The sequence below is a fragment of the Pyrgilauda ruficollis genome, unplaced genomic scaffold (genome assembly GCF_017590135.1).
Source record: "Pyrgilauda ruficollis isolate IOZ18807 unplaced genomic scaffold, ASM1759013v1 scaffold74, whole genome shotgun sequence".
Classification (NCBI taxonomy): Eukaryota; Metazoa; Chordata; class Aves; order Passeriformes; family Passeridae; genus Pyrgilauda; species Pyrgilauda ruficollis.
In genome coordinates this window covers 381,172-503,463 of record NW_024529266.1, presented here as the reverse complement: position 1 = coordinate 503,463, position 122,292 = coordinate 381,172, and the positions used below count along the sequence as shown (strand labels likewise).

Sequence of the window (122,292 nt, the reverse complement as noted above, 5' to 3'; positions counted from 1 at the left end):
AAAATTTTTTTTTTTTTTTTTTTTTTTTTTTTTTTTTTTTTTAAAGTATTTAGCATAACCGGGGTTGCTGAGGACGAGCATGTGTGTGTGTGTAATGTCCCTACGGGAGGCTTGAAAACAGACCCTCAGCCTGGGTCACGAGGGGGCTGCACCACCGATAATCAATCTTCTCGCCCTTCTTCTCATCCTTCTTCTCGCCCTTCTTCTCATCCTTCTCCTCACCCTTCTTCTCATCCTTCTCCTCATCCTGCTCCTCATCCTCCTCCGCTTCCCCCCACCCCAGGTGAACACAGCCCGGTGGTCTCTGGCGCTTCATAAGGCGCTGCCGAAGAGGGGAAGGGGCTTAGCAGGTCTGGGGACCCCGGAGGCAGCGCGGGGAGCGGGAGGGGTGACAGGGAGGCGCCGCAGGGGCGGGAGTGGCCGGGGCAGCGCCAGCGGCGGGGGGAGGCGCCGGTGCCGGCGGCGCGGGGTGCGCGGCGCAGGCAGCGCAGGCCCTCGAGGGAGCCTGGGGCAGGGGATGCCAGAGCGGCCCGGGTACAGACCCCCGCCTGCGGCAGCCCCAGGGCCGGGACCGGGCACGGACACCCCCTCAGCGGGGCCGGGCCGGGCCGGGCAGGGGGCGGGCCGAGGTCCCTGAGGGAGGGGCTGCGCGGAGGAGCGGGGTGGGCGCGGGGAGCGGCCGCAGGCACCGGGAGCTGCCACAGGCACCGGGAGCTGCCGCAGGCACCGGGAGCTGCCACAGGCACCGGGAGCTGCCGGCGGGCCGGGAGCGCGGGCAGGTGGGAGCGGAGCGGAGCGGAGCGGCGCGGCGCGGCGGTGCAGCGGGGCGGGGTGGCTGGGAAGGGAAAGGAAGGGAAGGGATGGGCTGCGCACCCAGCATTCACGTCTCGCATAGCGGTGTGATATACTGCCGGGACTCGGAGGAGTCCAACTCCCCCCACCAGACCACCACGATCTCGCAGGGCACCACCACCCTGCACGGCCTCTTCGTTAAGACAGACGCGGCCGACTCCATCCCCTCCGTCCTCGCCTACCAGAGCCGGCAGCCGCCGCCCTCCGCCGGCCCCCGCCGCAAGGAGCGCAGGGAGTCCGGCGGCGCCTCCGCCCGGTCCAGGACGCCCCACTGCTGCAGCGTCGAGGCGGAGACCCAGACCAGCAGCTCCAGCGCCAAGGTAAGCGTCGCGGCTCCGGAGGGATCTCCTTCGGTGCCGGTGCGGGTCCGCGCCGGCCGCGGCAGAGGGGGGACGGTGCGCGGAGCCAGCGCCTCCCCCGCCGGAGGATGCTCGGCGGGCGGGATGCAGCTGGCAGGAGCGGTGCCCTGGTGCCCACTGACTCACCGCAGCTGCGGCCGCCGGGCCGGGCCGGGCTGGCACTGCTGCGGGGGGGCCGCCTGGGGCTCGCCGGGGGGAGCGGCAGCCGCCGGGCCCCTCGGGCTCTCTCCGCCTTTCTCCGCCCCGAGCCCACAGCCTCGGTGCCGGTCCGGGGCGCCCTGTGCTGGGACCGGCCACGCACGCCCAGCGAGCGGGGAAAGGGTTTGTTTCGAGCTCTGTGCCTAATAGCAGAGAGTACTTGGTGCTGGCTTTATTTACTTCGTCCCTTTTTCTTCCCGCCGTATGTGGTTAAAATGAACTGTTGCTTCTCGGCGTGGGTGTTCGGCTGAGAACCGAACCGCTGTGATCTGCACGCGTATGCTAATGCACCTTGCCGGTGGAGGGCTGTGGAGATACTCCTGGAGGAGCGGGCGGGGGCTGTGTCTGTAGGGTGCCTGGAAGACTTGGATCCCCCTCTCAGTGGCTAAGGCAGGCACCGCTGCAACCTGCCTGTCAACGTCTTCAGTTAAGTTTAGCACTTGAAAAGAGATCATTGCGCTGGTTTGGTTGTTTTGTTTTTGTTTTTGGTTATTTTCATGATGTTTGTTTGGTTTGTTGGGTTGGTTGGTTTTTTTGGTTTTTTGGTTTTTTTTTTTTAATATCAGAGTAGGTAACTTCCCTGAAAGCCTTTTAGAAATTAAATTTTGCTTTGTTGCCCCTTTCCAAAGTTTATTAATAAAAAAAACAAGCTAGTGTCATGATCTTAGCTGCATCTTAGGTTACTTGTCTGTTGTACTAAGAAAGCGGGTTATTATGTCACAAAGTAATCCTAGTATTTTGTTGGAATATCAGTAAGAAATTCCAAAGTTATAAAATGTTCCTTAATATTTTAAAAATTCAGAAGTCATCTTAAGGAAAATGTAAGTAGGAGAAATCACAGAAAAAAAACCCAAACACCCCCATGGCCCACTGTCAGTTTATTAGTTCAGATGCTGAGAAACTTGTAGAATTGTCTGCTGTCACATTGACTTTTTTACTCATTCAGATGAAGAGCCTGCATCATCAACAACTGGGATAAAATTCAAGCATGACTGGAGTAAAACAATTCTTGCGTTTTTTGGAATTGTAGATTTATTTTATTTTTTTACTAGTCAGAGTGCAATATTTAAGACAAAATATGATTTCTTTTTTAATGTAGAGGAGAGCAAAATCAAAACACTTTTACAATTGTTTTAAGTTGAGAATTGAAAAGAAAATTGGAAGAATTGGGAAAAAAAGGTTTTTTAGAGTCATGACTTGGTTCTCAATAGTTGTTTACTATATGTTATTACATTATGTGCTGTTATAAACAAAAATATTTCCCAACTTTCTAGTTATTTAAACTGCATGTATTTCATATGTTTTTGAACTTTGTGATTGGCATTGTGATGTTATGAGTTCAGCAAGGCCCAGGGCTGGGTCCTGCCCTAGGGTCACAACAACCCCAGGCAGTGCCACAGGCTGGGGCAGAGTGGCTGGAAAGGACCTGGGGGTGCTGCTGACAGTGGCTGAACACGAGCCAGGGAGTGCCCAGGTGGCCAAGAAGGCCAATGGCATCCTGGCCTGGACCAGCAATGGTGTGGCCAGCAGGGCCAGGGCAGGGATTGTCCCCGGTACTGGGCACTGGTGAGGCCACACCTGGAATCCTGTGTCCGGCTCTGGGCTCTTCACTACAAGACACTGAGGTGTTGGAGTGAGTCCAGGGAAGGGAAACAGAGCTGTGGAAGGGTCTGGAGCACAAGTACTGTGAAGAACAGCTGAGGGATCTGGGTGTGAGACAGAAACCTGAAGAAAATAAAGTTCAGGGGGACCTTCCTGCTCTCTACACCTGCCTGAAAGGAGCATGCCGCCAGGTGAGGGTTGGTATCTTCTTCCAGGCAACCAGAGACAGGATGAGAGGAAACAGCCTCAAACTGCTCCAGGGAATGTTCAGATGGTACATCAGGAAGAATTTCTTCGCACAAAGGATTGTCAAGCATTGGAAGTGACTGGCCAGGAAAGTGATGAAGTCACCATCCCTGGAGTTGTTCAAGAAATTACTGAATGTGGCACTCTGTGCCATGGTCTTGTTGATGCAGTGGCGATTGGTCAAAGATTGGATTTGATCTTGGACATCTTTTTAGAGAATCACAGAATTAACTAGGTTGGAAAAGACTTTTGAGATCATCAAGCCCAACCTGTGACTTAACATCATCTTGTTAACTATCCCATGGCACTAAGTGCCACATTCAATCTTTTCCAATCCAAATGATTCTGTGGTTCAGAATTGTGATTATTTTTGATAGCTTCACTTCTTTTTGCAAATTATGACTTTGTTAGGTGTCTGGGATTTTTGAAGTTATTTAACAACTGTTTCAGTTATATAGTAGAAATATTTCCATTCTTATAAGAATTAAGATCTGCAATTTTTTTTTTAATATTTTAAAAATATTTTTAAATTTTTTTTTTTTGAGTTTTTTTAGTTGAGTTAGAGCTGCCATTCTTACTGCCAGTCCTGATTTTGTACATCACTAAAGTATTGACTACAACAGGGTTGGGTTATTACAGAACTATCATAAAAGCAAAATAGTTTTGACAGATTATAAGAAGAGGAAAAGTGTGGAAACATGTTTCTGCAGTAGTACCTGATAACAACATTTATTTCCATAAAAGGTCAAAAGAATAATATTATTTATTTTGGTATGGAAAGAGTGTCTAGCAATACCACTTGGTTTTAGCTGCTGTAGTGCTTGGTTGCAAGTATTAGCTATATTGGATATTCCATCCCATATGGCATCACACCTGGGGAAGGAAGGAGGAAGGCACTTTTAGAGAATCACAGAATTAACTAGGTTGGAAAAGACTTTTGAGATCATCAAGCCCAACCTGTGACTTAACATCATCTTGTTAACTATCCCATGGCACTAAGTGCCACATTCAATCTTTTCCAATCCAAATGATTCTGTGGTTCAGAATTGTGATTATTTTTGATAGCTTCACTTCTTTTTGCAAATTATGACTTTGTTAGGTGTCTGGGATTTTTGAAGTTATTTAACAACTGTTTCAGTTATATAGTAGAAATATTTCCATTCTTATAAGAATTAAGATCTGCAATTTTTTTTTTAATATTTTAAAAATATTTTTAAATTTTTTTTTTTTGAGTTTTTTTAGTTGAGTTAGAGCTGCCATTCTTACTGCCAGTCCTGATTTTGTACATCACTAAAGTATTGACTACAACAGGGTTGGGTTATTACAGAACTATCATAAAAGCAAAATAGTTTTGACAGATTATAAGAAGAGGAAAAGTGTGGAAACATGTTTCTGCAGTAGTACCTGATAACAACATTTATTTCCATAAAAGGTCAAAAGAATAATATTATTTATTTTGGTATGGAAAGAGTGTCTAGCAATACCACTTGGTTTTAGCTGCTGTAGTGCTTGGTTGCAAGTATTAGCTATATTGGATATTCCATCCCATATGGCATCACACCTGGGGAAGGAAGGAGGAAGGCACGGGGGACATTTGGAGTGATGATGTTTGTCCTCTCAAGTAGCCACTGCACAGGATGGGCCCTGCTCTATCGGGGATGGCTTTACACCTGCCTACCTATGGGAAGTGATGACTTAATTCCTTGTTTTGCTTTGCTCATGTATGCACCTTTTACTTTACCTATTATAGTGTCAAAATTCATGAGTTATTTAACTTTTACTCTTCAGATTCTCTCCCCATGCTCGGGGTGGTGGAGTGAATGAGCAGCTGCCTGGAGCTTAGTTGCCACTGGGGTTAAACCACCACAAAACCTCATCCAAGTGTATTAGGGGACAAAACCAATATACTGGCTGTTAGCCCTATTCTGTATTAAAATAGCTGTCTGTTCTGTAACTGTTCAAACCACTTAAACCGTGTTGCTTGGTGTGTCTTCATTTTGTGTTCTAAACTGCTCTTTAGTTGTTTACACAATTAAGTATTGCTCTTTACATTTGATCCTGCCTTTATACAATTTTTTAAAACTCATCCACACTATGGTATGAAACTAACATTAAAATAAATCAACCTGTAATAATTTCAACCCTATTCAGTTCAAATAAAAAATAAAATAAAAGCCAACCAAAGAAAAAATGATCCCATGTCACTTAAAATATATGGCTTATCTAAACCTTACTTTCAAAGTTTATTTGATCTATAAGTGTGAGGCCATTTGGTGTGAGATCAGTGTTACAAAAGATAAGTTTTGTATTTTTCTTTTCTTCTTTCCTTAACGAAAAGTTCTGAACTGTTCAGAGCATTGAGATATGTTGGTCCCATCCCTCTCACACTGTTTATGAGTAACCAGTCAGCAATTTTGGTGGGTGGGTGTCTTTCTTTTGATCTTGAAATCCTGGTAAACAATTATCTACAGATTGCCCGACAAAGATCTCAAGTGGACTTGTTACAGGTTGATTTGGGAGAGGACCCACAGTTTCTAGTGCCCAGCCATACACTCTGTTCTTAAAGTACTTGGGCAGAAGCACTCAATTGAAAAAACCAGACATTCCTTCCCCTAGTACCTTCCTTAACAAAGCAAACAGTATCATGAAAAGAAAGAGTATTAATATCTCAAATGTTCCATCAGCTTTCTATAAAGATACAAGGCGTTTTGCTTCCATCACAGAAGCATTACAATGAGCTGAGAAGATGCTGACTGTATAACGGCTGCTTGACCCATTGCTCAGTTATTGCTGGTTCTGAAGTGCAGCAGTACCAGCTGTTTAGCAAGAAGTAAACAGTTCCTTGGGGATTTGAAAATGCAAAAAAAAAGCTTACCTTATGTATGTTTGCATCTTTTAATTATGGCCAAATCTTAAGCAGAAGTTGTGAAAAGTTCTGATTTTCTTGAGTATCTTGAGACTTCAGCATTAGCAAAACTTTACAGCAACAGAGAAGTTTCAAAGCTCATGTTGCTAACATATTAGCTAGATGGAAAAAAACCTCCAAACAACTTGCAGACTTCCATTGATTATCATGATTATCATTTTTCTTCTTGAAATTACAAGAACAGCAGGTGTAATGATTTGGTTCTTCTTAAGCTGTCTTCTTTGTAGAAAAGAAAGGCTTGTTTGTGAGCCTCTCTTGATCAGTCACAATAGCAATAGATTTTGACAGTTTTCAGGCTTTTCTGTAGGAAAATAATTATTAGAAGCAAAGCTCAGGAATAAGCAAAAATACAGTGGGACAGTATCTCTTACCAACATTGCATAAGTTGCAAGGTGGAAGTGTGGGGACATAAGCTTCTCTTCGAAATGTCAAGGACCTAGGTTTTTTTGTTTGTTTGTTTTTGTTTGGTTTTTTTGTTTTGGTTTGGTTTTTTATGTGGGGAATAAGTCAAAGACTGCAGTTGCCAAATACAAAGTGGAGAACATCAAGAAATCCAGACACCGAGAGAGTTGCATCAGGTTGATAGGTCCTGTAGAAATACAGTCATGAGTATTGCCTTGATTTCAAATACAGTTGTCTTTCGAGCAGTACCACGTATAAGAAAAGTCAGGGTACTTCTCACACTTCTGGTTTTGTTTGAGGTGTGCTACAGTTTAACTGGCTAGTAGTAAGTTCTGTGGCATGTGGAACATGGCAGATGTAGTGTAAAATTAGAAAATAAACCTCCCAACTCTGTAACTTAGTGTGATGAAGGTCCATTTCACAACTCAGTAGGACACCTGAGACATAAGGCACCTCTTGAACATAGCTGAGGTCTGAGTTGGCATAAAGAAATTGAGCAGGCCAAAAGTGTTGAAATATGCTACAGTGCAGGACCTTCCTAATTTAGGCTAGCTGTTTTCTGAGAGGTGCTGGCCTGAGTAGCTCTTACCATAAAGAAAATTACTAGTATAGAGGTGTTCTTCTGTGACTAAGCCCAGACATCTTAAATGAATACAGTAAAAGGACTTTTCCTGCTCTGTATCTGACCTTTGCATTCCTCCTTCAAATGATGCAGGTGAACTTCAGCAAGCACTGCAGTTATGCTCTTAAGCAATGCTAGATAGAAGAATTGTTACAGAACAGATAAAACCTTTTCTTCAGAAAATATTATACCACCTGGCAAAGATAAGCCTGATTATTGACTTCACATTGAGTCACACAACATTGTGGACTTCCAAAACCGCTCTGGATGATATGCATTTATATCACTAAATATAAAATGAGCTCATGTGCATGCTCACACACACCTATAACAAAAGAGAATTGCTGAAGGCTTGTAAGAGAACAATGAGCCTCAATAGTTTCGTCATTAGAACTCAACAGGTCCAGGACCCCTCTAAGTCCTTCAGTAAAAATTTATTTTAAGACTTTGGCTTTCAGTGCCCAAAATATCAAGTGGTTTCAAATTGACCCTAGCAGCATCTGGTTTCCCCTTTTACTGTTTGATATGCACAAAACAAGATGGAAGTTTTATCTTCTGAGTAGCTTAGTGTGAATGTTTCAACATTTTCTCTATTGTATATGTAACTTTTCTAAAAGTACCTTTAGTGAACACTGGATGAACCTGCTAGAAAATAACATGTGAAGTGTTTTACGATGCAGCAGCGTTTACCTTCTTTTGGTGAGTCTTATCCAACCCAGGATTATAACTTAAGGAAATCAACAATCACATTTACTCGTGTAAAGACCAAAGCACAGAGCATTGTGTAGAGCAGCCTGTATGTTTGAAGTGGTTGGGGACATGAGCTTACAGCTAACAATTCCGCCTGATGATCTCTTGTGTAGTACTGTCTCCCTCTGGCACAGATCAGTAGGTGCATTTCTAGCCCAGAAAGTCACCAGCAGTCACCTTGCTGCAGGGCAGCACACAACACCTGGCTGTCCCCTTGCTTCTCTGAGGGCATCTTCTCTGGTACAATCTCACAGACCATAAAGTAGAATGAGCTCATTCTGCAGGAGCTTCCACAGCTCCCCCAAAAGACCAGTGCTTTTGGCTTACGAAGCCTGAGTCGCCTTTCCCTCTACCAGAGGAAGAAGCTCTGTGCAAAGATACATTGTTAATTCTCAGTTAAGATGACATTCTGTACAGCTTTTTGGTGGCAGTGTCTACTCCAGGTAACTTTCTTCACTTGAGAGGACCATTAGTCCATTTGCTGGTGAACTTTATTTTTCCCTTTCAGTTCAGCCATTTGTGTTAACCACAGCCCCATCCTTCAGCATCCAATTATTTATAAACGTCTTTCTCACCCGTGTTGTCAGCTGTAAAAGAACAAAATGCATTAGAGACATGCTGTTCCTTTGAATTACCTCTAACTCTTTGAATAGTGAGGTACTCTGGAGAATAGTTTTAAAAAATCCATGTATATCTCTACCCTGTAAATCTCTGACTTGGCTATCCAATGCCAAAGATTTCATATCTTGGATGTAGAAAGGGTAGAGTGCAGATTAATGCTGAGAAACCCCTCAGCTAAATGGTGCTACTTCAGAACCTGTCTCAATATTAAACTCATAACAATGTGAGTTATTTACTTTGAAAATGCATGTCTAATTTTGATGTAGATTTACAATTCATTGACCTTTTGCCCTGAATTCAGACTGCATCTGAGGAGGCAACTTTTGGTCCAAAAGGATGGGAAAACTGGACCAATGCAGTCGGTTTCATAGCATGGAAGAATGGAGCAGGAATTGCAAAGATCTGGGCCACCTGGACTCCAGTACACAGAATTCAGAGTCAATACAGCCAGGTGTGAATGTGTGTATAGATATTATTAAACCACATTTAAATAAGAATTCCAAAGGAACAATGGATAGTTGACAGACTCTGCGTCAGTAACATCCACTGATGAAATGGGCAGAAGGGAGTTTTGAAGCAATATAGGTAGTAAAAATCAAGTTATTCAACGTCTGTTTGTAAGCCTAGCAGAAGCTGCTCACAGTCAGTTTTCATATAGAGCTGCAGCCTTTCAGATTTAATTACAATTCATTTGTTTATATTTGGAAGAGTGAGGCCTGATTCCTTTCTTGTTATATGCATGTTCTGATCAAATAGTGACATAGTTACAGGTGCTATACCTGTCAGTGCTGTAAAAAAAAAAAAAATCAGTGTAATTGAATGTGGAATTGAACATGAGGTCTCTGGTGTTAGCCTGGGAGCTACTTCCAGCAGTCAATTTTCCCTTTTCTCTTGGGTTAGCCATTTTGCTACAAGAACAGTGAGAGAGGCTTTCCTCCTCCCCTTCTGCAGATTTGGGAGGCTGTCTGAGGGCACTGTGGACTTGAATGTTGTCAGTGGTCATTGTTCTCCTGCAGTTATTGTGTCCATTATGAAATGCAATTTATCAAACCATTGTACTAGCCCGAAAACCAAGAAACCTCTTTCAGGAAAAGAGAGACAAAATTAGGTTTAGCTTTTTGTGTGTGTTCTTTTCCAAAGTTAATCAAATTTCTTCTGAGACCCCAGAATAGGTGTTAATGTGATGACTCAAGTGTTTTCTGGATGGACACCCAGGCTCAAGTCTCTGTTTTGAAAGTGTCTAAAAAGGTTATCCCATGTGAGTACTCTTCTTCCGAACTGTTGGCTATTGTTGGTTTCTCTTTCTTTTGCTTTTAACATTGCTTCCCTGAAATCCATGCATTCCAAAGAGTCCTGCCTGATGAATCACTACTTCCTCTTTGTCTCAAAGACAGATCTTTCTTAAATAGCTGTTTAATTATATTGTGAAAAAACAACAAGATTTCAGAAAGGGTGGTTATATTACATTCCAGAATAAATCCATTCACATGTGTTAAATGTTTAGGTCTGTGTTATGCTCCAAGCAGTGTTGTGGCTCATGGAAGAAGTCAGTAACTGCCATGTCAAACACCTTGCCATGGCCTTGTTTCAGGCTGCTGCATTTTACCTCAAATTGCAATGCAAAGGAGACTAGGATAGCAAGACAAAAAAGTTAAGATTTCTTTCATTCTCATGGTCATGGTGTATTGATCTGCAGCTGCTGGACAGCGCTCCTTCCCCTTGAAGCTCTGGATGGCAGCCACAGTGTGCTGGTGGAAACCTGGGAAATCTTTGGCTACCTTTGTTTCAAAGACATCAGAAAGGTCAGCTGGAGTACTATGATGGTGTGGTGGGTGGTTAGAGAAGAGATGGATGAAGTGAAGGTCTGAGATGGGCTAAGCAGGTGAGATATCATTGTTCAGGTAGTAAAAAAGTGATCAATCTAGCCCAGCTGGGGTGGCTGTGGATGTGTCCTCTGTTATGGGCTGGAGGAGGTCAGCGCAGAGACATGTCAAAGGGAATGGGGCTTAAGGGGCATGTGGGTAGAGAGGTGTTTTGGGGGAAATTAAAGTCTTTTCTTGGTGGCACTGGATGTCTTTGATGCTTAGGAGTCTTGAGGAGATGTGATGTCTGAATTTAGAGATTTCTGTCCAAATCTTAGAGCTGCTCAACAAAAACGTGTCTTTACTATTCAGTGCTGCTGCAACGGGAATTGCCTAGATGATGATCTGTGCACAAAACTGTAGTGTTGTGTCCGCTGCTGCCTAAAGTCACTTGTTAGTCTGTGCTTGTCTCCATTTTATTAACAAGCCCATCACAATAGCAGAGGATTCCTTCCACATCTTATAGTCAAACATTTGAAAGCAAGAGAGAAGTATCTAATACTAGTCTAGACAAAATGAAGATCACTAAGTACCTGTTTTCTGAAGGAAGTTTTGACAAAAGAGAGACTAAGGTATTCTCCCCAAAACCAAAATTACAGTAACAAAATGACACCACCAAAGCAAAATTACAGTAACAAAATGACACCACCAAAGCAAAACAAGCTAACACTAAGAATCAAAATTTTTCCAACATGGTGATACTACTCATATAACTGGTTTTAGTATAACTTCTGTGATAACTTTGTTAAATGGCAGCATGCACTCTTATATTGCCATCCCAATTAGGAAAGAATTCACGCAGTATGTTAGCTCTGTGAGTCTGGTGCATGGGAATCATTTAAAACTAATGTTTTCTTTTTTTCTTTCAAATGTAACTTTGTATAAATGGTGTAATTTTGTTTGATGCGACAGTTTCTTTGATACATTCTGGATTTATTTTTTTGTTTCAGTGTGACAGAGCTTTTACTACTCTAGTCCTTTAGGTGAGATTGGACTGAGCAACAGAACTGGGGGTTTTTTTCTCACACCATTAGTGGGTTAAAAACTGTGTGTTTGATAGAAGGCTCACACTCAAGACAAGAGCTGTACAAGTCTTAAAAACAACATATTTTAAATGTCATAATTTTAAGTTGGATTCTGTGCATCCAGGTGGTAGAGATGTCAAGACTTTTTATTTCAGGTTTATGAAAGTGAAATATAAAATTATTGAGAATAGAAAAACTAGTGGGAGTGGTGAGTATTACAGTCAACCAGAATGGGTGTCTGTTTGCCGGTACACATCAACAAGAACAGCTGATGCACATACTGATCTCTCTTGGCCCTCTGGCGTTTTAGTGGCTTAGGGACTATCCATACAGTTCAAAGAGTTCAGTAATGAACTGTCTTCAAAGAAGGGAATCTTTTTCATGGGTTCCACTGCATTTATACAAGAGACTATTTTTAGATGAAGCATTTTTTTGCCCCTTTGGAGCTATAAGACATCTGTGACCTCACCTTAGATTTGAAAAATCTGCTGTGCTGGAAGTAACTCCTTTAAGGCCATCCTTTCATGTTTGCTTTATTGTTATTTTTCATTTAGTTGCAAATATCTGCAGACCTGTAGAGAGTTTTAAACTGAAAAAGGTGCTTATTTCTGTAGCTCACATGTGAAGTCTTGTCAGAGAATAGTGTTTTCCTGCGTGGCTGATGCACATGATTGCCCATCAAAGGATGACCCTTGATCATCTGATTTTTTTTGTGTATCATTTCCTATCACTGAAGAAAGAGAAGCGTTTTGTTTCAAAATCTAATGAATGAGCTTAAAATACAGTGTTTACTGTACAAAACAATATTTAATGATACAACATAAAAACTTGGTATAATTTTGCACTTCCAGCCCCAGTGTAGAAATGGGAAATGCATACATATAGTCCAGTAGTGCAAATTCAGAAGTCGCTATTCCATATGTTAGAATGCAAATTTTGCATCTGGAAAGATAACACTGACATCAGTGAGATGATGATCTGGCTTTTTTTAGATAGGCAGGGGGCAAAAAGCTATTCAAATTTTCTAAAAATTTCTCCACATTTTATTTTTAATTCGATGGGAATAAAGGACTGGGCTGTAACACATTCTCTTGTGGCTAAGGGGCTAACAGGGATGAAAACAGCTGGCATTATACCTCCTACACAGCCCTTAGCTATTTTAGCTGTATTTGCGCTGGGCAGTGCTGCTGCTCCAGTTTGCCTGTTCCTAACTCTCCCTGATAACTGTTCAACATTTTTTTGTAGGTGAAGGAGGTAGTGGCCAGGCATTTATGCAGTATACAAGATTTGCATCGCTTGGAGATGTCAGCAGTGCTTCCTTTCATTGATCTGCCACTCTCCCTGTCACAGGATTTTTCACCTGTTCTTTCAGCATAGGATTGAGGAAGTGATCACATAGGAAGAGGGTAGTTTGCCTTCTTTGAACAATGGGAGATTTTTTTGTATGTTTGTACATATACTTACTGTATTCTTATCTGCAGGTTGGGTGAGCCATCTACTGGCATCTTTCTTCCAGTTTTGGTTGACTTTATTCCCAAAATACATTTTACTTATTTTATTGCCCCTCTTTTTGCCCTTTGGAATAGCTGCAGAGGTATTGTCTTTACTGAAAATGGGATCAAAGCAGGATACATTTAAATGTGTGAATTTCTTGGTTCTTTTTGGTCACAGTTCACAGCCTGCTTCTACCAGCTGCTAAGTATCTTCAATCATTTTTCCTCGCTCTGAAGGAGGGCTATTCTTTGTCTATTCCAAGTATTGTCTAAACTGATTAGTATGTGACAATATAGGTATATCTTATTTTTTACTATCAATATGCATGCCATGGACAGGAAAAATCACGGCATAAATGTGTGACAGAAAAAAAGTATCTTCATGCTGCCTATCACAGAATTAAGTGTAAAACAGGGAAGAGCCTTCTGTGCATCTTCTCTAAACTCCTTTCAAATTTTTCCTGCTTGTCTTCTTAAAAATTCACTTGGCAACTGACTTGTTCGCTAATGAGAAGTTAGTAAGAATTGGATTTTTTTCTGTTTACTTGAAAATTTTGCTTCAACAAGAGAAATAGTTCAACCACAAAATTCCGGGGAAAATGTTTCATTTATTCATAAATTAGAACTTACTACAGTCGGTTTGAGATTGTGGTTATACTTTGATAAAAATGTTCACCTGATTTACTGCTTCTTCAAAAGGCTTTATTTCTAATACATTAATATCTTCTATTAGCTGGGAGGATCCAGCTGAAAAATTTCTCCCTATGTGGTACTGCTAACTTTACTTCATGCTGCAGTGCGGAGGTCCAAAGGCATGTTACCATAGAGATACCCACAGTAGTTTTAAACCAACTTTAGGTTACTAAAGCTTGAGTGCTAATGATTACTGCAACATCAGCTGCGGAATGCACACTGTCAGGATGGATACAGGCTTCAGCAGCTGACTACACTTAACTACAGCCCAGTGATGCTCCTTTTTGAGGTCGGAAGCATAGGACTGAGACCTTACAGCTCTTGCTGAGATTTAGCCACTCTTGTACTAGGGCACCTGACCAGGTGCATAAGCACCTCAGCTGTGCCACTATTATAAGGGAGAAGTAGGTGGCCTTGGGCAACTAGATCAGATCTAAAAAGGTCTCCGCAAATGGAATTGCAGTGCTTGCCGCTCTTCCTTCTTTGTTCAGTAATTGACATGGGTTTTTTAAACTTTTTGTGATGATGTATTTCACACCTTGGGTAGAGGTTGCACTGTTAGATCAATATTCAGGGTGAAAAATAAAGTGACTGATTATTTATCGTCTCACCATCAGCCATAACATCTTGTATGTAGTTACAGATTTGGCTCCACTCTGTGTTTAATGCTTGCAGATGTGTTCAGTGAGCACATATGGAAATGGAAGTTCATTCCCTTTTGAAGAAAAAGATAAAGTGGAGCACTAAGGTGAAGAATTTAGCAATCAATCTTTAAATAAATATGGTCTCTTATTTGGTTTGCTTCTGATCCCAAATCTGTCAAAAGAAACTAAGCAAGGTGGATGAGTAGGCTGTTGCTGGTTCTGTTGTCATTATGTTTCTTTTCATGGAGAGCCAGGTCATTCATATGAGGCAGCACACAGATGAAATGCGTTCCTGTAATTGCTGGCAGCAACAGAAGGGTAAAGTGTGTGACAGTGAGTTGTGTATGTTCTGCTGTACATATAAACTCATGAAGACTGCTGTGCTGCTTCATGCTGTACACCTTTCAGTGAGAAGTAATAATCTCAGGTAGGAACAGCTGCAAGTCTACCTGTCAGGGGCAACATAGAAAATCATCAGGCCAAGCCATCTTAAATAAGATGGGCGTTCTTGCAGCTGTTTAGTTTTCTGAGAATCAGTCCTTAAAGTAGTAGTAAAATGTGTTTATAAATCTTTTTGAATTAGAGTGTATTTATCCTATTTTTAGAGTCACAACCTCTTCACTAGTCTTCCATGATAATAGAATAATTTGTCATGGGTATCAGTGAAATTACTGTGTTCATAGTATAATCTAGTTACTTGAATGTGTTTCAAGACTGTGCAAACCTGTGTCTAAACCTGTGTAAGTACTGCACTTTTTGGCAAGTATCTCATGTAATAAAGAAAATTCAAAGTAACCGAGATGCATGAGAAATGCAGGAATAGTTTTATTTGCTGTAAGCATAAGTAAAGCTTCTTCATTTTCCCAATGTGGTAACATGATCAATAACTAACAACACATTACTGAGAAGATAAAATTATTGCATTTTATTATATACAGAAGTAGGGTAAACTCTTTTATAATCTGCTATAGGAAAAGTTTGAAATTTCAGTGTCCCAGGCTCTGACATGGCCCAATGCATTTCATGCTGTGGTTTTTGCCTCCCCAGAGAACACTGAGGAGACACTTTCTGCTTTGGGATAAGGATTCCTGCAACACCGCAGAGGTTGTCTCAGTGTGACCCAGTGGGAGCAAACTCCACTTGAAGGGTAGTTTCCAATGCACAGATGAAGATTCCACTCCCAAAAAAAAATGGGAACTGTGCCTAGCCTTGCCTTTATCTTGCCTTTGTAGACTTCCAAATATATATTTCTTGTCTTACTCATGGTAAGTGTTTTGAGGCAATCATATTTTGAATGTGGTAAAAGTGACTGAATAATTAAAAAAATACCTCTGCATACATCATTATTGAAATTGAAATGCAAGATTAGAAAATGACTTTTTTAATCTTTATTTTTAATGGCAAAATATATTTTTGGGGTATTGTTTTAGTGAAGTGAAATGCAAAAATCCAGTTAATACAAAGACATTTCACTTAAAGTTTTATGGGACAAGCTGTATCTCCAGATATATGTATGTCTCTGCTAGAAGCTGCAAGGGGAATTGAAACACAAGAAACTTAAATACCATGAAATATTAAGCATAAGCCAGCCCTTCAGACTCTTGTGGGGAAATGGCATTTTCTCAGCATTTTGTTTGTATTCAATACACATTTTCTTAAAAATTGATGCTGAAATGGGTCAGCAGTGCATGTTCCTATAAACTCCCCATAGTTCTCATCACTAGTAAAATTACTTCTCACCTTCTTTCTCATCTTTCTGATAACTTTTGTGGGGGCTCTTTTCCTGAGCCCTCCACTTGTCCTCTACAGTACACAAGACAAATCCCCATCTCAGAACAGATCTCTCTGCATGGTAAGTACACCATGCTGACTGTAAAATTTCCTTTAAGTCTATCAGAGCTGTTGTCTGACCTACTGAGATTCATACCTACTGCAGTGGTGTCTCAAGGCCACTTGTTTGTTAGAGTACACAAGGCAAATTCCCATTTCAGAACAGATCTCTCTGCATGGTAAGTCCACCATGCTGACTGTAAAATTGCCTTTAGTACCATCAGAGCTGTTGTCTCAGACCTACTGTGGATTCAGGGTATGTTGATTCACACCAGCTTTGAAAATACAATTATATCCACCTAGAAGACTTAAAAATGTCTTTGCTTTATTTTTAATGAAAGTTTTCTGAATAATCTGTATCTGTTACGTGGCAGTCTCTATGAAAAACATAATGACTGCAAATTACAGAATGTGTCAGACTGTGCTGTGCTTCTCAGCTATATATAAAAAAAGAGGTAGTGTTCCATGGTGCACATAGCATGAGTTCCCAGCAACAGTACAAAAATAAGTAAAAGAGCTTTTTTTGGAGGATTTATAAGTAAAAATTACTCCTGTGTGTTTTGGAAATGTCTAAGGCCTTCAGTAGGGAATGGATGTGGGAGGTGTCACACGTGCTTATGCTGGTCTGGTACAAATAATCCTGTGTTGACCATTCTCAGAGATATGATGTTAGTTTGGTGGCTTGATATGACCCTCTGCAGCTGTTATGTCTTTGCAATCCTGATCTTCATTGAAGCCTGACTTAGCAAAATATTTAGGGGCACAAGCAGAACAATCCAGCTTGACTGGAAAAACCAGAGCACCCGTTTGACTTAACTTTTTCACAGGGTCATTGCACCCAGAAGTCTAAAATAGCCCTGGGGTCGTTATGACACATGTCTGGCAGCAAAATTTGGAGCAGTTGGTTAGCTCCATGCCATTGAGGTATAAAAGGGAAAAATAGGATTTCTCCAAAAACTGCATATCTGAAAATTCATTGTTTTAATAATTTTATATGGATCTGAAGACTTAAGGTCTAAATTCTGTGAGGAGTAGTAATGATATATTTGCAATGCCATAACTGAAAGGGTATGGGGTGCTCTTTAGTTAGTCAGTGTGAGGATCCAGCAGTTACCACTTCATCACAGGGTTTCTACAGGTGGGACTAGTGAGTAAGTCAGAGTGTTCTGTATGTGCCCAGAAATGAACTTTTTATATTCTTTGACTGTAACAATTACAAACATTTTGTTATAGAGGAGAAGACCTCCCAGCCCAAAAGCTCTTATTTTCTTTTGGGAAAGCATTTGATCTTTAACAGCAATTTGATCTTAAACTTGCTATGTGAAGTAAAATGTAATTTCTGGACTCCTGGGTCAGAGAGCTGGCCCTTGCATATGTTGGAATCCACCTCCTGTATCTCCTTCAGTTTCATCAAAGCCTTGACAAAGTTTATTTCTGGTCTCTGATTTACTGAAGGGAGTCCTAAGCTGTCATGTCTGCTTTTTCTGTTGTATTCAGCTAAGAGACTTCTAACAGATAGCAACATAGCTCTTTGTATTGTTCAAATTTCACCTCATTTCTATGACTCCTGCAGTCAAGGCTCTCTGCTACCCTACCTATCTTGCAGCTGTTTTTTTCCTCCAGTTTTTTTAATAGCTTTGCCTGTGGCATTCCAGCAAACCCTTTTCAGCAGTCTTGAACAGGACTAGTTTTTTACATTTCTTTCTCTTGAAAATGTATGATTTTATATGGGTTTATATATTTTTAAATATTTAAATATTATATTATTTCAAATATGGTTTTTTCTGCACTCATTTTAGAGTGATCCCGTATGTTTTATAAAACTATATTGTATTGCATCTTTTGTTCAATATATCTCAGTGTTTTTGTTCTTCCATAGAACTCTGTCACAGAGTGACACAGAGTAGTACAAGTGGCCTGAAGGCCCAGACCACTCTACCTGCTCTCTTGGCATCTCCTTTCCCTCAGTTTATGACAATCAAATATTTCTTAACTTCTTTGAAAACTGAATGGGACCCAGTAAGAAACTTACAGAAGTTACTATTTCCTGTCTTGTGGCATGCACTTGTAATAGGTACAATATTGACAGGAAATAAAACATATTTCCCTGCAGAGTGCCTCCAAAGATAGCCGTAAAATAAAGAGATATATGAGAGACCTATATAAGGGAAAACTCAGCAATAGCTTTTTCTGTTGTAATCTCATGGACTGTAGTGTAACAATGTGAATAATTTATGCATAAGCAATTATTCATTGGAGTTGTCCATGATACAGGGTCTAATCCACTGAAGTGAAGACATCATGTCTTGTCAAATCCGTGTTGGTGAAAATGTTTGGCTGTGAATTGAAACTAAAATATTTTATGGCTTTCTGGGGCTGGATTCCACAGTTCATGGCAGGTATATAGTTCCTATTGCTTAGTAAGGGCTTAACTCAGTGAAGTCCTGAACATTTGGGCTGTGCTGCCTTTAACTGTACAAGAAGCCCTTTTTGTCTCCAGAAATCTTGCTCATAAAATAGAATTAAACAATTGCTGAGCTGGGTTCAGCTTCTGCAGTATAAGGTGCATTGAAACTAGGCAATTGCAACTCTTCTTTGGGGAGAGAAAATTTGGCAGTTAACATTGCACATAGCAGGCAGAACTTCTGCTTTTGATTCTTAAGGGTGGAAGTTCATGCTGTGCATGTGCAAAAGCCATGGGAGAAAATTGATTGGCAAGACATTTGCAAGGGGGTCATGCTTCCCTGTGTGTGCAATTATTTTTTATCTTCTCAGTAATGTGTTGTTAGTAATTTGCATAATTACATCCTCATAATGGACAATCCTAATGGTGGACAAAAATGACTATATTGTGTTCAAAGGTATGTCAGTACATAAAAACTGGAGTAGCAGTAAGAGGTCTCTGTAGAACATTTGCATGAGTCTTGTAATGCTGGGTCTGAACTGTGGCACTTAATTTAATGGCACTTCTCCTTGGTAAGGCTGGAACAAAATGTCCAAAAAAATACTTTTTCCAGAAAGCTTTTAATTTCACACACACACACTGTGTAAGTAGTGATAAGTAGTACCAAAATTATTATTGCTTATTGTGTAAGTAATAATTTGCACTGGTTCAGCAGACCAGGTGAAGGTCTATTGTATGCCTTCTTTGCATGCTTTTGCTGAGTTTATTTGGATTGCAGCTATATGCAAAAGTTAAATCCTAAAATCAGGTGCTTATCCTACCTGCCTTTATATGAATAGAATAATGACAGTCAAATTTTCATGACTGCATTCAAGTTTGTAAGACTGGGTAACTAAGTTTCATCAGCGTATTTGATGTTTCTGCGAGGTATGAATTCTTCAGGTGCATCTAACACCTGCTTCTCTGTTCCTCTGAGTCAGAGCTTCCCCTTTCTCTACCACTTCATGTGTGTCACTTATACCTACCTTGTATAAATACTCCTTCTACTCTTCCTCACTCTTCATCTCTGTTTGGGTAAGGCTTGTAGGATCAGTCAGCCCATGTGTCCTATTATAAAAGTCTTTTGGCTTTGAGAATTGTAAAATAGGTGAGACAACCTTTGTAAACACCTTAGACTTGAACGACAAAACACAGAGGGTGGAAATGCTGGGTTTGGGTAACATCTATTGTGGCTGAGTTTGATGACTCACGAGTGGGCAAGGCACTGTGCATATCACAGAGTGTGATATCTGGATATCAGTCTTGGAGTATTTGAGACATGACTGCTGCTGTCTGGATTAGCTGCAGTGGCTTTGTCAAAACTAGAATAGAAACTTGGAATGAATTAAATGTGATCATGAATTATTCAGTCAGCATAAAAGCCTTGGAGCTGTTTATTTTGATGAGAATTTGGCTTTAATTTTTGTTGTCTGCACAATTTTTTGTGTGAGACGTGGCACAGACTTTCATGTTGATAATTTGTAGTTTCACAATAACAGACAGTGCTAAGCTGGAGGCTTTGTTGCAGGAGACAGCATCACTTGTGATACATGAGATGGTAGGGTCTGCTCTGGGAATGATGCTATTTGTGGATTTCTAAGCAAAGGGTCAATGGCAAAATAGTTAATTTTGACATATAATGAAATGCTTGTTTTGGATTTTAAAGTCAATGTTAGACTGTAATGGGAAAAATGTCCATAGGTGTCTGTTATCCTATAAACTTGGGAAGATTTAATTTTTGTTTTATTGGTGTTTGTACTGTGAATTTGCAATTTGATGTGTTGTTGGGTTTTGTATTTTTGTGGAGGTTTGGGGATATTTTCAATAGAGTTCCTAGGCATAATTCTAAGACATATCTTGTGGATGCTAAAGTTTTAATCAAAAGCCAAACTAGTTGTTTTCCACTGCTTGCTCCCAAACTCAACAAGTCAAGACATAAGTGCTGCAAAACAAATGCTGTCTGACAGTGTGAAGGAGCAGGGAGGAGAGAACATTATGTTTTCAAAGGACATGTATCTGTCCTTTATGTACAATGTCCTGTTCTTTACTGGAGTTTATTTTGGTTTTGTAAAGTGTAGATCAAAGTTCAATGCTGAGGTTTTTTCCTAACTGCAAGACAATTCAGAAAACTTCAATAAATGACTCACTCTCATTAGAACATGCTTGTTCTGGGTTTTGTTGGGGTTTTTTTTTGCTTTTTTTCTTCTTTGTTCCAGCAAGAGGAATATAGTGTTTTATAGAGGTTTTAGGCTGAGATAGTATATAGGTAGCTTTCAGGAGCTGGGAAAAGAAGATAGGAACAGACCTCTTTAAACCAGGGAAAAAAATCATTCCAGCAATGCCCACCCAAGAGAAGTAAGACGGGGTAATAAAAAGCCAATGCTCTGATGGTGACATCCACCCTGCATCTCTGACGAAGCAGCCTGGTAACCACTGCAGCCTAGGGCTGGTGTTGAAAGGTAGTAGTATCTGGTTTTGCACAGCCTGGTCTTTGTAGCGGAGGCCACAGAGGCAGCTTCTGTGAGAAGCTGCCAGAAGCTTCCACCATGTCTGGCAGAACAAATCCCTGATGGCTCTGAGGATGGACATGCTGCTGGCCAAGGCTGAGCCAATGAGAGAGGCTGGTAATACCTCTGTGGTGACGTATTTAAGAAGAAACCAAAGCAAAAGTAGTGGTATGGTTTTAATTCCAGCCAGAGAAGAGGAGGAGGTGAGAACGTGTGAGGGAAACAACATGGAGACTCCAAGGTCAGTGGAGAAGGAGGGCAGGAGGTGCTCCGGGCACTGGAGTTGAGATTCCTCTGCTGGCCGTAGTGAGAGCAGGGTGAAGCCTCTGCAGCCCATGGGGATCCACGGGGGATGCAGAGATCCACCCACAGCCCATGGGGGAGCTGCCCATGCTGGAGCGGGTGGATGCCTGGAGGAGGCTGTGGTCCAGTGGGAGACTCTATGGAGAGAGGGGGCCCTGCTTCCAGGCTGGAGCAGCCTGTCCTTGGAGGACTGCACCCCGTGGAAGAGTGACCACGCCACAGCAGTTTGGGAGAACTGCTGCTCATGAGATTGGAACCATGCTGGGGAAGTTCACAGAGAACTGTGTCCTGTGGGAGGGACCCCACGGCCTCACAGGGGAAGGACTCCTCTCCCTGAGCAGCAGAAGAAAACCTCGGGTGATGAACTGACCAAAATCCCCACGCCCTGCCTCCCTGTGCTGTCAGTGGGAAGGGTTGGGGGGAAAAGGTGTTCTTTAAGGGCTTGTTTTTACTTCTTATTATCCTACTCTGATTTTGTTAGTAATAAACTTGATATTTTTAATTTTAGACTATTTTGCCCTTGGAGTGTTTTCTCCTGGTCATTATCTCAGCTCATGAACACTTCATGAAATTTTCTCTCTTCTGTCCAGCTGTAGCAGGGAGGGTAAATGAGAGGTTTTCATGGGTGCCTGGCACTCAGCCAGTGTCAAGCCATGACACCACAGCACATAGCTTGAGTCAATTTTTTTTCCCGTTTTAACCTTTGTGATAGAGTCCAAAATTACCTACACGTGCACTTGCATACCAGGATTTCAGGTGCTGCTTCTGACTGCTCTCACACTGTTGAGGGGCATAATCTTAGTGATTTTGTTTACTTTCAGTAAAATGCTAAATAGTTTATTCTAAACAATGAAAGCCAAGACAACTACATTTTTCAGGTTTTTACTGCTGGAAGAGCAATGTTAAATTAACTGAGGTAGGTAACTCAGGAGTATGCAGGTAACTTCCAGATGCTTTTTCTTAATCAGTGTTTGGAAGGCAAAGTAAATTTTGTATTTTAAAATGATTGTTTGATTGCAGATTAGCAGTACACATCACAAGTTATGAGTATTTACCTAGGCCAAGAGGTGATGGAAGACTGTCATGACTATTTAGCTAATCTCTTCCTGCAAATTAGGTTCTAGCTGTTTCTGTTCATATTTCTATGATTTTATTACCTGAAATATCCAGTATTGAAACTCACTTCCTGGGGTTTTTCTATCAATTTTAATAGCCATGCCCAAGAATTGATCTATTGTATTAAACCACAAGCCTGTCTGCCTGTTATCTTGTCTAAGGCAAGAGTAAAGAGCTTTAGGCAACAGAGAGAAAAGAGGGCAGATGGAGAGGGATCTCTCCCTGGGCCTCTCTTAACTTATAACTGAAAGGCCTGTGAGTTGAGGTTATGTTCCTACTGATGTGTTCTGCAGCAGCACAGGGGCCTACCTTTGGTAAGTTTTGTTCAACTGCTCTTTTAACAATGCCCCTTCCAGTGGCCTTCTCTAAGTGCAGGCATCAAATTTCTTGTATTGGGAATACTCTTGGTGAGTCATTCTTCATTCTGCTCCACACTGCTCCTGATTTCATAGGTACCTGTTCAGTTCCTTAGGAAGCTCTCTTCCTAGAAGAAGCAGCCTAAGATATTTGAAATGTCATTATTATTCTTGTTGCTTTCTCTTCAGTTTTTCTAGTTTTTATTAATTGATCTCAAGGAAAGCAAAAGATTATATACAACATTGAAAGTTTTGGTTCACCATAAATTTACATGGTAGTATAAAGTTCTTTTGTTTGGATCTCTGTTGCTCTCACACTGGTTGCTTTTTTGACTACCTCAACATACAAAGACAAAAATACAATTAACTTCTATATCTCTCTGTATCTATAGTCTTGGATTTTGCTCTCTCCCAGACACCAGTGCCTGTATTTTTGAAACAGCTCAGTCTCAGTTGTTGTGTTTTTCCCTAAGGTAAAGAAATTTGATCGGTGTCACCATGATATTTTATGAAAAATCTTTTGCTAAGATTTTTCCCTCCTGAGGAGCTGAAGACCTCAGAAGAGAAATGTAAACAATAACTATCTGCTGCTGTGGAATGCAACAGGTGCATCTGTGATTGGTGCCTGTTGGTTGTTTCTAATTAATGGCCAATCACAGATGCAGCTGCATCGGACTCTCTGGGAGTCAGGAGATTTTGTTAGGCGTTCTATTCTTGTTCTTTCTAGCTTTCTGATGAATCCTTTTCTCTCTGTTCTTTTAGTATAGTTTTAAGGTATCATTTTAATATAATATATATCATAATATAATAAACCAGCCTTCTAAGAACATAGAATCAAGCTCGCGTCTCCACGCATGGGGCATCAGACACAACAGATCGGATTCCCCAGTAATGTGTGTGACTCATGCTTCTGCAAAGTTGAGAACGGACAGTAATGACAGATGGATTTACAGACAGAAGTCTCACCATGCCAAGGTCCATAAGTCTGGACATATTCTGTTCTCTTTGACAGATGTTTGTTAAAGTTTGTTTTCCCGTCACCTCTTCACACTGCAAGGGCATTAACATAACTTACCTGCCAAGCATATTCAGTGAAGTGAAATTCGTGTGCTAACAAAATAAATATACTTGCAGAGAAACTTCTGTTGATAAAGTCAAAAGTATTCAAAATAAGTTTGATGCATTCTGTAGTTGTTTTATCTTCCAAAAATGTAACATAGTAGTTTGGAAACTAAAGCACATGTCCAGAAAATGGATTTTACTTCCTGTCTTGTCAGTACAGGCTGGAATGTGATTGCTGAGCAGCAGCCAGTGTGACAAGGGATAGGCAAAGCCATGGCTGACCTGATCAAGCATTGCAACAGCACCACTTGAAGGGACCAGATGGCTTTCAGGGGTCCCCTCACACCAAAAGTTTTGTGATTCTTTATTCATTGGAGTTTCAGTGAACATCTCGAGCCATTAGCCAAACCCTTCTTCTTATTCATATTCATATAAGATATTCTTAACCCAATATCTGGGGGAAGGGGAGGAAATTTCCCAGTGCTGTGAGTTTTGAGATACTCTACATGGTCAGTGAAGAAAGGGATGATCTTAATTTACATGTCCTGTTGCTTTTTGAGCAGAAAAGCATAAGCTAAGACAAGCTATAAACAACAAGGTTAGGGGCTATAAGGGACAGTGTCACTCTGTGCTTGTCCTGCTTTTGCATTTTCCAGTTTTCCATCTACTTTTGGCCACTTCTGAAGACAGGATGTTAGACCAAGATTGGTTGGTTTGACCAATTTTTTTGATTGTTCCTCACAGGTTTTTTATAACTGGGAATGTGTTTAGAAATCTCCCTAGAGATTTTTTGGGTTTTTCTAAGGATCATCCTACTCAAATGTGTTCAACCAACTGTATCTCGAATACCAGATTTATTCTATGTTGATACCAAGAGGCAGAATTTTGGTCATGATCCTAATAGTAGATCATGATCCTTGAATCCATGTAAGAAAAATCTGCATGGTGAGGAAATTGTGGGTACAAACTGTAGGACTGCTTCCAGATGCTGTTGAAAGCTCTAATCTGCAAATTATAGGAATAAATGGGATGTGGACTACCCTCTATGGATAGAGAGTTTCTGAGTCTTTTGCACCCTTGAAAGGTCTCAGAGTAGCTGCTGCTGTGAGCAGAATTGAGGACTGCTCAACAATGGTAGTTTGTATGCCAAATGTAGTACCATAATGGCTGAACTAGTGTCTTTTCTGCTTGTTTGTTCTATTGTCCTGTTATGATAATGTGTTCACAAGGAAGCTGCTACCAAACTGTGAACAGAATGCAAAAAGCCATAAATAATATTCTTTCTTCAGTTATCATTTTATATCAGATACGCATTTATTATCTTAAACCTCATAGGATTCTTTTACAATAGCAAGTGTCATAGGATTATTTCTCAATAGCAAGTGAGCAAGTGTCAGCTTGTTTGTTCAAGTCATCTAAAATCTCTATCAACTGGACACTGATATTAATTTCTCAATTTTTGTTTTCCTTAGGGTGATCCACAACTTGTGACCTGTTGGTGCTAACTGCCTTTTTTTTCCCTCTCTCTTCCCCATGTCTTTCAGAGGTTTACCTGCATCCCCCTGGTTTGCTTTTCTTCCCTTACCACTGATTGTAAATTGAAACAGCAAGATTATATGAGCACTATGGACTCTAGTTGCTTAAAAATGGATGATTTATACCTTGGGCACAAAAAAAGGAGTGAGAAATAGAGAAGAAACAGATCTCTGGTTTTGACTACTTATTTTTTCTAATTTCTTATTTGAAACACAAGCCAGGAAACCATATAGAGAGGAATGAGAATGAAGGAAGAAAGAAATCTTAACATCTGTTCCTGAAGCTGATTCTGAGACAAACTTCTCAGCTTTCCACAAAAGGAGTTCGTGCAAAGGGGAAGTGGACTCTGAGAATGAAACATAAAAAACCCCAACCAACTTAGATATTCATTATGTTATCAACTCTGTAATTCACAGAAATTAAATTTTTGGCATTTGATCTTTTATTTGAAGTTTTTATGAGGGCTTCTGCTTATCTCCAGAACTGGTGACCATCTTACCTCTACTAAGATATGTGTCTTGGCATATGGCTCACACTGAAGAACACGTAGAGTTTGCAGACAGAGGCATCTCTATGGCAGGTCCGCTCAGGAACCCAGTCAGGCTGGTATTCAGAGCACAGGAGACATGCAGGGACTGCAGTGGGCTGGTGGATCTGATATGTGACATTCTATGCCTAGCCATGCTTGGTTTCAAATACTTCACTGCTAAATGAGTGCTCTCCCACCAGGAGAAGACAAGGTTGGTAGGGAAGAAGGAGGTGGGAAAGAAAGTTAGGGCTTAATGCTCCTTTTCAGACACAGGTCACTGCAGAAAAGGAGCTCAAAGGCCATGGTCATGAGAGCATGCAACAGGAGCTGAATTTCATCACCCAGAGGTGATAGTCATGGAAGGAAGGGCTCTTCTTCCTCTTCACTTTGTTCTGCTCCCTTGTAAATATCTAATTCTCTTGTATGCAGTGACATAGCTTTAACTGGGGGTATTGATATGGCCTCAGCCCAATTGCTTTTGAGAGGCAAAAGAACCAGGTGCAGGTTTGCGAGCTCTACCCTTGATCTACAAGCAGACCCTGCCAAACCTACAGGTCTTGTGGATTTGGGGTCCGTGTGTTGCCTGTGGATGTAGTATTTTTATGCTGTATGCCTCAGTGCGTGTAGTCACAAATACTGTTAACAGGCCCCACTTCCAAATGCATGTGTGTATTTTTTACCTACGTATCTCATGGGTCAGACTTCTCTTAGGAGTGCTTGCAGAGACTGCAGTGGCTGAACCAGCAGTGATAAAACTTTATTTCTTCTAAGTAGTATATGTGTTTGATCATTTTCAGAAAATAAAATAGCATGACCTTGCATTAACTTCAGAGCTGATCTATCCAACTATCTAATGCTCCTCTGGACTCTGTGAAAAAGTGGCAGTCGTCTGGCAAGAGGGGAGAGCTCGTGGAGCAGAGTGAGCAGTCGGCAGCCCTCTAGTGGGGGTGAGGAAAATGAAGGGGACGAGCAGCTCAGCAAGCAGATGTAAAAGTCAACTGGAAACCACAGCAGGGAGAATCTGACGGGGGGGAAAAAGTAAAAACAACAACTAAAAAACCCAACAGAATTTGACAACAAGGTGGCAGAGAGCCGTCTTTCCTGAAAGAGAGTTGCTGTACTTACGGGGGCAGTAGCTGTTCTGGTGGGTGGAGAGGATAAAGAGTCAGTCAGACAAATGAGTGAGGCAGGGAAAGATGGTGCCTGAAAAAGCTGGGGACGTCAGACCACAAAAACCATCTAGCTCGGGACCAAGCTCCAGCAGTATGAGTATGTTTTCTAAGAGTGATTCATCTTTAGTCTCCCAGCCTTTGCCAAATTATCATTTAGGGGCTTTTTGACTCAGAGGTGAAGAGAGCTCTCCAGTTTTCTGCCATAAATCTGCCCCTTCTTTATAAACACAAATTGCTAAACAGGTCAAGTGATATTCTCTGTAACTGTAGAAGCTGACAAAGAGGGAGAAACTCCAAACAGAGAAAGAGTGGCCTAGTGTTAAACTATACAAAAATGCCTGTGGAATTGGATGGATCAGAAGTGAAAAAAACTAAAAGAGGAGAAAGATTGTGATATAGTTCTATTCAGGAATACAAGACAAGACAAAGAAAAAAAAAAAGGGGAAGAACAGAGGAGTGTAGCTTTGCTGAACAGCAGAAGGGGAGATGGGCACTCTTGTCTGTAGCAGGCAGAAGTGCAGGACACCAGCTCCAGGCCAAGAGTGTTGGACAACAGCTCTTGGCCCTGTGTCCTGTAAGGAAATTCATGCAAGGCTAAGGCCAGGGTTGAAGTCATACATGGTTGTGGACTGCAGTTGGGCCAAGAAAAAAAAAACAAAAAAAACCAAAAAAACCAAAAACAACCAAAAAACCAAAGGACTTGAGGTTGAAAATAGTGGTACAGTCAAACATGAAAATTGTACTAGCCAAAGAACAGGCTGAAGTGTCAATCTTCACCAGCAGTGTGGATAGAGGAAGCTGAGCTGGAGGGAAGTGCAAAAGAACCCTGGCAAAGATGTGGCCAGGAGAGCACAGGGCTGAGGTGAAAGCTGGGTCAAAAAGAGATTGCTGTTACTGGCTTGCAAAACCAAAGGGACAGATGTCTGAAAACATTGCAAAGTTGAGTTAAGGGATGCACTAGTGAAAGGGAAAGGGAAAGGGAAGAGGGTGGGGAGCCTTCAGGGCAAAAGGGTGTCCAGAGGGACCTTGACTGTCTGCTTGTTGCTTCTCAACTGGCACATCCCTCCTGAGTCTTTCCAGGAGGCTGAATTCACCAACACCTTTGCATCCCTGTTTGGTTGGATCTGGCTGCCATTGTTACTCTGAAGCAGCACAGAATTAAACAAGAAGATTTTTCTGTACTAATTAGTCTATACTAATTACAGTGGTGTGTTGGTAATTATTGATGATTCATAAACTGCATGGACTGTAAGTCTGCAGCCATACTGGGGTAAAGACTTTTGTACTGGTGATTTAGAAAGGTGAAAATTCAATGAAGTAGTAATGCATTTTGCTTAATGGCACTGCTATGATAGTAAGGTAATTGGTGATCACTGGTTTGCAAAAAAGCATAAGAGCTAAGAAAGTGCTATTGACTTTGTCTAATTATTTGTTTTGTAGCTGATTTCTGGGGAGATTGCTTAGGAGATTACAATGATACTGAAAACAATATTGGGCAGTTAAACATGTTAAAACAAACTTTTTTTCCCACTGGTTTTATGCTATTATTATTTCTAGGTGGTTATTTCTTTGCTTTCAATACAGTGTCTCTTCCTCTGCTCACTGAAATTAGGGGTTTTCTCACTGGCCTCTTTGGAATCAGGCTTGTCTCTGCATGTTTTACCAGAAAAGTCTGTTATGAGATACTACACTAATTGATTTAGGTTGCAGATCTATTAGCAGTCCTTCCTGGCAGTCAGTCAAATAATGAGAGCTTTATTTAAATTGGAAATCATCAGCAATGTGATATTCACTTAAGTGAGGAAATGAACAGAGGTATGGTCATGGTATCACTAATACGCAATGTCCACATGGTCTTCTGGGAGTTCAGAAGATATGGAATTAGTTCCTTCAGGCGAGTGAGAGATCTGTAGGACATTTGTGAAGGCCAGGCACACATGTCATTATTTTTGCTGCCTCCTTTAGCTGAGATCGACAGAGAAAAGTGAGTCAGTCACTTATATCCACAGCAGTTTGGGCATATAAAGCCACGAGTCTGATTCAGGTTGTGAAACAAGACTCAGAACTTAAAGACCAGAAAGGAGGATGTCAGACATAGTTTTTGCTATATCTAATGAGGTTTATTTATCCTTCCCATATTCAGTTCATTACCAACCTTAATTTGTCCCATTTGTTTCCCTGCATTGTATAAGTAATGAAGTTGAGCATTTTAGGAACTCAAAGAGTATACATAGCAATCTTTCAGGTAGAACAGCACCTCTTCTGCATCCCTCTGTGGCTCTGACCCCGTCAAGTCTGCAATGAGCAGGATAGGGACACGTTCACCTACATCAGGAGTCTCAGATTTTCTAATTTTCACCTAGTTTTCTGCTGTTAGGAAAGGCAAGAGCACCCTGAATCTGGAAGGAAGGGAGGAAGAGAAAGACCCTGATTTTTTTGTCCTTCTATTCAAGTGTTTTCTATTCATTCATGAGGCTGACACAGAAACAGCCGGGAGAAAAACTCTGAGTCAGAGTCTGAGTGAGTGGATTATTTTGTTGCTGTTGTTTTAAAATAAACAGGATAAGAAAAGTGGCTAATCTATAAAGTAATCTCTGTAAAGGACTTGATAGACTTCCCTGCATTGATATGTGTCTTGGACACAGTTATTCCATTTTTGACAATACAGAGTGACTAACACTGGATATCTTCTGAAGCAGTGGAAAGTGGAAGGCCTTCATTTACAATGTGAGTTCCTGATATTTCCCTGGCATTAATAAATGGAGAATAAAATAAATATCTGTGTCCAAACATACATGGATGCGTCTGTTTTCCTCTTTTGTTGAAGAATTTCATGCTTTTGATCCATGTCTTCTGAGACAGTTTGAGCTATGTGTTGTCAAAAAACACACTTTTACTGTGGGACTGACTGAAGTCTGTCATGTAGTCTTACAGATTTGTCTAATGAGATTCAAAACTTTTTTTTAAAATCAAAGTGTATGATGATAAAAGATTTGTTAAAGAGTTTCCTATTGAGTACCATTGGAGTGTGGATGTGCTGTTTTTCTCTTTTGGTTGTGGGAGAATAGGAGCTGTGAGCTTTCAGGGGACTGTTTCTTTAACTTATTCTTGACTCGTGGTTGATGATGGGTGTTGACTTCCATTTCTGTTCAGATATGCTTACTGGCACTAAGCTACATTCTGCTACAGCAGGAGCTCAAGTGGGAAGAGAAGCTTTTCTGTGAGAAAAGGAGAGGTTAACTACACTTATATTGGGGGCAGTTTTTGCTTTGGAAAACAGTGGCAGGCTTTGTAGTTTAATCTTTTGGAGTGCTGCCCATTACCACCTTCTGACGTACGTTGTTGGACTGAGAAGAATCGATGCGCAGTGGTGCATGAAAGTCCAGCGTGTCAGTTGTAGCTATACATAATGCCACTGTCTCATGTGCAGGCAAGGCTGTTAATGCTTAACACACTATTGTATTCTCTAAAGAAAAGAGTAGAATACCAGGAACTTCATCTGTTTTAAATGTTTATATACATTCCTTTGAAAAATACATTTTTTAAGGATTAAGTATTGCCTGCATAAAAGGCTCTGACTAATGAGCACCACAGAGAAAAATGCCACAGAAATAGGCATTTGCCAGCATTCCTATGTGCCAGGGAATGGCCTTGGGAATCTGCCTAAAAATTAGGGTTTTGGTCAGATTACATGTCTTGGAGGGTGATTGCTTTAACTCATCTACACCTGGGGCACCTGAGGTAACTGGTGACCATGAAAGCAAGGAATCTGCCCTTTCAGAGATTGGCAACTTGCAGCTAATTCTCCATATGCATAAACATTTTAAGGGTTTAAAGACTCTTCTCGTTAAGTATGTGCACCTGCGTGAGGGCATGTATTGTTCTGTTGCTTAACAACCTTCTGTAGCTAATGGTCTGAAGTGAAACAAATCAGTAGTGTACAGGAGAAGTGTACTGAAATGTATCAAGACACAAAAAGTATTAACGTAGTCCAGCTCCTAAGAAGTATAACAAACAAAGCAGCCACAGCCCACACGTACTGGCTTTCTTGCAGCAGGTTTAAATTATGATGTGCTATCATGTCTTCTGAAAATGTCATGGCTCACATGGCAGTGATATTTTTGCCTGAAAACTGAAGGCTATGGTTCTGGAAAGCAACTTTCAATCTGCAACCCAAACAAGTTCACTTTTCTCAAGAGTCACTTCTTTCCCTATCAATCCCATTAAAACATTATTATTTAGAATATGTCACAAGACCTTTAAAAAAAGATCTGTATTACATTCTAATGAATAACTTTTGGCCAAAGATAAATAGCTTTCTGTAGTCTCCAGTAAAACAAGTCTTTCTATGTAACCTAGGTATTAATGTTGGGGAAAGAGGGAAAAGGAAGTGTGTTTTTCTTGCTCCCTTATTTAAAACCCTACCATTTTTAACTTACAGACAAGTAAAACAAAAATAGGAATTTGGTAAAGATGTTCATGTAAGATGTACTTCAAAGTAATAAAATTAAGGCTGTTATTCATATGCCAGTGTGCTTTTTAGTGTCTTTCATGGTTCTGTTTGATCTTTAATTCTTGTATGTAAAATGCTACCTTCTTAAGAACCAGACTGAAAAGAAAAAAAAAAAAATCTGTATTTCTCTTCTTTAGCAGGCTTCAACTGCAGAAGTACAAGTTGGGCCCATGAGACTGACACAATACCCAATTCAGGTAAGATGCTCCTTCAGTTTCTGAGAGAGCCAATTCAGTATTGATAGATGAAGAAATTAAGGTTCAAACTCTTTAGTTAACTATAATACTTTAATTTCACTTGTGCAAGGACTGTGAGAGGGATAATGTATGTTTTGTGTATCTGATTGTTTAAGAAGATCTACAGGTAAATTAACTCAGTAAATAAGACCTCTAGATTTCCATTAACATCCCCTCATTCCTTGCATCTGTCCTACCAGTAGGAGTGCGAGTGCACGTGCATCAACCAGGGAAAGAGCTGCCTCTATGGATATTAAAAACTGTTCGGTTTTGATATACCATAGCTGAGAGCTTCATGAAATTTAGGTATGTGTTCAGTTTTGCTGGGTTTTGCACAACAGGACAGAGAACTGTAACAGGACAGAGAACTCTGTTTTACAGACCACCAACCCAAGAAATCACCTCCAACAAGACAGGTTCAAATTCAGCTAAGGAGCAACAACTCTTATCCATACATGCTTCTTTTTCTGTACATTTTGTTCCTGTGACAGCATCAGATGCCAAGTGTTATTTTTTTTTCAGCTTATAGTGGATGTTGGAACATCACTATATAGGAACATATATATGTTCCTGTATATATGTTCCATATATATAGGAACATATATATGTTCCTATAATCCTAATCTTGGATTATAGGAAATTAACATTGTTTTAGTGATACATAATTCAGCTGAATTAATTTATGGGTCAGTTAATTCTGTAAAATACAAACACATTTAGTCATCAGTCACCCTTTCTGTGAAAAACCTATGTGTGGAAGAAAAGCATCATCAAGCTTTACATTTTTATGGCTTTACATTCAGTCTTAATGATTACTCGATCTGATGAAATTGCTTGTTTATATTGTAATAAGATTATGGAGTAATGACTTCAACAGCAGAACAACCTTTAGTTTTGCAGAGAATTTCAACATAGAAGTGTGGAACTTTCCACAGAAAAAAGTTTTTAGATCATATTCATCTTCAGAAAGATTATTCAGAGGATATTTAACAACTACAAATACTCTCAGCGCTTTTGTCAGGATATTACTTCATAGAAATTTGATTTGCCCAAGGCAAATTTGGATTTTTGTTGTTTGTAAAAGCTGACATTCTTCTTGGTATCTTTTCAGATGGGGGTGTTATTTTGTCTTTACATTTCACAACTGAGAATCTGTGTAAGAAAAGAATCTGCCTTAAGCAGAAATTATTAAGTGAAATCATTAACTGAAGAATTTTCCTTAAAGATGTTGCCATACATTAACTTATTTGCAGTTAAGTAAAACACTTCATGTAAACCCACCTTGTTTGTTTGTGGAACAAGCCACATTACCTCAGATAATTTGGCAAGTAATGCACACATCCCCACATTTAAAAAATGTGTGCTAATCTTTTATTCCATCTTGACAATACAATTATGTGTTTCTCTGTGCATTGCAAACAGCTACTGAATATCACATTTTACATGTCTTATTTGTGGATGATTAATCTTGTTTACAATTGTCTGAGAAGTTAAGTTCTACTTGTTAAAACAATTGCCACTGGGGCTTTTCTTAGCAAACTTCATTTTATTCTGCTGTGTTTTATGCTGTTATGGGACACCTGTGCCAACCTCAAAATGGCACACATTTTTTGTCTGAGAAGTGACCTCACTTGTGCCTGTGACCTGCCATAAAATAATTTAATAGAATCCCCACTGGACTTCATGACCATATATGTCAGAGTAAAAATCGGGTTTCATTTGTACAGAATTGTGACCCAGGTGCTCCTGGCCTTAAGAGGCAAGGGAAGAGTCCAAAGCGAACCAGCCAGCTCCAGCCCTCCAGACATCCCACATACAGATTGCACAATTGCCTCAACTTTGCACCAAGGCTTGTAAATAGGAATGGTTTGATTTCAGAAATGACCATGCTGAAAGTACACAAAAATGTGCTTTCTCCAAGGGACACGGGAGATGTGGTTTTTATAAACAATTAGTGTACATAAAAAAGGTGTTGGATCCTCTTGCAGAAATGTTTGCTCATAAACGTTTCAATGTGTTCCTATTCAAATGCTGCATTTTCTCACCTTTTAGGACATTTATTTGCCATCATCTCTTTCACAGCGACGCTGTGATCTTCCCTGATGAGCTGCAAATGAAGCACGATGATGCACAGCATTTCCTGTTCCCTCATTCCAATATAACAGGGGTATCTCTGTAACTTTATTCAGAGATAGTATGTCTTTTCCACCTTGAAAGTCTCCTGCTGGGATACGATGATTTGAAAATAATTAAGTAGCTTCTTAAGTGCTGTAATTTTCTTTTTCCTTCTGGTAGCTTGTTTATCCTCAACTGATGTTTCTTGTATTTCAACCTCTTTAAAGCAAATTTTTGACCATTTTCTGTATTTGTATAATAAAATGGGAACAAGATGTGCAATAGTTGTGTGAAGCAAATACTTAGAAAGAGAGTAAAAATTTCACCATTGGTACCTCACCAAAATTGGAAAGGCCTCCACAGAGAAAGTCCATGGTATTCCTAAACTAGGGCAACACTGAGTAAAATTATATTTTTACAGTAACATTGGCAAATCATGCAGCAAAAAAAATAACTACATGAAGTTTTTTGGCGTGGAACACAGATTGAATTTAAGCATTTCCTTGATCATGTTGTTTATATGGATTATTATATTTTTGCCTATACTTTGACAATATATTGTTCAAATATACTTCGAGTTACATTATGTTTGGATGATTCATAGTAGTAGTAATACTTTAAAACAACTTTTAAAATTAATATTCTCAGAAGGATTTGTGCATTGATAATCAGCTACCAGGGAGAGATTGGATGGTTTAATTAAGCTCCATTATTTTAAAGCTGATAAATTTTGCATTTTGCCATCCTTTATTTCCAAACTGGGAGTGCTGAGAGGAGAAAGATATCAAAAAACGTGCCACCCCCATGCTCCTCAAATTTTCTTTCCCCATAACACTTCAAACTAGGAACAAAATAAAACTAATGGCAGTTGGAACCAAACAGAATATTGTATCAGAGTAGGGACTTCACTCAGGAATTAGAAAATCTGCAGCTTGGCCACATCATTGCTTTCCAGCTATTTGATGGCTGGAAAAAAAACCCTAGGGATTAAAAGGGTGACAACAGTTACCTTGGGTGTTAAGTGTCAGTAAGCCAAATCTGTTTATTGATAACTGTAATCAAAAACCTTCCAATACATTGAAACTTTTGCCTTCTTAATATTTGCAGAAATTGTGAGCATATAATTTTCTTCCATTGTTTAATGGAACTCTGACTGTCATAGTAACAATGATTGATTTTTTTATTGTTTAGAATTCAACGACCCAGGCAGCTAAAGATAAGAAGAAAGCTATTGTCACCTTTTCTAGCTTCTAGACTGATGGTGCTGAAATTCATGTGCTGACACCACAGCTGCATAAAGCAAGGGGGATAAAGGTTATTGGCCTTTCCTACAGGCATTTGGAGCAAAATTTTGCATATTTTTCTTGAACACGTTGTTTCAGTAAAGTCAGGGGATGACTTTTATTTGTGAAATGACCAGGATTTTGCTTTATGCATGACTAATCTCTGGCTGCTGACTTTTTGTGCAATTTTAATAGCTGTGAATAGACTTTTGACTTTTTGAGGCCTTCTTTTTCACAGCATATTTGCACTAAATGAGCTCTTTTCTCTGTCTGACACATAGAGTATCATGGTTAGTTACCAGTTGCTATGGTAAATATGTGCAACTCTAATGGGGAATGTCTCCATGACTTGGATTAATAAATTGGACGCTGATAAATTGTGTGTTATGGAACAAGGATGAAAAATTTATTCTCTCTGAAAACCACTTTCTTTTACATGAGAAGCACAGAAATACAGCTGTTTTCAGCTGTGTGTCAGCTTGCAAACAGGCTTCCTACAGCATCTCCTTGATCTTCAGAGTGGCATCTCTGTACACTTCCTACCTGATCTTGTGTGAGCAGTTCCTTAAGTGTTCAGTTGAAATTGTCTAAACTACTTTATACACTTAGGGACAGCTTGGTACAATTTATTGGGTAAAAATTTCTCACATTTGAATAATTTTCCTCCTGTACATACCTGCTTGCCTGTTCTTTTCAGCTTTGAAATAATACTGGTTAACCCATTTTTTTGTGATTAAAGGACAAAAGAACAGATAAAATGTGTTAATTTTTTGCCCATGTCTTCAGGGATGATAAGTGGTAATTAAGCCAGCTGCATTTCAGACAGTTCCTTACAATCAAAAGTGTGTGTAGCTGGGATGGCCTGACAAGAGTGGAAATGATGTTTGGACACTGTCTGGTTGCTGATTGAATTGGAACAGCAGCTAGAAAAAAATCATCATGTGGCAAGCTCTTTTTGTTCATAAACTTTTAAACAGTCCTTGTTTAAAACTATTAACTATTTATATTGTTAACTATTGTTAACTCTTGATTATCTATTAATAATTGTGGTATCTATTAAGAAAGATTACTGCTGCATTGGTTGTTTTACAGCCTGTGGTTCAAGCTTCCCGCTATGAAAACAGACTTTAAATCTTCCAAAGGACAGAAATATTTGTTAAGACTTGCTCCATGCAGAAGACTATTTTATGTATTTAATGTGGTGCTGCTGTTTTCCATCCCCTGCAGGTTTTGCTAATCTTTGCAAAAGAAGACAACCAAAGCAATGGTTTCTGGTGGGCTTGTGACAGAGCAGGATACAGGTGCAATGTTGCCTGGACTCTGGAATCAGCACTTGAATGTTTCCTGGATAAGCACCAGGAAATAATTGTTATAGATCACAGGAACTCCAAGTATTTTGATGCAGAAGATATCTGCAGGTAATCTAAAGAACCTTATGCTTATCTTAAGCTTTGGAATACATTGTATGAAACCAAACCTCCTAATTTTAAACTGAAAAACAGGGGTGGGGGGGGGGGGGGGGGGGGGGGGGGTAGGTGGGGGTAAGATAAAAACAACAGACAAAAAATGAACACCTAAAACTGTAGTAGAATGGAAGTTTGGAGACTGAGGCCAGGAAATTTGTGTGCATCTCTAAGAGGATAACAACATGAAAACTACATTATGCCAAAGCTGAGTAGTAGAATTATCTCTAGGTCATGGGGTTTCTGTCAGAGCATAAGCCAAAGCTATTGTGAAACTATTCCCTGCTGTGGGTGCTGCTTCTTTCCTGGTTTACTGCTGCAGCAAAATCTGAAGCTGCAGACTTCAGAGGAATGTGCTTGTTTGTCCACAAGGTCAGGCACTGCCAGTTCTTCACAAAAGTTTGCATCACTCTTCTAGTCCACATGGTTGTGCCTAACCTGCTTTAAGACTACAAGTGCTTAGTATTGGGATCCTTTGCTAAAATACACTGTTTCAGCTGAAGCCTACCATTTGCACCATATTGTGCTTCTAGTCTGCCATGAGCTGAAATTTGCCATGTTTATGACAAGGGGCATTTTAATGCTCAAATATTTGTACTGGTCTAAGTTCTTCTAAAAGACCAGCAGATAAACATGAAGATTTTTTATTCAGAACAGTGTAATATGAGTGAAAAAATCTTTAGCCAGCAAAACACAAACTGAGTGTTCTTCTGATAGCTGGTCATATCTTTTTTGGTTTCTCAATAATATGCAACATGGTAAAATTTTGTTTATTCAGTATTTAATGAATTGTAGTCTTTTGTAATTTGCTATGCCCACTTTTCTTACTTTCATGCCTTGAAAGCACTTCCCACCCTCTAAACAAAATTTTGCAATGTCTAGAAGGACAGTGATAAATCTGAGAGGGGGTAAAGATCCTTGTTTAAATTAGTCAAGGGCATTGAAGATGCTTTGCATGTACTGACCTTTCTCAGCTCACGCATTCGGGGCAGTCTGCCCCAGATAAGCTGAGTACACGGGAAAAACCTTTGCTAGGTCATAAGAGTGGGTCAGAACAGTGATGTTTGTACACTGAAGTTTTGGAGCTTTTGCCTTCTTACCTGGATAGAGCAAAATGAGAAATCTGGTGCCAAAATGAAAACAGTTTGTCTAAATGGGGATAGTTAGGTTTGGCAGTGCACTATTGTGTTGTCTAGCCTCAGTGGTGTCTTTCAGTCCTGACTTTCATTTATATTTTCAGTGAAGGTACTCAGAGCAATATTGAAAAAGCATTCAGTGTAACTGAGAAATTTTTGTTTCCTCAGGTCTATTCGTGCCACAGAGCTATCAGAGCATACTGTAATACTTGCTGTGGTTCCACGCACGTAAGTATTACTGGTTTGTGAAAGATTTTCATTTTACTTTATAGGAACAGTTACCTAATCTATAACAGTTATTTAATAACAGAAAGTATCTTACTAGCAAATCTTACAGAGTAAATGTAGTATTTTTTACCTGAAATGGGCTAGTGATGTTTGATGTTTTATTTGAGTGTTCGACATCTTTCCTTTAATGCCAACTAGTATTATCCCTGTCTCCTTCATTATGGGTTATATAGTAAGAAAGCCAGACAGATATGTGTTTTTTCTAAGAGGAAAGGAAAATACAAATCCAAACTAGAAAGGTGTGTATTACTTTCTAAAGAAAATAACTAGATAAATAACAAATAAAGACCAAATTGTTTATGGAACTGTGTGATGGGGCAGACTTCAATCCAGTTGATGATAAATTCACAAGAATGTTGTCCTTAAACCCTTATTTAGTAATTCATAACCCATACTTTTAGGAAGCATTCATACTGACTTAAATATATATTGATCAAATATCTTCAAATACCCTTGTTAGAACTCCTACACACTACTGAATCCATTACCATTTTTATTCATTTCCTAAATCAATTAGAATATTAGGAAATAGAGTGACAGGAGAACTATTACTACCAAGATTTGAAAATCAATTAAATCTTCTGCTGAACAAGATTTTACAACTTAGCTTCACTTTTATCTAAATAATATTTTTTTAGATTATTCATCATAGAATATCACAGAATATCTTTTTTATCTTCTTCATACTTTTTTTGCAATCCCCTTCTGTGTATGTAAAGAGATTCTCCACTTCTCTGGAGAATCTGACAGGTTTGCTGTAGGAGAAACTATCAAGCTGTATAGAAGCTGCAAATACCTACAACAGAAGATGTAGCACCAGCTTCTGTAACAGTATGATTTTTTTGTATGTATTTAAAGAAAACTGTTCTCACTGAGTTCATTATATTTTGAGAACTATGTTAGATTCATGCCATCTAATTCTCAAGTGTTGTGTCACCTTATAGTAAATAAGATACTAGCCCTGCTTAATATCTGTATCAGTGACCTGGACAAGGGATCGAGTGCAGTCAGTCTACAGGTAACACCAAGCTGGGTGGGAGTGCTGATCTGCTGGAGGGCAGGAAGGCTCTGCAGAGGGATCTGGACAGGCTGGATCATGGCTGAGGCCAATGGTGTGAGGTTCAGCAAGGCCCAGTGCTGGGTCCTGCCCTTGGGTCACAACAACCCCAGGCAGTGCCACAGGCTGGGGCAGAGTGGCTGGAAAGGACCTGGGGGTGCTGCTGACAGCGGCTGAACATGAGCCAGCAGTGCCCAGGTGGCCAAGAAGGCCAATGGCATCCTGGCCTGGACCAGCAATGGTGTGGCCAGCAGGGCCAGGGCAGGGATTGTCCCCTGTACTGGGCACTGGTGAGGCCACACCTGGAATCCTGTGTCCAGCTCTGGGATCCTCACTACAAGAAGTACATTGGGGTGTTGGAGTGAGTCCAGAGAACGGCAGTGGAGGTGGTGAAGGGTCTGGAGCACAAGTCCTGTGACTGAGGGAGCTGGGGATGTTTAGCCTGGAGAAAAGGAGCCTCAGGGAGACTTTGTTTCTCTCTACAAGCATCTGAAAGGAGGGTATACCCTCCATACAAAGTGGGGTCCATTTTTTCTCCCAAGCATCAAGGGATCTGACAATAGGAAATGGCCTCAGGTTGTACTAAGAGAGGTTTAGATTGGGCATTAGAAAAATTTTCTTCCCTGAAAGCAACCATTGGATCAGGCTGCCCAGGACAGTGGAATCACCATCCCTGCAGGTATTTAAAAGATGTGTGGGTATGACACTTGGGAAGTGGTTCAGTGCTTAGCACTGCTGGGTTAAAAGTTGGACTCAGTGATCTAACAGTCTTTTCCAACCTGAATAATTCTGTGCTTGTGTGATTTTGTTTTGTAGATCTGCTGACCAAGAAGAGACTTCTATTCTTCCCCTTCTTGATGCAGGCTTTGATAGGGTATGTATAAATTGACTATGTAATATAGAAAACATAGTAGGTTCATAAATTACAGACACTTCTTCCTCAAATTAAAAATTACACATCCTCTTCTGTCAGAAATTTATTGATAAGAAACCAGTGGCAGTTGATTTAGTTTTCTTTTCAGGAGTATTCCAGAAGCATATGAAACAAAAAGCTCTGTGATCTAGGTAGTGCTTTCAGAATAGCAGCTGTACTGAGATTACCTTCTTGTGGTCTGGCTGGGTAGTGGGTGGGTTTTATGACTGTACTAAGAAACAGGGGTGGGAGACTCTGATTAACATTTTGCAGCATGCTGACTTGTCACCCAGACCCCTCCATGTGTCTCAGGCTGCTGGGATTTCTCTTCTAAAGGGACGACAAATCTGGTCCTGCTCATGAAGATTTTTTTTTTCCCCATAATGTCAGTTGTGTTGGTTTGCAACAATTCTTCTCAGTACAGCATTAGAGACACTCCTGTCATCAGAAGGGAAGATAACTGTTCATAGTGCTCCTCAAAGGGCTCTGTAGGAGAGAGCAGAAAGGCAGGAGTTCTCAGCTCTGAAAATCTAGGTTGCTTATCCTCTCCCAACCTTTGTGTGAGTGGCTTTGGATAGATATTTGTGTTATGTTACTCTAAAATAAACCAGATGCATTTTTTAATTCAGTAATTCATAAGGAAGGATGTGTACTTAAGCAAAAGAAGCACATCTGGAGAATTATTTAGAATTAACTTTATATATTTTCTTAAAAATATACATATTTAGGAAAATTAACTGCAGTAAGGAAAATCAGGGAAGAAATGGAATTAACTCTGGCAAAAATCTCATTCTCCTATGCTCATACTGAGTCCAGTGTCTGAGCCAACTCACACTCAGCCCAAGTTTGTTTATACAACAGAACATGAACCAGAATGACCATTTTCAGATTATCTCCCAAAAATAGAGGTATAAGATCCTGCCTGTACTGCAAGAGCATTGTGGGGCCAAAGCATTTCTGAAAGCACTTAGATGCTCTGAAAATTGAAAATGTGAGTCTAAGAGAAAGGTCAGCCCAAGAATGCCAGGGCTTTATTAGTGTAGTTTCTCTGTCTGTCTGTCTGTCTGTCTCTCTCTCTCTCTCTCTCTCTGGCTTAAATGTTTTTCAAAGAGAAGTTTATTGCTTCTCAGGTCTACTGTTTCATTTGAACACAATGCAGGGCAATGTGTTTTGTAAGCTAGATTAAAACCGTAGGTGTAGTACTGAGTAAAGTCAGAGGAGACTCCGTGGCTGTGAGACACGGCTCAGTGGTTCTCTCTGCCTTGGAAAGGAAAATCTTTTTGCACCTGACAGCTGCACTAACTACTCTCTCTTGCTGTCCCACATTTATCAGAGAGCTTGAATAATGTAATAATTCCCTATTGAAATTATTTTCAAGACTTTAAAATATATCTGATGTCAGAGTTTCTTTTTTGCTGTGCGGTGGACATAGGAATTATTTTTTGCTTGGATGGGGATCAGTAGGGTCTAAATCCATTACCACACAAAGATTTAAAAATACCCCTCTTCAGATAGGTGATTTTTGCAGGGAGTCTCTTCCTCAGCAGCAAAAAGGAAATTTATTTTTGGAAAATTGCAACCTGTTTAAATCATAATTTTTTCTTTATGCTGACTTATTTCTGGTTTTTCTTCCTTCTTCTTAAGAAAGTCTATTTTATTACATCTGATTTTCCTTCTATATCATTAACAGCTCTTGTGTTTGTGCATTAATGCTGTTACTAATCCAGTACATTAATTATGCTGATTTTTTTTTTCCTTTGAGCCTCATAAATCTAATAGTGGTGGCGTACTTAGGGTGGGCTAATTTGAATAAGCAATTTAGCTTCCTGACTGATTTTTAGCTATGATTTAAATCAGCAAACAGGACATCTTAATCAGTTTGCAGTTACTGAATTACAACCTTGTCTTGTATTTTGAACTTCTTTTCCTAAACAAATGTTGATTCTCATTGACCAGATACTATTAAAACTTACTAGATTGGAGTAAAAGAAGTCTTTAATATTAAAATGAATGCTTATTGCTAAGCAAAAAGAAGGATGCATTGCTGCTAGCTTGTAACTCTTGTGGCTTGTACTAAGTTCTGCACTGAACAGTAGTGATATCCCATTGTAATGAAGTAAGAAATAATTTAAGAGTATGTGTTACTTAAATCAAAATATACTGCATGAATATGAGACTTTTTAAAAAGAAAGTGTTTTGTCTGCCCTCTAATATCTGTGAGTTCAGAAATCTTATTCTTGTGTCACATGGGAAGCACAGACTAGAAAAATAAATGTTTCCTGCTATTTTCATGTCCCAGTTGATTTCTCGGTTTTGAGTCAGCCAGAGAATGACCAGCATCAGCACTATGTACTTAGATAAAGTGATTCTGTACATCTGCAGAAGACTATACAACAGTTTAGAGCATGGTTAGCACTTTGATAAGCTGCAGTTCTTGATTCTTAGCAAAAGATTTGTGCCAAGAGTTTTGTCAGTGAACAGCAGTGCTTCAATTTTTTCAGTAAAACACACTACTATAAAATTCAGTTTATAAAGAGCCTTAGTATATTCTAGTAAGTCTATTTCATAAAACAGGTTGCCATCATAGATAAAATTTTATATTATTGAGAGTTGTTCTTGTTTTAAATTTAGCTCAAATGTATTTGAATATTTAAAAAAGCACCCAAAACCTGAAAATTTCAGTCTACACTGCTGAAGAGAAGTCTGTTAGCAGGCAGTTTGATATATGAAAACACAACATTGTTTGCTTTGCTTCTGCCAACATTTTATTGTACCTTTTGTTTTCCCATGCATTCTGTGGCTTGTGAGGTGAAAGTTACAGAAATATTTTAAGATGTCAACATTAAGGAGTGCAACAGACCCATGCCAACAGTTGTTTTTAATGTTACTTTTTTTATATTTTGCTCACAACTTGGAATTAAGCCACTGGTCTCCAAAACACAGTTTTTCATACAGGACAGAAGCACAGATTTCTTGAAAGCTATTCTTTGGAGGTTTGCATGCTCCTCTGGACTGTGCATGCAGCTGTGCTGTGAGAACTAGTGTCAACACAGGGCATTTCCTATGATAACTAAAGTCAGTGCATGTGATTGATCAATAAACTTTAACTGAAGTCAGAGAATCTACTTCTTTCGTAGCAACAAAAAATTTCTGATTTCAGCAGGACCAAGCACAAGACCTTTTAGACCTAACAGATAGATAACGTTCTCTCCTGTCCGGAGTAAAAGTTTTTTTCACTGTGGTCAGATGCTTCTTACTTCATATACTTCTGTGCACTTCTGAATTCACAGTGACAGCTCAGTGAGATTACTTGTGAAGCAAAGTTACTTCCCTTTTGGAACTTTAGCTGCAATATTTGCTTGAAAACAAATGCCAAATTTTTCTTTTTTTTTTTTCTTTTAGCATGTATGTTGTATGTCTCTAAGGTTTTCAATTTCCATTCTGAATTAAGGCTAGATGTTCAAAAAGAAACATCAAGGCAATACTGGTTTTGTGTGAGACTGTGTTTGGGGGTTTTTTAGAGAGACTGTGTTCTGGTGGGTGCTAAAACCAAACGGGAAAATCCAGTAAAGGATTTAGGATATTTTTATACTTGCTTTTTATTTAGATATTTGTGTTGTCTTAAAAACTAGAAACTCATTCCTGAGGAAAAGATTATTATTCACAACACAAAAGGTACAACAAAAACTTATTTCTACCAGAAAAGAAAGTGTTGTTGAGGTTGGAAGGGACCTCTAGAGGTCATCTTGCCCAACCTTCCTGCACAAGTAAGGCAAGTTTAGGACCATGCCACACAGCTTTTCAACATCTCCAGTGATGAAGATTCTGCAGCCTCTCTGGGGAACCTGTGCCCAGGTCACCCTAACAGTAAAAAAAAGTGTTGCCTGATGTTCAGGCTTCCTGAAATTCCTTTGCTTCTGTTTGTGCCAATTGCCTCTGGTCCTGTCACTGGGCAGCTGGAAAGAAGCTGGCTCTTACAGTCTCCCTTCAGATATTTATATGCCTTGATATGTTCTCCACAGCGTTCTCCTTTCCAGGCTGAAAAGTCCCAGCTCTCTTGGCCTGTCTCACAGCAGAGGTGCTTTACCACCCTTGTGGGCCTTTGCTGGCCTCATGCCAGCTATCTTTAAAAAGTTGAAGTTTTAGATGCAGAAACAGAAATAATAGTTTAAAACTATTGCAGCCTATTTCATGCACTCTTGATTTGTCTTCCAGCAATTCATGGAGAACAGCAGCGTAACTGCTTGTTACAATGAACTGGTTCAAATAGAACACGGGGAAGTGCGATCTCAGTTCAAATTACGGTATGTAGAGGTGTTAGAAACTGCAAACATCAACCTCTTGGTCTAAATAATTGTACCATGTTACTTTCTGCTTCTTCCCAGCTAAGCATATGTGTGCCTTGCATCTGTATGTTAACTAGTACACTACATTTTTTATATTTTCTCCTTCTGTGTTTTTGTAAAGGACAAACTCAATGCCTTAGTAACTGGTACCCTGAGAAATCTTGGTCACTGTAGGTGTGGGGTGCAAATTTATGTGATGGCAAAACTTTATAAAGTCATTCTTGATCTTGTGTGTCTGAGCTTTCATATTCAGAGGCTTGAACTGAATGCAATCTTGATTCAGGTCTGAGTTTTTATTTTCTTGCTTGGCCAAGACTTGGCAGACCAGGAGCATGGTTTTATACGTTAGTGAGAATTTAAATGGTGTTCATTCCCACATGCACTTTTTCTTTAATGTGACTAATTTTGTATTTAATATAGGTGCTTTTGCATGCATGTAGATATTTTTGCAGTGCAACCATATGAAACTATAGGAAAGAAATGCAGAGAAGGGGCTGTTCTTTCTGTGGCATAAATTAATTCCAGTTCTATCTACAGAAAATACTATCATTTTTCTACAGGTTTCAGTGTCTCTGTTTCAGAAGTTGATTTTTGCTAAGACTTCTTTGCAAACTGATGCCAAAATTACTTTCCATTTTGAGTGATTGCATATTCATGCATGCAAACTGCAATGATAGTAGAATTCCAGGGGAAAAGAATTGGATTTTGGTTTGCACAATTTTAATAGTTGTTTTCTAAAACTCAGCAGGAATGTCTTCCTCTTACCTCTGTCTTATTAGGCAGATCCCATTGAAAACTAATCAGAGCTGATACTGGTTATGGTATTCAGGTATAATTTTTTTTTTCATTTGTGTGGTTTAATTAAGTGGGGAAAAGAGTGCTGTACTGCACATCTGTGCTGCTAGTTGATGATCCGCATGGCTTCTACACAGCTTTGTAAAAGTGCAAGGGAAGAGAATGCAGAAAGTTGGTTGATAGAATTAAACTCAGGATATGTGTTCAGACACAAGAGAAATGTGATGAAAAAGTAGCACCAGCCCCAGGGAGCAGCAGATGAGGTCATGTCAGTGGTCAGAAGTGGCTTTCCATTCCCAGCACAGACTCCGCTTTCCACATAGCTGGTTCTGGTTTGAAACTTGGTTGGACATCTGTGTGCTAATTAAAGGGGATATGGGCCATTTAAACTTGCAATTTTGCTGGCTTGCTTGCCAGATCAAATGAAAATACTAAGGCTTGAATTGTGCAGACATATCTGTGTGTTTTCTTACAGAAAGTGTGTGTAATTACGTTTGTTAGCAGCTGATGTACCAGACAGGCATCTATCACTGAGACAAATTAGTTCCTTCACACAGCACAAAATCACACTTGGGAGCCAGCTTGAATTGCTAGAAAATCACATATAAAATTACTCCAAGCTCCTTTTATTTATGAGCAGAAACACTTCTGTCATCTTCTGCACAAATTATGTTTTTCCTACAAATCTTCATCCACGTGGCTGCATGTCTGTGTTTCTGCGTATGTCTCTTTGTGTATCCTATTTTGTTTTGAGTTATTTCCACAATAAGCAGAAGTAGTAATATCCTGTATTTCTTAATTCTCTAGTCAGTGGTACTAATTCAAACCCTACTATGCAGCCTGGAAGCAAGAGGTTTCTTTTAGGTAATAACTGTGTACAGGAATATTTATGTATGGTGCATTTTAGCTCCCTGCAATGAGAGTCATGTAGAAGACAATTAGTTTGTCTTCAGACCAAATCAAAGATGAGGCATTGACTTCTATCAATGCAAGTATGACTGAGTTGTTTCTTCCAGTACTCACTCTTTGGGCTATGGTAGGGTCTTGGAACTACATGATCCTCATGTCTCTTCCAACCCAAATCATCCTATGATTCTGAGATATACATTTTCCCCTAGTATTAGAAGCCTATATTAATATTAATGCCATCCTGTGAAAATCATAATTTAAGCAACTTTAATTCTGTACCAAGAAGGTAAGGCTTTTGTTTTCCTGCATTAGTTCAAGGATAGCCCCGAAAAAAATGTGTGACAAAGATCCTCTGGGTCCTGAAAGATGAGGATGTATGGAAATCAAGTCACTGCATTATTACTTGGAAGAAGTAAAATTGGTATTTTTTTGATTAGAACTTTGAGGTTGCTCAAATTGTTTCCATTAACTGTGTTGGATTTCAGTTTCTTTGATAGTGCCAACCTATTTGCTGTACTGAAAACTTGGTCTATATGTGCTGTCATGATTTTTGTGCTTCCAGTCTTTAATAATCACAAAACTTTCTGATGTAATAGTTATGTGTCATTTTTACTGCTAATTGTTCATTCCTGCTGTTCAGAGCATGTGTGTAGACACAAGCACACACTTAAGATGCTGCAGCACCTCTGAGCACTTTTACAATGTAATCTGCAGTAAAAGCACATTAACAACAGGGACGTCTGAGGCTGGATGTTCTAAAAAAGTCATAATAAAGATAGTGACATGGTCTAGTCAAAACAACTGCTACTTTGTGGTTCATCTATCAATAAGTACAATTTAATCACATATTTATAGTGAAAAAAATGTTCTAACAATAAAAGTAATGTGCTAATAATTTGCTATTTTCAGGGCTTGTAATGCAGTGTTTACAGCATTAGACCATTGTCAGGAAGCTGTAGAAATAACCAGTGAAGATCATGTCATTCAGGTAGGGGGGAAAATGTTAACTATTTTATAGAATTTGAAAAGAGGGACCCCAAAGAGATCTTGGCTCAGTAGTTTCTATTCTCTATCAATATTTTAGTTTTGTTGCCCATTAGAAAGTCTTGTGCAATGAACTGCTTAATATCTGATTGCTGCACATAGATGCCTGCTGAATTTTTAAGACTTTTCCTTCTGTAACTTCATTGAGATTATAGTTTTCAGTAATGTTGTTTCTGGTAAAACCTGCATTAGTTCTCTTTCTGTGCCTTCTGATAGATTACATATTGCCTTATCTATTCAACTTCTTATGTGAATAAAATGTTTCACCATTACATAGTATTTTTATATGAGAAGCACTAAATTGTACAAGATGTGTGGTTGTGGCTTTAGCATATAACTTGTCATACTTTGATACTTATATATAACTTACTAGCCTTTAAATAAGTTTGGGTTTGTTTTTTTTTTTATATTGTCCTAATGTACCTTTGTTTTGTCAGTATGTTAATCCAGCCTTTGAACGGATGATGGGGTACTGCAAGGGAGAACTTATTGGCAAGGAGCTTACTGAACTACCTAAAAGTGATAAAAACTCTGCAGATCTTTTGGACAATATAAACACATTTATTAAAAAAGGAAAGGTAAGCAAATAAGACAAACTCATGTGAAATCACTATAGAGCTCTATTCTGATTTGGTTTTTATTGCTGTAGGTTTAAGAACACAAGATGTGTTCTTCATGAGTACACATATAAGACCAGAATTCTGTTTCTCAGATGCCTAAGCACAACAGCCCATGCCACAGACAAGTGACTACAGATTTCATTAGCTTTGCTTTTAGGATCTGACTGAACTCCTGCTGATTTGCTGGCTTAAGATCAGTATCAGAATGTTTTCTGTGTTTCTGTTTTGCCTAGAGCCCATGGAGCTTTTGTTAGATGGAATGTAACAGTTTGTCCCTCAGTCAGTCTCTCAGGTGGCTGAATCATCCAACCAAAATGTGTAACTTCTGTCAAACAGCAGAGCCTTCTCTGACTGCATACCTAAAACACCAAAATGTATTGGCACTCAGTGGGGTGCCAATTGTTTTCCTAATAACTATAGTTAGAATATCTGCAGTGCACTGTGAACTCCTGTCCTTGCAGTGATGGGCCTGGCAATATGTTCCCCTAATACACACAACAGTCTCTTATCCCATCTTCCCTGGGTTGGAGAAATACCTGTCGCCCTTCCCTGTCCCAGGTTCTGCTTCAAGACCTTTGGGGAGCTCTTGAACCTTTGAGTCACGTCGAGCAATGATCTGAGCTTTGTGAGTCACTGTCTGGAGTTGTTTGCAGGTTCACCTCGGTTTATTAGCAATACCTACAGGCCACTCCTGCTGTGCTCCTCCTCATTTATATGGGCTGCCCAGCAGCTAGCGCTGCCTGCTCAAAGGTATCTGCTACCCATTTTCCAACTTCATCCTACCCGGCCACGTAGTTCCCTCCTTAAGATATTTCCTCTTTGAGTTTAGTTGAAGGATGTCTTTAGATCAAGGATTTCTGAAGTTTAGCATATATATCGCATGACAACTGACAGCTTCAAAGCTGAATGGTGCTTGGGCTTATTTCTACTGGTGCCAAAGGATATCCTCTGGAAGTGTTGCAGCCACTGCTCCTTATGGTGGCACCTAGCAAGAATATTTGTCACCTCTTTAAATAGGTGATACCTGAAGTTCCTTGTAAAAAATACCTTCTCCCAGGAGGAACATAATTATACTGTCTTTATATTAAAGATGCTGCTCTCCATTGGGTGAATAGTTGCTGCTCACTCTCTCTCTCTCTGGTATACTTAAGAGTACATTAATTTCATACAATTTTTAAAAATACAACTATGAAATAAAAATAATAATTTAATACATAAGGTATGCAGTAATAAACATTTGACTGCAAGCTATGTATGCTCAGATGCTGTCTCTGTTTTGTGTGTTTCTTTAGGAATGGCAAGGAGTTTACTATGCAAGAAGGAAATCAGGAGACAGTATCCAGCAGCATGTGAAGATAACACCTGTGGTCGGTCAAGGAGGGTAACTAACTTGTCCGGAACATAATTGCTTTCTGGGTTTTAGGGCCTTCTCTCTGCTTTCTGCATCTGTAAGTTTGACGTGAACCTCCATGTATTTCAGCAACTGGGCAACCCCCATGTCTGTGTGTGTGCTTGTACATGTTCCCACCTTCGCAGTTTAGAAGGGACACATTGCCAAATTCTGCTCCCAGATTTGCAGGAGAATTCCTAGACCAACAGAAGGATCAGGTGTCCTGCAATAAAAACCTCAATGACTCAAAACCTCACCCAGTTGTCTTGATGGTGTTGCACTTGGCATCTGTTTTCCTGAGGGCTTGGAGATCTCTGTTTAAAAAATAGTAATGTATCACTTCACTTCTGTCTTTACAATGTGATGTAGTAACAAGTGATGATTTCTCTTGCTAGGAAAATAAGACACTTTGTGTCCCTCAAAAGACTGCATTGTACCAATGAAAACAACAAACAGGTATTGTATTTCTTTCATGTGATAATTTTCATAGCTTTTAGTGAACTGATATTTTTTGGCTTATAAATTTTTCCAAGAAGATGTGATCTATACTGTCAGTGAGATTCTCACTGATTGTTGGAGCAAGCAAGAAAACTTCAACATTTGCATGCATTAGTCTCTGTAGGACTCCTGAGGAGGACCATCTTTCCTTTTCTGGAGCATGGATATGACAGTTGAGTCCATGATACTGTGGAGCAATACAGATAACAGTTCAAAGGGAGTACAAGGCCTGTTTTGTAGGGCTGTTCTTACCAGTCTGATCTGGGGTACTCATGCCAACTAATGATCTGTGCTCAGTGGCCCCAAGGTTTGACAATGCGTGGTACTTATGTGAAGTGTAGCACTCATGCTGGCCCTGAGACTTCTCACACCTGCCAGAACAGGTGCTGTGGAAGGGTGCAACTCAAGCCATGACCCCAGTAAACCAGCAGCAGTGGCAGAGCTGGGTCTCTGCAGTCCAGACACAAATCCACACCAGCTGCTCCTGCAACAAACATGATGGCGTGGGGAGCTGTTTGCTGCCATCTTCTCCTTGCTTCCTCCCTCTGATGGTGTCTGAGGCAAATGATCATATCACATATATTGCCCCAGAAATACTCTAGTAAGTGCCATGTTGGGTAAAGAAGTCTAGACTTTTGTGAGCAAAGGAGTGAAGGCTGTCTTTGGCATGTGGTCTCTAGGGGTGAGATAGAGAGTGGGTGGAAACATTTTAGACCAAGCATGTGCTCTGTAAAGAGGATATGTTTCCATGTCATTTAGGAGAGGGGTTACGTATCTTGTTTTATTTAGAATTTTATGTGCTTTTATTTGTGATGGAGGTAAAGACATGTAGGCAGGAAAAGTATTTAGAAAGTCACTGGTATGTCTACTTGCCCCTTCTTCTGTAGAACAATACTGAATATTAACACGTTACTGGAAAATCACTACTTCTAAAAGAATTTCATAGGGGGTAGCATTTGACTGTTGAAACCATGCTCCTTGCACAAGTTTTTGTGGAGGTAGGTAGTAACAAATCAAGGAGAACTCTGCATAATTCTTGGAAGAACTTTGCATGCCTATCATTGAAAAATAAGACTCATAGTATTTTAAACTGACTTCATCTTTGAACTAAAACATGTGTTTTAGTATTAGCAGCAAAATATCATTTGCAGTCATAGGATGTTTTAAAATGTTCAGGCTAGAGGGCAACAGAGTTTTATAAAAGCAGTGATAAATTTGCATGTATTTTTAATTCATTGTTTACACCTCATAACTGTTGTTTCATTTATAGCTGCTTTGATGTTGATTTGAAAGTAAGACATAATCTAATGGCTTTTTCTATATTATACACACAGCTGAAAGACTGGTACAGGGAAGTGTATATAGGATATTCTTAATGCTAGATAATAAGTATTACAAACTTGTACCCATATGTAAAAAATAGCAGTAGGAATACAAGAAAAAAGTAAATTTTGTTCCATCTTTGCCCTGTAGATTGGACTGCTTAAACCAGTAAGAATCATGCAATCATAGATTGATTTGACTGGAAAGGCACCTTAAAAATCACCTAGCTCCAACCCCCTTGTCATAGGCAGGATCGATCACCTTCCACTAGACCAGGATGTTCAAAGCCCCACCCAACATGGCCCTGAATTTCCAGGGACAGGGCATCCAAAATTCCTCTGGGGAACCTGTTCCAGTGTCTCACCACCTTCAAAGTAAATAATTTCTTCCTGATAGCTGGTTGAAACCTACTTTCTTTCAGTTTAAAACCATTGCCTCTTGTCCTATCACTACACACCCTTGTAAAATTTTCTTTTATTTTCTTGTAAGTCCCTTTAGTAATTGGAAGGTGCTAAAAGACCTCCCAGAGTCTTCTCTTCTGCAAACTGAACAACCCAACTCTCTCATCCTTTTCACATAAGAGAGGTGCTACAGCTCTCTGGTCAGTTCTGTGGCCCTTCTCTGGGTCTGCTCCAGCAGGTTCATGTCTTATGCTGGCAGCCCCTCCAGCACACTGTGGCCCCTCAAGCAGTTGTGACACCACAAAGCTTGGTGTCATCAGCCAGCCTGCTGATGGTGCACCTGATCCCACTGGCTGTGTCCCTGACAAAGATGTTACGTAATCCTGGCCCTAGTGCAGACCCCCACGGAGCACCACTCGGCACTCCTCTCCACCCAGACTCCTGGCCATCGGCCACAACTCTTTGAGCAGGAGCATCCAGGAGCATCTTTATCCACTGCACGGTCAACCTGCCAAATCCAGGGCTCTCCATTGTAGTGTCAAGGGTGTGCATGGAAGCATCAAATGCTTTGCACAGGTCCAGATAGATGCCATTCCCTTATCCACCCGTCGTAGGAGGCCACCAAATATGTCCGGCATGATTTGTCCTTAGTGAAGCTGTGCTTGTTGTCAGCAATTATCTTCTTCTTTTCCATATGCTTTAGCATAGTTTCCAGGAGAATCTGCTCCATGGATTGCAGGGCACAGAGATGAGACTGGCCTGTCATTCCCTGGGTTTTCCTTTTTCTTTTCTAATCTTTAGAAATGACAGTTAAATAAGTTTCCCCATTTCCAGTCACTGGAAACTTCACTGGACTGCTATGAGTTCTCAAATCTGATAGACAGCCGCTTAGCCACTTCCTCCACCAACTCCTTCAGGACTCACAAATGCCAGTCAGGTCCTAGTGATCTAGTGCACCTTCAAGTTCCTTGGATGTTCCCAAACCTGATCTTCTCCTACAGTGGGTGATTTTAATTTTCCTAGTCTCTGCCTTTACCTCCTGTGACTAGAGAAGTGAATGTAGCTGGAACACTTGCAAGTGAAGACCAAGGCAAAAGAATCAGAGAGTACCTCAACCTCCTATGTGTCCCAGGTAACCACATCTCCTGTTTCCTTCCAGAGAGAGACCATATTTTCGCTAATCTTTCTTTAATTCACCAAGTTACCAATAGAGGGTTTTCTTGTTGTCCTTTATCCCTGGCCAGATTTAATTCTATCAGGCTTTCCTAATATGATCCCTGGCTCATCAGACATTCTCTGTATTACTCCCAGGCTACCAGTCCTTGTTTCCACTCTCTGTAGACATCCTTCTTTTGTTTGAGTTTGTCAACAAGTTCTTTGTTCATCCACACAGGCCTCCTGGCATTTCTGCCACACAGGCCTCCTGGCATTTCTGCCACACAGGCCTTCTGGCATTTTTCTGACTTCTCTTTGTTGTGAAGCATCACTCCTGAACTTGGAAGAGGTGACCCTTGAATATTAACCAGGTTTCTTGGGCCCATCTTCTCTCCAGGGCCTTATTCCATGTCATTCTATCAAGTAGGTTCCTGAAGAGGCCCAAGTCTCCTCTCCTGAGGTCCATGGTAGTGAGTTTATGCATCAATGCCCTGAGGATCTTGTACTCCTCCATTTCATGATTGCTGCAGCCCAGGCTGCCCTTGAACTTCATGTGCCCCATAAGCTTCTCCTTATTAGTGAGAAAAAGGGAAATTAAGAAACAAGGACTTGTGTCCAAGGTAACATTCATATTCCCCTGTATTGCTGGAAAGTATCATCCATTCCTGTCTTTTTGATACTGGTTCATGAGAAGCTACTAGTAAATTAAGCACTATAGACCTGGGAAGATTTACACATTTGGTGATCCCAGGGAATATGGCCTTCAAAAGGTTCTTCACAGATACAGAGGTCTGCCACAGAGATTAAAGACTGCAGCCTAACAGAAAGCATGGTCTGTGGAGATTTTAGGTCCCTTGAGGAAAAACAAGGTGTATTTGATAGAACTATGTAATTGTTGTTTCACTTCTGTCACAGAAATATCTCATGCCTGTAGGAGATCCTGGACAATGCAGTTTTCCTAATATCCATGCTTTAATACTTGCAGCAGTAGAACTTTTCCTTAGACTAAAAAAATTAGGTTCCTTTTCAAGCTACAGATAAATCTTTATGGATGGATAAAAGGAAATCAAATAAAATATTTACTTAAGTTACAGAGCAGTAAAAGCTGTCATAATTCAAATTTTGATGTCAAATGTCTAATGTTTCACTAAATCAAAATAATTTTAAACAGCTTGATCTCAGCATTTGATCATACTTGATCAGACAGTATATGCTGACTTCAAAACATCCTTACATCATCACACAGTTTCACCCTAAAAAAAAGTATGTGTTTTTTGCCTGTACCAACATCCTCTGTAAGGGATATGAGAGACCACTGGAACCTTCATGTATTTCCATGCCAGATTTATCACATAGAAAAACCCAGCATGTTAAATTTATGCATGGAAAAAAGATATCTAAAAGAGCATTAAGCATTCCTACAGTGAAGATTTATGAATGAGGATTGACTTTCATGTGACTATTCCCGTGTGCTGAGCCTAGGTAATTATTAATGCTGCCATTGTCAATTTGAGACCTGGCAGGATAGAGTCCAGTGTTTTCACATTCATTTACAAGAGAGGTGTTGTTTCTTTCAAGAACATATTGACCCAAGATTAACTGTGTAACTGCTCTCATAACTTACCTTACATGGCTCTTTCAGGACATGCCTGCAGAAGGGGAAGAGAAGTATTCAGAACAGAAACGTGGTTTATTTTTTTAGTAAAGCACTTGGAGGACTGTGCCTATGTTTCTGCCAGTTGTGCAGTAGACAGAGATATATCCACTGGCTTTGAGAGAAGCTCCAGGATGAGGCCAGAACAAGCAGTTCAGATGCCCTGTGTCACTGTACCATATTTTATGAGATTTCCTTAAACTTACTCTGTTTGGATGAGATTATTTCTCTGAGAGTTTCTACATGGTTACAAGAGAAGTGTTCAAGCTTTTAAAATTTTTTTGGATGAAGAGTCAGTTCTTACACTCCCCTGAACAAGAGTTATATGGAGAATGGGCAAAGGGTTGCCCTTTCTTTTTTTTTTTTTTTTTAATTCATTAAAAAAGCCATACCTGAATTTTGTGGAATTTTATTCCTTTCCATTTTCTTCTCTTCTCCATTCACGCTCTGTCTCTCCCCCCCAACACCAGAAAGGAAGAAATGAAAGTTGTGCAAGAATGACAGAATGACAGAAAAGACAATTTGTATCATTCCTTTCCTTTCTTTCTTGAATAGCCCCCATGAGGACCCTGCAGCATGCGCAGTCACAAACTGCTGCAGACCAGTAAGAGCACACAAGTACAACCTTGTCATACTCTCCTTTTAACTGACAGGTTGCAACCATGGATTTCATGCTTCCATGCAATCTAGTGCTTTGCTACAGGCAGGTGATGGATTTGGTCAGAGGAACCAGTTACCATATGATAGTAATGGGTTCCTAAATATTATGTGAACTGAATAACTTGTAATTACAGTGTCAAGCACTGACAATTATTCATCTGAAGTAAGAGGGTATGTGTATCTTCTCTAGTGACTGCAGTAAAAAAGTAAGCATTATTCCTAGTAAGCATTATTTCTATTCTATCTCTGTGACTCCATTAGCTATACTTAAATACATCACACACCAATTTTCAAGAAATAACTTGAGGAGCTGCCATTTCTGGTCAGTTTTCCTATCAACAGCAAAACACTTTCTTCTAACCACATTACAAAGGAAAGGGGTGAGGTGATTAGCAGGTATTAAACTGTCATGAACTGGACAGTACTTTTGTTTTTGAGAAGAATGAAAAAACAGAGGAACATTTAATCTGTGTTACTGCAGACCAAGCAATAGCTGTAAATTTTAGTATATGGAAATATCCTATCTAAATTCTAAGAAAGCTTGAAATACCTACTGTTGGAGCTACCTAAAATGTTTCAGAAGAACCAAGAATTAAGATTTTGTATTTAATTCTTTATTCATGAGAATGGTTAAAAACTACTTGAAAAAAAAAGGTCTGATGAATGACACCTACCTCTACCCCTTATTTCCTGGAGAGTAGTTTTTATAACTGAGTTTTTTGAAGTCCAGTTTATCAGTTATCCATGAAAGGATGCATTCAAAATTAGCTTCAATGTTCTAAGAAAATTATTTTTAAAGCACAAAAAATAATGTTGTAGGATTTTCTTATTTTATTCTTTCAGGTTCATATGCAATTTGCACTTAACACACTACCTAAATGAGTATCAATTCTCTTGTAAACACAGGCATTAAACAGGAATTCAGTACATAAAAGCACTTGTATCTGTGATTTTCTGCATGGCATATCTGTTTGCTTTCATATTATTTCTCTACATCTAATTACACCTGAAGAAAAGTCTGTGACAATTTTATTAAAATAGCTGAATGGAAAATGCTGAATATGGACAGTGTTGAATGCAGCCTGTTTAAAGCTTTTTGTATTCTTTTTTCTTACATATATATTTTACTCTTATCTCCAGCTCTACAAGAGTCACCGTGAGGATAAGTACACAGGAGACAATTCCCAGTCAGGTTAGAATATTACCATTTACCTCTACATTCTGCTGTGCTGGGGGTTGTGTCAGGGTTCTCTGCTGGTATGAATGGTTGTCTCTTCCCCCTGTCCAGTCAGTGGTCAGAGCTGACGGCCAAGGACAGATGCCAGCTGCCTCTGATACCACACCATGAATTTGACTTGTAATCATCAATAATTGAGTCTCCTGTGCAGACCTCTTGCTGTGCATTTGAAGTTCAGATGCATTGCTCTGTTGCATTAAAACACTGTGTTTGATCCTGTGGCTGGTGTACCTTGGCACCGCTTTGTGTTTGAAATGTGGAATGTGCTGATTTGTGCCAGCACACCTGCCACAGTGTGTCCAAGTTTAGGACCTGTCAGCACAGGATAAAACAGTTGTCTCCAAGGTGTCCAGGCCTGAGCAACTCAGTTCCAGTCAGCACTGAGTTGCTGCAGCATGTCTGCCACCCTTGTCTTGTGTCACAGGTAGGTTTGCTTACTCACAGACAGCACACTGTAGCCCTCCTTGAGTTTTGCAGAGAGTTTTTGACTAGAAGTGTGGAGCACAAGGAAATAATTCCTTCCTCCAATGCAATGTAGTATTTGGAATACCCCTTTTCCCTGAAGAAGGAGGTACTTCAGGCCAGTTCTAAGCTTGTGACTAGTGGTCTCAGCCAGACTGATGTCTTAATTATGAGTAAAAATGTTCTCATGCCTTGTTACCTTCTGGCATCTAAAGCCTTTCCTGCTATGAAAGGTGAGACAATGTCGCTGTGCAACTTCAGGCAGCTTCTGGTTTTCACATGGGAGGAGGATATTACATACTAAGAGCACAGGACGCGACTGCTTGGCATCCCCTGCTCTTTCAAAGAGCCTAAGAATACATACAAACATCTTAGAGCTTTGTGATGCCAAATAGCAATGGGCAGGGGGAAGAAGAGACAATATGAAATTGGCTGTCCTCGTTCCCATTGCTGCCAGCAGAACTGATCCGCAGTATGTTAAACCATTTGCTCCTGTATCCCTGTAACAAAAGGAGATTTTGTTCTCACTGTTTCTTTCCTGCAAACAGGAAGGTGAGGAAGCCCATAAATTAAGCAGGACACTTGTTACTAGCACATTCATATTAGCTTACTAATGTTTTAAGTTTGCTCATTATTGTGACAGATTTCAGCAAGACTGGGAAGCCCCATGCTATGACACCACAATGACGACTACAGTGCAGTGAAAGTAGGCGGTCTCAGAGCATGTGATGTAGGTTATCCTTCCCTGCAGTTCATGGCTGTGGTCCAAGAATAACTTTTCAGGGCCATGGGCATATACCAACATGTGACGAGCATAGAAGAGTAATCCATGTGTATCACGCTGTTTGCAGTGGTGTGAGATTTGTAACAACCTGGATGATAAGATTTTCTGCTCACCAGGTGAAGAAAAATTTTTACGTAGGCATTTAAATATTTACAGATGAAACCACAGTAGGGCAGAGAGTAGCTTCTATGCACCTGTGACTCTTTGGGTGTCACTAAGAAAGTATCTGACTTGCTAGTTGGTATTTAACACAAGGAGAGTTGTTTTGTCAGCTATAGTGACTCACAGCTATGTTTATGTGTAAATGCTTGCTCCCACTGAAGTGCCTTATGATAAAGTCATCCAAATGTTAGTGAAAGAATGGGGTTTGTAAGAGGAGTACTATCAAATAAATAAATAAAATTATTTAACGTGCATTAGCTATGCCCTGCTCTTAGGTGTCAACAGAGGAAAATGCTTTCAATTTTCCAGTTCAGACTACAACAAAGAAGACCCAAACTGTCTATGGCAGAAAAAGAGAATTAAGACAGAAACTATTTCAGTAATTTTTAGGATGGATGAATTTTTAATTCTGGAGAATTGTATGTTAACATTTTATTTTGCTAAAGAGAGGCTGCATACATCCTGTCTTGTGACATTATAATGAAAATTGGTCTTTATGTTAAGAATATCAAAGTCATACTTCTGACTTTAAATGCTTTTATCAGCTTTTGAAAGCCTGATAGGGTCTTTGATCCTTTAGTGGCATTTTAGATACCTTGGGAATCGGTACTATAAAGACTCTTGGAAAGTGGTGAATAGATGCATGGTTGCTGTTTTAAAACATAAGGGAGAGTGCAGACTTTAATATATTAGAGAAAAATGAAATTTTACCAGATTTTTTTTTTGAGACTCCTTCCTGTCATTTTATCCAGCTTTTGAATTTGACTGGATGTGATAATTTCTCTGGCTTTAGCATACAGCAGTTTCAAGAATAAGTTTATTGCAGCCTAATATTCAGAAGAACTAAATTGATTGTTTAATCATTTTCAGCATGTTGGATTTTCCTTAAACACAGGGTACAAATATTTATTGCAAATGAAAGCAATAAGTATACTGAGTCTGAAGTATGCTTTGACTTTAAGAGTGTAGAGTAAAATGAGACTCTTCTCAATTGACTAGTTTTAGGCAGTTAAACTCAGGCTTCTTCAGTGGTCAGAGGAAAGCAAAAAGAATTCACACAAGGGGTTCAGCCCACTGCCTGAGACATATCTCCTGAAGCAGGACCTCTGAAAACCTCAGATGATGACAGCCTGCAAGACTGCTGCTTTTAGGGAGCTAAAGTTAGGTGAAGCAAGTCTCCTGTTCCATAAGGCATCTTGACTTCCGTACAAAAGACCCTTCCAGGTGACTTCAGACAAGTTGGTTTAAATTGATAGATACTGAGTTCCTTGTTCTGATGTGCAGAAATTGCAGTATTTCCCCCACTTGTGTGATATGGTTAGGATCACTTAATTAAATTTCCAAAATTTTAGATGGATATTTTGTAGAGGTTTTTTACTTGATACATTTTTAAAGCTTTTGTTTTGTACTTACAGAATCTGGCTCTTACAAGTGCAAGAACAGAAGGAAAGACTCAGTTGATGTTAAGTCAATAACATCTCAAAGTAGTGATGGTAAGAAAGCAAACTATATGTACAATACTATAAATATACATTAATATATATTTATAAATAAATAAGAACTTGGCTTGGGCAATAAAACTGAAGAACAAAAGAATAACTAGACAGATTCACAGCTGGTTAAACAGAGATTACTCAATTTCTTTATAACTGCTGTAAAATTTCTTTCTGATTTGCAAAGCAGTGCCCCAGCATAAGTACCAGCATTGCTACACAATGCATGACAGTGCTGAATGCCTTCACAGGGAGGAGGAGTGACTGTGCCAAGGGATAGAAGCAGCTTGCTAAAAGAGTGTGTGGTGAAGCATTAGTGCCACCTCTCTTAGAAAACTACAGCTTGTGCTTCTAAGCACATATTTTGGTTTATTAATGTCTAACATGAAGGAGCCCATTGCTGCTGGTTACTTCAGAGCAGTACTTCTGATCCCATTTGTGACTGCTTACTGGGGTGGGACAATGGTGGCAGAGATTTCTTTCTGCCCCTGTGTGTAGTGAGAGAAGCACTGCTTATGGGGAGCATGAATGGTTTTCATTAGAGCAACTGTACCACCAAGATGAGTGACACACACAGACTTACAGCAGGAGCCATGTCTGACAGAGATCCATTGGAGCCAAAGGCCATGAAGTATAAGTACAACTCCATTCTGAAGTGAAGGATGGATGGAAAATCTGACAGCAAAACTGAGGGGTGGCTGCCAAGGAGGCAGACAACAGTACAAGAAATGAAACAATGAAGAACTTGCAGGGGGAAAGATACAGGAGAAATGGGACACGAGGCTGTATTTCATTGTGCTGTGTCCCGGCCTTCTGCACTCTTCTAATGCTGTCATCTGATTCACACCCTGTGGCTCTTTAATGGCAGCTCCAAGTTTACAGACCCGACGGTACTCTTCGATGGCACGGATTCATTCTATGACAATAGAAGCTCCTATCACAAAGGTGAGTCCTGAACACTGACTTTTCCACAAACTACAGTTTTGAGTTGCACTCATAGGGAAGTAAGTAGTTTCTGGACAGACAAGCAGAGTGCTTCCTGCACTTTGTATTTAACAAAGTAATATAAGTAATTTGTTTTTATTACCATTTTCTACATCTTATCATGGCATTCCAAATGCTAGTCATAAGGAAGAATAGTAAGGAGGGGAGAAGAATGTCCTTACTACATGCATGGAGTCAGGCAGAAAGGAGACACTGCTCTGTGGGGTCATGTGCAAGTAGGAGGACGTTCTTCCAGTCTCACCTTCGCTCTCACTACTGGTATTTATAAGATACCATGCAAAAGAGGGAGCACCTGCACCATCTTTTGTCTCCCCCACTTTCTGCAGCCCTTCTTCACTCTGTTAAACAAACTCTGCTGTCACAAATCAGCTGCACTGTCACTTGTAACACACTAGGCTGTCAGGTATCTTCCACTTTTAAATAATTTTTTCCCTTCTCCCTATCTTTTCTTGCTATCATCAAGCTCTTACTTCCCAGCATCACTGTGACTGTAAAAGCAACTGTCTCCTTTCCTTTTCCTTATCCTCAATCATACCCACAGGGAGGCTTGCAGTTGCTGTGCAGCAGCCTCTGGCTCCTGGAGAAGATAGCACTGGGACTTTCTTCCCATTATTCTTGGCAGAGCCAGGAGCAGTCACTGCTGCATTTCTGGATTGTGGCTGAGGCACAGTGTGGGTTTCAAAGAGCCATCCTCTTCTCCCTCAGTCCAGCACTTTATGCTCTCTGCCCTTCACTTCTACATGGAGAATATCATGGTATAATACCAGTGTATCTGAGTCACATCCAAGAGTTTGTTTGGGTTTTCCTTCAGAGACTGAATAATTTGTTTCAGAACAGACCTGGATATGCTGAAGTACTGGACATTGCTGATTTTTGGTCCACCCACCGGCAACTTCAGATACTTCACACCATTCTACTTCCACTTCCCAGGAGTTTGCCAGTTAAAAATAGCAGACAGATACCAGGAAATCTGAGCACAAATTTACATTTTCAGAGTTGTACTTCAAGGGTTGTGGGGAATTACATTGTATTTGATGAAAATTAGCATAATCAAGACAAGAATAAAAATTTTGTAATAAGAAAAAAGTGCCATTCACTTTTTTTTGCCTGCCCCCTTAATGTGCTTTCAGGTTATTAACATAATTAACGCTGCCCAGGAAAACAGCCCTATCACTGTAGCAGAGGCCTTGGACAGAGTTCTGGAAATCCTGAGGACAACGGAACTTTATTCCCCTCAGCTAGGTACCAAAGATGAAGATCCTCACACAAGTGATCTTGTTGGAGGTCTGATGAACGTGAGTAAAATTAGTAAACACGAAATTGCTGGACCAGTGTCCTACATCACAATTTACTGCTTTGCTGTGCTAAAATTTCCCAAGCAATGGGAAGGGGACTTGTAATTCATTACCATTTCAGTTAAGTATTTTGGCCTTTTTACTAGCAGTACTGTAGGATGTAGTAAGCTATGGCCACATTTCAGTCCACTGTGTGCATTCATCCTCAGATACAAGTGGACAGACTTGCCACCAGAAACTATATCCAATCTCTCAGAAGATACTGAAGGAGATACTTACAGAAACTCTAGAAGTTTATATGGGATTAGAGGGCTTGCTCTATAGTTAGTCCAGTGTATCAGTGAGGTTGCTTTAATCAAACACTAATTTTGGTCCTGTAACAGCAGGAAGAGGCAAATTACCTTAATTTTGTCATGGATTTACTAATTTTTTTAATAGGCACTGAACTAATCCCCACCAAAATAATGTAAACAACATTTAAAATAAATTATAATGGCCAATTTGAATGATGGAGGTGCCAATGAGATGGTCAAGGTGGGCAATACACTGTGTATTTAATATCTTTTCTGGAGATCTCATACCAGTGTTCCAGGGATCCTTTAATGTTTGTTTTTAAAGACCCTAAAAACAGGATTATACTGTAGTGCTGCAATAAGAGCACTGCTTTTAGTACCTAGGAATAGTACCCAAAGTGCATGTAGTGTTTTTGCAACTAGTGATGCAAAAAAACTAAGATAAACTTGCTTTCTTTTTCAGGATGGCTTGAGAAGACTGTCAGGAAATGAGTATGTGTTTTCTAAGAGTAAGCCATCATTTTAAACTTCCCATTGCACGTGTGACTTCTTTTGTCAGTACTGCTAACATACAGCTTCAGACTAATTTGCAGCGGGATATATGTCTCTGGAAATGGTTGTCTAAATGACTGCAGCACAAGTGCTAGGCTGCCTTGATTTTGGTGTTGAAACAGGCTCAAACAATTAAAATAATCCATTTCAAAATGTTAGCAAAAAACCAAATTGTCACTCAAAGAAATGTTCACTGATCTTTTTGGTTTATGTTCAAATGTTTGGTTTATGTTCAAATGCTCTGTAATAAACCTTTCTATTTATAGGCATTTATAGACTTTTTCATGTAAGGAAAAAAAGTTGTTTTTCTTGAAAAAGAGTTGCTTTCTAAATGGAATTCTGAAGAAGGGCTGTGGTAGTGTAGAGAGAATAATCCAGAAATGTGTTAATTCCCAAATTCCATTTCAACAGATATGAACCTGAGCCATACTCACCTTCCAGTGCCAAACACCATCAATGATGTTCCACCCTGTATTACACAGCTCCTAGATAACGAAGAAAGTTGGGACTTCAATATTTTTGAGTTGGAGGCTGTTACAAATAAAAGGTACTGGACTCCTTTCCCTGGGTGCCCAGAGAAAGTTTGTTGAGGAGCTGTAGCTCTGGGAAAACTGCAGCAAGACACAGCAAATCTGTGAAAGCTGTCTTGCTTGACACAGATCCACTCTGTCCAAGTGATACTGTGCAATGTAGTCTGATGCTGCCACATGTTGGATGTCCTCCAGATGCCCTCCTTTTTCTTGCTCATATGCAAATGGTCCTGCTGGAAAAAGCAAACCTCTCCCATTCCTCACCTAAATCAACCCACAATTTGGGAAGATCTAAGGCAACTGTAGCTTTTGATTATAGGGATAAAAAAAATGGGATGGAGGATAAACCAGTGATAGGATCAACAGACTGGGATTTTAAAGCTTATAATGAAAACAGACGTCAGTAGTTTTGAGGTCATGCAGACCACAAAAATAGGCATGTCATCCAGACAGAAAAGTTGCTTTCATTCCAAGATGCAAAGAATCAAACAGACTACCCGCTCTTATGTACTCTCTTTGCATAAAATAGCCATTTTAGAAATTTGCATTTGCCTGGTTTTAATCTGCAGATGTTGGTGTTTGGTTATGCCTTTCTCAGCTCAGAGGCTCCGTAGGTCATCTTGCAGGAGTGAAAAATGTAACTGATGGATAGGACTCTCTCACAGGAGAGAGTACAGAGTACAAGGCAACCCAGAGTGGATTTGGATTTAAGAATCAAAAAGATTAGAGGTTTTATTCTGTTTACTGTTTCACACATGGGATTCCCAGCATCGTACAAACACACACACCCACACACAGAGAGCACTTTACAATTGAAATTTGACCTGTTTTTTGGCTTAGGACTTTTTTACCTTTTGGCATGTGCTCATGTCATGTTCAAAGTCTGCTTTTTCTCCTCAGGAAAAAAATACATGGAATTTTGTTTGATTGACAGATACTAAACACAAAAAAGAAAGGGGTTTAAGGTGTTTTTTCTGAAGCCACAGAAATTGTTGAAACTCTGATGGAATTGTACCATTTCTACAAAACATTAAAATAACGTCTGAAAGGATGACAGATGCAATAATTTGTAACCTTGGCCTGGCTTTTTAGAGGTTATAGATATGCAATTTAAAAATGTTTAACTTTACCCACCCCTTTTAAAAGTCTTTGTTTCTTTGTTCAATGTATCACTTTTAGAACATCACAAGTTCCTATTTTACAGCAGTGCTTTTTTTCTTCTATTGTTTTTCAGGCCATTAGTGTATTTGGGCTTAAAAGTTTTTGCCCGGTTTGGGGTCTCTGAGTTTTTAAACTGTTCGGAAGCAACACTGCGGGCATGGCTGCAGGTCATTGAAGCCAACTACCATTCCTCCAACTCATACCACAACTCCACACATGCGGCAGATGTCCTGCATGCTACTGCTTTCTTTCTCGGGAAGGAGAGAGTTAAGGTAGAACATCACCTAGGAGTTCTTTGGGTTAGGATTTCAGCGTGTTTGCCGTTTTATGTGTGTCAGCCAGAAGTCAGATGTTTAAATAATGGTCCTGGCTTCATAAACTCTCTGTCCTTGAAGTCTTCCTGTGATGCAAGCAGGCCCACACACTTTCTCTAAAGTCTGTTTATACAAATTTACATTTTTAAGTAGCAATGATGGAGGTGGGGAGGGAACCTGGCTCTTTTCTGTCTCTTGTTAACTGGCTGTAGGTAACAGTTCTTAATAAAGCTTTGCAAAACTTTGGAGAGGGAGGTGTGAGCTATTCCCCCTCATACCCAGCAACAGGACATGTGGGTAAGATTCAAAGCTGTGCCAGGGGAGGTTCAGACTAGACATTAGGAAACATTTATTTACTAAGTGGTTAAATACTGGAACTTCTGCCTTCCCAGATAATATACTGGAATACTGGCTTCCCAGAGAGGTGGTTGATGCCCCGTGCCTGTCAGTATTTAAGGGGCATTTGGACAATGCCCATAATAACATGCTTTAACTTTTGTTCAGTCCTGAAGTGGTCAGGCAGTTTGGCCAATGATCACAGTAGGTTAGTTCCAAGTGCAATAGTCTATCCTATCCTGTGCTAAAACATAAGGTGTGTGGAGCAGAGTCAATGCAGATACATTCAGGCATGCACACAAAGTGGAAGGAAACCACTAGGTCATCCATCCATTGAAGAATTCTATGCAAAGATATTGCTCAGGTGACAGCAGTGTAAAAAGCTTCATTAAAGAAAGCATATTTAAATAAGGGTAGGAGTGGAAGTTTTGTGGTAGGTAATCTGTGGGCACAGTGAACGGAAAATGACTGCAAGGAGGTTGGATCCCTGCTTAAGTTCATATTTGTGCAATTGTGGGTACCTGGAAATTATCAGGAAATATTTACTGTAATTTTTGTGCCACATTGTAATTTTTTTCTCTTCCTGTAGGGAAGTCTGGACCACCTAGATGAGGTAGCTGCATTAATAGCTGCCACCATTCATGATGTAGACCATCCTGGACGGACCAACTCTTTTCTGTGCAATGCAGGAAGTGAATTAGCTGTCCTTTACAATGATACAGCTGTATTAGAGAGTCATCACACAGCACTGGCGTTTCAGCTTACAACAAAAGACAGCAAATACAACATTTTCAAGAATATTGATAGGTGTGTCTTCTGGATAAGTCTGTGTGGACTGCTTATTTGGCAGTTTGGGGCAAATTGAGAACCTACCTTCTAAACAAGAATTCATACCTTAAATACAGATAATAAAATTTAACAACTTCTGGAATCCTACGTAGACATGATTTACAAAAAGGTTTTCATGTCTCCCTTACCAGCCCTGTCTTCCACCTTGTAATTATTAGAAGCTTAGAGAGATGTTTAATAACCTTTTATGAATTACATTAATTTGGTCTAGTTAACAGCCTCAAGGCTGCATCTTTGCCCACTGCCTTTTCATTGAAGGAGCCTGGGCACTACTTTTTTGGGATATGTTTTACACACCAGCAGCTAGATGCTACATGTTGTGTCTGCACAAGGTCCTATGCATCCCAGCACTACTACATTTACATGGAATCAAAAAGGTGGTAGCAGAGGGCATGAAGAGACTGGGAGAGTTGGAAGGTCCTTGTGGTTGGCTGGGCATGCAAGCAGCCCAGGAGTCCCCACTGCATGACTCTAACTTTTGTAGGGACAAGGTGAGAGAGAAAGAGCTTTGAAAGAGACTGACTCCAAAGAGGTAATTGATCTGTCTACCTCCCATAATACTGTTGTTTTTTAAAAACCTGAGATTTGCATTCCAAGCTAACACTAACATACAGCGCAACATACATGGACACACTGGTGCCATTCCTGGAGAAGTTATCTTAGTCTTACAGCATTATGAAATTGAGATGTAAATTTTTGTTGACTTCACAGGATTTTCATTAAGTAAAAATAAAGGAGAGGGGGGAACTTGGAGAGGCATGATCTTGTACATTCCTCCATCCTTAACTGTTCCTAACTCTGAAGGTGCCAGGTTGTGGCTGAGTCTGTGAGCAGTGTTTTGTAGCACTATGTGAGCAGAGATGAGGAAAGGACAGAGCTCTGTCTGGCAAGTTCGTGAGCAAGAACTCTTTTTCTTTCCTAGAAATCGCTATCGGACATTGCGACAGGCCATTATTGACATGGTTTTGGCAACAGAGATGACAAAGCACTTTGAGCATGTGAACAAATTTGTGAACAGTATCAACAAGCCTATGGCATCTGAGGAGACCAGCCCACATGTAAGTGCTTGCAGGATTTTATGCCTTCAGGCATTTCAGTGAGGTTCTTCCCAGACAACCTTAAGTATCATTTTCATTCACCTTGCATTAATTTGCATTATGGCAATGCCCAAATGACACAAACGGATTTGTGGCCTCTCATATCTAAGTGTGAAAAAATATGCTTTTTCTCTTTTCTGCTCTTAGTTCATTTAAACACTTCATTTTGCAAGCCTTGTGTTAAAAGCCATCTGATATTCAGGCAATATATGAGTGCATGTTGTTTTACATGGAAAATTCTATTCACGGAGATAGGTTGGCACCTGTTTGTATGGTCCCGTCTCCAAACAGTGGGATTTGTCTGAGCCTAGGGATGTAACTGAAGAACCTCCTTGACAGTTTTGTCTCTGTGTAATCTGGAGCCCTCAAGCCCCAAGGAATAACTTCCTGAGACGTCTCCACTCCTGATTGTATCAAGAGACGTCCAGGCCTTTTTGTGTAACAGTTACAAACCCTCATGCTCCACCAGGGTTTATTTCATAAGCTGCCTCTGAGCTTCCCATCCCCTCCTTACCCTCTCTTGCCACCTCTCGAGGCTGGGCACCCAGGACTTCACCAGGTTCTCCAGGGCAGTGTTACCTGAGGAAAGACTATCTTAATGCACCATAGTGAATATAATGTTTTGCTGGAAACATGCAAAAAAAATCAGACAAAATTGAAGGTCAGCAATGCTAAAACCAAATAGAAGTATCTTCTGGTAGCTATCCAAAATAGGACTTTGTACTGTAGACTGTCGTGGGTACCATTTACAACTTTAAAGACAGCATTCTGTCATCTGAAATTACCTGCTTCTAGGGACTGCTGAGCTCCATTCTTCCACAATATGAGCTGGAAACCACAAATGCTGCTGAACTTATCTCACAATAAACGTGAAGGACAGAACCACTTGTACAATGGACTTCTTGTTTACCCTCAGTATTAGATTATTCTGTTCTTTACTGCTAACCGTGGCTCTTTCTGGTTTTGATCTTGAACAGCAGTTAAGGTACAGGGTTAAATTGACAGTTCTTTGCTGGGCTACCCATGCTGAAAAAGGATTAACTGCTAAACATAAAGTTAGAAGATTATTGCCTGAATTGGCAAAAGTCACAGCAAAATATTTCCCCATAAGCCACAAAGTTATTAATTTAGTTGTGGTGGCAAAAAGTACTTACATTCAGTTTTTGACTCAAGAGTTGAATTTAGCAGTGAAGGAGGCCAAAATCCCACAAATATATTATTTTGAGAATAGCATTAATGCCATGTGAGCTGAGGTGGAGGCCTTTCATTACTCCATAATTTACCTGTGCCTTTCTAAACTGTTCAAGACCCTGAATATGATGCCACAGCAGACTGGGAACAACTACCTTCTCACAACCACCTGGTCTCCAGAGCAGTCATTAAGAAGCTGCTATTTTACTGTCTAGCAAGAAGAGATTTCTGCAGTCAGTCTGCTGCTCCTGTGATTTCCTACTGTTAATCTCATAGATTATGTAAGATTTTACCCTCATCAGGAACTGAGATCAAAGATTATTCCAGGTTGAAGGTTCAAACAAAAAAAAGCAGTTCTACTTGAAAACATTCTGGAACTGAAAGTCAGAAACCTGCTTTTCTGTGTGTAAAAGAAATAGTTGTGCCAGTCAATTCAGCCTCCTGTGCCTGCCTCAGTTTTCTCATTTAGGAATAAAAATCTAACTCCAGAAACTCCCCTAAGTGAAGCAGTCCCCTACCATCACCACCCCTACATTTAAACATTCAGCAGTGAGGACTGTTTATGAGCTTACAGTTGGTGGATGCATGCCCTATCATGGACCTCTTCCAAGAGGGCCAGGCTGGGATGCATAGAAGGTAACATCCTACCTGATAAAAAGCCTGTGGCACTTTATTTCACAAACTTCGATACTAATTTTGAGAATGACCACAACTGTAATATGTACCTGGGTTATCATCAGTTACTTAGCAAGGCTCCAGTTCTCAGACATCACCTTCTCTAAGTTCCTGCTGCTCTGCATGAAACTGTAAGGCAGAAAACTGGGTGCCTACTTAGTGCCTAAGTTGGTAGAGCTGATAATGACGCCCTCCCTCCTGCTAGCAGGGGATGCCACCACTGGCCCCTGTAACCAACTCTCCTTTACAGAGTGAAGGCAGCAACACTGAATGTACAGCCAACATAAAGAATTTTCCAGACAACCAGACACTGATCAAACGCATGATGATTAAATGTGCAGATGTAGCCAATCCATGTCGCCCCCTAGAGCTATGTATCGAATGGGCAGGCAGGATTTCAGAGGAGTACTTTGCACAGGTATGTATATTTTTATAATTTAACTATTATATTATACAAGGAAGTGCACATTGGCTGATCTCCTGTTCCACACAGGGTCTCCCTGGTGTCACCACAGAGTCCAGATGTATGTTTTTTGTTCGCAGTCAGAACTGGCCCCTCCATTTCACACAGAAGAATTCACTCCAAGCAATCAGCTAGTTTGCTTATCATGAAACTCATTGTATAGAAAGGTGGAAAGGAGGTTTTGCATTTTCATGATCTGACCCAAAATGATTTGATTAGTCCTACTCAATTTAACTGGCTGAAATTCAAGATGGTCAGCACTCTTCTTATCCCATTACCCTCCCTGAAGATCAATGCCTCAGCTGAACTATTGGGATCGCCCTTTCTCTTCTAAGAAGGAACCTGAACTACTATCACTGTAGGCAGAAAAGTAATTCAGGCATGTGGGCAGTGTAAATACTTATCACATGGGACGTGTCCAGATAGTACTGGAAGCTCAGCTCTCTTTCTTCGCATGCAGTTTTTCTGACAGAAATGCAACCAGCTTCCTGAAACACTCTTTTAGCTCTTTAATTAACAACTGATAAAATCTTAGCTTTTATTTGCCAGTAATGATGTGGAAATAACAGCTGTGAGTGGAGAGGAAGAAAAGTGGGCATGCCTACCCTTCATATTCAGGTCACGCATGTGGCAGTTACTACTGAAAGAAAATTGTAGCTATTACCTGAGACATGTCTGAATTTCATTTTAATCATAGTGAATAAATTTTGTCATGTCCTAAGAAAGATCAAAGATCACTTATATCTCTCTAGCAGTCAAGGTATCAAAAACTAGCTTTAAATTGCCCAAATTAAGCACTAGCCTGCTTGCAGCAATGTGAGATTCGGAGAGCTGTTCTCCTGTTTATTCACCTCTGCTAATTTTGGAGACTGCTCTGCTGCCAATTCCTGTTTTAAATGCTGCCTGTACAATTTAAAAGGGGATGTTATTCCAAATTACATTCTAAGAAACTGCTGAGGTGATCTAATCCTCCACCATAGTGGGTGCAACAAAACTAGGCCTCTTCCAGTTGGGGACAGAGTTAAAGGGCATACCTTTACTTCCATTTACCTTATAACATGATACAAGCAGAGGAAGTAGCACCAGCAAGAATCTCTTCCTACTTAAAAGACAAATGGTTTGTAACACCCACTACAGATGTGGAAAAGTGAGAGAACAAACCTGTCCTCTGTCCTCTGCTAAAGGAATCTGCAACCCCATTTTCCGTATTTTTAGCTGGTACACCCTAATCACCAGATTACAGCTTTCTGTCTTGTTGGAGCTAAGTGCAATCACAGGACTGCAGTAATAAAGAGTACTTGTGAAAGGGAAGAGATGTTGATTTCAGTCCCTGTTCCAGACAAAATAACACCCATGAAACTAAGGTACTAAGGCTTGTCTCAAATCTCCTATTACAATTAATCTAATGCCTTGGCCTCTGCTATTCTAGCACAAAAGTCAGCAAAGCTCTAGTTGCTAACTGGAGTTTTGTCTTCTTAGACTGATGAAGAGAAGAGACAGGGCCTACCTGTTGTAATGCCAGTATTTGACAGAAACACCTGCAGCATCCCCAAGTCCCAGATTTCCTTCATTGATTATTTTATAACAGATATGTTCGATGCATGGGATGGTAAGTACTGATTTTTCTTCCTTGCTCTGACACAGAGATTTAGAGATTCCTACAATCCAAAATGACTAATCTCAAGCAGGCCTTGCATCCACTTTTTTCAGAGGCAGTACCCATATATAAGCAGTACAACACAGAATATTGTGCAATCACGACACTGAAGACTGTTTCACTGCACACGATGAAGTTGTGCAGGCAATCTACGTAGAGAAGGAGTAATGGCTTAAAACTAAGCTTTTTTTCAACTATGTGGTTTTTTTCCTTTAGCACTGTATTTCTTCTGAGCTGCAGAAACTAAGACCACCAATGGTCTTAGTTTACATGCAGCCACATGTAAGCATAATTTAATGAAGTCAGCATGCATTTGGAAAGGGATTTTCTTGAAAGAGAAACACACACACAAAAAAATCTTTCCTCTTTTAGTATTACTTTAAGGAACTGGAAGAACAAAAGAGAGTAGGAGAATGCCAATTTCAGATAAGGCTGGGCTGTTCTTCTACAAACATGGTAATACTCTATTTCCTATTCTTTCAGCATTTGCACATCTGCCTGTTTTGATGCAACACTTGGCTAATAACTACAAACACTGGAAAACACTGGATGATTTGAAGTGCAAGAGTCTCAGGCTCCCATCAGAAAACAACAACTGATACTCAGTCAAGAAAACCAGACCTCTTGCTCTACCAGTTTCACTGTGAATCACTTACAGAAACTCTTGGCTACAAAGGGGATTAATGTTGCTTTTCCAGTGAAATTAAGACTGTGTGACAAGAAGGAAATATTTTACTCATTTTTAAGCTTCTATGAATTCTACAGAAAAATGTTTTTAGAGGCTATAGAAACCACAGATGACTAAGTGCTCTTCGGAAATAATATTTTGTGGCAGAAAATGTACTTCTGAAACGAGTTTCTAATACTGAATATGCACTTGTTGAATCTTGTAGTTGATACGACTGTATTCACTAATGCTTCACACAATTGTTTTTCAGAGAGAGGGGTAATCTGGTCACCAGGAGAGTAAGAATAGCCTAACAAATAAGGATAGAAACTTCTCACTTACCTGGCATAAATTTCTTCAGCTCTGTGAACCATACTTCTAAAGAGAACAGGCACAGCAAAACAAGTAAATCCTAATAAATTGAATACATTAAAAAAATCCAAACATGACACCTTTTAAAACACCTTCTTATTAAAAAGGAGACGCTCTCAGAGCACCACCTGTTCTTTCTTTTCCATATCAAATCTTGGTACAAGTCAATGTTCTCTAAAACTGATCATATAATACAGGAAAATAAGCATGTTCTGTCTAGGTAGTGCCATCCACATGGTTCTCTGCCATCTTGCAGATGTTATCACACAAGTTTTCACCAAATTTTACACAAAAAAAAACTATTGTGGCACTTGATCACCATACTTTTTTATAAAAATGGTGTTTGTAAACATAGTCATCACTTTTATTAAACTGATCTAAATTTTATGGCAAGTTCATTTATTATGCTACTTCTAGGATGAACCTATCACTTTTTAAAAAAAGTTTCCAGGCTATAATTTATAAAAGCATTATAATTTGTACTGCTTTAGCCTCCTAATAAAATGCTGACTGGTTTTGTGATGTAAGAAGTACTTCGAAATAAGTATATCAGTTGGAAATCAAACATAGTTCTTCATTAGTTCTAAGATATGAAATTTACGCTAAGGCTTTCAAAGCACAAATGTGTATTTTTTACACCTCATTTTAATCACATGCAGAACATGAGTTTAAATTTTAGACTATTCTCAGACTATTCAGTAAATAAATACTAGCAGAACTGCTGATTTTTAACACTGTGCATTCCAGGCTGCAAGCAAGACTGTCAAAGCTGTGGCTGCAGTTAAAGAAGCAGTCCACCTACCCTGTGCTGTATCAAAAATCAAACTGGATAAAGGAAAAGGGGAAAAAAAAAAGCAAACAGCATAGATTGCTATGGAAGAATAGTGACAATGCTGTTTACTGCAGGTAGCTTACATATGTGCCAACCTTTTTTGTATGTTTTGTACCAAGTTCTGAAACAAAAGGCAACATTCATAAAATGTATGTGCAGAAGAATGTATAGAAGCTATATTTTTGTTAGAATTGTAACAGATCCTTACTTTTGTCATAGCCAAGGCAGGTTGCTGTGTATTAAAATGCCGCATCGTGTATATTTGACAAATGGTGTTTCTGGTGAAGCATGGTTATTCATTCTTTCCTATTATCTATAGCAACATTGTACAGTGGATTTTTATTCAGAGAAGTTGAACCTCTTTTTTAATACTGGATAGTGTTTGCTTTTACCATTTCTTTATTTAGAATTAGTGCTCTTGGTGGTTGTACCTGAACTATTCTGAACTGAACACTCACTGCAGCTTGCATTAGAGAAAAGAATTTCCCAAGATTTAAGCTTTGTTAATTTAACTTGTTAAATATAGCAACATTGTAAGACCACATCCATGTAAAACATTTAATTCATAATTTTTGTCACACTTCTGTCACACAGAACAAAATGTCAACAGTGGAAGACATCAAAAAAATAAAGTTCTACTTGTGAACCAGAACTGAGGCCAAGGCATGAATACAGAATCAATATATTTGTTGCAGGATCTTGCATTTCTTCCCACAGTGAGATTAACAAAAAAAAAAAAAAAAATTGCATGGATATAGGTCTTCTTTAATAGCAAAACAAAACAGTACAGATTAATCATAATCTGCCAGTTGTGTCGGATCTCCTGGACTAGTCCAGTTTGCTAACAGCTGCTTGTTTCATGCTGTTGTCAGTGCACAGATGTAAAAACAGCCACCTCAGAGTTGTAAAAGTATAAAGAGTAGGTCTGACAAAGATATTTACTTCCATGATGTGAACATAAGGAATTCAGTGTTACTGCAAGGTGGAACAATGTTTAGGGCATCAGTTAGATGTACGAGTTTCATCTGGTCACCATAATTCTGCTCACTGTATCTCCCAACAGCAAGTGACAAACTCTCATTTAAGAAAGGAGTAGGATATGTTCTCTGTTACACTCAAAGTTCATTTGTAACACAAAGAACTCAGTACTTTTAAGTCAACCTTATTTAAAATAAGAGACCCTTGGGAGATCTAATGCCAATGGAGTGTATCTGAGAACAACTGGCACTTCTGATAAATATAAATATTTATACATGCATGTAGGACTATTTAAAGCTGAATTACATGTCTGTAAAATGCATAGCGACTTTTGTGACTAGAACTGTTCAGTTAAAAAGGTCTATTTCTCTACCAGGTATTCTCTCAACAGCAGTCAAATAAAAAGGAAATAGCTGTTCTCATGCTATAAGAAGAGATAATAAAAATACAACCTTCCTTCTCTCTAGTTATAACTGATGATAGCAGGAGGCTCGCCAAAAAACCTAAGTTGCATAAACTTTCACTGTAAAGGTGTTGTAACAATGTGTACACACAAGCACTATATACTACCAAATAGTTATTTTGCAATTAAAACAAGGAAAACGATCCAAAGAGACATTTTATCTCCCCAGCTTCTCCTGGGTAAGCCAAAAATGCAACATCTGGTGAAGAAGACAAGCTGAAGCAATGTAGACTTAACATGCTTTCCTCTCTCAAGTTTAGTATCATATACCCAAAGGCATGTTATCCTCAGCTGTAATCCACATGCCTTTCCTACATGATTCAACAAAATAGTCAGCCTTAGCAAAGAACAAGCAGCTCAAGCTTTAACACTGATTTAACCTCCCTGAATTGAAAGGAGATGGTAATTTAACAATTCCTCCATCTGTTTTGTGGTTTTGAAATACGTTATTTTGAGCTCTATACTCAAGTAAGATTAGCTGTACAACCTAAGGTAGGGAAAAATTACAACTCAAAATCTTACTGCCCCTCTGCCCTGCATTCCAGAGAAGATTACAGTCTCGTAATAAGACTCAAGAGGCAAAGGTGGGCTTCTGAGTGGTGGGAGAAAGGAAAGTGCCCACTGCTGCTGGGGGAAGCAAGTCTAAAAGGCTCTTTGGTTTCTTCTAGGAAGCTAGGAGCTTTCTCTTTTGCTTCTGCTCTTGCAAGAATCTGCTTAACCCTTTGTTTTAATCGCACTAACTGCAACCACTGTATCTGAAGTCTGGAATTACAGCCATGTAGTTTCCTGTACTGAAAACAATTCTCATTGATTCCAAGGGAAGACACAGCACTGAAAAGTTGCACAAGATTTATTCCTATACCATTTAAGTGCTGTATCTTCTGAGTGAACCTGAGTAGCACCCTCTTCTACATAGTTTTATGACCACTAAGTTCCCAAACTTTCCCTTTTTCCAAGCTCTTCTCTGTTCAAATGGTAATGTACCACTCATTATCTTGTCCTCCCTCATGCTCTCTTTGTATAAGTTCTGGGTTTAACTTGGTTTCATTTTTTGGTTTTTTGTCATTGGCAGGGAGTGGGGAGAGGGGATTATTTGCTTGTTTGTCTGTCAATTAGTTTTTTGCTTTTGTGTCTTTGTTGTTGTGGTTTGAGCTTTATGTTTTAGTTCGCATTTCTTTCCCTACTCCTGTTTAGCTGCTGTTATCACAGACTCTTAGTACCTGTGTACTTAGCTACTTATTTTTTTAACCCTGAAATACTATTTACTTTACAAACTCGGTGCAGATTTCTCTGAAGCCAGACTTCAGTTGAGAATTTACAATTCATATGGCAAAACACAGTTTCACTACTATTGAAATATCAAATCCTACTGCTTAAAAAAGGATTTTACATTCTGAAAATTCATGGTAAGAAAAATGCTCTTTATTAGATACAATTTAATTTGATGAAAGCACTATGGAAAGACCAAGCTAAACTAATCACACTGCACACTAAACTTGGTAATGGTGTAATGGTAATGCTGTATTAACTCCAGTAATGTAGGCTAATCCAAGTAAAACTGCAGCTACTACTACTATAAACAGTTTCTGTATACGCCAGTTTGCCAAAATTTAGAACCTGACAAACTGGCATTACCTACCTTTTTTCTCTTTCTCACCATTGGTGCAGGATATTAACTTCAAATGCAAAATTTCTATTTGACAATGCTTTCTTTCACGGCTTTCTGTATACACACAAATCTGAGCCATCAGTGAGGAAAGTTCAGCTTCTAGAAATACATTACATAGAGCAGGAAGCTGCATATTTATTCCCATCCTTTCTTCCTGCACATAGCTCTGTGGATACTCTCAACTGCTTTAATTATGATCCATCTAACGTATTTCACAATTTCTTAATTTTGACATTCACCCGTGATAATTTTAAACATTTGGAATAATATTAGAAACTATTTAATGAGTCATCATTACCTTCAGTCTTTCAAGAGAACGCCATTTCTGCGGACAGAGTGTTACAAAATGCAAAATCCCCCTTTGAGAACAGTAGCAACTAAGAGAAGTTCCAATATAACACATGACATTAAGTGTAAGCCCTACTAGTAGTCAGATTCCCAGATTTTTTACACTCATGTTTAAAACACATCCAGTTTACATATATACAGCCTGTATTCAAACAATTTAAAGTCTGAGCTGCAAATCACCATTTTGTGCCAATTTTTTAAATAGTGTTAAACTGCGGAGGCTAGATTCTCGTTCACCATCCTTCCACAAAATAATGAGGTGGTCAGCAGAGCATGTAGCCAATCCCAGTTCACCAAAGTACAGGAACATCTGCAATGAAACAACTATTATTACCATGATGCTTGCATGAGATGGTCAGCTTGCTTAATTATTTAGTGTATAGCTGGACTAAACAAACATATGTATCTGAAATGGCTCTGCTTATAAACAGGAATAAGAAATTACATACTGTATGTTAGAAATGCCATAAAATTGCTACACAAAAACAAACTCTTTAGTCACTTCATACAGAAAGATCTCTGTCTAAAAAAAGCAGTGAAGCCTTACAGATAGGGAATTTAAAGGACAGAATTCTGAAGAAACTTGTTTCAAGTCAGCAGTAGAAGAGTGACTTGCATGAACTCTGATCTGGTTTATTGGGAACAGAAGTGTTCTTTTCACAGGGTACACTGTCCTCCCTCCCCCCTATAAAACAGTAGAGTACTAGCAGCAGGCCTGGAAAGATCAAAGGACAAACAGCTGTGACAGACACATGCCTAGTCACAGAGAGAAAGTCAAACAAGCAAGAAACACAATACTGGAGGGAAGTACAGCACCAGAGGAAGGATTTTGCAACACCAATGAAGCTGACAAATCATGAGTTAACCCCTGACCTCTGAGATGTTCACAAGACTGCCTAAAATTAACCACTAACTGCAGCTCAACATGACAGCCAATTGAACCAGTGATGTCACTATGGCACGCTCACAATGCCCTAATTCTTCAGTTTGTTAAAGGGATCTGTCTGGGGGAAGCCAAAAGGCAAAAGCCTACCTGCCCTGGGAGCAGTAACCTAATAGCTATAGGGTTACAGTAGACATAGTCTGTGAAGTCTTCATCTTGGCCATCACATTTCATCACTACTCAACATTTTCTTCCTCAACAGCTCCCATCTTCCCAGATTTTAAAAAACCCAAAAATTTTCCATATGTAGAACATTGCAGGAAATCACATCCACCATCATCTCCATTACTCCTTTGCTGTGCATCTCAGCCAAGACCCAACGTAAGCCTCTCACCTTCTTTGTGTCTCTTGCTGAATTATATACACTATGTCCTCTTGCTTAGATAGCAACCTTCCAAGTGGGTAAGCCCCCCTCCAACAGTTTTTCAAAAGAAGGATGACAGAAAGGGAAAGAGAGCCTTGAAGAAATCCCTTTAGCAGGAAGGTTCACCTTAGCTATTAAAGAAAAGCTTTCAGGTTTTAGCAGCAGCAGTCTGAAATCCAGTCTGTCTCATGAATGCTTGTGAGCAAAGCTACTCCAGAACCACACCACCTCCTTTTAGCTGCCCTTCCCCCTGCTCCTGCCAAGAATGTATATAGAAGTCCACTGTAACTAAGTGCTTCATTACACCAATACCTTGTGACAGAAAAGTGTGGAGGGAAAATGCCATTTAATATGAACACACACTATTTTAGGCAGACAGAAGCATGGAATAATACTGGTTGTAGTGCTTAAGTTAAGACCTCCTTAATGCTCACAGCACAGAGGGCTAAGAAATTACTCCGTGTATTTTGGTTTGGGTTTTTTTTGTAGGAGCCCTTCTTTAGACTGTGAACTTCACATGAAATCTGGGTCATGTACACAGTTCCCAGTTGTACTGTCTGCAGTCTCTAAATGAAGCCAAATAGTCTGTCAGATTATCTCTAGCATTTATGTGCAAACACTGTCCCCAGGCATCAGTGAGCAAGTTGTCATTAGAATATTAAGTCAGTGTGTATTACTGTTTTCACACTGCACTAAAGATATCACAAAACGTGCTCCCAGCCTCCAGAGCCAGGCGGTCAAAAGTTACAGTTCAAAAAACACTGTCAAATTTATGTTACTTACTAACATTCACTTTTTTTCATTCTTACTACAGCTGACCTACCTGCACAGCTGATGAATGACCAATCAAATCACCAACTAGCTCCAAGAAATACACAGGTGTATTTTCCTGCATCTTCTTAGCAGCTTGGTTTGCCTGCTTGTTTGCCCTTCCAAATCCCCACATGTTGAAAAACCCTGAGAGGTGGAAAAAAAAAATCTCTTATTTTGACAAAAATCACAAATACAATTTATTTCTTCTAGCTAAAGAGAGAGCTACAAAAGCCACATAAAATCTAAAAGCAGGACACTCTGTATGGCAAAGACAGAAGCACTGTACTGTGCAGCCCTTTAGCATCAGGATTATTCATCTTGAAGGAAGACGGAAACACAGCTACTTGTCCCACTTAATGTAATTTAGAAAACATGCTGAATTACACACTCCGATGAGACAACACACAGATTTAGGAACAAATACAAAGACTTCCTAAAAGAATGAACTGAACAGCAAAGGTAGATGCAGGACAAGTTTATGCAGGTGTTTATCTTTGCTCTGCCCACCTAAATTGTTATTTGTGCAAAGAGCACAAAAATGAAGTGCCAATTTCTCCTCTGTAAGTTCTGCACTACAGCATCTAAGTGCTGGCTCATAGCCTCCTTTCTTCAGCAAACCTATCAGCAGATGTGGAGTGTAAAGATAGTACTTCACATGTTCCATTTAGATTGCACAAAAGTACACAGCCACAGCCCCCAGAACTGTGTAACAGTACTGACACAAGTAAGGAGGTTGGGTTTTGTTGACAATGCAGTTCAGACTTTATTCCCAATCCTTCCCTCAGCCCTATCAGCACATAAAACTAGAATTGTGCTAAACCATGGCCCTGGTGCAAGGGAGATAACTGGTGAGACAAACAGCTTCTCAGGAGATGCCTAAAATAAAAAGAGTGCAAATCAACAGCAATATGTCCCTAAGGTTTTTTTCCAAACATCTTGATTCATAGAAGCTATAAATTTCTAATGAACCAAATACCACTTGTCACTATGTAGATCAGCCTGTAACCAGCAATGCTGAAGACGGAATATTCCTGAAAAACTGTTTCTAAATCAACCCAGACGGCAAAAATACATTTTCAAAAGTTACCAACAAGAGATGAATAGCTAGGTAAACAAGATACATCAGGAAAATTATTCACACCTTGAATAAAAAAATTCCTACAGAAGAGCAACAGTCTGTTGCTTTTCCCAGTCCTTGATATGAACTATATTGTCCAGAGCACCTGTCAAAGACCACAACAGCCAGTGTGCAGGGGAGCCTGGTCAAAGAGTAGCAAGCACTACAAAACAACTGTCATTACTCAAGCATAAGCAGGAAATACACAGGAGATGGAAGCAGAGTCAGACCATTTGAAATTAATATAGAGAAGCTGTAAGAGTAAGTAAACATGATACAAGGAATACCAAGACCCATCTGGAATTAAAACTGGCCAAGGGTGTCAAAGACAACAAGAAGGGCTTCAAACACATTAAGAACAAAATTAAAACTAAGGATAATGTGGGCATGTTCCTAAGTGGACGGAGGGACCCTGTAGACCAGAATGCAGAGAAGTCAGGTACTGTACTTCGCTTCAGAGAAGTGACTGTTCTGGTCGCCTCAGTATCCTCTGACCCAGGAGAGCAGGGTAAAGTAATGCTGGAAGGAAGACACCCTTGGTCAAGGAGGATTACGTTAGAAGCCATCTAGGCAAACCTGATATTCACAAATCCATAGGTCCTGAGTGGATGCATCCACGAGTGCTCAGAGAGCTGGTGGACACCATTGCAAGGCTCCTCATGATCATCTTTAAAAGGTTATGGAGATCAGGAGAGGCACTGAGGACTGGAAGAAAGCAAATGTCACCCTGGTCTTCAAAAGGGGCAAGAAGGAGAACCTCAGAAACTACCAGCCAGTCAGCCTCACCTCAATCCCTGGGAAAGTGATGGAACACTTCATTCTGGAGACCATCTCTATCTACATGAATGACAGGATGATGATCAGGAACAGGCAGCATGGGTTCAAGAAAGGAAAGTCATGTTTGACCAGCCTAATTGCCTTCTACAATAAAATAATTACTTGGATGGATGAGGGGAAAGTAGCGGATATTGTCTACTTGACTTCAGCAGGGATTTCAACACTGTGTCTCACAACATCCTCATAGACAAACTCAGGGATGCAGGCTGGACGAGTAGACAATGAGGTGGATCGAGAACTGGCTGAACAACAGATCCCAGAGGGTTAAAACTCAGAGACCTGTCACTGGTGCTGTCTCCCAGAGTTCATGACTGGGCCCAGAACTATTTAACTTGTTCATCTGTGACTTGTAAAAGGTGGAATGTGCCTCCTCAGCAAATTCACTGAGAACACAAAGCTGGGAGGAATGGCAAACACTCTGGAGTGCTGTGAAGCCCTTCAGGGACCACGGCAGGTTGGAGAGATGGGCAGAGAAGAACCATCTGAAAGTCAACAAAGGCAAATGAAGGGTCCTGTACCTGGGGAGGAAGAGCCTCAGGCACCTGGGGCTGACCTGCTGGGAAGCAGTTCTGCAGAGAAGGACCTGCAGGTCCTGGTGGACAACAAGCTGTCCATGAGCCAGCAGCGTGTCCTCGTGACCAAGAATGCCAATGGTATCCTGGGGGGCATTAGGAAGAACATTGCCAGCAGGTCATGGAAGGTGATCCTGCGCCTGTACTCAGCCCTAGCAAGGTCTCCCCAGGAGTGCTGTGTCCAGTTCTGGACTCCTCAGGAAAAGCAAGCAGGTCAAGCAGAAGGCTGCAAAAAAAATGAGAGGACTGGAGCATCTGGATAGGCTGAGGACACTGGGCCTGATCAGCCTTGAGAGGGAACCTCATCAATGTCTATCAGTATCTGAAGGGAGGTATCAAGACAATGGACCATGCTTTTCTCAGAGGCGCTAAGTAGTAGGACAAGAGGCAATGGGCAGACAATGACACACAGGAAGTTCCACCTGAATAAGAGGAAGAACTTCTTTACTGTATGGATGACTGAACACCAGAACAGGTTGCCCAGAGGTTGTGGAGTCTCTCTCGCTGGGAATACTCTAGAACCATATGGACACAATCCTGTGCCATGTGCTCCAGGATCACCCTGTTTGAGCAGGGAGGCTGGACCACATGACTCACTGTAGAACCTTTCAACCTTATCCATTCTACGATTCTGTGAATGTACTTGGAAAAATGCTCCCTGTAACACAATCAACTAGTTCTGAGGACTGCAGAGCCCAGAGGCAGTATGTGAGTTTGGATACAGCTCCAAACTAAGCCCCAATATAATTGCAAGTCCAAAGAGGAGATGTGGAAAACACTTTTTTTTGCTGCCAGCTGCTTATCTGCAAGCTTTTGTCACAAGGTCCTGCAACTATTTACTCATGTATGGTATAGAAATCAGTACTGTTTGGTACAAGGAGGAAAGGATGAAGGTTTGTCAGGTCTTTTTTTTTTTTTTTTAAATCGGCTCATACAACTGTAAACTGTAAGTAAGCTTGATGGCACAGAATTGCTTCAGCTGGACCTTCTATCACCCCATATCAGGTCTTGGAGGACTTGAACACCCACGCTCTCTTCAGTTTCCCTCCCGCTCCTGTAATCAGTTAAACACAAGACATTATCTCTCTTTACAAAGCCTGAAACCTCTCTACTCCTATATGGTGGATACTGGATTTTTAAATGCTCCTTTCACTCCCCACTAGTAGCAAACCTGTCGGAACTGGTTCAGCTGGCAGCTGCTGCTTTTCTCTGAGTTCCCAAATGCGCACACTGCCATCTTCTGAACAGGAGATCAGCTGCCTGTAAAAACAGTTGATAAGCAACACTAGCATGGATACTTACCTGTGCAAATCACCTTGTGATGCTTCTATGAAAGAGACAGTAAGTGCCTCAGGTTCCACACAAGTTTACTAGAACTCTTAAATGTAGCAGGGTGTACAGAGGTTCCACAGAAAATAAAATTCATTAGTAGCAGAACAAAGTATAACAGACATTTGGAATAAGTGGAATAAAATAGACCTTTTCAACTCCATATTAAAAGCATACCACTATGTAAACCAAAACACAACCAGTCTAGACTCTGCAAACACAGTTCCTCTAACTGGTTTCTGTAAGTTTACTTTCATTAAGCAAAACCATATTTTTTCTTACAGAAAAATTATGAAAGGAAAGGTACTCTGTTTCATTACATGTTTAGAACAGCTTAGAATACATGCATTTACAAGACCAAAGCCTCAGTTTTTATCTTATGGCAGATTTTGCCCCATTGAACAAGAACATAATGGGATCTAATACTGTTATCTATAGTATATTAGAGCATATACATATATATGCAGCAACTTGTCCTAGTTGGCTGTCAAAACAAGTTCCAGCTAGAAACTCTGCCATAAGAAACAAAAACTGCAAGTTATTAATTTTTGTTAAAATATTTCAAGTGTTATAAAATATTTAATAGAAAATATATTCACAATATGCTATATGCCTTTGCTTTCTAGAAGTAAAATGCCATTAAGCTATATTTTCACAATACAGACAAAAGTGCTTCATCGAATCTGATTCTAAAAATAGCTGAAATATTTTCAGCCTGTGTACTAGTCATACCGGAATACAGTTTTTCCCACTGAATTACAATGACAAATTTTCCAAAATCAGATCAACAAGCTCTAACTAATAAAAGCAGCTCAAACTGAAAATAAAGTCCCTGCCCTAGAAATCCAATGTAGCTTTGCAGTCTGTCTCTAGTCACCCTTTCAAGTTTTGCTTTTCTTTATTGCATTAACAAAATGCACCATGTTTTTTGTACCTGTTTGGAAGCTTCTCAATGTGCAGCACAGAGGAGTCGTGAGCAGTTCTCTGGCAGGCAATCACACGCTTCATTTGAAGATTATATACGTATATGCCTTTCCCAACAGCAGCAAACACACACTGGAAAGAAAATTCAATAGGACAACTTACAGAAACAGATACTGAAGGATCACCTTGCATATAATGGATTTCCAATGATACTGTGACCTACCTTGTTTCTGTCCTCATGTTACTGCTTTATCCCAAACATATGAAATTAGCAAGTTATAAAAAGAGATGGATTTTTTAAAAGTAAATGTGGGATATGATCCTATATTCTAAGCAGTAATTTTATGTCTGTATTTTTATCCTGTTCCTCACAGTCTAAGCAGAAACTAAGGATATCAACCAATCAATACAGTTCTGTAATTAAATGCTTATGTTCTTACAGGAAAACAATGCCCCATGTTTTGAAAATTTATCAAGAAATACTAATATTTATTTCATGTTTTGAAAGTTTATCAAGAAAAACTAATATTTATTGTTAACTGAAGATAGAGATGGATAAAGAGACCTTGCTCAAGCATTTGAGCTCTACTGAATTCAGAAAAGGAACTCTCTTATAGTGAAGTATTACACAATTCTGCATTTTGCATTCAATGCTCTTCTTTAAAAGACTGCAGGCATTCCATCTCATAATCATCATGACCCTAAGACACCAGAAACAGTTTACAGGTCTTTGGACCTGGACCACTTCATGTCTTTTGATGAACTTAAAGAGGACAAGTGTACAATACCATGTATGTACACATGATTAATATTCAGCACCAGAGGAGTGCAAAATGTTTCCATTCAGTACTCATTTGCAGTTTTGAACATGCCTTGTTTACATGACAGTGTTCTGGAACATTTCCCTGAACAGCCAGCTTCCATTTACACAATCCAAACATTAATATCTCATATACAATTCACACTACATGTCTGTCAACATTTTGTACAACTTGTAGCCCAGGGTCTTTTGACTAAAGTTTCCTATATATATTCATCAATGTTTTGACATTGTTGAAAACTCTTCATTCAGGTTTTTATTCTTTTTTTCCCTTTATGTGTATCTGTTGTGGGAGCACTGAAACGGAATAGATTTCTGATACCACCATTACCAAATCAATACAAAAAAACAAACCACTAAGCCCATTATCCTAGTTTTGCATAACGTTCAAATGCAATGACTTTCCACATAACTCTTCCACCTTGATCCACACAATCTTACAGCTTTGCAAAAGATGCTCTTCATGGAGCACTCTTCTTTGTTCACAAGCCCTGGCAAAATCCTGGTCATCTCAAAATCCAAGAAAATAAAACATATGAAGCATAAAAGGTACAGTTCTATTAAAAGGCAAGCCAAACACACATACGGGGACAGCAGATGTACTCCTTCACACTGTTTCCTAGTTTTGAAAACCTTTACCATCCCATTTGTTTCTAAATCATGTTTTGCCTACAAACTCAGTGTCAAACTAGACAAGTTTATCTTCTCCAACTACCTAACTACCAAGTCTGGAAAACAGAGCAAACATATATTTTACACTATTTTTTAACATGAAGAGTACTGCTCTGCTATTTGAGATAGCACATAACAAAATAATATCTTAGACAAATATATTTCTGCACCACACTTAAGAAGATCCTTAAGAAGCTTTACAATACAGACAGCACTACCTTAAAAGCACCTTCTGTTTTGGTATGTAACACCAGAACCACCTTTTCTTCCCATCATTCAAAACTCTCACAATGAGAAAAAAAAAAAAAATCACAGCTATTTATTTAGTTCAGTTCCATGAATGGAAGACAGCAGCCCCAGATTCCACATTGAGTGTTTTGAAAACTTCTGTCCTTCCTCAAATTCTTTCCCACTCCCTTAAAAGACATCATATGTAGCTTTCAAGTATGGAATCAGGGTGTTTTGAAGCCAAATTACAGAACTAATCCTAAATAAAATTAATTTTTGGCTCATTGTAGAAATAAGCACTGACAACAAAACCGCTGGATATCCCACCTTTAAGGGCAACCATATATTTTTTAGCCCCCCACACCGTACAGTACTTCTCTCTCCAGAGTTTTAGGAAAGTTCTATTCAGAAAGAGGCAAATGCATCAGGCATTACCCTATATTCAGGCTTTTCCACAGCTTTTATTTTGTTGCAGCTTATATATCTGAATCCATTTCCAAGAATCTCTTTCTTAATCATTCTCAGTAATGCCCCAAACAAAATCCCACTGTACCTCAACAATGAAAGATCTTTTATTTTGCCACATTTAATTTTGTGAAATGTTGGTAACATTTCACAAAATTAAATACCAACCTGAGTATTTTTAGTGTTTGCTGTACAATAAATGAGTTCTAACTGAGTGTTCTGACCAAGAACTTATCTCTAAAGCATGACTATAGTAGACAGGATCTTGGAAACATTTGAGTATACAATTCTGTACAGTCCACCTGAACAGAAAGAGCAATACTGATATACTACTAAGCATAGACATATGCCTGCTCTTAAATAGTACCCCACAGTATTCTCACAGTAACCTCAGTTGTAACTGCTCAAACAGGTGCATTACTGGGAAAACTGTATTTCCAGAAGCTGGAATACAAAAGATGCATACCATCAAAACACACACCCATATTTACTTTTCTCTAGTGGTATTTTAAACAAGTAATAAATCTTTGTTAGTCAAAAAGAAATGCTGTTGTGACAGTCCATCATGTTAGTTTCCATACCATCAACATATTAAACCCTTCATAGAGGTCAACAGCCAATATTTTACATAAAAACCACTGACCATGTAAAATAGCTGTGCACATTTAAAAGAAGCCTCTCATATTATAACAAGGAAACTGAAAACATAAACCATTCAGTCTTCTGTGGTAAGATCATCCTAGCTTACTTAAAGCTATTTACTCTGAAGCTTTTTACCTCCTCATCAGATGTTAAGTGTTGAACTGAAGTTTCATGTGGGCTTTGGGATAACTTAATTTCTGGTTGTACATCTGGATGGACAGAGGAGTCCCAGAAGTTGCACTCAGATGCCTGCTTTGTCCAGTCAAGTGCATCCCAAACTATTAACTCACCTATGTGAGAACCTGTCACAAAAGTCAAATCTGAAGGGGAAGAAAAACACACATAGAAATCACATTATATTTAAAAAAATAAATTTCACACAATAAATTTCCATAGAAAGGGAAGACAGCCCATTTGTTTAAAGCTATGTAGAATGTGCAAAGCATAACTGACTGGCCAATACTGGACAATTGAGTAAATACTCATCTAATTATCTAACATAGTTCAGACAAGTGCTTATGTAAAATTAGAATTAAGAAGGAGAACATTCACTGGTCACAGTACACAGCAACAGAGTTGCAAAGGCAAGGAACATCACCGGAAGTGTGTATAAATATTTGAACTTCATTTCTACATACAAAGCCCTTCTATTCCTTGGAGAAGCACACCCCAACATCCCCCACACAAACAAAGTATGTCTTTGCCATAAATAGAAATATTGATCACAAATTAAATGAATGAGTTAATGGCAATACTGAAGTATCTGCCCATGACTTTGTTTATCACATGTAGAAAGGAACTTCTACGACAGTATTTGATGCAGGTAGCATCTTGTCTTTTTTAAGCCAAACACTGCTTGCCTTTCATATTCAAAAAGGAAAAAATAATGGCAACAGTTAAGCTCAGAAACATGTACCATAGAATCCAAGTTTTCTTTTTTCCAGCCTCTTGCTACCTCTGTAACAGCCCCTTTGTGCCAGCCAGGCAGACACAGATACACCCAAGGATAAATACACACTCTCTATCCCACCAGTAATACCTTTTCCTGGCTATGGGGTTGCGCCATAAAAAACAAAAACAATTAAAAAAAAAAAAAAGAGAGAGACAGGGAAGAAAAGAGTAGAAAGGTCTGATACTTGCAGCAGAGCAGACAGAATTTCAGGTATTAGTTCAGGATTACCCTATTACCCTAATGAGCAGCATAGATCATATCAGCTTCCAGATCCTCTCTATAGAGGATCTATACGCAGGCTTACATCTGCACATTCAGAATCTCCAGTTATCTTAGGACTCCAACTGCAAGGGACGTGGCATTGCATATCCCATTTTAAGAATAAGAAGGAACAAGACAAAAAAAGTAGCATTTTTAACTTTCACAACAGAAAGACCAAGAGTTCCATTTCCATCAATGACATTGACTCTTCTACATTACAACTCACATGGTTTCATTTCATTGTTTATCCATAAACAAAGGAATTATATTTTGTCATATCACTATCTTTGCAGCTATGCAAAAGGTACTTCCACTAGTTACTAATTTTCATTCCAGTTAAAACTTTGGTTCAAGTAAAAACTCCATAGGTGAAATATCCTACTGGTAATTAACAAAACCAGTAATATTATAAAATTGCTCTTACCATTAACACTGACTAATGATGAAATGTTATCCTGATGGTCAACAAGGCGCTTTACTTCAAGGATATTCCAACCTTCAGACCCATTGTTAGAAGAACTCAGCCTAAAAATTACTTCAAAGATAGAAAAATTGTCTAAATGAGCTTTTTCATTTGGAATAAGATGGAGCTATGTCTACATAAAACAACATTTTCAGAGTCACAAATTAAAGATACTAAGTGAGACTATGTAAGAGCCACTTATGATCACTCATAACATCAAAAAACAGGAAGCACTTATTTCAGCATTACCATTAAGGCCTCATAACAACAGTAAATATAGGATAAAACACTTCAGCCTAGTAACTGAAATTCAGAGAACTGGTCAGAAGTGAAAAGTATCAGACACCTTTATGGATAAGTTACTAAAAGTGGAACATGTTTCTTGAGGACTCATCTATCTGAAACATTAATATTCAAAAACAATGCAATATCCTCTGGTAAGGCAATCAATATTATCAGAAATCAAGACTTTATTTTAATCAGTCTTGGAATTTCTTTTCTGTCTCAAGGGTACTATAAAAGCTACTCATGATAGCTTTGGATAGTTAGAGATCATCAATACTTCATACCTCACATCCCAGGATAAGAAGGCTCTAGAGAATCTGAGTATCTGACAGCTCAAGTAAGCAATTCCAGACCTTCTCCAGAAGAACAAATGTCAATTGCAATAATCAGATCTGGAGAGGTGACACTAACACTGAGGGAGTTGACAGAAGAGCTCACCAAGCCAATCTCTGTCATTTACCATAGTTCTCGTATACCAGGAAGGTCCCAGTCAAATAGAGGTTGGCTAATGCGATGCCCATCTACACAACTGGTTGTAGGAAGGATTGACCACAGGCCTGTCAGCCTAACCCCAGTGCCATGTAAAGTGATGAAACAAATTATCTTGAGTGTGATCACACAGTGCATACAGGACAACCAGTGAATCAGGCCCAGACAACATGGGTTTAAGACAGGTCCTGCTTGACCAACATGAGCCACTGGGTGTCAAGGTGGCCAAGAAGGCCAGTGGCATCCTGGTCTGTATCAGCAACAATGTGGCCAGCAGGACCAGGGTAGTGATTGTCCCCTTGTACTCCACACTGATGAGGCCACAACAGCCACTTGAGGCAACACCTCAAGTTCTGTGTTCAGTTCTGGGTCCCTCATGACAAGAAAGACATTTGAGGTGCTGGAGTGTGTCCAAAGAACACCAACAGAGTTGGTTAAGGGTCTGGCGTACAAGTCTTATGACAAGAGAGCTTGGGTTGTTTAGCATGGAGTAAAGGGAGACCTTATCACTTCCTACAGCTACCTGAGAGGAGGTTGTAGTGGGCAAAGTGGGCATTAGCCTCTCCTCACAGGCCACAAGTCACAGGAGAAAAGGAAATGGCCTCAAGCTGTTCAAGGGAAGGTTCAGGTTGGACATCAGGAAGAATCTCTTCACTGAAAGGGTGGTTAGACATTGGAATGGGTTGCCCAGGGAGGAGTCAGCATCCCGGAAGGTGTTCAAGAAATGACTGGATATGGTACCTAGTTCTATGATAATTGGCATGATGGTGATTGGTCAAAGCCTAGACCCAATGATCTTGCGGGTCTTTACCAATCTTAGTGATTCTATGATTCTAAATATAGAAAAGTTTTGTTTTGCACGTCATACACATTTCCAAAAAATTATTAAGATTAGTATAGTCCCCTCTTTGTCAACGGTAAAAGAAAAAATGTTGCTGACCACACCCTAACACCATTTACTTTTTCTATACAATTCCAGCAGAGTGCTCTTCACACATATCTCTGTTAAGCAGCTGTTACGGAGGAACATGAACACCGGAAAATGCAAGATACTCACTTAGCTCTTTGCCAACTGCTGCGGCGACACAATTTTTGGGCAATTCAACCAAAGCACTGATGCCTTTGAAAAAAGGGGGAAAGGATATTAATTGATCACAAGAAAACACAACAAACTGCTAATTCCTTATTAATAAAGTTCTTAACAATTTTCTTTCCACTTCTCAAAACCAAAGTCTATTGCCTGAAGTTAAAGGCATCAGAAATGAACGGATTATCTCAAACAGAGGTCAGGAGTTTTGGTCCTGAATCAAGCAGAATTCTGAACATCAAACTTGTGGTGAAGCTGAAATTAAATTATCTTTTTATTTAAAATACAATTAAGATATTTATGTTCTAATGCTGGACAGTATTAAAAACACCATGACAATTATTGCAGCTCTAAATACAGGCAGTACCAAAATTATTAGATACTGATACTACCTCAAGTATGCACAATTCTAAAATAATGTACAGAGCAAGACAAAGAAGAATGAAGCATATGATAAAATACCCAGCTTGCTATCATCTGTTTTCATCCTGCACAGAACTTCCCCACCCTGTGCCAAAGAACCATTAGAGGAAAATTCCACAGGAATTTTCCCACAAAGGAAGTCAGAGATTAGGACAGAAGAGAGGGCCAGTGCCACACATTCCATTGATCCCTTGTACCGAAGTTTCAATAGCAGTTTATGCTAAGCATCACAGTCCAACTGGTATTTAGCATGATATTTCATACTGAACCAAAAGATGTATTAATATCCTCAAGGATTCAGAAGGCTTTGCCTACCACTACTTTATGACAAAAATAAGGCCAATATCAGTTCCACCTTTGAAGGTGATTCACAGCTTTGTAAGCATCTTGGTGAAGTACAGCAATAACATGCAAAATTTTCTTCACGTGGACAGATAATATAGAAGTTTATTAACAGAAAAGCATGATTGATAGTGATTTCTGATTATTATATTCCTACCAAAACATGCATTTTCTACATCAGAAGTACTGATTCTTAACAATAAAAAAGTAATCTTTACTGCTCTGCTATTAGAAAGCTTCACTTAATAGAAACATAATAAAACTCCCACTCAATCACACAAAAAGCCAGTCAAAGGATCTGGTACATGTTACAGCAAACACATAATTCAGCATCTGAGCTCTAGCCCTGTAGTCCAAGATAATATACAGTTATTGAGATCTGAGATATTCTAAAATTCACACAGCACAGAACATTAAAAGCGGTATTAGTTCGGAAACTATTAAATCTGACATTTAAAAAAATAAAGAGTGGCTCTAATACATAATGTTATCATTAGAATTAAAATTAATTTGCCAAGTTGGTTTTGCATCATTATACAGATCAATTTCGCTTGCACTTTAACAGCTATAATGAGTCATTTCCATTTTTACCTGCATCAGTAAGATGACTGGTCTTACACAAGAGATCTAATTTTCGGTTCCAAACACATAGATCACTCCCTCCAGACAACCATACATTCAGTCTTTGTAGAACTGTCAAACACTGCAGAACAAAAATCAGATATATGTCTCCTGCAAAAGTTCTTCAGGGAATTTCTCAGTGAAATGATCATGAGCTTTAGTTAAAAAAATCTGTAAGTACTATGAAATACAGTATCAAGGTCTCTGAGAAATACATATTTAATTACACACTAATATGTTAAATTTTTCACCAACAGTGCAAAAACTTTAAATGCTGTAGGTCGCCTTTTCCAACACAGTAATAAAACCAAGTCACAGCACTGCCTTTGATCTACCTCCTCTCAAAAAGAAAACCGAGGTATTAAGAGATCCAAAAACAAATTAAGAATTATGCCCACGTCTCAGCCATTCATTATGTACCTATTCTTAAATAAAACAATGCCATTCATTCTAACACACCTTCCCACATGACCCATGAGCCAGACAAAATAGCTTAATGTATAAAACAACAGACATTCACAGAGTTTCCTCAGTACCTTTACAGTAGAATGGAAACATGACACTTTCTGAACCTGCCTGCCACTAGTGCAGTCCCAAACCTGTCTTTATTCATTAAGGAAACTGAAAGGTTTCTATGTATCATAAATGTAAATGCTGTTTTGGTAACTAAATGACAGATTAGGAAAGGGGTATGCAGAGATTCAGTCTCTTAAACCCTGACAGTCATCTCAATATTTGGCCTAAATGATATATTCATAAAGGCCTGTTATAGATTGATTTTTTTTTGTGGCAAGGGCTGTATCTACATGTGAACAATAACTAGGGAAACTCCAATCTAATTACACCTAGTGGGTATTGGTAGCCATTAAGTTCTGAGATGGGCTGCAGCCAATTCTGAGATGACTGCAGATTGTCAGTGCTGTCTTTAGAAGTAAAAACCACAAGAAGCCTATAGACTTTTAAACTCTCCCCAGATCAAAGGATACAATAACGGTTCTATCAGCTGATGCTGTTATAATCAAATTTGTTTTTTCTTCAGTAACATCTGATGAAGAAAATGGTGCTATAGCTGTAATTTTGTGTGTGTGCCCATGAAGTTCATGAAGTTTTTCTCCAGTCTGAAAAAAAAACCCATGGAAAACTAAGGTTAAAATAGCAAAATGCCTACAGTAGTACAAATATAGGTATTAAATGACTTTTTAAAGCAAGAATTACTATGAGTCTAAAATCTCCCTTCCTAAAGAAATTTAAAGATTTTCTAGTTACTACCTTCATTACTGTCCAAGACCTTAAATTAAATAACATACTATGAGTTAGTTTAAAGAACATAATGCAAATCACTCTCTGAATAAAAAACCTCTAAAAGCCCTTAAGAACAAAATTCTGTATTAAATTCATTTAATTTTAAGGCAAATATTGGCTAATCATCCTTCTTTATAAATGCTACAGCAATTCAGGTTTGTTGACAAACACTTACTTGAAAATGTTTCTTTAAATTTTAACTATTGGAAAAACCTGACATATATTTATGGCCAACTTCCTGCCAGATTTATTTACTATGCACATTATATATAGATTCAAGCTTTAGACAACTACAGCTACTCTACTGACATTTTAGTTAAATGGCAAAACCCTACAAACAAACATGCAGAAGCAAACTGGCATTTTAAACATACAGCTAAAATACAGGGTAATTTTAAGTGCAAATTTCTTGACAGATGTGGATTAATGTTTTAAATTAAAAGTACAAAGATTTGCTTTAACAAACACAATAGAGGTACTACAGAAGTAGAAAATGAAACTCAGTTCATAAAACTGGATATCTAAATTAATTTTATGTTCACAAGCTGCTCAGAATACTGGGCATATATATTTACACAGGTGGGTTTTAACATTGAAATCCCTTTACTTTTCCAAATTATAGAATTATAAAATTATAAAAGGCTTTCAAAACCAGCAAAGCACTAGTGGAAATTGCCCAAAAGAAAAGTTTCAAGTCTCTCCTGACCATTACAAACATCACATAAATTTTTTCAGAATATTTTAGAGAAAATTTAAAGTCTGTGATTTTTTCTCCCTCAGCTGAATATCTGATACACTTCAAACTTCTCGCTAAATAATGTAACTCACATACTAGATTTCCTTAACCTACCTAATGCTCATTGCTTCTCTACAGTTTTGTCAATGATATGGAGAAAGAGAGCAGTAGAGCAAAACAGCAGGTGTCACACTTACAGAGCACCGTTTGTATGATAAAACTAATGTCTTATTAAGGTTTTCAAAAGTTGTAAGAAGGTTTTTACCACAGCAAGCAATTAAGGGTGTGTTCGTGCACAGCATGAAATGTTTAATTCGTACTGATTTTGGTATATTTTAAATACAATTCTGTGATAGCTCTCCATTAATCAGTCATACTAAAGAGGTATTACTAATAGAGTGACTGAAATGTATTTAAACCTTAAATGTATATAAAAATCCTGGCAAGTTTGGGATCGTGCTACATATTTGTTGAGTTACTAGTCAGCATTTCAGCATTTATGGCAAACACAGAACATACTTTCAGAGAGTAAATAAAGTCACAACTTCATACACACTTCTGCATTTAAACAGTAAAACATTTTCAAACATTAGCTCTGCATCAATTCTTATTTTTCCCACTTTTTTTTGCTCCTAGACATTTCCACCTCTTCTCTATAACTTCTACCCTGTCCAGAGTACACAAGCCACCCTAAAAGAGACAGCTAACCTGAGCATTCCACAGAAATATGATTCCATCATCTCCTGCAGATGCAAACCTGGGAAAAAACCAAACCAAACAAAGAACCATAACTAAGTGAAAACTTCAGTATAGCGTAATGCAATGGAAAAGCAGTAAATACTTATGGAAGTAAAAATGCTTATAAGATATATCAGATTCAGTCTTTAAAGAATAAACATGTATTTGTAAATCCTAATTACAGTTTCAAACTGAAATAGTATATTTAAATAGGTGATTATCAACATATACCTAATATAAGAACAAGACTTAAGAATTCCAATAGTTAAAAAAAAATGCCTTCATGGGTCATTTCGGTCTTTTCCAGTAATCATCACCATCATCTACAACCTTGTCTGTTTCCTGAAGGAGCAAGGGATGGTCAAATGATCAACAAAAAAATCTATTCTTAAAATGTATTACGAACTCTGTTTAATTTTATGTGTCAAAGGCTAGAGTATTACTTGCAATTTTATCTCAGTCCAGTTTTTGGAAGACTCTTGCTGAGGCTTAGCCTTCTTTAGTGATCTTCCAATCAATAAGAGCCTTACTTCATGTTTAAAAAGTACAAGAGCAAACAAGAAAAAAAAACCCAAAAAACCAACCAGCTTTCTGTTACATTCATAGAGGATTTATTTAGTATCTTCAAAAACCAATATGAGAAAATTTTCCACTCACTGGTTTTAGCGAAGGCACTGAGAAAACAAGAAAATCCTTCTGTAAAATTCTCACTAAGATGACATTATCTAAAGACCTGAAGCGTGAAACTTGACTTACAACAGTTGACAAAAAGCACACAATGGAATAGCTACAGAAACTAAACAAAAACATTTCAGAAGCTGAGTAACAATACTAGTCTTACTGAAAAGAATCAAGTGAAAAATATTATCATGTGTTTAAAATACCATATTCTTGATAAATAAAATTTAGAATTACTGCCAGTAACAACTGAAATAGTTCTATTAAACTCCTCAAACTCTCAGAATACTAACCAGCTACAGAATTCACTCATTATCCACATGCTATTTCATAACCTATCTTAAACATCACCACTGAGGCCTTAGTTTTAAAATGATTATCATTATTTTAGCTTTAGTAATTTACCTGCCACCAAATAACAAAGGCCAAAATGGTAAAAGACTTCTTTTATAAGACTGCATGTGCAAGCTAAGAATACTGTGGTGTTTCTACAAAGAAGAATTACACATATTCAGCTTACATTTGAGAAAAATGTACTTTGAAAACGTGTTATTTTGCTAACTTGTCTGGGGGGAAAAAAGACTGAAGAAACCACACAACATTCTTCCATTTTTATATGACTCTTCTGGTGGACTACTACACAGAAAAATAAATGTTGTAAGAAAGTATGTAAGTTTCCTGACATACATATATATATTTATGACATTTAAAATAAAAACCGACAAGGTAAAATCCTCCATGGAGTCTTCTGTGATATTTTATTTATGTATATATATATATATATATAGATAGATAGATAGATAGATAGATATATAATATTAGAAAATAAGAATCTGTGGGCATTTCTAGACCACCAGCATCTCTTCCAATCAATGTGCATGGGGAGGGAGAGAACCTTCCTTCATGAAACACCTGCTGTACACTGCAAGGATATAAAACAAACTCTTGACCAAGTTAACTTCATGCAGTGTATTGATGACTATATTAGAATTTCCCTTCTGTGTCTAATCTGTAAAATATATAAATTACTACAGCTCCTTAACAGAGCTAATCTTGTCTATTACTTATGTTCTTAGTCACTAAACATTTTCTATTTAATTCTCCACATCAGTCAAGAGTCACTACATTTTATGACTGAGTAAAGACTCCAAAACCTTACTTTTACGGCCAGAAAATTATTTCTTCTCTTGTAGAAGTACGTTAAAGAACATGCAAGTAAATTTAGAGAAAACTAGAAGAGAAACTAGGTTGTAATGTACCACTATCATAATTTATTCTCTCAGTCACACTTCTTAAGTGACAAAGGTAAATACAATTATTTCATCTTCTTAACTAGCTTTTTTAGATAACTGTTCTCAGAAGATAGATAACTCAGTCTTCAGAAGTTACAGATAGAGATTGTTAGGAAATATACAGAAAGGTGCATATAGCTGAAACCTGAAGGACAGAAACAAAGAAACTATCAGGTTTCAAAGAAGTATAGCAAGTTGAACCAGATCAAACTGGAAGAGACATGTAATGCAGAGGTTAAGTATATGTTGACTTTTGCGAAGTAGTCATTCTGAATAAAGTAGCTAAAAACTTTAAAACTTGCAAAGCTAAAAAAATTGCATTAACCAAAGCTCAAGTGAATTTAGCACTATAGCATCAAAAGAAAGTGCAACAAAAGATCAAAAAGAAAGGAAAAGCAACACTCATTGTTGAACATGTCATGTTCAATTCTACAGCACATCTGCAGGAGTCTACTACACTCTTTCATAGAACCAGAAGGTAAAACAACAGCTATCCTCAATTCAGAAACATAGAACATATGCATCCTGTCAGAACAGCAGCAGACGGTACTACATATTGTCCTGTGAGAATCTATGCACGTACAGAAGGCAGCACTGAGACCAGGAACTGACTGAAAAAGAACAGATGAATTAGCTGAAGGCAATTCTTACAAACAAATGAGTCTGTACTGAGAAATGTAACATTATCACCATTATTTTCTCATTAAAGTATGACTTAAAAGAGAAGCCAATAGATACAGTAACATAGCAAGAAAAGAGAGTATTCATGCCTTGACTTAACTCCAGTTTTTCCAGCTCTCACCCCCCAAAAGACAGGATTAAAATATTACTACATTTTTACAAACATATTGCCAAGGACATCGTGAAACAATTTGAAATGGCATTTCATACCTGTAATCATCTATTTGCACTAGAAATCGTACTATATCTTGATGGCCTTTCAACACAAGGAGCTCCGTGTAAGGATTCTGTATTTGTTCTTCACCAATTGTCTGTACAGAGGATTTCTAAAATTCATAAAAAAAGGAAGTAAATTTATTTGTACTAACATAATTATTTTCATCAGGTCTTTGTAATGTCTAACAATCTACATACAGACCCATGTGTAAAGTTTCTGAAATACCATTTTGCCTTAATGAAAATCATTATAAAATAGAATTTCCTGTTATTTCATGTAAATAATGGCTTTCTTTAGTACGTATTTTAAATTACAATATAGCATTTTCTTTCAACAAAAACATTTTGTACTGATTTAATCGCTGATACAGTGAGATGAAAACCCAGCTCAGTTATAAGCTGTCATGTGAAGCCAGCTCCATGACTCAATTCACTGTACATTCAGTTTTTCATTGAATTACACCTCATACGAGATGGCTGTGAACCTCTCATATCTTTCATCTACTGTTCAATTTTAAAATCCTATATAAAGACAACATACTTAAAACAAATAAGAACAAATGCTGTTCTGTTCCATAACATATAAATCACCCACTGGTACTCTATTCACAAAATACCACAGCACACTGCTTAAAAAAACAGAGAATGATTAATCATTTTATAGAACAGCATCTGCAATTACCCCCGACTAGACTATTAATTAAAAGAACAATCAATCACTTGGAGCAAGCTGATCACTAGGCAGGGTCAATAAAATACTGCATAGAACTGCATTTTCAAGGTAGAATAGTTCTGCCAATCTCAATCATCATTTTATTTCAAGACAACTTTTTTGTAATCAAGATCTTAAACATTCTGAAACAACTTGTCAGACTTTTTTTTTAACCATCTAAATAGCTCAGTAGTTACTCAGTGACAGCACTCTCTCCCCTTTAGATTTATTTTACACAACAGTCAGCATCATACTATTTCCAAGACTGTTCTTTCTTTGACAACTTCAACAGGATGTACATTGTAAAAACAGCAACTACAGAACACTGTACAACATCCAGCACACAACAGGTAACACCACATGAAAGACAAACATGTTATCCCCAGAAACTTGAACTTTTTCTTGCAGGATTAATAAATTATTTTCTATTACTTTGATATTGGTACTATGATAATATTCTTCAGAAACTAAGAATGACATAGTTAATAAACATGCATGGAAAGAAACCTATTGTTATTTTAAAAATTAAGAGTTCTTAATTTTTAAATTAAACTCCTGTGATTTTATCTTGATGTTGTGCTACCTGATGCATTTCATGAAGCAACGGTTCCTCATTTTGTGCAATCACATGAGAACAGCAGTTCCCCTTTAAAATAATGCAAATAGAATCTGCATGGCTGTAATAACAAATTAAATAACTTGGAGTTAATCCATTATAAACTAATCAAAACATTCCTTTAAAAAAATGAGTGTTCTAAAAATCCTAAGGAAATCTCAGTATAGCAATACTACAGTCAGAAAACATACATTCAGAAAACAATTTTAACACCATTCTGAAAAACTCAGAATTTGTATCATTAACACCCCAATTCTACAGTCTGATGTTGTTTCCTATTCAATACAAGATGGTGCTATTTCTTTTGAACAATATGCCTAATCTTAATTCTAACAATGCCTGTGAATACTGAAAGGTACAGTGCTGATAAGGTACTTATATATGAGAACAAATAGCATCTTTTTCCCCAGAAATGTCATACAACAAGGTATGCTCTCTTCAGATCTTTGTTAATATGTACTCAAGTGTTTGGTTACATGAGTGTTCTTTCTCTGAAGAAATCTATTTTCTTATACAAACTACTAACTGGACTGTCCTGTAGCAACATCAAGTTTTTAGAGGTAAAAGCTGGATACTGATGTTAATGGAATCTATTCCCAACATGGACATTTTTATGCATGACCTATAAGCAACTTTACAGTAATTAGAAAAAAAAAAAAAAAAAAACAACAAAATGCTCATCTCAACCTCAAAGCTTCCCAAAATGTGAAGCATTTAAAAAGTGGAATTTTCAAAAGCTATTCATGAAAAACACGGACATGAGAGTACACGGGAATACTGATTTATGCATCACTGAGCATGACAGATTAGCTCCTATAGACCACGATGCTCCTGCACTGAAGCGCTCCCACCACCAGAGCCACCCTGACTAGATGAACACCGAGGCTGGCCATCAACTGAAGAAATTCTGATTCCACATTTTCAAAAAAAAAAAAAAAAAAAAAAAAAAAAAAAAAAAAAAAAAAAAAAAAAAAGAAATGGGTAAGGAGAAATTTCTATTTCACAAACTTAGGACAGCTTTGCCAGAGGCTTCCTCTATTCACCCAGTGCAATGCCACTTTAACACATCTGCCTGAGTCACAGCACAGGAAACAAACACGTAAGTCCATAGCCCACACACGCTGTGAGGTACTGAAGAACTAATGGTGATGCAGAACTATTGAAAAACTAATGGTGAAGAAAATTATTAAATGAAACAATATTACATCATGCGGGGCAGGGGGGAAGTCTAGGGACTAACCCTCAGCAATACTTGTTCTTCAGATTTTCAACTGAGAAGCAAAATTATTACTATTATTCCACAACGCTGTGAGAGCAAAACAATGAGAAGTCCTGTGGATTCGATTTAACCAAGGCATGAATGGCAGAATGGAAGAAGCGGGCCACAGCTTGATTTATGCTCATGCTTTATCAAACCACAGCACATAAACCACAGCCAAAGTCTCAACTTTGGAGAGGGACACACAACAATGAAGTTTTCTAGAACATCTTAGAAAACTGCATCATATTTCCTATCCTCCTTCTAAAAACAACTGCACACAAACCTGCAAATGTGACTGCGATCCAACTGGCATTTTGACTGATGACAAAAGTCAGAGGTATTTCCACACATTGTCATTCCAGCCTGGTGCAGACCCAAATTAAGTACTGAACCTTTAAAGTCAATCATAATATTGGCATAACTTGCTCATGAACAACAGCTGAAAAATAATTACTTCCTCATACTTGTCTAGATCACAAAAGCACTAAGAGCATGGAGTGCAGCAATACTTTTAATTAACTCTTGTTAATTCCATGCTGAGAACTTCAGCAGCCTCTCAGAGACATGAAAATTCCAGAAATCTCTACCCCTAATCCAGTAATATTACTCTTAATCTGGGCAGCAACAACGATGTCAGTGTATAGTACACTCGATAACAAAGCATATTTTATGGATGAGGGACTAAGAAGAAATGCTGGTAAGCTACTACAAACTACTGTGACATATAAATAACAACTTACTGCCTATAACTTACTTTATCGACCTCAGAGTCCTGAAAGCAGGACTTGCAGGAGCTGCATGAAAGCTACACACCATACATAACTCCTGCAAAGCAGGAGCTTAGCTGGGTCTTTCTGCTGTTCACAGAATCAACTAGGCTGGGAAAGACGTCTGAGATCGAGATTGAGCCCAGCCTATGATGAACACCACCTTGTCAACTAGACCACGGCACTGAGTGCCACGTCCAGTCCTTAAACACCCCGAAGGATGCTTATTCCACTACCACCCTGAGCATTCCATTCCAATATCTATCACACTTTCTGTAAAGAAATTATTTCTGATGCTCAGCCTGAATCCCCCCTGGTGCGGCTTGAGACTGCGTCCTCCTCCTGTCACTGGTTGCTTGGGTCAAGACACCAACCCCCAGGGCTACCCCCTCTTTTCATGTAGTTGGAGAGAGTGACAAGATCTCCCCTGAGCCTCCTTTTCCCCAAGATAAAACCAACCGAGCTCCCCCAACTACTCCACACAGGACTTGTGGTCCAAATCCTGCATCGTCTCCGTTCCTCTTCTCCCTCAATGTTCTCCTTGAACTGAAGTGCCCAGACGTACACGCAGTCCTTGCGGTTCGCTTCTGTGCTTTCCCAGCTCCCCTGTTTCTCTTCGAGGACGCCCGTAATCCGTTCTATCAGTCCGACTGCCTCGCAGGCCGAGACCCGGCCCGGAGCACGGCCCTCGCAGGCCAAGACCCACCCAGCGGGAAAGGCCGTGGCCCAGAGCATCCCGACCTCACGGCACTACCAGCCCCAACCGTAAGGCTCCGCAGGGAGCCGCCTCACCTCCGCCAAGCCCTGCGGCTCCCGGCCGCCGCCGATCAGCCAGCGCAGCATGGAGAGCGGGCCCGGGAGCCGTGCGGCCCTTCCTGCGGCACCGCGCGCGGCCCGTCCTGCGGCACCGCCGGGCCGGCAGCGCCGAGCGACAGGCTGCTCAATCGAGCTCCGCGCGGACGCCCGCCCGCCGGCGGGCGGGGCCGGGCGCGGCCGGAGCAGTCGATGGCCGAGCGGGTGCGCCGTGAGGGTCGCCCCGGGTGTTCCTGCCGGGCTTCGTGCGGCGGGACGTGAAATACTTACTGGCCTTTACATCGCTGTCTTGCGACGTCAGAGAAGACTTATGCTATTACCTTTTGACATATTACCGTACTGCATACTACCACATTACAATTATGTTATTGCCATTTTATTGTGACGGTCTTCAACTGTTTCTGGAAGTGGAATGAGCAACAAAATATGTTCTAAGTAACAGATTTCTCTTGGCTATGGCTGTTTCCGTCCTCCCTCGCTGAGGTCTTTGACGCTTCTGTCAGGATGAAGTGACAAGTGTGACTGGCTGTCCTGCTCCTCTGCTGCCCTTCAGAGAATCACAGGAGGCCAGGATGAGTCGGGCTGGGAGGGGCCGCAGCCTGTCCTCGGTCCAGCCTCCCTGCTCCAGGGGGTCATCCTAGACCACACGGCACGGGATTGTGTCCAGGCAGCTCTTGAGTATCCCCAGTGAGGGAGACTCCACACCCTCTCTGGGCAGTTTGTTCCAGTGCTCAGTCACTGCACAGTAAAGAAGTTCCTCCTCATGCCCAGGTGGAACTTCCTGGGCATCCACGTCTGCCCATTGCCTCTTGTTCTATTGCTTGGCACCACAGAGAAAAGCCTGGATCCATCTCGTTCACACTCTTTAGACAACAATAGACATTGATGAGGTGATGCATTAGTCTTGGAAGCCTTTTGAGTTTTAGATGAATGTGCAACAAGATCACAAAACCCCTCCCAAAAGGCCACACAAACCCTGTTCTTGAGCAGACACAAGAAACCATGGAGATGTACAGATGTGTCCAACAGGCACTGGCCTGAGCAGCTGAATATACACAGGTCGCTTGCCCTGATGGCTTTTTGCCGACATTTTTTCAGATAACTCCAAACAATGCCTGAGATTTCCCATAGGGAAGGAGATTATGGTGCTTTTCTAAATCACAGGATCATTGAGTGGTTTGGGTTGGAAGGAACCTAAGAAGAATCTAGTTTCATCTTCTCTGCCATGGGCAAGACCTTCTTCCAGTAGACCAGGTTGCTCAAATCCCCATCCAGCCTGGCCTTGAACACTCGCAGGGGTGAGGCATCCACACCACACCTTCTCTGGGCAACCTGTGTCGGTGCCTCACCACCCTCACAGTAAAGAATTCCTTCCTAATATGCAATCTAAATCTACCCTCTTTCAGTTCAAAGGCATTCCCCTCTGGTCCTGTCACTTTGTGCCCTTGTAAAAAGATCCTCTCCATGTTTCTTGTGGGCTCCCTTTAGGAAGTAGAAGGCCACAAGAGGGTGACTCAGAGCTTTCTCTTCTCCAGCCTCAACAATCTCAGTATTTTCAGCCCTTCTTCACAGGAGAGGTATTCCACCCCTCCTGAACATCTGCTACTGACCAGTCTGTGTGTGTAAACCATAGGATGCTAGGATGAAATGATACTGTAGTAACCTAAATTTAACAAATATTTGTGGTGTGTAACCTGAGTTTTGCCATTTGTTAACTGCTGTGAACTCCTTGCAGCTTTGTAACCAACTGAAGTTGATAACAGTCATAAACCAGTCTTAAAGCAATTGTTTAGCAAACAAACTTTAGCAGACTTCTTCTTTTTCATTTCAGTTCAATCATGCTGACTTCCATCTTAGAGATGCAGCTCATGCAGACTAAGGGCACAGCCAGTGGAATTACTTGGTGCATGTAGCTACACCTGCCAGGGTTTCCATGGTAATCAGCAGTTTTGTCATCAGCAATCTGGTCCCTGGCAGTGTCCCTAAATAATCTGGTATATTCTCCAAACTGGCAAGTGTTGAGTCATTTTGTTGCATTTTATTTATTGGAAGGAAGGACTGCACAGCATAATATTACTTGCAGTTGTATAACCTGTATGACCATGTGAGATGAACTGACCACAACCTCCTTCCGCCATCCCCCTGCACATCTGCAGGAGGAAGACAATTTGTGAGTAAAGTTGAGCCCAGAAAGAAGGAAGACATGGAGAGAAGGTGATTTAAAATGTTTTTCCCTTATTTCTCATTATCTTACTTACTGTGATTTGATTGACAAGAAATTAAATTAATTTTTTCCCAAGTCAAGTCTGTTTCCTTTTGATGGTATATTGTGGCTCATGTCTCCGTGTCCTTATCCTGACCCATGAGACTTTTGTCATACTTTCTCTACGCTGTCCAGCTGAGAAGGAGAGTGATAAAGCAGCTTGATGGGCACCTGGCGTCCAGCCAGGGTCAACCCACTGCAGATGGACTTCAGGAGAGTGCTTTTTGTCTCTTTAATTAGAACTGAGTTCAGAATTCTGCTTCTGAGCATCTTTTACTTTAAACTAACAATGCTGTCTGCTTCCAGAATATTCCTCCGTTTTCCATTTCTCTGCCGTAGTATGTTTTATAAATTTCTGTACACTTCTTTTATGAATCCTTCTTGAAATCTTAAAAAACCAGTTTTGTTGTTACTATTTCAAGCATCTAATGTATTGTACACTTCCAGGAAGCAGAAGCAACTTCTGTGTTTCCCGGTGTGGTAGGTACAGTGCTGTGTTTGTTGTGGTGCATAGATAAAGAGTGCAATTGATCACAGCATTGCATTTGCTAGGCCAAGATGCAGTGTTTTCTGCAATTTATCGCTTGTTACTGTCAACCATTGGCAAAGGATTGTGCTCAGGCTCTTAAACTATGCAAAAATGATGGCTGTTGGAGGATAACACTCACTGCAGGAAATGTACAGCACACGTGATTACAAGAGCACACTTTCCACCAGTGTGACATTTCTTATCTCCAGGCCTTAGTATCTGAATAGAAGAATACTTTTTCTTCCCACCTTCTAGCACAATGGCTTCCCTTTTTACTTGCCCCAATAAGATCCTGGCCTCTGCAGTAGTGTCTAGGCATAGAAACTGTCACTAGGTTATCTCTTGCTCTATTAACTAACATTTCCAGTATGTTCACATTATTTTTATATGTCTTAAAAATGGCTGAAGCCTATTACAGTTCCCTCAAGTTACATAGTTCAAACTTTTTGGTAGATTTTTTTCATTGAATAAAGTTTCTAGGAACAGATGAACAATTTACAATCAGTCTTACTGTAAGAATGACTTGGAGAGATTTTTACAAAGGAAGTACTGGAAAATATTATTTTAAAGGTGAGTTCTTTAAATAAGACTGCATACCTTTGAGATATAATTGTGATTCAGTTTCAAAATTCATGCCTAATCCACACAGTATTTTCCTTTATGTCTAATAAATAGATCAGTTGAAAAATGCATGCAAGGATTTCACACCCTGCCAAGATCAAATACAGTCAAAGCACTTTACATATTAAAGAAACAGAGTCAGAAGCAGCCAACAGATGATATTTCAATGGACAGCACATGCTGCAGTCCTCCACAACGTATATATATATATATATATATATATATATATATATATATGTCTTAAAAATCCATGCTGCTGTTCTTTGTATTCGATGGTGGTTAAATTCACCCCCTCAGGAAACAGCGAACTTTGCATTCTGTATCACTCACCCAGGTCAGGTGAGTGATACAGAAGTTCCGACATCTGTTATGCCTACAGAGAAATTATCCGTTTCAATTCTGCACACCCTGTTAGAAGTGCAGCTTGGCCCTGGATGGTGGGGGATAACACAGATAAGTGTCACTTTCTTTTCCCTGGTGCTTAAGGCAATGCTGTCTAACCAGTTCACTTTGTGACTGAAGGTGATTAAAAGTGCTGAGAAAAAATGGACCCCGTGGCTCCTGCCAGTTCAAGGACACTGTTTTAGATATGCAGTGTGCCACCAGAGCACCCTCGTGGCACTCCTTGCAGGATTCAATTCATTTTGTCACATGATCACTTATCTCCCAACTAATCACCTGCATTCAGAGGTTTAGGAGAAGGGTAGGAGATCAACCAGCAATACCACCTGAACACATTGAGTTCCTCCTCTTGGCCTGAATCCTGGTTCCACTAGACCTGGCCTAGGGATATTAGCTTGATTTAGGTGAGCCTGCATCTAAACTCCAGGAACTTATGAGGGACTGGATGTTCAGCCACGGGTGGTACTTAATTTGACTCCATTTATCCTAAGGGGATCTCTGCAGCTCCAGTGATGGTGTTGTGTCTGAGAGAAATGTTGAACCTTGACGAAAGGTTCAACTGCTTCCATCATGAAGTTCTGGAGTTGCTCACAGCCAAATAAATGTAAGGGTTCAGATTCATAGATGAAAATAAACAGTTTTGTATTTTTCTAGATTTTTGTATCTGCAAGAAAAGGCTTTTTTGCCCATTATAGTCAATGGCTTCAGCTACCCTTGAGGCCTCAGTAGAAATTCACATGTTGCCCAGTTATATGGAGTCACCTTTGTATGCTGTCTTTTTTCTCTGTTGATCAAATTACCCATGATGTGGGCAAACACAAGTAACTATGCCCCTAAAGATAGGCATCCTTCATGGTCCCCAGGGACACCCAAGTTCCCAGATCCTTGACTCCAGAGCAGCTCACTAGATGGAAGGAGCAATCAACAGGTATCTGAGTGCTTCAGGGTCTTAGGACTGTGATGCAGCTCATCATACAAGCCGAGTTGTGCAGTGCACCTATCCACCCCTTCATGGAGAATTTCAGCAGACTAGAGAGAAGTGAAGAGGGGTAACACACTGCTCCTGGCAAAGGGAAAACTAAATGATTACTTGATTAAATTCTCAGGAAAATCTCCTTTCTCCCCTTGGCCTTAGATTTAGCATCTAAGTGTGCAAAATATGTGTTATTTTCTCCTGTCTGGTCAGATTCAGAAAAGGTCACCAAAAATGCAGATGAATACTAGTACTGTGGGAATGTATGTACCCCAGCTATGTACTAACAGCCTTCATTTTTATTAAGCTGTAATTTCTGACAAAGATTCTTATCAGCTCCCACTTTTGTCATTCTGGCCCAATCACTGAAATTATAGTCTAGGAAAGTCTTATTTTTAACACTATTTTAACAGATTAAAGTTATTGTCTGTGTATTTCCATTTCTAGTACTTTGATGTTGCAGTTATCTGTGCTTGAACAATCCCTTTTCTGCCTCCAAAAACTGTGGCCTTCTCCATCTGATGCAATCTAGTCTTTTCTATGTGTTGTCAATAAATAAACTTATTTTTGTGTTTCTTGTGTTTGGTTTACATTTATCTGTGAAAAATAGATTACCTCATACAGTGAGTAATGCTGTGTTTCTCTTCACAAAGCAAATTGGTTTGCCTCTTCAGTGCCTATTTCTTGTATTATGCTCTTGCTGAAGGTCTAAGGAAGCAAGTGCCATAAAATGGAATAACACCTGCATGAATTCCTCAAAGTCTAACTGTACTTTGTGAAGAAAATGGAGTGAACAATTTTTTGTTATCTCACAGTACAAATTGCATGCTGCTCTGATCTAAAGTGGAGTGTGATGGCAATATAAGCCCCCAGGTGGCATTCTAACCTTGTTTTTCTAAATCGTTTGTTTTCATAAGGAGTGGATCTGATTCTTTTGTTTAAAAAGACATTTTCTTCACCCTCATGGTAGATTTGAACAAAGAAATTAAAGCCATACGCTGATCCTTTTTTTGTTGTTTTTTTGAGATTTCCAATTTTTACAAGTTTTGTAGATTCAAATGCAGTAGCCTCAAACCCAGCTTGAAATCTGATAGACATTTGATGGAATGATGTAAATTACACTATATTCCAGATACTAAAGTCCGTAACATGATGTCCTGCAACAGCTATTCAATAAAAGATACCATTTGAATTTTGAAAATCACAATTGCATTAAAACGCTTTGCAACAAATTTGTGAGAAAATCGTAAATCCAATTGTGACTAATACTTTACAACACATGGATATTAACTGATGCTGGGTTACAATGAAATCCAGGCAGAATTCAATGTTATGACTACATGAAACCAGTGTGATTCAGGTTGGATTTCTATTTCCTTCCAGGGGTACCAGGTAGGCCTTTGCAAAGAGCACAACTTGTACCTCCTAGCTTAGGCACCCTGTTTATGTACCGAGGGTGCTGGTAGTTCATCTTCAGGTCCCTCATTCACCAGAGGCAGCATGGCTCTCACAGAGATTTATTTAGACTACCTCACATAGCTCCTCAGCTGAGTTTCTCCCTGCTGAAGCATTTCTTTCCCCACCAGGCTCTCAGTTCAAAGCTGGGGTCTAGTGTCGCTTTCACAGTATTTATTCCCTTTCAACTCTCTCATACCCAGATCTTACTTTGCTGGTGAATGCTTATGTGCTTTCTTCCATACTATCTGGTACATGTGTGAGGAGTGCCCACAAAAAAAACTTCACAATCACCCCTAAAATCCTTTCTTCCACCTTTTCTCTGCAACAAAACCCACAACTTCCTTAGAAACCACTGGGCTGAAGTGCTGCAAGTTGTCCTTACAGCTCTGACCAAAACTGTCACCTAGTCATGTGCACCATGAGCTGCCCCACCTGCAACTCTTTGCAACCTCTGCTTATATTTGGATTACAACCACTTCGAAAGGCAGACCGGTTTAGCTTGTATTTGTGCAACACTCGGACAAAAGGAATCTTTGTCCCTCTTTAGGATTCCAGAGGGATACAGAGCACAAATACACAGTAATCATATTTAATAAAGTAAATGCAACTAATTTAAATTAGCTCTTAAAAGATATCGGTATATATTTGGTCATAAATAAAAATCGACCTACACGCTGCCCTGGATATCTTTCAGAGTGGGAGGAGTCACTAAGTCAGAGTATCATCAATCACAGTTCCTAAAGCAGCAAAACCAAAATTGCTGCCACGCTGTAAGAATCTAAGTAGCCAGAAGGCACAGACGGAATGTTTGAAATTCAAACTCCATCTGTCTATTATGTTTCAGCCCTAAAGCTCTCAACAATCCTTCTGAAAAGTCATTCCTGTATATTTTTCCATATAAGGACCAAGCCTTAATTTATAGTAGACTCTTGCAGGTGGTATCTCTGGGCTTTGGACTGGACAAATGTAAAACTTCTTGAGCTTAAATAGATTTTGAAACAAAGCCATGTATGTTTGTTCACAAAGGCTTATGAGTTACCCTTTGGGCTGTCTTGCACTGTGCACATTATACATTTCGTTTAGTTATTTTCACATTTGTCAAACACATTTTTTAATCCTAAGTTTTCTAGTGACCTTTAGATATGGATATGTTTAAGTGCTATGGATAAATACAAAATTTTAACCCCCTGTCCCCTTTACAGTAAGTCTGAAATTTATCACAGGTTATTCTCTTCTTCCCTAATTCAGAAATGCTTGAGACAATCCTTTGCCCTTACAATAAAAAAAAAAAAAATTCCTCTTGAGAGGTAGAGTATAGCCTGACAGCTGATCACAGTAAAGTTTCATACATGTAGCAAAGAGATCCAAAATGGAAGAAGACTCACTGTCTTGGCTGTAGTGAATACTGGCAGCTACAGCAAAATGCCTTCAATACCTACAGCACATTAAGTAATCACAGTGAGAGGATGGGTAACTTCTTACCTTGCCAAAGAAGAAGTTGTTGAATGTCCTCTACCGTTAATGTTTTTATTCCCTTGGGGTGACACTTAGTTCGTGGCCGTATGAGTACACATGCAAATGTACAGCTAATCTCTGCAGCTACAATGGTGAGATACTGCTAGTACAGATTTATAAAAACCAACATACAGGATTCTAGACAAGACCTGATGCACCATGTCAGCTGTAGTCTGGTTCTCCACTCAGAGAATACTAATTCACACCCAGCATGGAGCAGTGACCTTAACCCCAAGGCTGATCATATCATATGACACCAGAAAATCAGCTCAACTAAACATAAGTAAAAAGGGGACAACAGCACTCCCTTGTGTATCATGAAGACAGTAGAGGAGGCTGGGAATTGGGAAGGGTTTTTAATCCAAAGCAAGGTTTTGGTCAGAGAAGCTCTTATGGGGCTGCAAAATGGCACACAGGTAGCCTCAGAAAGGGCATATATTCAGAGAAGTGGTGGTTATCCTGGAAAATCCCTTCCTGTGCTCCCGTTGTCATGCACCGGGCTGGCAGAAGGCCATTAAATACCTAGCAGGGACATATAATTAGATGGGTATCAAAGATACATATACCTTGCTCTGATCTCTGAACTGAGCATGGTGGTAATAGGGAAATTTCAGCATTTATTGAACAAGATCCAATCTAGCAAAATATTTCCATCATGGAAATGTACAGTGTCTGAATTGTCACCAGAAATTCTCACTAAAATATTAAAAGGCAAATCTGTGTGTAGGAGTGTTGCCTGAACACTGTGGGCCATAAAACTGGATAACTGGATTTCATGCCCTTTCTGTTATTCAAGAGAAATCTTCCTCAGATTAACAGAATAAAGCCACACTCTTGTGCATATTATTTTAATAATTTATTCCAAGTAATTTACTGGGAATTAGGCAACTAAATATCTGAAGGACTAAAGGCTCAGTCATGAAAGACAAAATATGGTCTGACTGCAAAGTCCGGCCTCCAGTCAAGAAATACATTGCAGTACAGGTAACATGAGTACCAGATATTGAGAGTTTTCTCTTTCACATTTCAGTCTGCAGAGTTTGCAATAAAATTTCATTCAAGTTTACATAATAAGTTAAAACAAAAATTGTAATTGATGAGCCATAATGATGTAGAAGATTAGCTAGGGAAAAGTTCCTTTCTATGCATACCATGCTTCAAAAATATTACTATGTCAATTCATACTGTGTCAATGAGTATAATGATTCTTCAATTCTGACTCCCTTCTCTGTATGAAACTAATGAAATGCTGCAAGAAGACAGTGTTATTGTAGACCGTATTCTTTGCTGCCTTTTCATACATTCTCCCTTGAAGTAATGTGTAAGGTTCAGTCAGGAGAGGTCCTCATTTCTTTGGCTTTGATCTCTTAAATCCTTGCACAATGTACAGTTGGAAGCTTAGAAATTCTGTTCTCAAGGCTAATTTTGTGACAGAAGAGTCTGGATGATGTAGCATTGAGTGTGTGACTGTCAGATAACCAGCTGTGTCATTTGTCCTGTTGCTGTGTGGCTTTCCTTGTCCCCTTCCTGATGAAACTTGCTGTTGTTGTTTTCCAGAGCAAGTGCAAGCAAATGCTGCACCTGGACTACAATGAAATTTAGGTGAGACCTGCAACCTTCCATTAAGTTCACAAAATGTTCTTTAAGTGTGTAAATTAAGTGTGTAATGTTCACAAGAGCCTGTTCTCTTATACATTTCATTACAAAAAGGGGTAAAAAAGGGGCACAAAAGTTGTTAAAATGAGTGACCAATGATAGTGGGAACCTTGGTCAACAGAACAAGCTGGTATAAAAGCAACATAGATTTCAGGAGAATTGGATTCTCTGACTTAACAGAGACCTTCAAAATTACACTACACCTCCTGTCTCCTCCTCCTCTTAGGACAGGCTGTGTTGATACCAACATTTGGCAAGGTTATCTCTTCTTTTTGAATACTGCTTTCTTGAGTAGTGCATTGTCTCTGCTGTGTCCTGGCTTGAGGGGCATTTTAGCTTTCAGACCTTCTAAACATTTTCTCTTCTTTCCTCCCAGGCATTCTTCCAAACAAGTCTGTCACTTCAGAATTAAGCCAGAAAGAGCTGCTTTTGGTAAGTCATATCTTCTTTAACACAAACCAGAACACTTCACCCAACCATTTCTATAGCAAGCTTCCACACAAGCTGCAGCATATCCTCATAAAGGCGGGTGTTCTCCATGTAGGGATTTCACATGCCAACCGAACCTGGCACACATGTTGTCCAGCCACTTCAGGGCTTGATTCACTTCACTGTTTAAAAATGTTTAAAAACATCTTGAATTTTTTTCTGACTCTGACATCCAATGACAAGGATCATGGTATGTATTTTTATGCCAGATTTCTATAGCTAATCTGTTCATTCCCAGCAAAGTGAGAAACCAAATATTCCTATGTACTTTTCTGTGCTTTTGAACTGTTCTTTTTCCTTCTTTCCCAGATATAATCTTGCTCTCCACCTCAGTATCTGGGCTTTCCTCCCTGACCTCCTTATTATACTAATGTGAGGTTGCACAGGTTGAAACCCGTTCATACCTCATCTTTGGTCCTTAGGCTTGTGAGACTACAAAATCTGTGGCATAGTCTCACCTTCTGTCACTACTCATCTTCAATTAAATAAAGAATTAGAGGATTCTACCAGAGACCATGTGTAATTTTGTGAGAGGATTGTACTTGAGGGAACCTACATAAGTAAAAACTGAAATTTCTGATATGACTGAAATGTAGACTTTGAGGACAGATGGTTTTAGCAATTTGTCATTCAGCAGTTGAAAAGAATGTAGATTCTGCTGATGGCTGCAGCCTCCTTCTGATTTGTGTTTCTTGTGCACAGAAATCAGTCAGGACATAGTAATGAAAAAAGGCCTAGACTCAGAGATAAAAACCACTTGCAACAACTAAACATTAGTGTGTTATTAACATTCTTCCCAAACTAAAGATAAAACACAACACTGTACCAAACAAACCAACTCTGTTCCAACATATGTGAAAGTTCACAGCTTACAGCTCAAGTAAATCCAGCTGCTCATGCAGAGCAAGTAGAGCCAAGAAAACAGCAGATTAAATGACACAGTATTGTAATTCCGAGTGACCCATTCTGTTTAAAACTCCCTTATTTAAGCTAAAAAAAAAAAGTATCTCTCAACAGAGAAGGTATTTTTTCCTCACAGCCAAAGAACTGTCAGGGTCCCCTGCCTTTACTTCCTAGATATCCATCTGGATTTCCATGCACATCCACCTGTGTATGCATCTGGATATCCATCTTAGCATTATCTGAAGGTGATGATATGGCTTGTGTTTGTTTGGTTGGTTGGTACGTTGGTTTTGGGTTTTGTGTTTGATTGGGGTTTTGTTGTTGTTGTTTTTTTCATTTTTGTGGGCCTCGAACTTCACTCAGAGTCTTCCTAGAGTCAAGGAAAATTGTGTATACACCCTTGGAGACAGAGGTCTGCTTTCTTCTGCAAGGTACTAGAGCTCCTAAGGGTCAGTGTGTGTAGAAAAGATTGGTTCCTAGCCGTGGTCCTTGTCAAGACCAGCTCTGCCTTCAGACCACACCCGTGAGTTGCTGCAGTTGATACCTGCACTGCCGCCACACATTGTGGCATACTCCCTGATAGCAACTGAGGCTCCTGCTGCTTTCTCCCCTTAGCTGCTGGCAAGGGGAAGTGTTTTCCCTGAACTCAGGCAGCCAAGAGACACCAGCAACTGAGTGAAGACAAAATGAAAAATACGTAATGCTTGTAGGCAGACATTCCCATCTTTGCCAGGCACCTCAATTCCTCTTGTCATCTCCCATGTTAGACAAAGAGCCTGTCAAAGCCAAACAGATTGGTAGATTACAAAAGCCGCTCTGACCCACTCTCTTCTCCCAAGAGGATTCACTTCCTTTCAGCTTTCACATCATTAGCACTCTCATGGCAGGCAGAGGGTCATTTCTAATTTGTGAATGCCCTTGGACCACAAGCTGGGATTTTTAATTTGTTTACCTTGCATATTAAACAGTACTTTCAAAGGTACTGTCAATAAATCCTCTATGAATCAGAATCTTCCCTCCAGACCTTGTTGCTACTTTCACTTTTTTGATTTGATGAGATGAGATTAAAAAAAAACCATAAGGGCAATCTTAGTCACCAAACACAGTGCCATCACCAAAATCCCCAGAGTGCTGAGGGCAAAACTCTAGGGCTTTGTGATGTGAGGGAAGAGCATGACTTTGCAAAGGAGAAGTCAAACCAAGCTGCTACATCAGATCCTCAAGTGGAGACTCAATTCCTATGGTTGTGGCAGTGAAAAATGTCTCCTGGGATAAGCTCACACAGAGCCACCACCCATTAAGAGGGGTGAAGGGTGCTGTATGACTTTACCCAGGGTACCTTTGGGAGTACCTAGACCTGTGTTATCAATCCCCCAAGCAACATGCACAAGGAACCAACAGGGAAATCTCAATTACTTCATCAGCTTAGCCTTCCCTCAAAGATCCATGCCATGAAGACAAGTATAGTACTCAACAACAGCTGATACAGTCTTACATCTTCATGAAATGTTGCTTGTAACCTTATCCCACCTATCTCTTCTCCAGGGTAAAGGAGAGAGTTTTATTTATTTTTCCTGTTTTGAATTCACAAAACAGATCTATTAAGTGTATAAGGCAAAAAAGGAAATGCTTTTATATGTTTGAATGTAAATGCATGACAGTTCATCAGTAATGTTCATACTTTCTCCCACACTTTGGCTGATAGGTGGTGTTTCAGGGCTATTAAACTCTGGCATTGATCACATACAGACCCATGAGGAACTCAGCAGTTTCAGTTCACAGGGTAGCTCCCTGCTACTAACCTTGCTCCCACTTTTAGTTCCTGGGTGGTTTGCTCACACATATAGACCAGGTCTGAGTTTCAGGATATCTAAGATGCTGGAGTAAATCTCAGTTCAACTTCTCATGGAAACTGTAGCAAAGCCATCACATTTAATAATATGTAATCAAATGGTCATTTGAAAGCGGCACAGTCAAAACTGTCCCATATTTGGTCCTTTTTATTCTAAAATTAATTTTGGCCTGTTTCCCAAAGGTGTGTAAATTAGAGGTCAAATATGTAAGGACACAAGAGATCTCCATTGAGCCCTGGTAAGTTTAGTCATAGGTTAGTTTCCTCGTCCTTCTACTCTGGTACATTTCAGTAAATTTCACTGGATGGTTCACAGGAAGTTGCAACAGGAAAAAGAAATAAAAGAAGAATATAAAAGAAAAACAAAGCACAAACCACCCCTCAAGCAGCCATGATTTGACCTTCTCCAGGGTAACGGGTAAACTTTCTTTCAAATAATTCTGTTTAGAGCTTACTTTACATCCTGAAACATCAAGGATATTCTGTAATACAGCATGGGAAAAGAAGGGAGTGTTGTAAAGCTAAACACACACTTGAGAAAACACTGTCAGCCAAGGCACACTATCTCAAAAGATAGCTTACATTTTCCACAACAGCTGAACTTCCCCTCCTCTTCATCATGAGCAACTTCTACAGTGGTCACAGCTTCCTCTTCTACCCACCCTTGCCTGTGGTACCTGGGCAAGGTACGGCTCTAGGTACGGCTGCTCCATGATGGATAGGAGTTGGTTACATCACGCAATCCATCCAGAGGGTAGCAGGAGTGTGAACAAAAAAACAAAGTAAAAAAGAGGCAAGAAAGGCAGTGGGTAACCTTGGGCTGAGACCACAAAGAGCCACCTTTGTTTGCAGAATGTCTCAGCTTTTATGTTCCTAGCTGGATCTTCTCTCCGACACTGCTCACCAGTACTTTCTTTCCTGTGTTCAGTGCCATTATTCTAGGCTCAGGGGTCATGTCCTGCTTATGGTGTTTTTGCACATGCTTTTACACTTCTCCATGGAAAGTCAACAAGTACAAATGACCCTTCATGTCTAACACAGTGGCACAAGAAATGCCATAGGGCCTCTGTGAGCTGGGGTGTGGAGCAGCACCACACACACTGGTGATGGGAGCAGCACCACAAGGGCCCTCCCTGCATAGGACCCTCCTGCAAAGTGGTGCACTGGAGTGGAGGGACTGTGGCCAGTTTCATAGACTGAGCCCCCTGGAAAGGAGAATGAGAGGCCAGAAGAGCCCCTTAGACAATGAGCTATCTAAATCAGGCAGTAAGATGTAACACTGATTGAAAAGCTTGTTCAAATTGCTTTCACTATGATTCATAAACTCTTCATGTAAATTCATATGTTAGGATGAGCACAAAAATTAGAAAGCTGGAATAAGATTGCTTTAATTTAAATAAGAGACATGGTTGTGAATATTAGGCCTTTACACTGTTAGCAGTAACCCATCAGATGTTAACAAAATCTGATATGCAACAGTTTTACATATCCCCTTGTGGGAGAAAGATCAACTTGCAAACCGCTTTATAAATCAGCCACACTGTTAGAGTTAGGCTACTGTATCTAAATGGCTTTTAGATATGCTTCCTGTTTTCAGCTACCATATTTACAAATGAAAGCTTTTTCAAACCACGTCTTTTAATATAATTTGCATATTTAGTAATACATTGATTAACATTAAACACGGATTATTGCAATTTATTTCAGAAACAGATGGGATACATTAAGTGAAAAGCCAGAGCATTTAAACAGAGCACACTCCCAGGCTGACTCCTGATGATTGATGAATACAAAAACTTTATTAACAAAAGAAAAAAGAAAAAGAAAAAGAAAAAGAAAAATAAAAAGAAAAAGAAAAAGAAAATAAGAAAATAAAAAGGGAAGAGGGAAAAGACACTTCATACTGAGTCCTTTTTAGCACTTCCCTCACTTAAGAGTATACAAAACTGCCATTAAGGGGATTTTAAATAAAATAATACCACTCAGATATGTCCATGGATGTACAGAAAGCTCTGGCACTAGGAAGGCAAAATTCTGACCCTGTGTGTCAGCTGAAAGGAGGAAAAACTTGCCCCAGGAGCCGAGGACTAGTCCCCACCGCCCGCTCGTCCCCGGTGCCAGTAGATGGCAGCCGCCCACAACGCACATTTCCAAGCCATATTTAGGGCTGGGGTTTTGTTGGGTTTTGATTTTTTTTTTTTTTTCCTTTCAGTTCAGCGTTCGCGGAAAACTTCTCCGGCTAGGAGAAAGCTCTGTCGGGCTTCCTTCTCTTCGCAATGGCCTCTTAGCGCCTGGCTTTCAAATACTGCCTTCAGTTGGCACCTGATAGTAGGAACACCCTGCCATATGTCGTGATGCTCTTGTGTGTGTGCAAGTATACAGGTGTGATTTTAACACAAAACCAAGATGCACCTAAACGGTATAAAATTATTTATGAATCAGTCACATGTACAAGGATATGCATGTTTTTTTAATAGCAAAATGAGCATTTAGAACAGCAATACAATGTAAACCTGCTATTCATGTTTACAAACATTCTCCTCAAAGAGAAACCTTCATGTCCCAAAAACAAGTTGGCAAGTGTTTCATCTTTATGTAGAAATATACATTGCAATAGTCAAGAAAGGAATAGGCAGTGTCATTGAAAGGTAGGTCCATTGGTGCTATTAAAACATGACAGTTCGTGAGCCATGGAAGTGTGGTATGGGGGAGATTACTTCTGTATGTGCACTGCTTCTTATGCTCTTATAAGAAAATGTATCCACTGCTGGGCACTGATTAACCCATAGCCTGACCCAGTGCATTGGTTTGTATCTTATTTAAATTAGCTTTCTGTATAATTAATGATGCAGCCAATTAGTCTGACAGAGCCTGGATACCATAGCTAAAACAAGCTTTGACACTTCAATAGATCTTTTCAAGTAGATTACATAAATGTTATTTCTATGCTACCCATTCAGAGTCCTTCCTTTTGTCTTATATTTCTAACAGGAATGGTCCTTCCCAAAGCAGGAGGTGGAGATCTCCAAAGGGAAGGAATTTTACCTTCTCCCTTCAGGTTATTTTATTTCCAATGGGCCTTGTTTTCCTCTCATGCAGTTGCACATGACCTTTGCAGTTTGGTATATTGAAGAAAGGGAAGGAGGACATTCTGTCCTCCACAAATACAAGCTCACAGGTTCAATTGTATCGTTTTCTTTCTGAATGGAGAACATTAGTTACTCTAGATCTGGGAAAATAAGACCCCATGAATCAGAGCACATCGTGATCTTAGGGAAGTAAAAATGGCTCCTCTTGAGCAAAGTCTGAGGGAAGAGACCTAGGAAAGGGAAGGCAATTTTATCTAAGGTTCACCTGGGGAGTCTACTCCAAAATTTGTCCAAAGAGAAGGAGCAAAATCACCTGGGACTGATTGTCCTGATGCTGGAATTTAACTCCCAAATTCTCAAATTTTTCCGAGTTCTTGGTGAACCCAAGGGAAACTAGCAGAAGGAGCCTCTGTGCTCAGTCCTCTGTGAGTCAGCCCAGTAGCTCTGTGAGGTGAGAGGACACTCCTAACTCCAGACCTGGGGCTGGGCAGGGAGGTCAGCCTCTGGTGGACACAGGGGAAGAAACTATTTCTTTTTTTATTTTTCACTGCTGTTCCTCCCTCTGTGTCCTCTTGATCCTAAGGACTCTTGTAGTGGGAAATTATTTTCAACACCTCCACTGTCTGTGAAGGGAAGAAGGAGAGCTGTGTGTGACACAGGCATCTCCTGCACAGAGCCCAGCAGATCAGCCTGTACACACCCATAGTTTGGGTGCTCGTATGTAGCATGGCTGGACACGCAGCGTGGCCAAGAGATGGCACATGGCTTGGCCAGTTTGTACCCTACTGTTTGAGCTCCCATCATCTCCTTTCAACTTTGGCTGTAGATCATGTCTTGACTGTCCTATTTAAACCCCTTAATCTACAATCCCTCTAATTTCTGTTCATTTAGATTTGTGCTGCTGTTAGAGTACGCAACTCTGGACATTCCTTTTGGTCACAATTTCAGCAAAGATTCTGTGCACAACTCTGTCTTCACTTAAATCTCTTTCAGGTTAATCCACTGTTTAAGGTTACTTGAGTAAGTTTCTTTGCATTCACTAGAATAGGGAGAATTTATTTAGGGGAAAAAATAATAGAGGGTATTAATTCATGAGCTTGTTAATACATATGAGCTCTCCCAGCTCTGGGAAAGAAATTCTTTGTTAATATTTTGGGTTGCTGTGGCACAGAGCCAATGTTTCAGTTACACTACAAAAAGCACCCAAAAATTACCAATACCTCTTTTCCCAGTCTTCAAACTTTTATTAAATACTCAAAAGTATTTAAAAGGTCAGTTACCCATTTTGCTGCTATCAGGAGATTACTCTAACATGATGTGTTTGTCTCCTATTGTGAGTAGTGAAAATCCCCCTGTATCCAGTGTGTTTTGTTTGGATTGAGATGGCATGCAGCTGATGGCTGTGACCTTCATGGTGGCTTAGATCCCTGGCTGGCACTGATTTTTGATTTAGTGCCGATCTGCTGCGCTTGTCACAGGCTGCAAGGTGCTTTCCATGCACTAATGGAACAGCTCAAGGGCAGAGGGGCCCTGTAAATGTCTATCTTTCACCAACACTGTGCTAAATAGAGAGCTGAGTTTTTTACATGTGAATGACAGAACCTGAGATTATATACAGGAGTGAAGTGGGAGTTCTTTCACCTGGGCTGATGTTCAGCAGTAAATAAATGTCACTGTAAAATGGGAAGTTTTTATTATTCTGAGTGGTAATGAATATAAGTGTACTGTATTAAACAGCATACTTAATATTGCCTATATATCCACATCTGAAGACAGGAACTAGCTCTATGCAGCCCATGTCCTCATGAGCAGTTATTTCCTTTGAATACCAGAGGATTTGTACCAGAGTTCTGTTTGACTCTGTCTGCATTAATAAGTCATTAATAAATCCTGTTCCTTAATGACATATTCAGCTGAAAATGAATTCACCCTGAGCTCTCCCTCGCAGGAAACCAGCACACTGGATTGTAAATGGCAAAGGATTCCATGTTAACTCTTTGCTTATTCACTGAAGTTAGGAATTGATGAAGGGCCAAGACAATGCTATCCACATAGGAAAAATCTCCTGCTGATGGAGGCTTCTTTGACTGTGAGTGTGGGGAAAGGCTATCAGGTTTGCCTCAACTTCCCCCTTATAAGGAGTAAGGCAAGTCTCATAATTTTATTTATTTACTTACTTAGTCTCATATTAATATTACAGTTTATTTTTAACAAAGCAGGTCTTAACAGGATAAATGTACATCTTACTCAGGACTCCCTGGGTAGTTTCCATATATTAGATACAAGCTGGAATATTCAGATAACGTAAACAAATGGGATAATAAATGCATGCCCTCTTAAGTATAATGAACCAGATCATACCATCAGTTTCTGCAAAGGAATCCTGAGTGAAATTAAAATTAAGAACTATGCATGGACTTGAGGTGGAATGAGGAATTCTGCTTACAAGCCAGAACTGTTTCTCTTTCTCAGCTGATCACCTCTCTCTTTATGATTGGAAAATTATCTAGATTTTAACTACTTAACTGCTTTTTAAAGTTGTTGGTTTAATCAGTAAGGTTGCCATCACTAATTTATAAGGTGGGAGATGAAAATAAAGCGGCCACTGCTTCCTTGTTCCGACTCTTGACAGCTAAGTGTATACTCAAGACTGCTCAAAACGGCGTTTTGCTGCCCATTGCCCCATGGAGTAGCAAGGGGTAATAGTAACCTGGGAGCACTTTGGCTGTGGAATGATGCTCAGGATCAGCTTTGCTGACTTTAGTCTATGTCCTGGGTAAAACCATTAAAACACTTTTCTGACCAAAGGGGTAAAAAAAAGCCCTAGCAAAAGTAAATTATTCAGGTCATTTTTCAAACCAGTTTCCTTGCTTATGGAAAAAAATTTAAAAAACAACACCCCAGAAAACAAAAAAACCAAAAACAACAACAACAACAACAACAACAACACAACCAAGGAAAGCTGTGGTGTTGAATTAATGTATTATGAGTATATGTTTATCATTTTCTCCAAGCCCTCTTTTTCCCAGCAGTAATGAGTACTCTGTGAGTTTTGTCTGTAAGGAAAGACCTATAGGAGAGGACCCACAGTACTCTCATTTGGCCCATTAATGTACTTTCTCTGGTTCTGACAGTCAGAGGCCAAGCAGGATCAGGCTATCGGCTACGGAGCCTCAGTTTCCTCATCTGTGACTGAGAAATTCTATTTGTAAGGGTCTTTTTTGGGCTAATGAATTGCCATTATCAGACCACAAAAAGCCTTACCTGGACAAGAGTGAGAGGCTAGCAGTCCCACCTAGGGCTGAGCTCTCTCTTGGTCTTCAGCCTGAGCCTTGGCTCAGAGGGAGATGACTTGGAGTGATGTGGGTGACACAGTACAGTTTTAGGCTGTGGAGAACAGGGCTTTCCTTCCAGCACCTGCTGCTGCCTGGGGTTCATTCGAGCACTGTGGTGGTTTGGAAGACCTTGAGAGGGACACCTGGAGCTGTCAAATCATACACTGCCCAGAGCTGCTAGGCTGGCCCCCTGCCTGCATCCAGATTGCAGCTCGGCACACAGCTCCCCCCACCACCCGTAAGGGAGCCGGTATCTGGCAACCCCATACCACTGCATTCCTCCCCTCTGCAGAAACTCAGACACCGCAAGAAGTTCAATACCTCAATACAGTCTTGTCTGCCACGAGCTGAGGGCTTAGGATGCAGTTCAAGTACATTGAAGTGCACTCTTGTGTTGTGCACTGCGTGTGTCCAGGCCAAAGCCTAGATCTCACTTGTGAAGACACAAGTGCCCCCTCCCCTGCACCTTGCACCTTGCCCTGGGGCTGACCCCATGGTCCCAATACCCTGATACCCGAATTTCTGGACATGTCTGTTTAAACGGTGCTGGGACAGGATTGTCCATGTGGTAAAACTGGGATCCTGGAAATGCTGCTGCAAGAAAGGCTTGGACATCAGTAGTCAAGATCTGGTGTGGAATATCACAGCTGCTGACAGGCTGATGGGAGACTGCAGGCAGGCATGTGTGTTGATGGTCATACTTAAAAGACATTGTTATGTTACTTAAAGTATTTGTTACTTAAAGTTATATGTTACTTAAAAGTATTTGCTTTGCTGTGCACATGATGGTTTTACACAAATTAGTATCCCTGGGTATTCATATATTCACTAGCATGAAACTAAGTTAAGGGAGAAGAATAAAATTACTCAGTTCACCTCTTCACTTCTTATAATATAAGAAGATAACAGACCTAAGATGCAAATGCTTTTTGCCCCAGCCATAAAAAACTATCATTGGAAATTCAAGACCTATATGCACAGCATGTGAGAGCATGGATGTACCTAACATGTAAATGACATTATTTGAAAATGCTTCACCTTTACATTAACTTTTTCCTGTAAAGTTAGTGTGAAGGTCAGCGAGACCTTGGTTCATCTGCTTCATAAGTGCCAGTTGTTTAAGGCAGAGCTGCTGTGGAACAAGACTCTTGAAACATTTCTACCTCCAAAATTTGTGAATCAGTAGAGAATCTCACATGTGTGTGTCAGAGCTTTTACCAGCCCTCCTTCTCCCCTACTGCCATTTAGGCTTTCTAATGCAGCATATTTCCAAGTGTTCCTCTGAATACACCTGCCCTCTGGTATTTTGAAAAAATTGGGTATTATCTGAAAACTTGCTTTGCAAAACTTACAGAAATAATTAAACATGCTCTTTCTTGTTCAAATTAACAGTGACATGTACAGTACATAATGCATGTGAATCCTAGATTCCTATGGATGATCCACTCTTCAGAGCTGTCAATGGATAATGCAGTCATCACATCCTATGGAACACCTTTTTCTTCTTAATATTTTCACCATTGACTTTTTGAAATTTTTAACTGGGGCTTACATGCATAAGACCAAATTCTGAGAGAGTTTCTGGGCCCGCTCCTGATCTGTCTTTCTGCGTGCATGAGGCTGAAGACTCAGTCGCTCAAATGGCTGGAGAGTCCCAAAGTGAAGGATATTAAAACCTAATTTTCAGACTTAATTTTAGAAAAAGCTGCTTCAGTGTACAGAGATATCTCATTAGCTCTTACCAGATCCCTGCCTTTGGAGGGCTCTTTCACTGTGCTAATGGCACTTTGACATTTTGTGGATTACTCTTTCAGGTTCCATAATCAATTTAACATTAACATTCATGTAAACTATTAATGAAATAATATTAAAAAAGAAAAATGTTCTTACAATACTGCAACATTTTAATGCCTCATTAAAATCATTAGTAATGCTAATATTAAAGAACTTACTTCATCTTTCAGAGAACCCCAAAATAAATCATAATCAAATGTTTGCTAACGTACAGCCAGAGATATAATTTATACATTGCTGGCATATAGGCATCACGTACGCTAACGATGACACTGTAAGGTCACATTATTAAGCACTCACAACTAGTTCTGGCTTTGGAAACTCATTGTACACAGTATTATTTTATAATTATCATTAAACATACTGAATATTGTTTGTGGGTTTTATTTATGAGGAAAAAAAGGATATAGTGTGCCTCTCAGCTAGCCAGTGCTTTCATGGAATTCAAGTTGCAAACAATGACATGCTTCACTGACCTCAATGACTTACAAAGGCCATTTATATTCAGTACTCTCATTTACTCTATCTTTAAAAATGAGTAAGAGACATATATTAATAGCAAGAAACTGGGAGAATGATTGCATCACTACCCATCTCCAGACTTATTGCAACACTTCATTCTCCAGGAGTAGAACTGGCATGGGAATGTAAATGTCATAGATAATATTTATATAAATTTTTCCTACATGTGTAAGGCTAGGCCTGTGGTCCTCCATGTGCTGGCCATCTTCTGCATATCATCCTGAATATCTGTAGCCACAGGAGTAGCCTTTATTCAATGAATAGTAAGGGTGAATACCAGAGCAGAGTTCTGATTTGGGGCACAGCAGAGCTTTAGACATGTAACAGGGACACCCTTAGCAGTGGGCTGGGAGGAGAGCTGGCTCCAGGTGGTCAGCACTGCATGACACCAGCACCTTCTAGGGAGTGGTCCAGAGGAGCAACAGGGCAGGTGCCAATGCTGAGCTGGAAAGAGTTCTTAAACGGGTATATAATTTGGTTTAAACCACTGTGGACATCCAGTTACACCAACAAGCCACCCATTCCCAGACCAGCAGTCCTGTAATATAAAGTGGCAGACAGGCAGGTAACTGAGCATCCAAACGCACAGCAAGGAAC

The 122,292-nt window shown here is 39.6% G+C and overlaps 2 protein-coding genes across 11 annotated transcripts; one reads left to right on the top strand and one right to left on the bottom strand.

Moving 5' to 3' along the window:
• Positions 1–860: 860 nt before the first annotated feature.
• Positions 861–71,888, top strand: PDE8B (phosphodiesterase 8B). 10 transcript variants are annotated; one of them, XM_041486112.1, is made up of 22 exons: positions 861–1,172; positions 31,803–31,859; positions 36,524–36,714; positions 38,064–38,123; positions 40,057–40,114; positions 44,369–44,457; positions 47,113–47,191; positions 47,685–47,825; positions 49,160–49,248; positions 49,653–49,713; positions 56,089–56,140; positions 59,009–59,086; positions 59,955–60,031; positions 61,222–61,386; positions 62,143–62,188; positions 62,643–62,778; positions 63,996–64,194; positions 65,162–65,379; positions 66,344–66,479; positions 68,635–68,802; positions 70,327–70,456; positions 70,988–71,888. In XM_041486112.1, the coding sequence occupies exons 1-22, from the start codon at positions 861–863 to the stop codon at positions 71,101–71,103; spliced, it is 2,658 nt and encodes an 885-aa protein (XP_041342046.1). In that variant the 3' UTR covers positions 71,104–71,888. The 10 variants fall into 10 exon arrangements, with proteins under 10 accessions (XP_041342046.1, XP_041342047.1, XP_041342045.1 ...); XM_041486113.1 differs by having other exon boundaries at positions 31,800–31,859; positions 49,662–49,713; XM_041486111.1 differs by having other exon boundaries at positions 31,800–31,859.
• Positions 71,889–75,216: 3,328 nt separating this feature from the next.
• Positions 75,217–100,417, bottom strand: WDR41 (WD repeat domain 41). The gene is made up of 13 exons (XM_041486122.1): positions 100,274–100,417; positions 96,120–96,235; positions 93,229–93,277; positions 91,469–91,600; positions 91,019–91,081; positions 90,453–90,564; positions 89,067–89,129; positions 87,197–87,307; positions 85,695–85,879; positions 82,743–82,864; positions 81,651–81,739; positions 77,964–78,097; positions 75,217–76,143 (listed from the first exon to the last, which is right to left on the bottom strand). Exons 1-13 carry the CDS (start codon positions 100,322–100,324, stop codon positions 75,991–75,993), a joined length of 1,380 nt encoding a protein of 459 aa, XP_041342056.1. The 5' UTR covers positions 100,325–100,417; the 3' UTR covers positions 75,217–75,990.
• Between the last annotated feature and the right edge of the window lie 21,875 nt (positions 100,418–122,292).

Coding starts and splice junctions, on each gene's coding strand:
- PDE8B (XM_041486111.1), top strand. CDS start 861: ATGGGCTGCGCACCCAGCATTCACGTCTCGCATAGCGGTGTGATATAC. Junction 36,715..38,063: donor GATGCAGAAGATATCTGCAG/GTAATCTAAAGA, acceptor TTGTTTCCTCAG/GTCTATTCGTGCCACAGAGC. Junction 62,779..63,995: donor GAGGCTGTTACAAATAAAAG/GTACTGGACTCC, acceptor ATTGTTTTTCAG/GCCATTAGTGTATTTGGGCT.
- WDR41 (XM_041486122.1), bottom strand. CDS start 100,324: ATGCTGCGCTGGCTGATCGGCGGCGGCCGGGAGCCGCAGGGCTTGGCG. Junction 90,565..91,018: donor GTTTCCATTCTACTGTAAAG/GTACTGAGGAAA, acceptor TTTGTTCTGCAG/TGTTTGACAGTTCTACAAAG. Junction 87,308..89,066: donor AGCAGTTGGCAAAGAGCTAA/GTGAGTATCTTG, acceptor CTATCTTTGAAG/TAATTTTTAGGCTGAGTTCT.